Raw genomic sequence first — 142,060 nt, 5'->3', positions numbered from 1 at the left:
GACGAATCAATGCATTACAGACGTATGTATTTAGTGTGATTTTAGAATCTGTATTCGTCGGCATGAAGCGTGTTTATTTTAAGTGGTTACATTTACAACAAATTGCGTTTCATGAATTATGCAACGTTTGAACTCCGTTGGGGCTCTGCTTTAGAGCAAATATTATTTGCACCCAAATTGCACCGGTATTGGTTGTTATGCGATCGAACCCAGTCTTCAAAATGGCAGAGTGCGAAAGGATGTGCTTTCTTATCATTCTGTGTAAAGCCTATTGCCCAGTCGATGACGACTATTTAATTTTTTTCATTTGGTCGCTGGAGCTTGTCGAAGCCCTCCAATGGCATCTAATACAAATTCCAAATCGACAGCAGAATTGTTTAGCATTGGCGATAGTTGTTTTAAAGCATTCAAAGTTTGTCGGAACTACCGTCGAGTTTTCTAAAATGACACCAAACTTTGTTCGCCACCAGGTGTCGGGCTGCCCTCCCTCCCCAGCTCCTTCCGTCAGAGGTGCGCCGGCTCCGGGCCGGGCCGAGCACTCCCCTGGGGGCCATCGCAGGCCGAGAATCGCCCCATTAGAGTCAGACATTAGTGCGCCACGTCCGACACGGAAGCAGCGGCCGCGGCGCGCCGCCAGATGCTCACCTATTCATATGATGGAGAGGTGCCTCGATAGTGGTGTAATCATTTATTTGAGATTTATCACATCAAGTACACCATGATAAATGATATAGTACATAAACATAACTGCAGTTATGTTTATGTAGGTACTATATCATTTATACTGTTTTCGTCCTCTCAACATCATTTAAATTAATTAGCTTTAAATCACCTGACCAATTGAATGTACATAAAATGTACATAGGCCGTTTTCACGACGGAACTTTCGCAGAGGAACTTATTTGATACCTAAAAAGTACCTACCCTTAGAGGCCTTAACATCCCTCAAACTGAAATATTTTATGTTCAAAATAATTTTAGAAGTTTAAATCCGGGCATTTTTTGCCCTCAAATCACTTATTTATTTACAAACACAGCAATTTTTGGTTCTAGTAGCCCACCTTTCGACTATGAGGTATTAAATCAGCGTGGCAACTTGCTCCCTCTTTGCTCCCTCGGGTATCTAATTCCGGAATTCTTAAAAACAAGGAAAGTATATATCGAGTTCTTTTTTATACCTATTCAGTTATGTTTTAATGGTGATTAAAATATGACAAATTTTTTAATTACATTTCATATAAGAAAACACGCATAACCAATTATTTCCCATGTAAAACTCCAAGCCGTGAGCCGTGAGTCTGATTTCGCTCCGCATTTCAGAATGTATCAGTGGCGGCTGCTCCGACTGGAGCTGCTGGTGGCAGGTGTCTGGTGAACTGCGTCCGACAGTTACCGCAATGCACGGCGCCGCGGCTAGCAAAGTGGCTGCGCCAGCCGCCGGCCGGCATGGAAACATGGCCATTTCGAGGAATGAATCCCGTCAGTGCCGCACCTGGTGCTCAACTGCTAATTCAGTGGCGGGAGACTGAGCTGCACTTATGTACTGTACGGCAGCCAGTTTCGTTGTTATTTGGAGCCCGTAAGGCATTCGCATGTGCTGCAGTGCCCATGAAGTCATGCATTATACGTTGCAAACGCAAAGGGTACAATCACGCATGATGTAACACCAAGTGACACCGAGCTACATCGCACTTCGCGATGCCATCTAAGGTGGCTTGTTCCATTTCACATATGTTCTGTGCTACTTCAATGTTCAGCAGGTAGCGGCAGACGGATGTCTTCTGAGTAATCCGCATTCTCGCCAAAGTGCAACAGAGCTTGACGTGTCTCACGGCTAAGCGCAATCAGCTCTGTCTCTCCTTGAAGTCGCTGGACAGTGTCGGCGTCTCAGGAATGTGTCCTGTGTACTGGCGTTCAGGGGACGACCACCGACATGCCGTCAGATCCCGCCGGTCCGCGCCCTGCCGTCGCTGACCGCAGCGGTGCCAGCGGATCGACCTGCACGGGGTCCTGCCGGACGCGCTGTCGGCGGCTGGCCAGCCGGGCGGCTGCCAGCTCCAGCAGCAGCGTCAGCAGGCCGAGTAGCAGGCCGACCGCGCACAGCAGCAGCGGCCCGTGCATGCTGGCAACGCTCAGCGGCCGCACCACGCGGCCCGAGTGACACGCCGGCTGGCGGCGCGCGCACGCGTCCGACCGGGCGCGCAGGCCGAAGTGTCGCGCCTGCTCCTCGAACCGTCTGCCGCTGGTCAGTCCGCTGGCCAGCCGGCGGTTGGCGAAGGCGAAGCGCCGCTCCACCAGTGGATGGTGTTTGGACCACATGCTGCCGAACAGGGTGACTCCGAACGCCTCGTCGCCCATGTTGATGTCCTCGAAGAGCGCGGAGCCGTTGGAGCGTCGCATCACACCCACGACGGTCTCCCAGACCGCCGGCAACGCCATCGTGTAGGCGGTGCGCCTCCCCAGTAGCGCCTGTGGGATCTTGTCCGGCGAGGACACGATCTCCATTTTACTGGCCAGCTTGCGCACGTGTGGGTTGGGCGAGTGGGAGTACACGGTCTTCATGTGCCCGAAGTCGGCCAGCAGGCGGTAGTTCTGCTGGACCAGGTCGCGGGCGGTGCGCGGCGGGTAGTCGCGCGGCACCGTCAGCGCCGTGATCAGGTCGCTGAGGAAGGCGGTGGTCAGGATCAGCGACATGGCCACCCAGACACCCACCAGCGGCCGGTGACGGGCCAGCAGTCGCTCCGCACCCAGCGACACGCTCTGACCCAGCAGCATCGCCAGCGCATCGCTAAAGCGGACTCCATGTGACCCGAGGTGGTGCATCACCACGAGGAGGACCGCCATCAGCATCGTGCTGACCCCGAGTGCGGCCCACGCGCCCGGCGACAGCAGTCTCAGCAGCTGGGAGGCGTCCAGCCGCGCCGGCCGGCGCACCGTGACGAACGAGAACGGCACCAGGTAGCGGTTGTCGACCATCGAGACGGGCAGCTGGTAGATGGCCGACTGCAGTGCACTGTTGGGCCACGTGTGGTCGGCGCCGCCGGACGCCAGCAGCCCCACGGCGCGCAGCGTGGAGCGCGGCAGGCGCACTGACGTCCTCAGCGGCGGCAGGCGCGCCGTGTCCACAAACTCCAGCGTGGTGTTGTACTGCTGCGCCATCTCCAGCAGCTTCAGCTCCAGCTGGATGAAGCGGAACAGCGGCATCTGGGTGTGCACGCCTACAGCGGAGCAGGTGCCGTTTTCGGGGGTGGGCCTGCGGCAGTTGTACTGATTGGACGTGTACTGTATGAAGGCGACACGCAGCGGGGTGCCGTCTGTGACGATGTGACCGTTGGGCTGGACGCCCGTGCGGTAGTCTGTGACCCGCAGACCTCCCGAGGAGCTCCAGCTGCCGATCTCTCGCACCGCCCGCAGCGCGAACGTCCTGCGGAACAGGCGGCCGGTGCGCTCGGCGGTGTCCGGCAGACGGCCGTCCAGCTGGAGACAGAGCGCGTCCGGCAGCCGGTCCAGCTCTGGCCGCAGCAGGCCGGCGCGGCAGTCCAGACGGCCGAGCAGCACGGCCGGCCGCGGCGACCAGTGCGGCAGCGGCCGCGCGCCCGGCCAGTACTCGCAGCCGGCGCCCTGCAGCAGCGCGCGCGGCAGCATCGGCTGGTCACGCAGTAGCTCCGCGCGGAACGGGCCCTGGCAGCGGCGGCAGGTGCGGACCAGGACCGGCGCGTCCCACAGCGGCGGCCCCGGCGCCGGCTCCGGTGGGAAGTCGCCGCACAGCGTCAGACCCAGGCCGTCGGCGGCCGCCGGCAGGAGATCCTGCTCCCGCAGCTGCCGCAGCACCGACAGCTGCGCCGTCAGCGGCAGCACGTCCGACAGCTCCCAGGAGAGCGGAGTAGCACCCAGAGCGGCCCGGGTCGATCCGTTGGCTCTGGTATCGTCCATCGTTTCCCATGAGCCATTGTAATGCTGATTGAAGTCCGTGGAGACCATAGGACGGTTTGGGGATACCAAAGGCCAGCTCGTGGAGTACGACAGGTGGTCTGTGGAGACTAACAAATTAGTATTAGAGTCATCGGGGAAGTTTGTGGGTAACGGTTTAAGAACTGCGAGAGGTTCAACGCTGTCCTGTGAACTGCGAAGAGATGATGGCGTTGACAGGTCGCCTGAAGGCGATGCAGAAGCAGGGGTGTCGGGGCCGCTTTGGAACGCATGCTCCAGCTGCAAGGAAGTGGTGCTGGTGGCACTGCCTTGAAACGCACGCTCTAGCTGCAAAGGGGTGACGGGGCTGCTTTGGATATTGGACTCTCGTTCAGACGAGGCGGCGGCACTGCCTTGAAACGCACGCTCCAGCTGCGAGGACCTACGAGCGGAACTACCTCGGAACGCATCCTCTAGCTGCGATGAAGTGGTTGTGGCGGTATCGCCTTGTAGCACTCGCTCCAGGTCGATCAGCTGCGTCTTTATCACCGTCAGCCAGCAGAGCAGACAGAGAGCGACAGAGAGTGTCATGGTGTCAGGCCACAGCCAGCCGACCGCCCTGGCCCTCCTGGACCGCACCACCGGCCTCAGTGACAGACAACGGTCCTCTGTCCGAGCCAATACCGCGGCGATCCATCCAGGACGGTGTCAAACGCAATAATGGACAAAAAACAGGGCAAAACAGTCATCACCGAGTCTAAACTAATCTCACTGTTACGAGAGTTTGACGAGTTTCTGTGTCTAACTAGTTAGTCGCCACTTTGTGGTAGTGGCTGTGATAGTTATCCATTTAAACTTGTCATCCAATTGTTTCGAGGCTAATAGTGGATTGTTTCTAGAAAATGATGAAGGGAGTATTCTCGTTAAAATGTGTCAAATTACACATACGAGTAATAACAGCATTATTTAATAACACCACTATTTATCAATTAATTTAGATTAGATATTGTGTTAATTAATGGGATAGGCAGGTGTACAGACTACAGATAGGCTGTAAAAGTGACTTATCAGCTGCTCTTTTGCCTATGGGATTCAGGTGTGTTATTTCGGCCGAGACTATTATCACAATTTATTTCGATCGCCACTATTATCATAACAATCGTCGTATTTCCAGATGCACTGCTCATCATTTATTCCGACTGACGCAATCTCCCCTGCCTCCATTCCGCCCGGTCGCAATGAATCCCTCATCTTCCTGTTTTGGATGCTCTCTGACGGGAGGCCCGCGTCGCTCCCCCAGAGTCACGTGCGCTCCCCTGCCGTCTGTCGGTAGGGGTCACGTGCCGTCCCGTGCCGTCTGCCACGTGCCGAATTGCTGACGTCGTTATTGGAGCAGCGTGTTCCGCCGGTCGGAGGGCCTTCCTGTCACCACAGTACGTTATTCGGCCGTAAACCCAGTCACAGACAGCAGACCGCGGAGATGTCCTTTGCTTTACCCTGCCAAACGTTGATCAGCGCCCCACTCGGGGAGCGGCTCTACCGGATCTGCTACTGTCGTGTGTATCAAGTGCCGCTGGCGCTTGGTGCTCTCGGTGTAGGCGGCCAGTGGCTTGATCGTTTTCAAAGAGGAACAATGCCGACACTGCACCCTTGGGTTTCATTATATCTTTCACTTTGCATTAAACCACGACAACCTTCTTGTGTGTGCCAATGTGTCACACATCCATGTTGATCAATGGTCATGACTGCTTATTTAGGAGCCGTCGATAGTGGCTAGGCTACTTCTTACCAATTTGCCCAAGTAACATGGCATGCATTGCACCATACAATACAACGATCGCTTCCCGTTTGAGCCATCTGTTCATGTAATGTAAGTTATAACTGTAGACAAATGTCCTTCGCAAATAGGGTTTGTGCGCGAGCTTCATGACGTAATAAAGAGACTATGCGTGCCTGCGATTTGCCAGCGCAGCTGATTATGCGCCGGAATAGTCGCCATTCGGCGCGGCATTATCATGACAACAGCACGGGCCGCGCGGCGCGTGCAGTCGCCGCTCTAATCACACAGCTAACCGTCTGATTTACGGCGGTCATATGACGGCTCGGCACCCGGCGGACCCGGCCGAGCCGCGGCCGCCGGCCGGGAGGGCACCGCAAATTTATGCTCGATAAATCAAAGGCCAACTACAATTTCATCACGGTGCGCTCTGATCGCGGTAAATTGCGATTAGTTCCTGGCGTGTGTGCGCCGCAGCGCTGAGTTGGCACAGTGTTCTGCGGCCAGACCCGGCTACAGGGTGGGGAGAGTCCCGTCCTGCAGAGTACAGACAGACCCTGCTGCCCCGATCCGGCCCCGGTAAACAACCCAGATTGGAAGACGGCTCTTGGTATGGGCAGCATCTGCTCCGATACGGAATCCCAGCCGATAATAGAATCACGGGGAGAATGCTAACGCCGAATAGTGAACACTGATTGATTTCGAATGTTGCTTTGAACGGATTTACAAAAAGTGGACTTTTCAGCCAGGGCAAAAGTATAAATTGCTGTAGGTATAAAGGTAAAATCGGTATAGGTATGTAAAATATTGTTTGAAAGCTCTCATAATGGCCGATATACAAATAAGACACTAGACTGTTTAAGTGATGTTAACTAAAAAGTCATTTGTCGTGGCACCGTCTTTTCTTCCATTTTCTTAGACTTCAAACATGTTTTTGCCAAAATCAATTGTTATTCAAGAAAAACCTGTATATGTAAAACGACATCGATGACCATGACAACTTGACGAACCCTGAGACTGGGAAAAGACATTTCTATCCGCTTCTGGGTTAGCTAAAGAAACGCATCAGCATTTTTTTTCTTTGTCAATAGGTAAGTCTGACTTCCAGCACTAGCTAAAGTGTGTGCTTCCGGGACATATCGTCAAACAGACCATCAATCTCTTATTCAGCGTATCCTGAATGTGCCAGCTCAGATTTTGTGTCTGTTTTCGGCGGGGCCATCAGCGGCGGGACGACCTAATCGGATTCGCGCCATCATCACGTGTTATTGTCGCATTTGTCTGCGGCGTCTGTGGCGCACATGGCGTGTGAGTGCGGCGTTCCCAGCGCCCCGCGGCTCCCCGGCTCCCCGGCTCCCCGGCTCCTCGGCTTCCCTCCCCGGACAGACGGACGGCGACAGAGGCGACCGTCCGGCTCTCGGCGGCAGCGCGGCGCAACCAGCCGCATTCGGCCTGGGTGGCCGGCCTCCGCGCCTCTTCGGCTGCACTGTGCGCTTCAGGCTTGGAGGGAAAAACACTCCAGCACAATTCGATGTCAATCGCCTGTAGAGTCCCCCCTTCTCAGACAACCATTGGGCCCAGCAGACAGGCTCAGTTGAATACGAACAAGATTTACCAAACTCGAAAACTTGAACTAGCTGTAGCTCGGCCTGTTGAACTGAGAATACCAAAGGCCTGGCGTGCGATAGACTAAATTTGAGCAATGTTGCGGCCTGCGGGTCCGCGTGCTTGCACCTATCTGAACAATAACTTACCATAATATCTATCTACTTTTGACGAGGCCAGCTTCTGGTCGAGCTCCAAATATGCAGCACTGTGCAGTCATTCCCTTCAAGACACCGCGAGGACCATGACGACTATAGTGGCGGTTGGACATTGGCTCTGCCGTATAGGCGTTGTAGTACCACGAACAAACCGACAGTCACCCTCAAGGTATGCGCATTGCGCACCCTGATATACGGCTTCTCTTTAGGTTTATACTTGAATGAGCTCGGTCGTACAGCGGTTCGATTATTTAACGCTCGAACGGCCGCACTTGAAGGAGTTTCTGCACGCATGGCGTCGGTGACACTGGTGTAATAATGCAGCTGGAGTCTCATAGATCACCGGCGCGCTATCCATACAGAGAAACCAGCCGCCGCGGATGGAATTCGGCCGGCGCCGGCTGACTTATGGATGCCGCCAATGTGTCAGTGTCAGGCGCGATTTCTGTCAGGGGACAACTGAACGTTTTCGCAGGACTGGCCTTAAATAGGCATACGTTGATTTGCTACGAGCAGTCGGAGGTGGTGCTGACATAATTCATTCGAACGAATCGTTTTTTAGTGAGCTTGAATACAATAAGGTTTACGGATAACAAAGCGGTACCCTGTATTTCACCGACGTTTTGTTGAACTTCTATTGCTCTGACTTCTATTGCCCATGATGCTATCAGCCTGATTTTGGCGACGATGAATGACTTTGCCCAGATATGTCTACTTATTTTGTTTTATTCAGGGGCGGATCCAGGAATTTTCGGGAGGGGGGGCGGCAAGTTGAAATAGGGGCGACCTGGCAATCCGGGGCGCCAAACCGTCGTCAAAATCGAGAGTTTAAAACCCACGCCGTGCGTTGTCACGTCCCCCTAGGTTTTTCGCAAATATCTTTAAGACGGCTGCGCGCAGCGCCGCCGTTTTAAAGATATTTGCGCCCAACCTCTGCTTGGATCGCCCAATCCGTCATGGGGAGGCTCACTTTGCTGAAGTCGCCTCATTTCTTCTAAGAACGACCAATTTGCTGTAGGCGGCCCACTTATCTGGGACGCCCATTTTTTTGCTAGAAGTGCCCCTCTTCTTCTTGATGCGTCCCGCTTCTACTGGGAGTGCACCTTTTCTGTTAGGGCACGCCTTTGCTGCTGGGGAGTCCCTTTTTCTACTGTGAATGGGGCGGCCCTTTCCTGTTCGGCGACCCCAAATTCTGCTGGGGGCGCCACATTTCTGCCCAACTTTTGCTGGGGTGCCCCTCTCCTGCAGGGGCACTTATCTTTTGCTAGAGACGCCTCTTCTGGGGGCGCCCTTCCACTGCGAGGGACGTCTCTCTCCTGCCAGAGGCATCCCTTTTCTTCTTATGGGGCTCCTCTTTTTGCTTGGGCGGGCCTCTTCTGCTCGGAGCGGGGCACCACTCTCCTTTTACTGGGGCACAGCCCCTCTGCTGGGGTTGCCCTTCCGCTGCCTCAGGGGCGCCCCTCTTGTGCAGAATATACTCCTTTTCTTCTTGTAATGAGGCGCCCCTCTTCTACCGGGGGCGCCCATCTGCTGCTGGGGCGTCTGTCTTCTGCCGGATATTGTCAATGGGGCGCCCCTATCCTGCTTGGCGAGCCCAACCTCTGCTGAAGGCTCCCCATCTCTGATCAACTTTTGCTGTGGCGCCTCTCTTCTGCTGGGGCGCCCCTCTTCTGCTGAGGGCGCCCCTCTCCTGCAAGGGGCTCCTCTCTTCTGCTGGGGCGCCCCCCTTCGCTGGGGCGCCCGTCTCCTGCTGGAGGCTCCTTTCTCCTGCTGGGCCCCCTCCGCTGCCGGGGGCGCCCCGTTTCTGCCAGTGGCACCCATTTTTTATTATGGGGCTTCTCTTTTTCTTTGTTGGGGCGCCCATCTGCGGTTAGGGCGCCCCTCTTCTTCTTGGAATGGGGGCGCCTCTCTACTTTTGCTGGGGCGTCGCTCCTCTTCAGGGGGACACCTCTCCTGCCAGGAGTGCCCCTCTTGAACAGAATGCATCTTTTTATTCTTGTAATAAGACGCCCCTCTCCTGCTGGGGGCGCCCATCTGCTTCTGGGGCGACTCTGATCTGCTGGGAATGGGCAATTGGGCGTCGCTCTCCTGCTTGGTGAGCCCAACTTCTGCTGGAGGCGCCCTATTTCTGCTCAACCTTTGCTGTGTCGCCTCTGTTTTGCTCGGGGCGCCCTCTCTGCCGCGGGCTATGGGCGCCTTTTTCGGATGTCGGGGGGGGGGGGGGCGGCCGCCCCCGTCGCCCCCCCTGGATCCGCGCCTGGTTTTATTCAATGTGTTTGGTGATAATAATATGCAAAAAACAAAATCATCGTGATTGATTCATCGTGAATCAACGTGATGCTAAGCCATATAGGTACATAGCCTCTTGGCTCTTTTTGTGTACTATAGTACACACTGACATTTAGGCGGCTGGGACCGCCTCTCTCAGTGTCAGCTTCTCGATTAAGTTTCTCCTATGTTTTTGACACTCCGGGCCTGCCACCTGTTGGTCAGTTCACTCGACAACGCTTTTTGATTTTGCCACCGGATGTCGTTAGTGATGGCGTCCTCGCGGGGGAAGCGCGCTTCAGGTGAGCTCTCGGGAAATTTAATATTTTCGTGCATTTCGTGCAAAATTTAATAATCTTTTTATTGGTCCGTTTTAAGTGAAGCTTGGGTGATTCCCCTAAGGTGCAAAAATAAATATAGAGCCGTTCACATGAAGGCAAGTGGTTCAAATAGGTCATGTCCATTATAGTGTACATTCGGCAGAGCGAAGTAATTTTCTATAAAAAATATGTTTTCGTAAAATAATTTCCAATGGAGCGCGATATATTGTCATTGAGCCACATAAACATCCAAAAGAGCTCATGTTCCCTTCCTGGTGTCAAATATTCCCTTAGTTTACAGCAAATTAGGTCGCGTTGTACACTATAGTACACACCAGGTAATCGCACCCACAAAAATTGTTTACTATGGTACACTTTCGTCACATAACACTATGATTCATACATAATATGATTCATTCTTATTTTCGATACGCAAGCATACTTAGCTAGCTATTTCATTCAAAATAGGTACCTATCTAATCCTCCTTACTGTGTGTGTTCCAAGGTGTCCTGAGGACCCCAGAGGAGATCGCCACCTACCTCCAGTCCTTGAGAGATTCCGACCTGGATGATTCCCTCGATGACTCTGATGAAGACTTCAGTCCTGGTCCAGACCAAATTCAGTCCTCAGGGCCAGAAAACGATAGCGATGACGATGCACACGGTGTTTCCGGAGATGACGATGGTCCTTCCGAGCATCCGTTGTCCAGGCGCGTGTTCTACAGAAGATCGGAGGAGTTCGTTCCGAAGTCTCGCCAGCAGGGAGCTGGTGATGCTGGCCGATGTATCCCAGAGAGGTCAGGTCCCTCCCAGGCTCGGGTGAAGACTCCCCGAGAGTACATGGAAGTGTTCATCCCTCCTCAAATGTATCGAACCATCGCGCTGCGAACTAATCAGCATGCGGTCGCTCAAACGGGCAAAAGCCTCCTCTTGAAGAACGACGAGTGCGAGCAGTTCTTCGGGGCTAGCTTGCTGATGTCTGTGCTCAAGTTCCCCTGGATACGCATGTACTGGTCACAACCAACGCGAATCGCAGCAGTGGCAGACGCTTTCACTCGGGATCGTTTCCACTTCATTCGGGGACACTTGAAAGTAGTGAATGATGTCGACGTCACCGATGAGCAGAAGAAGGACCGCTTGTGGAAGGTGCGTCCCCTCGTCGAAAGCGTTCGAAGTGGCTGTCTGCAGCAGGAAAGGCCTCCTCAGGTGTCCATCGACGAGCAGATGATTCCTTTCACGGGGAAAACGACACTGAAGCAGTATGTGCCTGGAAAGCCTCACCCAGAAGGTCTTAAGAACTTCGTGCTGGCATCACCGCGAGGACTCGTTCTCGACTTCGAGGTCTACCAAGGGAAGAAGCTTGACGACGGAGGCGCTGAAGGCAAGCCATGGACGGTGGGCGAGTCTGTGGTGATGAGACTGGTGCAAACCTTGGTTCCGGGGACATCCGTGTACTTCGACAGGTACTTTACAACGTCCCGCCTCCTGGAACAGCTGGAGGCTCGAGGGCTTCACGGGACTGGTACCATCAAGAAAAATCTGGTCCCGAAGGAGGCCAAACTGCCGACAGAGAGGGAACTCGCCAAACGAGGAAGAGGGACGTCTGTGTGCGCTGTCCGCAGTGACGACGCTGTAGCGTTCACGGCCTGGCAAGATCGCAAGATGATCCTGTTGGGATCAACCGAACACGGCGTCGAGCCTTCAGACACCTGTAAAAGGTACCAGAAGACAAGTCGGTCGTACATTGACGTAACTCGTCCTGCAGTCGTCAAGGCCTACAACGCCAACATGGGAGGAGTGGATCTGAATGATCGGATGATCGCGCACTATAGGTCAGGCGCGAGAACTCGGAAGTGGACGGTAAAAACAATCCTTCACTTCTTCGACTTGTCAGCTGTCAATGCGTGGCTACTGTACCAGCAAGATGCCGAAGAAGCCGGCATCAAGGGTGCCGAGATGATGAAATTCCTCCAGTTCAAGTATGCCCTGGCGATGCAGCTCCTGAAGGGCATCAGCTCCGATGGCTCATCCCACAGCAGCTCAGGAAGCAGCGACGTAGAAGAGCCTGACGGACCGGATCCAAAGAAGCGCCGTCGAGCCACAGTGCCAATGCCGTCACCAGCTCGCCTGCGTTCAGGGAAGCACCTCCCCAAGTGCCACCCTCGGAAGGAGTTTAAGCGGTGCAGGAAGCCCGGGTGCCATCAGCAGACAGGGATGGAGTGCCGCAGGTGCAAGATCTTCCTCTGCTGCCGCCCGGATCGTGACTGCTTCCATCAGTTCCACGAGGGAGGTTCGAATGTGTAAACACCGTGGACAATCAGCGCGCACCCTTCAGCTCCGTTTCTGGGGAGCTTCAGGGCGCACCCTTCAGCTCCCTCTCCGGTGAGCGTCAGCGCGCACCCTTCAGCTCCGTTTCTGGGGAGCTTCAGGGCGCACCCTTCAGCTCCCTCTCCGGTGAGCGTCAGCGCGCACCCTTCAGCTCCGTTTCTGGGGAGCTTCAGGGCGCACCCTTCAGCTCCCTCTCTGGTGAGCGTCAGCGCGCACCCTTCAGCTCCGTTTCTGCTGGGCGTCAGCGCGCACCCTTCAGCTCCGTTTCTGCTGAGCGTCAGCGCGCACCCTTCAGCTCCGTTTCTGGTGAGCGTCAGCGCGCACTCTTCAGCTCCGTCTCCGTCTCTGGTGAGCGTCAGCGCGCCCTTCAGCTGCTGTATCTGATGATCGTTAAGAGTGCCGAACACAACAGTAAGTGTTGATAAATACAGTCACTCTGGTTTTATGATGATTTTGAGGGAGGTTTGTCGAAACAATGCAATGTCATTTTTCACGTAATACACCATTTTTTGTAGTCCCCGAATCCGAAAGTGTACTATAGTGTACAGGTCACAGCGCATGCGCATAATTAGAAGTCTCTACTGAGAGTGTATTTTATCCATACTTACCTTATTTTAAGCCAGGGAATGAGTTTTTATGGTGATTCTATTGATACCTTGCTCTCGGGTGCCAAGAGGATATGTATATTTTGTTTGTGAAAATAGAAAAAGGCATTTCATAGTGAGCCCTATAATATAGCTTTTGCCTTAGCTTAAAGCCTCCTTATAGCCTTATATAAAAGCCTTATAGCCTTTCATATATAGCTAACTTCTCGCATGTTTAGCACTGTGAATAGGTATTTAAAATGACTATGGTATTCGCTCACGCAGGAATTTGTCTTCTGCCTAGAGTCCAGTCATTCCAGGCCACTGGTTATACCCAACAAACACAATCTGAGCAGCGAGCAACGGATTCACACTCGCGCTGCTCGCATTAGATACCGAGATTAAAGGCCATCGGTCTTGGCTTCCAGCCGTGCTGTGGAGAACAGATGTGTCACGGTTAGCCGTCGTCCGTGTAAAATATACGGCCCACCTCAGCCCAGCCGAGGATTCTCAGTACGGCTAAACTGATGCGGCTCTGGTATTAATTAACCCTCGCCCGCACATGCCATTTTCCCATCCTAGAACGCACATGGGGGGGGGGGGGTTGCCACCCCCCGCGCCATTTCGTTCCTGTTGGAGATAGAGCTTAGCAGTAAGGACCAAAAAGATTCTTTGGGAAGAGACGAATCCAATGATACCCAGTTTTACCTTCTCAGGTCAGTCATTGACCTTCCAGGTCAGGTCAAACTAAAAAATGTTGCTGTTTTGGGTCACCGTTGGATATCAAGTGTGCTGCTTAGCAAATACCGATGACGATGCTGTTTTCTGGTGCCAAGCCAGCTAGAACCTCTTTGTCACACTATCCGACCAGAATTTTGCTGCTGAGGTCATTTCAGGTCAAGTTAGGTCAAGGTCAATTATTGTATGTCTGTGTGTGTCTGTGTGTATACTGATGTGTGCACCGATTGTTTTTGGGTCCATATCACATGAAATCATGATCTGAGAAGCTTTTACCAAAAATGCAGTCAAAAAACTTCACAAAAAGTAAATTCAGCTTGCCTAAAACGCAATTATCTTAGATGACCTAGGTTGACCTTGACCCTGACCTCGACCCCTGTACATCGTCGAACAACATGTTCCATGATAGGTAGGAGGTAAGACTGGCAAAAAAGGCCGAAGTCAGGGTGTCAAAAGCTCACAAGGCCCATGGCAAACGCAAGATGTTGAGAATTGGCCATTTGGGTCATGACATGACCTGAAAAACAAGGTCATATCTCCGAAACCAAAAATCACAGAAACTTGAAATTTTCAGTGGACATCAAGAAAGGATAGACGAGCAGCTATACGAAAAATCAGCCTTCTAGCTCTAAAAATGTTGAGTGCAGAGCAGAAAGACTGCCTGGGGGGTGGCAACCACCCCCCCCCCCCCATGTGCGGGCGAGGGTTAAACGTTCCCTGTGCGGCAGGAGACGGTATGCCCTGCATCATGCATGCAGTGAACGCTCTCGTTTCGGCAGTTGTTATAAAACGTCCTAACAATTTTTTTTAGATAATTCGATCCAGCTACTGATTATCGTTTTGTTTCTATCCGTAACGCAAGTCCTAACGCTCCAAGGGAAATACCCAGCAAGTTCTTATTTTTTATAGAAAAACTTTTATAACGATTCCTGAATGAGCAATTTACCGTGAACCTAATTAAAAGCAACACTTTCGCCGGCTAGACGCTCTGGCTTTTGAACTACTTTTCATTCACAGTCAGAATATTGAACATCATTCTATCGGCAAGTAACGCAAGGATGAATTCAAATGTTTTCCCACGCCTAACCCGCAAAAGTCATGATTACCGGCGGCTAGCGGTTAGCGGCATACAACCACTTGACCTTTGTATCGTCAAATGGTGGACTTCTGACTCAGCATAGAAGTTGTCTCCTTTTTGCGGTCATACGTGAACATTGAACAGCCATGGTAATCCCCATTCGGGGACTCCCGCGAGTCACTGAGCCCCCAGCAGTGGCGGCGGAGCAGGAGGCGTGGCACTGTTACCCCACGCTCAATCGACCGACTCAGCGGCAATTACGGCGGGTTATTGACCGTCATCGATACGTAATGACGGACACGGGACGGCGGATGACGCCGCTCGGGTGGTGGATGACGCCATCTGTTTGTGCTCAGCTACGACGGTAGATGCGGTGAATGACGCCGCCTGTTTGTGCTCAGCCCGGCCGGGATAGCGCTTCTGTAAACTGCAGACTACCTGCGCCGCTGTAGAGCGAGGGTTGTTGTTTGGATGGGATGAATGACACCCCACGAGACGGCTTTTGAGTGAGAGGGGAAAGTGTGACCGGCTGGGACGGTGGGTAATTGTATACCGACATCTGGGTAATAGATGTCGGTTAAATTGTTTGTTATTGTCACGGACACCTGTTCGACTTCTGTCTCACCTCGATATGCACCTTTGCACTTCTGATCGTTGCCCCGTAGAGCTCAATGCAAAGCTCAATTAGAAGTCACCGCCACCGGAATCTATAAATACCCTCGAAATGCCTGCGATGGCGCATTGGCCTTTCGGTCACCTTTAAATGTCGTTTCTGTTCTGACACTCCCGCCGCGCTGATCACAGACGGAGGCGGTGAGCCGCGGACGGTGGCGGGGACAGGCCCTCCGCGATGCGAACCACTCGGGCTGATTGTGGCGTCTGGAGGGCCCAAATGTCAGACGGCTGGGCCAGGTGGGTGGCAAGAGGAGCAGAGGAGACGGGTCCGCCCAGGAACGAGGTGCTTCGGCGGCAGACAGCCGTTTGGGGAGGGTCGCCGGTGGAACTTTTCAGACACGATGTCGCAAAGTTCAGTGGGCCATGGATGGGACCAGACGCTCGGTACTTAGTTTATGCCGCTTATCGCTAAGGTGAAGCATAAGCAATATAGTAATAGGTATATTATATAATTGCAGGCAGAAATAATTATGGTTTGCTTATCTTGCATGCATAAATGTATGATACGCATAATTATTTGGTAAATGCTCAGTGTTTTGTTAAAGGGACTATCCCACCTTTAACATGGGGTTTGAGTTGAGATAGCCAAGTTTGCGGCGAGGTTCAGAAACCACTATCTATCTAGGTTGCAACCCCCGCGGCCTCTTGGTGTTGAAGAAAATCGTTCCCTTCATTTGAAAATGGGCCTTGTACAAGGCCCTATCTTCAACATGGAGCGACCGTTAGTGTGACGTCACCTCGTTTAGTCATTCTGATTTAAATGGGTTTGTTCGTTGAAAAATCGCTTAAAACTTGGTCTGAACTTTGTTGTGGTGCCTACAGAGTAAAAAGAATCAACTTTATGACAGTAATGTGGCCTGGGGAAGGAGGTAATTTTGGGCTGTGACGTCACATATTTGAAAGTTTGTGTTTGGAATATGGGAAGCCTAAGATGTTTAATGAAAAATAAATGCCAGAACCGTGTTCCTGGTCATCCAATCTATAAAGTCGGGCACAATTTAACTGGTTTTAACAACATTTTATAAGATGAGAAAGCGCTTGTTTGAGGCTCATGATGATAAGTATAATGATGAAAGAAAACCGAAGCCTCATAATAATGAATGTATTCTAAATTATGACCGAGGAGGAGATCTTGAGGAGATCTGATGATGGGCTATGCCTGAAACTGTTATCTCTTTCTTCTCGGTCATAATTTAGAATACATTCATTATTATGAGGCTTCGGTTTTCTTTCATCATTATACATTTTATAAGGTGGGATAGTCCCTTTAACTCATGCATTTCACAATGATATGGACACGGACACCCTACATAGGTAGGTACCTAGGTATAACGCCTAAAAAAAACATAAATTGAATTTCGTCCCTTATGTGTCATTCATTACCTACCGTCAAAGATTCATCAAAATCGTCATTTTTACCAAACTTATGTAGAATTAAGCGAAGTTAAATTGTGCTTCAAACCGTTAGTTTTTTTTTCAGCGTCACTGGACATTGCAAAAGCTGTTGAATAGGTACCGTAAGTTTTTATTGGATCTTTAACACGTAATTTCGTTGTAAAATACGGCTTCTTTGCACGTCAGTTTGGACCAACATATGGCCGGTAACGTGAAGCCCCATTAAGCCGGTGATTACCCAACTTTCACTGAGGTAGCACGGGTAACAAAGCCTCGCATTGCGTGGCTACAAGGTCATAACGGGTACGTTTTATGTGGCGTCGCTCAGTCTCGATCCGGTCCTCCTTCTGTCCGCTATCTCCCCTCTGCATTGTCTCTGGCCAGCATAAAGCGCCGAATGGGCCCGCGATTTCGGCCATCGCGCATACCGATCTGATTACTCAGAGGCGGGGTAAGTAATGCGCTCTCCGATCTCGGATGAGACACGCTCGGAGAAAAGTCCTGGTTTCTGCAGCGGACGGCGGCGGTCGCCAGTTTCTTCGTTCTCTGGCCGAGGTTCGGAGAGTGTCGCAGCGAGGCCGGAAAATTTCACACATATTGTCACCGGTAGTCGATATTCGATGCTCTGCCTCGCGGGACCGAGCGTCATCAAAAGGCCTTTGATGTTCCCCCGGGAAATATGCAATCCATCGAGAGGAATAGTGTCGCGCGCGCATGCAAAAATGCAGACTCAGTTCGGCGCAGATGCTCAAGGGACGGCTGAAATGTGAAATAGATAGGCCGGTTTTGTGGCATATGCTGGCTATATTTCTGTCACAGCAAAATCCCGCAAAATCCGCATCTAAGGCACGAATAAAAACACATATTACCAGGTCGTTCAATAAGTAAGGTAAAATCACACGTATTTCAGTCCACATTTGGTGCAATGGCACAAAACTAGCAACATATGTTCATTGAAATATCGTCTACAAATTGGCTATAAGCATTTGTTAGCAGGTCTCTTCGGCCAGCCTCCCCAGCCTTCGGAACTGGCGCCTACATCCAATCGCCGTTCAGGCGCACGCGCTTACCCCAGCACTCCACCCGGCGTTGAAATCCTGCTGGGAAAACTCCTTTTTGCTATTCCAAAGCCATGTCTTGATTATTTTATTGATTGCCTGATCAGTTAAGATTCCAACGAACACAGCAGGTTTTCCGGTGGTCCAAACAGATTCAAAAGGGACGGCGCCAGATCACGGCTGTACTTCAGCTTTCCTGTACTGCTAAAGCAAAGCCGATCCCACACTGATGCCTCGCTGGGCGTCCTGTTGTTCAGCGAGCTCTTTCTGTATTAACCTCGTGATGACCTTGTAAATATCAAGCATATCTGATGATGCCTAGAACTGTTTCGACATACACACTTCACCCTGTTAAGCAGTCACGCAGATGCTTCGGGTCTCCATAATCAGCTCCCCGCGACTTTACAGATTGTGCCAAGTCCAGAGAGCCTTGCGGGCACAAGTCTACCTGCTCTAGAACTTTGTCTTTTATACTGCTGTGTTCTTGTTGAAATCGTACCAGCTGTTCACCAGCAAGCATTGCTAATGGCAATAGCGTCATCAGGGTCAACTCACTCATTTTGAGGTGAATTTTGGCTCGCGTGACAAACCGGGGATTTTTAGAACGGAACTCTGCTGCATCAATGTTTTCACACCGACCGTGTTCGGACAATGAGCCAAACTCCCAAAAACAGTTTCGACGGTTGTGTAGAAAATTGTTCAAATATTCAGATGGCATATTTGATTTTGCTTGAATTCCTCATATAAATGAACTATGGTACATTTTACCTTACTTATTGAACGACCTAGTCACCTATTTGCATTTTGCAAATAGGTGACATGAATACATGATTCATGTCACCTATTTATCCGATCAGTAGCAAAAAGCCGAAGTGCTAAATCTGCCCATGCTTAATCCACTCTGATTTTGGGTTCCTGCCTGCAGAGTGGAATATAAAAATGCACTCTTTCATAAAAAGCAATACAGTTGATTGGTGAATAGGCCAGTGGAAGTTCGACGTAGTTATGCCAATCCTAAATCATCGACGTTAAATTATTTACCAAACTAATTTATAGCACAGTCAATGCCCAACAAAAAGCCCCTCACGCGTGCCTCCCCAGAGTACCGCCCCTCTCCCGTCCCGCTTCACGACTCATGATCGCATCTCGCCGAACAAAGGCGGCGACAACGGGCCGGTAACGGCGTCAGGATAATCGGAGCGGGCACGAGTCACCCCCTCCCCCATCCCTCGCACCCCGTCCCCGCCTGTCCCCTCGCGACTGCGCCGGAAGGGGGGGGGGGCGCCGCGGAGAGGGGTCCTCTTTCACGGGCAGGCGCCGCCCGGGGGCGCTAATCCCGTTCATTATGACGGTTTTTTTTTGTCCGCACCTCAGAGATAGGATGGCCAGATGCGAGAGGCCGCTTCAGATGACCGGCTTAGCGCGGTGATCATATTTTCTGCCGAGAGGCCAATGTTCATGGGAACACGAGGACATGATGCGCAAAAGTTTCAGTGTTCTACCTACGTAGAGCGTCAACTTGTAAAAGCTTCTTCAGCTTTGTCCGTTCATATGATTCCTTTAGGTAGGCTAACCGCTAACAGCTTACTTACCCATGGTTGCGCCATTTTTATATTACCAATTGATATTGTTTTATTTTATTTGCATTTTGCATCTCTTACCAAGACCCACCTATGATGGTTGCTCTATCGCGAATAACGTTTTGCTTTGTGTGTTTCGAATGTGTCATTCTAGCTTAGTTGTGCGTTGGCGAGTGGGCCTGAATTATGTAGTAGGTACTGTTTCGTTAGCGACAGAGACACGTGGAGGGACGGAAGAAGGGCGACGTTGTTCATGGGCGGAAGCCGCCTGCTGGCCATGTGTGGACGAGGTGAGAGGCGGCAGTGAGGCAGAGAGGGCGCAGGCGAGAGGACGGGTCCGTGTGTGGTGTTGGTGCCGTTGGAATGGAAATAGAAGACTAGACCAACTCGGACTTTTGTCGGAAACACTACAAGCTATTTCGGCATTTTTTTGGTTCAAGCGGTGAGAAGATGCCAGGTGAGAGCTCTGAGCCTGGTGACGGAGGCACCGGAAGAGCAGTGATGGAGGCGACGCCGGTGTTCGACGCCAGAACCATTCCGGAATTTGACGGAACTGGGAACGTCGTGGAATGGCTGGAGCAGGCTGCTCTCCTGTGCGAGCTACGCGCGGAATCGTTGATGGCCTGGGGGTACCCTTCTCTTATGACTGTGTCGGAGGAGTTCAGACGTGTGTCAATGTGCTGTGTGTCATTCCTTCCGTCCGGTAAACTACCCCCTCCATACCCCCTGTCTCTGTGTGTCACCCCACCCGGCAAACGAACGAACCCTCCATCCCCCCCCCCCCCCCCGTGTGTCTGTGTGCCATCCGCCCTGTGAACGGTGTCGTCTCCGTTCTCCGCCGTCTCTGGGCAGGGGCACCCCTCTCCTCTCGTCCAGCTGTGCCGCTCGGGGTACCCCACCGCTCGTCTCCGAGGGCCTCCGCCTGCGCCGGCGGTCGAGGAGCCGGGGCGCATGCGCAGTGTGTCCGCCACCGACTCCAGTGTCCGGCCGCGGCAGTTGGTCGGTGGCGTTCGTTCCGTGGGGTGCGTGCCGGCTGCCGGTCTGGGAGGATAACCGACTGCCGCCTCCTGACGGGCTGAGAGCTGCACAGATACAGCCAGATCGGTCCCACAGGAGGCTCATCAGAGAGAGGACACTGAGAAAGGTGAGTCGGACGCACCGCGCTCGTCACGTATGTTTCTTTCGACTCAGCGGGTGATGCATGGTAGGTATGGGATCGAACGTGTCAGAGATTTGGAGGGGAGTCAATTGGTCTCGAAGACACTGCGGTTGTGCCAATCCTTTATATCCTTGGGTACAAGTGATGAAGCATGCTAATTGTTATCACAGGTGTTCCAGGATCAAAATACCGTGAACTTTCATGTTGCTGCACGCTTGTCGCTCGGGCTTGTGTTTACAAGCCCGAATAGACTAGCTAGCCCGAATAAAATGTCAGATTCTCAGAGAGGCTTTGCCGTAGCGGATACATAGGCCGCGTAATTACGGAAACTGGTCCATCGAATCCGACCTTGGATTCCGTGGCGTGGCCGCTACTTTAGAATCCAATTGCTACCTATGCATTATGTAGTATGTACTGTTCAATCAATGGCTTATGTCGGTACCTATAAGTAAGAGCCGATTGCCCAATGGAAAACAACTTTCGATATAAGATGTCTATTTAGGCATATATGTTAAAAGGAGCTGCCTACTTTATATGCGAATTCATAATGCGTAGGACGTTTTGGTACCGGACATTATATATTAAACCGCGAGTAGGTAGAACAAATCTTTTAAACGTCGAGCCGATAGGCGAGAAGATATTTAAAAGATTTGTTCTACCTACGAGCGGTTTAATGATTTTATCCCATACCGCCGGTATCTTGCGATGCGGGCGCTTAAAGGTTAAAAATACATTTTATGTAAAATACGACATATTTCAGGCTAGACGAAATGTCTACTAGACGTTTAACAGTTTGTTAAACGCCTAGACGTTTAACAAATCAGTTAAACGACATCTGATAATTTTCTCTCTTTGCACGTGAAGCAATAGCACTGTCTACGGTGCGGGATAATTTCAGGTAATTGATAGTTGATTGATTGATAATTGATTAGGTATCGATTAATTTCAGATAATTGATAGTTGATTATCCTGCACCGTAGACAGTGTTTACAATTGCTTCACGTGCAAAGAGAGAAAATTATCAGATGTCGTTTAACTGATTTGTTAAACGTCTAGACGATTAACAAACTGCGTCTAGTAGATATTTCGTCTAGTCTGAATTATGTCGCATTTTTATATAAAATGTATTTTTTACCTTTAAGCGCCCGAAACATATCGGCGGTACGGGATAAAATAATTAAGAAATGCTCGTATGTAGAAAAATCTTTTAGAAGTCTCGCCTATTGGCTCGACGTTTAAACGATGTGTTGTACCTACTCGAGGTTTAATATATAATATAAGGCTCCCATGCATAGGCACGGGGATATCGTTTTGTGCCAGCAGAAATAAGCACGATTGAAATTGGATAAGGATTTTTGTTTAATTATCTCAACTCGTTTATTATGTAAAATTGTTTTCAACAGTGAGAGTACGTGACTAATTATTGGCAAGTTGGAATACGGAGCGGCCTCTCGACTGCGGCTACTTGGTGACTCACTCAATTCTGACGTGGCCTCTGCCAATGGTCCGATTGGTTCTGATCGGGATACAGATAATGGATGGCTCTGACAAATGTCTCAGCGTAGTAGTTTGTTTTCCGAATGCGATTTTCTGGATAATTAAGGCCACTTGTCTTTCTTGATGTTGATAAATGCAATATTTGATAGGTTTTTCGGTTTCTAAGCTACAAGGCACGATCCGTTCCGTAATTAATCGATGGCATCGAAATAATTGGGTGATCTTTGTTCGGATATTTTAAATACCCTGGCAAACTTTCCTTGAGTTCCAGCCTACAACGAATCATGAGAGTCAATATCGGATGGCGATTGTTTTTTTTCTATTTAGTTGTTTTATTTATTTATTTATTTTTTTAGAATGCTTTGGGAATTAAATACCTACTCCTTGGCTGTTGGGGTAGGTATGCTCTAATGCGCTAAATTCAACATACGAAATGAATAAAACGTGACTTTTTTCATTCTTGAATGATAACACTGATTTGACAGCCTGTGTGGTCATGCATGCACGATACTCAATCGCTTGCATGTTCATGCAAGTGCACAATGTAAATGTTTACGGATTAGAGTCACGTTTCACCATGGATTACTTCATTGTTGTGTCCATTTTTAGCTTTGCCGGTGTGCTCGAACTTCGGCATGCAATATTGCATTGCACAAGGCGTGCAGCTCTGCACTCGGCGCAGGGGCAGTGTTAACTATCTCAGAGTTGGCGGCTTCCTGTCATCGTTAGATATGACGGTCACACGCTACTGACTGGTCATTGGGAAGAGCCGCAACTGACCGGTCAGTGGTAACATTCAGCCAACAGGTCAAGCAGCCCGCACTGACTGGTTAGTGGGGACAGCATACGATATCAAATACTGACCAGCGGGGACAGGACAGGCCGCGGTGCTCACAGCTCAGTAAAAAGGCCACGTCCTGGCTCTCCTCAGCTCTCCCGATCTCGCGTTCTCCCGTGGCGGTCAGAACACAATGCCGGCCTTTCCACCCACCATCCGCCCACTCGCTCCAGCTCACTGAACCCTGCAGGCCTCTCTAATATAGCCTGTATTTCCCCGCAACACTACCCCCTTCCGTCGGACCACCGTCTTCACCGGTTCATGACGCATTTATTATCCCCCGGGGTACCCCACCCCCGCTCACCTTTATATAACTAGACTGGCTGTGATCTCAGTGACTGGCGATCTCTGTTAGAGACGGCTTGTCCACTCCAGCTGGAGTTTCGGCTCTCCAGGATCTCGGCAACTCGAGGTCGTGAGATTCTCAGCAGGGTGCGACTGTAGGTGCGGTCAGCAGTGTTGACTGCGGTGTGCCCCGTGCTAAGTGCGCCGTGACGAGTCTGACCAAAATGTCACGCTCTGTCTGAGTCTGATCAGACTGTCACGGCATGTGGAGCTGTCCACAAGAATCAGAGTAAACAGGAATTATGCCGAGTAGTTACAGCTTACAGCAGAGGTGATAACACCAGCACTTCCCCGCTCATTGCACTTGTCGCCCCTCCGGAAGGTCAACATCGATTCCTCCTTGATTTATGCCCTCTTTTCCATTTGTATCACCGTGAATACCTAGTTGGTAAGGAATTTGACACACCATCTTTGTCATCCTTATCAAGATATCTTCCACACCTTCTTTGCCACTTGCGATGTGGCCCTGCACCGGTGCACGCGTTCGGTCCCGTATCGGAGGCGCCTACTGCCTCAGTTCAATGTATTTCGAATCATTCCATTGCATGGTTTAGTATTTGATTCGATCACACACACAAAAGACATGGTACACCTAGCCCGTCCCCCCGTCCCCACACACACACACGTACACGCACACATGCACAAACACTGCCGCAGCAGACTGATGAGTGCAGAGCAGCCAGCGCGTCACAATTTTCACGGATATGACAGAAGGCAAAAGCGCTAGGCAGCAAGGTGGCGAAGAAACTCAGCGTGTGTTCCAGAGCTAGTGGTGGTGGGTGGGAGGTGGTTCCAGGAGGTTGCCGCTCGGTAGGAAAAAGCTCGTCTCGACATTGATAAGCGATAATTTGGTAACTCTAATGCACCCGACAGCGTGGAGCGTGTGGCGCGCGCAGACACAGCCGCCCGTGTTGTGAACAAAGTGCGTAATGCCGCGGGAGCGAGCGGGTCCTTCAGCGCTCTGAAAACACGAATGTTGTCGCGATAGGTGACTAAATCCGTGATTTTGGGCCAGCCCAGTGCAGACAACACGGGGGAAATGTGATCACGGTGTTTCGCCCCAGATACGATTCTAGCTGCGAAATTAATGACTTTCTGCACCCGCTTGAGGTGACAACCTACAGCCCCGCCCCAGACTGAGAGGCAGTAAGTGATGTGGGGGAAGACATGACATTGAATGAGAAGTTTCAAAACATCAGCTGAGAGGTGATGTCGAATTTTGTAGAGAGAAATAAGGACGGCATTGCATTTTTTGACGACACTGGAAATGTGCTTTTCCCAGGATAGGCTGGGATCAATGGTTACACCTAGCATCTTCACTTGAGAAGATGGCTTGAGTACATGTCCCGGTAGGTTTAAATGGAAGGCTGAGGCTTTCTTCAGGTTCTGGGGGGTGCTAGAAATGAGAAGGCTAGTCTTCGATGGGTTCATTTTCAAAGAGTTTGACGTGAAGTAGTTGAGAACAGCACTGAGGCTTTCCTCCTGTCTCGCTTTTAGGGTAGACAGAGATGCGGGGTCGGTGGAATCTAGTAACTGTGTGTCGTCGGCATAAGAAACCAAGCGTCCGTGGGGAACATATGCTGGAAGATCATTTGTGAAGATGCTGAAGAGGATGGGACCAACTAAGGAGCCCTGTGGAACACCGTGAGACAGAGGCAAAGATAGAGACCCGCCTCTCACTACCTGTTGCCGACCAGACAGGTAGCTTCGGAACCAATTCGGATCTATTCCATACCAGCAGAGTTTCGTAAGGAGGACGTCGTGATCAACGCTATCAAAAGCGCGGCTCAAGTCAATTGAAGTTACAGCTACGATGTCACCCTCGTCGATGCGCCGCGTCATCCACTCGACAGCTTTCAATGCACCACGCATGTACTTACGTCTGGAGCCGCCAGTCGGTCAGTCGCACCCCGACGGTATCACTCGGGTCACGATCCATTCCAGTGCTGACGGCACGTGACACGGCCGGCCGCGGCCACGAGGTGGCGCGTGCCTGGCAGGGGTTTGGCTCTGTAGGTCACGACGGCTGGGTGGAACGGCCGGCATGCTACCCTCGGAACCACGACGCGGATGGTTACGACTGGTCTTTGATGAGTCATGGTATGTCAGAACAGCGACGGGCGGGCTGTGATTTCAGAGAAGGGAATCCGTGTTTCCCGTGGCTCTCTCTCTGCTTTAGAGGCCCAGGCGGCTGATCGTCCCCTCGCGTGCCTGGCACCGTTTGTGCGGCGCTGTCCGGCCACTGGCCATGGGAGCACACAGCAGTGCGTGACGAAGGGGGCGGCGCAGTGGCGTGTCCTTCCACGAGTGCTATCTCGGCTTCCGTCTCCGCCGGCCCCGCGACATCCGCTCCGGGAGTTACCATGCAGGTCAGCCGTCAGCTCCAATCGGCTCGGATTTCCCGAGATTAGACCTGTAGGCCTCCGGTGCCTAGTTTACGTCCGGTGCCGTCCGATTCTGTTTCAGCGCTCTGTCGTTGCGACACTGGGCGTGCCGGCCGGGCGCCGGACTCCCGCCGGTGGAGCAACCTTCCGGTGACCCGGGTCACGGACGGGGTCTGACCCGGCGCAGGGTGGCCAGATCCGCTGACGATGGATCGCCCTACCCGACAATCATTCGGCCCGAGATCAGATAGCGCGGTGAGCGGCCGGGCGGCTGCACCGTGCACGGTTCTCAGTCAGCGCGGGCCGGCCGTAGTTCAGCGCTGGCTGGCCGTAGCTCAGCGCGGCGCGGCGCGGCCGTTTGTTGCCGCTGCAGCCGGGGAGTCTCGGCTCAGTCACGATCCCCGGCCCCGCAGACAGCCGCCGGCGGCTCTCTGGCAGGCGGTCAATCAATATCACGAGCCTCCACACTGCCAGCCGGCAGCTAACGGCACCGCTGAAAACCGTTCCGGGGGATTTTTATGAGTCAGAACGCTGTGGTTTCGCTCCCAGTGCGCTCCTATGTCACAGTGAGTCCATGGCAGTGTCGCTCGATAAACAACTGGCGGCGCGACCGTCTGGCGGCTCGTGGTGCCTGTCTGGGCTTCAGTACAGCTTATGCGCTGCAAAGAATGTACTGGTTCTTTCTTTATATACTCGTACCACTGGCCACAAGACACCCGTTTCCGTCAGGTATTATTGAACGGTCACATGACATAGCGGGACCCGGCCACAAACACAGCTAATCCAACCTATAGCCCAGACCTTCCGGCGCCAACCAGGCGATCGGTGTGGGGTCACCGGGACCGGAAGGCCACCAGGTCCCACCGAGGTCAGCCGGGTCGACCGATGACCCCACCCCGACTGGGCGTGACCGGCCGGCCGGCTGGCGACCGCCGCCGCCCACTGTCCGGTTTATTTCCGACAGAGGCGTCCGCGCGCGCCGACAGTGACCGTGAGAGTCGACTATGTACGTGACCTGTGTGCGGCCGGCGCCGAGTCGGTGACCGGGGCACGTGCCGCGTGTCACCCTGCTGACATGACGGGTGTTCGCAGCGGGAGGGTGATCCGGGTGAGCCCCTGTAGTGGAGGCGCGGGATTGGATGGCCGAGTGAAGTGTTTGTCTTCGTCGGCAAGTCACATTTACAGGGACGAAGGTCCTGGGTGCTAAGTGGAGCTGCCTCTTTACATGACGCATCAGTTTTCCACTTTCCGTCATTGGATTCTTCTTCTGAAAGGCGAACTCTCATTGAATAAAACCAGAAAATGTCAAGAGAACAAACTAACCCACGGCTTGCTAGTCCGTTGATGGCATGCTATTTCGAACTATGTAAGCTGCAAGTGCAAACCCAGTTGAGCAAACGGAGTGTGTAGAAAGTATCGTATCTTGCGCAGATGGGCGGCCTGCGATGGGACCAGGGGACCATATTATGTGCCGGCGTGGGCCTATTGAAGTCGAACGCGATCGCTTTGTTCCAGAATAACGCTGTGAAAAGTCGCATACATCACCCTTTGAAGACCCTCCAGTGCCCGGTTGGAATTGAACCGTACTAGCGCACATATTAGGCCGTGCGACTGCGATATACGCGGCCGCCATTCGAGGGCAATGGGTTCTACTATGCATGCATGAGATGCTCAATGTTCACGCCGCTGGTAGCGTCTGGTGAGACGAGGTACTGTCCTGACCCGGTGACGAATTAGTTAAAGCCGTGAACGGGTTAGGAGGCCGCGGCGGGCCTCTGTGCTGCATGCATTGACCTAACGACGACTGCTGGGCGTTCAGGCTTCAGAGACCTGACTGGAAACTGGTTTTCCAGCCTGCAACTTGGTACGTTTAAAAAGTATGAACTGTCAAACTCCTTGCGTACCATGCTCTGCGTTTTTGCTGTGCGTTGCTTGCAGCCAGCCGTATATGCTCTAAAGCTGGATTAAAATAATGTGCGGATCGGCTTTCTTGCGACGTTACCGGTTGCGTGACGGCTACACACACGAACCGATGTCAGTTTTTTTTCCGGATCGAAGCACAATCACTGCACAGTGGGAATAGCAGCAAGCACCGAACGACGCTGCGGAGTCGAGTGGGCAGCATTTTCCGGGGCACTGACTGCACACGGCCACTGCGCGTTGTCCTCGCTCCGGTGAGCCGTGGCGTGGACGGCGTTTTTAGTGGGCGAGTCGGGCTTTATCGCGGGTCAGATGTCACCGGTCGGCGTGCCGTGTCTCCTCTGATCCGGTCAGAGACCACTTGTTAGCTTATGGCGCATAGTCGGACCCAGCGACCGTGAGCACGGCCAATGGTGGTCTGACGCTGACGAAGAGGCGGCGTGTGACTACGACTAGATAGGGTGAGACGGATATAGTGACTGCACCAAGGGCGAGCGCACCCGGCGGGTACAATCAGCAGTGGTCTGGCTGACGTCCCTCTCAGTCCGGGTCAGGACAATGACAGATCTTTCTAGAATAACGGATGACGCAGCGACACGAGCAAGGCTAGCTGACACGGTCTCTTGCACTGCTTTTAAGTGTAAAGTTCACCGCGCATTGTGTCCCAGTTTTCCTGCTGGCCAGTGAAAAACAGCAAACGGATGACTTTGATGGGACACTCCAGGAAAACGCAGTTCTCCGAATGCCATCATAGTGCACTAGACAATGCCAGCAAACGACGCTTTGTCCCCAAAGCTCGGTGGCGGTGGCAAAAATAGGACAAAGCCTATGACGAGATGACCACGATATGTCATTATGAGTTGGACGGTTGTGCTCGTCGGCTGCAGGATCTTCCTCGTGACTTGTGCCCTATCGTGATCTCAAATTAAATTGATATCGTAACCGGCTCATGCAAACAAGGCGTATGAGCTAATTAAGTGCTTATTAAACGCTGTGCTTACAGACTGCAGTGAGTTGCGGAACAGACAATCAATGCATGGTTATTTGACATTTACGGCTTACCGCAGTTTGAACCGGTATTCGTTGCTTATAAACGGCATGATATCGGAACCGAGATTCTCGTGACATACTTACTGGCATCTTCGTCGCATTTGTCGTTTTAAGCCGGTCACACCAATCATCTGTGTCAGAGGGATGTTCTCGGAAGTTGACATTTTGTGGGTCTGGGATTTACTTCATGTACCAATCTCTTGCACATCCGTGTTCCTGCTAAAGCCACAGCCTTATACCATATATGACGCACCAACGAATGTCTTCCACCACTGCCCAAGGATTTGCATTATTTTCCCACGCTGTAAATAGAGGCATTTGATCGTAAACCCCATTTGATGTTTTTTATTTGGAATGCACATTTGGCACTAATTCCCAAGCCACGACAATGTTACGGAAATGCATCTGCCGTCATTGTTTCTCCGACGGACAAACAATTCTCTTGCGTGTCTCTCTTGTAAAAAGCAGTGCAAAAAAGCTTGCTTCTGCCTAAAGCCAGAACTGCATGTCGCTTCCCTCGGAAACTTTCCAGAATCTCGTAATTTGTGTTAATTTGTCTTTGTTTATCAAACAAGATGTGCGGAGACTTGTTTGTTCCGAGCAGCATGGTTCGTTGGTGGCTGCAGTGAGGTTGTTAGCATCTCACAGTTTTTACGGTGATCATTATTATTTTTAGAAAGCTCGCATCCCTCGCAAAGGTGACTGAAAACTGAGTCAGGTGTGGTTGTGTCGGGAAGTTTGAACATCTTCTGATTTCCTTTTGAAATGGTCGACTCGAACAGTCATATGGATACACGATATAACCGTTGATTCCGGTCTCACCTTAATGATAAAAGAGATGATAGAATATCTAAAAACGGCCGGCTTGTGGCTCCCCTTTTAATGACAAGCAGCTCATCGTTAAAGGGACCCTCCCACCTTCAAAAAAGTTAATGAATTAGCATGAAAGTGATGTCGCTCGATTCAGAACGAGAAAAAACGAATATGTACCAAATTTCACCGAAAAATATTCACCGGTTTTCAAGATATTAGACTTTTACTTTTGTTTACTTTTTTTGGATCTCCGCTGTTCCTAGCGACTTCATTTTGGAAGTGCGGCGTTCGCGGCAGATGTTGTGCGCAAAGCAGCATATACCACCGCGTGCTACAAAACGTTTTCGTCAAACATTTAAAAATCGTTAGATATCTGCGCTGACGTCACACATTCAGAGGGGTATTCCTATGCATTAGCCCCTCTGAATCAAAATGCTGCAATTTTGAAATTCAATATTTCCGATTTAAGGTATTTCTCGATGCTGTGAGTGCCGAAACCGGTAATTGTGAGCCAGGGACCCCATTTTGGCTATCTCAACTCAAATCTAATGTTAAGGTGGGAGCCGGGAGGGTCCCTTTAAAGTCAATGCCTTTCGATGATGTCGATGTCGATTTATGGAGGCATTCCTGTTCAATGTAGGTAGCTTATTAAAAACTTGTTGTTCTGGATTTGTATCGGCCTGATATTTTCCCGCATGTTCAGTGAACCGTCTACGCGGTGTCGGCATTCTCCGAAGTGGTGTGATGGGTTCAGTGTCCCTGTCTCAGAGATTGTTTGGCGTGGTGTGTCCAGTTTCCCTACGCACGGACACAGACCGGCAGCCGTGTAAAAATGCAAGTGTCAGCAAGGCCGTTCCGTCGCTCATTACGTTGTAAAAAAACATTTTAACTCCCGACGTTTCGCTGTTTACTGCTTAGTCAATTTTAAAAAAAGACCGGCAGCCCTTGGCTGTGAAAGGTGCGCGAAAAAAATCAGCTGGAACATTTTACATGGACATAGGACACGCCCCTGTGTGTTCGCACTCGGTGACGCAACCACTTTGTTACGGTTCAGCCTTATGTGCAATAGTTGTTCAGGCTACCATTTCGTTATTTCCGCTGGCTATGTGGACCGAATTCTCAGGACTGACAACAGACTCGCACGTTGTGCAAATGTCACCTGCAGTCTGTTGGAGCTCGTCAGCGCTCGGGGACAGACTCCATGCCGCCGGCCGGTCGGACCCGGGGCGGTGGTCCGGGCCGCGTGTCATTGATGAGCGCTCCGCACAGAGATCAAAGCTCGTCCAATCGACAGGAAGCGCCACTGATTGAGCCGCACTGTCGCCGAAAACGGATTGTGCTGGTGCTGACTGGGCCGGAAAATCGCGGCCCCAACGAGGGCCTTCTGGTGACCGCTTTGAAACTTGGGCAGCCGTGATGCGGAAACTTAAGCAATAAACCCTCACCGAAGCGCCAATTGCTTTAGATGGAGAGCCTTTGGACCATTTGACCGCCCGGAAACAGGAGCAATGGTCAATCCCTCTAAGAAGGTGTCACTCACTCAATGTCGCTCCCCGCTGCGCACCGGCGGATGTTGCAGCGGCTCGTATCGACCTGGCCTCTGAGGTCAGTCGGTCGTCCGTTTGCACCGTGTGCCGGCCTGGCCTGAGTGCCCGCTGGGCCGCGGCACGGCGCTCTCAGCCTCCGGACTCCGGTCGCCAGCTGCGCCCCGGAGCCGGGATTGCGCGGCACTTTGCAGTTGCGACGCCGGACTGATTGGCTCCGCGCCGGCCGGAGCGAGCCGCTCCCGGGGGCGGACCGCGCGCGGCAGACGGTGGAGGGCACTGGGGCAGGGCGTGACGCAGGTCACCGACCCACGTCTGCCTCATTGGGCACCAGTGGCCTCTCGGCGCTCTATGGGCCGTATAACCAAAGTGAGTGCCGCAGAGACACTCCACCCTCCCCCTCCGCTTCCCTCGCCCCTCCCCCTCCTGAAGCAACCCTGTCCTATCAGCCGTTGAGTAACGAAGGAGATACCATTCCAGGGCCGCCCTTTATCGTCTCGTTTGAATTCGCAGGCATGCGGCTAGCAAAGCACTTGTCCCAGATCTACCGACCCCCTCGTGCGTCAGTTATCTGCTCCTCTCGTGCGTCAGAACTCTGTCCTCTCGGAGAGGAGTGGTCACGGTACGTGCACAATGCACATCTGCTCGGCGCGGGGCAGAGTATACACGCCCGAGTCGCATTTCTGGACACGGTCGGCCGCCCACCTGCGATGGGGCATGCCCGGCCGGTGACGTCATCGAGTACCAACCACGACCCGCCCGCGGTCCGCCGGTCAAGGGCAACGCTGCAGATTGGGCAATGTATTGAATGGGCGAGTTTTACACGTATATGTCAGTTCTGACCCTCGCGTTATCTTGTTATCCTGGAACTTTTCATGTTTCATTTACGATAGGTACAATGTTGGTTGTTGTTTTCCTTTTGTAATCGTCACCTCTGACCGATACGGGTTTGTCCTCCTTTTGCCGTGCAGCTTCCGGTCGATTGCCTCAATACGCCTATCTTCGTTATCTACCCACCACACCGGTCGTTTGCCAATGCCTTTCTTGCCGGTACCAGTGCCCGTGTTTTTACTCTTGTTGACCGTACCTAATCAGGGCATCTGTCCGGCAGGCATCTCGGTAGTCGGTATTCCAGGCTTCTCTTCCAATATGGAGAGGGAGTGGAACGGGGAAGGAGGAGGCGCTCTCCCCGTTTGCGGTGCTCCTGATTGCCCACTGCACTGCGCCTAACGATGCCGCCCGAGAGCAGCGCGGTGCGTCGAGTTCGTCTTCGCTAACGAGCCCCCTCCCCCTCCCCGCCTCCAACTCGGCCTCCCCCGCCCCGGTACACAACTTGCCCGATTGAGTATTGTGCCGACCACCCACTAAGTTGCTGCAGCAGCGGTGCGGCGGCGGCGGTGCGGCGGCGGCAGCGGCAGCGGTGCGGCGCCCGCAAAGTTGGTGTTTGTCACGGGCCGTGGGCCGCGCGGCGGCTGTGTCGGGTCGCTGTTTATGGCCCGCTGCAGCGCCCCGCCCTGTTGACCAGCTGATACAGCACACAGCGGTGCTGTGGGGTCCCCCTGTCAGCACGGCGGCGGGCGATGAAGGTGCTGCGTCAGTCTAAACGTGGGGTGGTGACGTGGAGTGGTTGGATTGGTTAGAAGTGGTGCGTGTGGCAATGGGAACCTGTCACAGCGAACATGATACATTGAGTTGTGGAGAGTAACACACAGAGGTGTTAGCGACACTCCTGGAAGCTCGTCTCTGCCCACACTCAAGGGGTCGGGGTCGTGTGACCGAGTGTCAGACGGTGAAAGAGTCGTGGGCTTGAGGTAGCACCTGCGTAATGGTCGTGGGACTGGGCGTACGAGTGGTGTAAGCCCGCAGTCAGGTCCGTACGCGCGAGTCGCCCTGCGACCTCAGAACGGTTTACGCTCCGTGGACCAACGGTTTCGCGTGTCGTGAGGTCTGCGTGAACGATCCATCCCGTAATTAGGCGTCCGTTTTATCCATCGTCTGCCTCAGATTATCCGTAAAGATCAGCGGCACAATTAAACCTAATCGTGGGTAATCGCCGTCGCAGTCGGCCGCGACGACCTTGAAATCAGCGGCGTCGATCCGTCCGTGGCAAAACTTACTGTTCCGTCTCTATGTTTGGTGCGTGACAGCGGACTTCTTCGGTTCGCGTTTCCACAGTTCATTGCTCTCGGGGTCAACTGCACGCAGACGGTAAAGCACGTCCGAGCGACAGGAAAATTCCCCACTCTCATGCGTACGGTGGCGGCGGTGATTGCCATTCCTATGCGGCTGTCGGCCGGGCGGCGCCGGCCATTCTGTCGGCCCATCTGCCGCACATTGACCTGCCATCGCTCGGGGGCGGGGGCCGACCGACCGCCGCGGATAGCCGGCGAACGCAGAACGTGCGGCGGACGCTCGGACGCGGCTCTTCAGACCGCGCATCGATCGGTGGTCCGCGCGCGCGGTACACCACCACCGATCCGCGCGGCTCCGAGCGGCAGCGTGGTGGCGAGGGATGCCCCCAGCGCGTCTGTGAGGGACCAGCTGCTCACTATACCCCGTGCACACAGCGGTGAGCTGCCGGTACGTCCCATCTCCCGTGGTGCCCACTGAATGGTCTCCACGACGCGTGCGGCGGACGGCGGGTGGCGCCGAACGGTCTATGGCCGACAGTGACGCTCGCGAGCGACCCTCCGGAGCCGTGATTCATCGCGCCATATTAAAGAAAATTCGTTTGACGAGCGGCGTCATATTTTGCCGTCGTCTCGGGACGGGCGGCGGGGAATTTGTGGCGGCACGGCCCATCTCCTCCAGAGGGATCGCGGCGCCGTATGTCGGCAGCGGACCGATGACGCGGCCCCGGATTTTCAATTTACTGTCGCAGCCGCGGTGCCACCGCCGCCACCGAAAGTTATACCGGAGCTTGCCGAGCGGCCGGGGTTAATTTTCGTCGAGATAGTGTAATAAATGGGCGGATGGAGACGGAAAATGGTCCCATTTGGTCTGGAACCGGTGGTGCGTCGCGTCGCCGGTCACCCGTGACTCGTCCAATGTCCTCTCCTGTCACTCTGCGATGGGACTTGACTGTGACTTGTGACTGTGACTGTGACTGTGACTGTGACTCTGACTGACAATGACTCAGTCCGAGGGGTGAATGGACCAACAGGGGCGCACTCGGTCAGTCCGTCGTAAAATGATTGCCACCCTAATCCGGCATGGGCCAATGCGGGCCAGTGAGGGTGGACTGACCGGTATACCTATATCGGGCATATCCCTCGGCCGCCGGTTTCATAATGCCCGGCTCTCCTGACCGCTGGCCCAATTATCAGCAGGCTTTGCTGGCGACAGAAAATGTGGGCAATGTAGGCACCCTCTCACACCGGCATGCTTCAGAGTGGAGTTTCGTTTTATTTCGGGATTAGACTCGGTCGCCGGGTGGGGATTGGCGGTCGTAATACGTTGCAGGGCTTCTCTGTTCGAGGCTTTGTGGATGATACGTGCGGTATTTGGCCGAGTTGTGACAGTGGCAGATGGGTTTCATGTAGTTACACCCTGACCGTGCGCAGGCATTAGTGAAGACACCTGCGACTTACGATTTCTGAGGATGTCGCCTCACAATAGTGTTGTGACATTTTTGAGAAGGGACCTCTCGGAAAACTGTGGAAGGTATCATTTTTCAGTGAGATGAGCAAGTTAAGCTATATAGTACATTTAAAATAAAACGGTTAATAATGATAGAAACGAGATCAGCAAGAATTATCTCGTTTTAGCCTGCGCACGAATTATCAGGTACCCATCAGCGTTATATGGATATATCGTGTAACGTGCTGTTTTACAATGGTGCAAAGTCATGTCTGGGTACGGTTACAATATGATAAATACCCAGTGACATATGCTAATTGTGTCGACCGCTGTCGGGGGCCCGCTGCTAGCGGGGAGCGGCTATCATCTCGGGGAGTGCCTGTCCCCACTCCCTGAGGGAGCGGCTGTAGCTCAGGGCCTCGGTGCACTGGGGAGCGGCCCCACATACTCCCGCCCGTTGGCCGAAGGACGGTAGCTTTTTCTCCAGTCTGACGCTGCGAATGACTCTCCCAGGTGCCGTCAATGTCTCCCAGTGTTTGGTGGCGTCGCTAACACCGCGGCAGCTCTATTGGAGTGTTTTTGTCGGTCTGGTAGCACGCCGCTGATTCTCAGTGTTGTTGACATGCCTGTGTTTTCGGGGAACTCGGCCGTACCTTGGTTTGGTGCCGCGCAGAAACCCGTTCCATTGCCCGGCCGGTCTGACGCTGTGGCTGTTTGTGTGTTTTCAGGTGGCCGCTGTTTTATCGTCACCCCGCCGGGCGCGTCTCTGACGGAGGGGCTCTTCTCCCGCCGACCAGCGCCGCCGTCGATGGCGACATGGTGACGCCGTCATGACGCCGGGTCGACGGAGTGCGCTGCTGCTCGTCGCATGCGTCGCGCTCGCCGCCGGCCAGACGGCGCGGCCGCCCGAGTGGCGGCCGGCGGCGGCGAGCGGCGCGACGGGGCATGGCGCCGCCGACCTGAGGTCAGGGGTCGGCCGGCCGGCGGTGACACCCGGAGCGCCGGCGGGCGACGGCCGTGCGAGGGATGACGAGGAGCTGACTACCGCCTCACTACGACTCTCCGCGCCGCAACCGGTACAGCTGACGCCGACACCGACCGTGGCCTCGGCGCCTGCCGCCCGGTACGGACCACGGAGTGATGGGTCACCGACAGTGGACACTCCCGCCCCCGCTGGTGACGGTAGTGACGGCACCGAGCAGCCGGTGGTGACAGTGGTGCCCGTGGATGGTGCAGGGGACGGTCGCGGGGCCGGGCCCGGGGGTGATCATGTCGAGTACGAGCTCGATGTCTCGACGGAGAGAACTGTGGGAGTGATCGCGCGGTCAGGATCGCGGGGGAGACACCAGATGAAGGCGGATCTACAGCCGCAGCCGGAGTCACAGCCGCAGCCGCAGCCCACGCAACAGTCGCCGGTGACGCCGACCTCCGGGCTCGTCTACTGGCCGCGGTACGGTCCGACGACGCGCCGCTCGGTGGCCGGCGGATTCATCTACCAGCGGCCGGCGCTCTCCGCGGACCGGATCCACTTCCCGACACTGACTCCCAACCGGGGCCTGAATTGGTTCGAGCAGCGGCTGGGCGGCCACCGCAGTCGCATCCACTTCCCCACGCAGTCGCCGTTCTCGGGCTACGGTCGCCGGTGGCCGCCGCGGCCCCGGATGACCACCACGTCCCGCCCGCCGGTCCGAACGGACAGCCCCGCGGGTCCCGGGGGAACGGAGCGGCCGACGCGGGTTCAGCACGAGCCGCCGGCCACCCGGCTCGAGCCTCCCACCCACCCGTTCTCGAGCTCCACGCCGCCGCCGGCCCGCTTCGAACCGCCGACTGTGTACGTACCGAGTATCCCCAGCGACCTCACGCCGCCCAAAAAGAAACACTGGAAACCACTGATGCCGGTGCCTGAGCCAGAACCGGAACCAAAACCAGAACCAAAACCAGAACCAGAAGCTGAGCCAGAACCTCAAGCGGAACCGGAACCGGAGGCGGAGCCAGCGCCAAAACCAGAGCCGGAGCCAGAGCCAGCGCCAAAACCGGAGCCAGAACCAGAACCAGAGCCAGAACCAGAGCCAGAATATGAACCGGTGCCGGAGCCGGAATATGAACCGGTACCGGAGCCGGAATATGAACCAGTGCCGGAGCCGGAGTCTGGGCCAGTACCGGAGTCGGTTCCAGAAGTACCCGAGCCAGCGTCTAAGCCGGAGCCGGTAGCTGAACCTGTGCCGGAGCCGGGCGCCGAGCCGGAGCCGGAGCCGGGCGCCGAGCCGGAGCCAACAGGCCCGGTACTGGTGTCGGGGATGGGCGGCCACGACCTGGAGCCGTTTGCCGAGCCGATGCCAGAGTGGGACCGGGCGCGCGCCGCCTGGGGCCTGGCCTGGCCGGTGCACGTGTACACGCTGGGCGGCCTGTTCGCGCTGCTGGCCGCGCTGGCGCTGGTGGCGCTGCTGCGCGTGGCTGCCTTCCCGCACCTGCTCTCCAAGCCGTACTTCATGACGCTGACGGCCATGGTGCTGGTGCTGTCCGCCCTGCGCGCCGCCTACCTGCTCACAGACGCCTACAACGCCGGCGGCCTGTACGCGGCGCCCGTCAACTACCTGCTGTTCAACCTGCCCGTGCCGTGCCTGACGTCGGCCTTCTCGATCCTGTTCATGGCCCTGCTGAGCGCCACCCAGGTGCAGATGATGCGGCCGCGCGTCCAGTCGGCCGGCGCGCTCGCCTCCGTCATCGCCTTCCACTTCGCCTTCAGCGTGGGCACGGATCTGATCGTGGGCCTGCAGTTCGAGGGCCGGTTTCTGCTGGCGCTCTGCCAGCTGATGTTCATCTGCTGGGGCCTGGCTCTCAGCGTGACCTACTGGTACATATTCGGCACGCTGTACCGGGCGGCCGTGCGCCGTCAGGCCGAGGCGCTGCGCACCACCGTCACCAAGCTGCAGATCGAGGGCAGCGTGATGCCGCGCCGGCTGCCGCGGCCCACGCTGGGCCTGGCCGTGCGGCTGACGGTGATCGTCTCCGTGCTGGGCCTGCTGCTGGCTGTGCTGCAGGCCTACGGCATGGTCTGGGTGTACGACGCGTTCGGCGTGTTCGGCGCGCGCGCCGGCGGCCCGCAGCCCTGGGCCTGGTGGTGCTACCAGACGCTGTCGCGCGCCGTCGAGCTGCTGCTGGCTGGCCTGCTGCTCTACGTGGGCTCCCAGCCGCTGAGGTACCACGAGCCGCGCCGGCGGCCCGCCTGTGCTGTGTTCGCGCTGTGTACCGGAGCGTGCGCGGGCCGGCCGCGGCTGCTGCGACCCAAGCCGCAGCAGGCGGGCCGCGCGGCCGCCGAGCTGGACTACTACCCGGCCGTCTGCAGCCGAAATCAGGTGGTACAGGTGAGACTAACGGGCAAGACAGGCGGAGAGTGGGTTAGATATGCACTTAGGGGAACGGGATGAGGGTTAGAGAAATCACAGAGTGGGGAGCGGATGGGGACTGGATGATCGGGCTTTTATGGCATGTCGACAGCGGGATCATTATTCACCCATTGCAGGGATTAGCGAGTGCTGGACTAGGAGTCGTTCTTAGTGGGGTGTGAGCCGTGGGTTCACTGTGGCCGGCTGACAGCGCCGTTAGTGTGGAGAGGCCCGTTCCGGGACGTTGCGCCTGCCGTCGTGCCTTGGGTGGGGCCGAGGCGCTTGAAGCCCGCTCCACGGCCGATGGAGGGTTCTGAGGCCGGTCGGGACGCCCTCTCAGGTTACGCTGCGTTACGACCGCTAGCCGAAACGACCTATGTCGGCTTTGATAGGCTATGATATACTCTGCAATCGTTACGGAACGGCTATAATAACATAATGGCGGGACCATTTCAGGAGCCGTGTTATGGGTTTCATAGCCATAAAGGCAGCCTAACCTATGACTGAACTCAGCTGTAGCAAAGAGATAGCTGTTGTTGGGTGGCAATCAGCAAAGTGTCCAGGGGTCGCCGGGCGCATGCGAGGCGTTGACAGGACGCGCCAGTCGGCTCCAAAATATTGCCCCCGAGCAGACAAGGTCATGTCGTGACAGCTGGTCGCTTGGAGCGGTTGTTTAGCTGTCTCTGTAACAGGGGTGCCGCTATGCAATCAAGCAAATGGCTATGCTCTTTTTGTCATCCGTCTGACTCTGTTCGCTGACGCAAAAAGCGTCTGGTATTGTTTTCTATTTGTGGCTATGACCTTGTCTTTATATCCGTCCATTCCTGTCTAGCAGTGACGCCGCTGTCGGCAGCAGACGGGCCAATTGAGACGTGCTCCGGTTTTAGATCGGGACGGCCGCGTTCTGGAGCGCCAAACGAGCCTGCCGATATCGCGGTGCGCTCCGGCGGCCGCCCTTCAGGCGATTACGGCCAATGGATCACGTCAGGCGCGCAAAACACTAATTGCTGCCGCTCTGCCGGAGCCGCTCCGCCAGCGGCCAGAGCTAATTAGCGTTACCGGCAGAGCGGCTAGCGGGGGGACTGGGCGGATCAGGTGGATACGGAGACGGAGACTGAGAGCGAGACGGAGACGGAGACGGAGAGCAGACCGCGTTCAGCGTAGTTTATTCTCGGTAGGGAATAAGTCACCGCGCCGCCGCCGCCTTTATACTAGTGGTGTCAATTTCAGAAAACGTATGTCCAAAGTCTGTCCAATGTCCAATGCTTACGTCGATTGTCCGTCCAAAAATGTCCAAGCCAGCCATTTGTCCAAAGATGTCCGACACCTACGCAATAGTTTACACTCAACACTGTTATTCAATTTGCTTTTCATGTACCGGTACAAGCTCAAAAGTGTTAATCATATCGAAAGCTGAGCTTTCTAATAGCCAATCAATGTTAAACACGACTACTTTTTAAAAATGTTGAGGTGTAGCAAGCGATTGTCCAAAGTTGTCCAAAGCCTGCTGCCATTGTCCAACCGAATTCCGAATTGGACATTGGACAAAATCGGAATTCCAAAGATTCAAGTTCCGATTGACACCACTACTTTATACAGCCATTGACTGTCGGAGCTGGGATCGTTCCCGAAACTCGTCAGTCGACGTCTCGCTCACGGCGCTCTCACACCTCTCCGTGGTCGATCGATGTTCCCGGCCTCTGCCCGGCAGCTTTGCGCCGCCAGGTCAGGCCGCCCGGACCGGCCGGCGCCTCCAGACGGGTCTGGTGGGTCCCCCGGGAGTGGACGGGGATCCCGTGACCCGTCGGCACCGGCTCATCAGAGGCGGACGGCCCCGGCGGCCGCGGCCACACCAAGTTGGCTCGTAAAGTGCCGCGGAGACGTGGGACGAGAATGTACCCCGCGAGACGAGGGGAGCTGAGGCGCAGGTCCTGATTGGAGAGGCCCTGCAGTCGCGGTGTGGCCGCGGGGGACGATGACGCATAAGCGATGAAATGCGGCCGTCTCGATCGACCAATTTGTCCAATGATGAGCCTGTCGTATTGTCTCACTTCAAAGCGGCGTTTGAATGTCCATTATCCCATCGTAACATTGCGTAATAGGAGGAAAACGTCTGAACCTGCGTTTCCCTTTGTATCGTGGTTTCCTTGCCCTCGTCACTAGTTCCTTGCATTGTTCTCCCCATGTGTCCAGTTGGTGTTGTCAAAGTTGCAGAAAAGTTTCTGCGATTACGCGTGTAACCCATGAAACTCTCCTGAAACACTCCGCAGGTGCGGGATTTATGTGCTGTGTACTGCCCCCTGTTCGCCGTTCGGCCCCGCTCTGACCGCGTGCTGTCTGTGTGTGTTTCGCAGAGCGCCAGTCAGGACGGCCGGCTGGCCTACACGGACCGGCTGCCGCTGGCCGGTGGACACGCCATCTCGGTGTCGCTGCCGCAGCGGCGCACCATGCGTCGCTCGGCCTCGGCGGACCGGACCAGCGCTCCGGCCGGCTCCCGGCCCTCCTCGCTGCTGCAGCCGGCGCCGCCACTCGTGCCACCGCCGCCGCCCGAGCCGCCGCACGTGGAGACAACCTACCAGCCGGTACTGCGCGCGGCGGCTGCCGAGCCGGGCCGCGCCACTGGCCCCGCCTCCAGCACACTGCGCTCCAGCGGAACACAGACCAGCGAGGAGTACACGGACGTCTGTGCCACCTACTGCCTGCCGGTCGGCGGCCGGCCGAGCCTGGATACGGACGAGCTGAGCTCGGCGGCGCCCACGCCGTCGCGCGCGCTCTGCCGCCAGGCGAGCACGTGCAGCTCGGAGAGCGCGGCTCACAGCTTCACGGTGCGTCTGTACCGGACCGTGGACGGGCCGGGCCGGCCGCGGCCGAGGGCGGCGCCGGGCGCGCCGGCCGCCGGTCCGGCCACCTGTCCGCGCGCCGCCCGGCACCGGCTCAGCTGCCCGCTGCCTCCCGACGACGCGTCCGACGCGGGGCTCGGCTCTGTCGGATCCGACGCCGCCGTCAATTTCCTAACGGACGTGTCGACCAGCGGCTCGACGTCGCAGCCCAACCTGAGCGACTCGCGCGAGTGCAGCGAGGCGGGCGTGCTGTCGCGCGGCGCCAGCGACCCGTCTCTGGACGGCTCGCCGCGGCGGCAGCGCGGCGCCGCTTTCTCACTGCCGCTGCGCCGGCCCGCCGCCGCCGACGCCACCTCGGACGACATCACGCCCGACTCCGCCGTCGTCGTCGACTACGATGACGCGTGTGACGTCTGCGCGGATGGTGACGCTCGGCGCGGGGCCGGCGCCGCGGGTGAAGGGTACCGGAGCGTGGCGCCGGTGGAGGCTGAGCCGGCAGCAGTGGAGCGGCCGCGGGCTCGGCGCGGCGCCGCCCGGTTCCTGCCGGCCACATCTGCCGGCAGTCTGCAGGAGGTGCTGCGCCGCTACCGCAGCCGGTCCGGCTCGCGCGGCCTGCTCGACAAGCTGCGCGGCAGCACGTTCTCGCTGCAGGTGGGCCGGCACGGCTACTCGCCGCTGGGCTCCACGGGATCGGTCCCTCAGTCACCCGGCCCGCCGGCCCAGCTGGTGGACGGTTGCACGCAGACCGACTTCCCGCCGCCCTCGCTGGCCGCCTCGCGCTCCGATCTGACCAGCGAGCCGGACCTGTGTGACGTCACCGAGTGTGACGTCACGGACATGACGTCATCGGCTGATGGCGAGCGGCTGCGGCGGCTGGTACTGGGAGGACGGTGCGCCGCCGAGCGACTCGACCTCGAGCGCTGCCAGTGGCCGCCCGAGGAGGAGACCGGTGTGTGATGCCGCGTGACACCGCCGTGACGGGACGCACAGTGACGCGGCCGTCACGATGGGCGCGCGGTGCGGCCGGCGCCCCCGCGGCCGCTCCGCGTGAGTGCTTTGTGAGTCAGTCGCGCGGGCAGTGATGGAGCGGGCCGAGTACGGAAGTGAGTCACACGGATGTTCCCGGGCCCGGGCGGTGGCCGGACGTTTTTATCCCGCGTGTAGCGCCGGAATGTGCAGCGCGGCTCTGTCTCCCGCTGTCGTTGATCTTTGTTTGGGAGTGTCGGCTGTGTGCCCCTGGCTGATTGCGAAGCATGCCAAGGTCTAGTCAGGGGGAGGGCCGCGGTGCCCAGTCACGATCTCGAGCTTGGTTTGTTGTGAGTCCTCCGTATGTATGTTTCGTTGCCGGTGTTTTATTCCTGGTGTCAAGCGCGACACACCATCGCCCTGTATCGCTCCGTATCGCCCCGTATCGCCCTGTATCGCCCCGTATCGCCCTGTATCTCACCCGTACCATCCCATGTATCGAGTGTGTGTTCATGTGTATCAGATGCGCCGTTTGTACATGTTTCCTGGGCCGTGGGAGCGGTCTGAGGCCGCGCCCCGGTCGCCCTTCCTCCTTGTATTCAATACAGGACGGAGCATATACCCCTGTGCCGTGTGTGAGGTATGATATCAGCGACTCGATTCGAATAGCTGCCCTCGCCGCTGAGAAAACGGCGCCTCTTTCCAGCGCACCGCTCGGCGGGCGGACGCAGCCTGTTGCACGGAATGGGGTGCGTCCGTACAGCCCCGGATTTTTGCCATGTGAACCGCCGCTGTCGGGGAGTCACGCCAGCGCCGGCCGGCGGACGCGGCACGATCGTTAAAAAGGCGTTCTGCCGAGGTGCGCGGCGGCGGAGACGCGCTAATCCCCCGTGGAGGACACCGGTATCTGTCCGTTTTCCGGCCGCTCACTGCGCCGCTGGACCTGGCGCCCGCTCTCAGCTAGCGGGACTGCAGGAAAGCCGCGGCTGAAGTTCACTGAATTCACCCCAGCCAGCGGCGAGTCATCACTTGGACAGTGCAGATACACAGAACCCGCCCCCGGGTGACGTCACACATCCACGTCTGACGTCACTCATCCATGACGTCACACAGGCCACAGGGAGGGAGGCCGGCAGCTGGGGTGGCTCAGAGTCGCGTGTTGTCCACTGTGGGGGAGGGAGAGAGGGGTGGCGGAGGGAGCGCACGTGTGGCGGCGACAGGATGCGATTGTGGCCGGTTCCGGTTGTCTGGAGATTGGTCAGCTGGCGGGGAGAGGAGGGGAGGAATGCAGAGGACGGCCGCACCGGGGGATGCTCCTCCCTATATCCGACCGTCTGCGTGCCGTCTGCGGTGACGGGGCATGGCGGCCGCTGTGGTTGTGTGGGAAGGAAGTACGGAGGTAGTTCGGGAGGCGGATGATGCATCAATTCCGTGTTCCGCGGCGACCGCCGTGACTGACGACGGAGTTCCTCGGGTCACTGAACCTTACCGGCGGGTCATTCCTATTTCGACCCTAATCCGCCGCGTTATTTCTGCCAACCCCCAATCATGTATGACTTCACGACCTTCTGCAGAATTTGTTGGCGTTCTGGGTAATGCACAGTGACCAGTTTCTCCCTAGCCAGTCATGCACTGAGGCCATGAACAGGCGTGCAGCGTATCAGGGTAAGAATGACTAACTAAACCTCACACGGCTTATAGAGCGTTGGCGTCCACGAGACCGTGACCGTGCCGGCCCACTTCCATAAAACAATGGCACGGCCCGTGTCCGGTAAACACAGAGAGCCGACCTGACTTCCCGGTGGCGAGGTCGTGCCGACCCGCGCCGCGGACCCGTTCCGTCAGCCGGCCCCGCCTGGTGCCGACAGAGCAATCAGCCCGGAGACCGAGAGAGTAGAGGGGAGGGGAGGGTCAGGTATCGGCCGGTGCCGGAGCTCGGGGAGGCGGTGGCCGTCTCCAGCTATATCCGGACGGAATAGCCGATATTACCTCCACTGCGCCGCCGAGTAGACCTAATATCGGCCACCGCCGTGGGCTGTGGGCGGACGGACAGGCGGACAGACGGACACGGGACAAACCTAGCCTCCAGAGGAGTCGAATGGTCCCAGATCAGGGACATATGACTGGCGGATCACGGATGACAGAGACAGTGAGATATCGAGGACACCACGAGATAGTTCCTGGTTCGTCAGAGACCAGCTAAAGAGACCGGCACGCTTGCAGGAGGTGATGCAACAATGACCGTCACATCTCACAAGAGTTATTTCAGTTTGCGGCAATTTGTAAAGGTGTTTGTTGCGGTAAACAGGTCTGCATCGGGAAGAGCGGTTGCTGCAGAGCCCGTTGTGATAAATGGTCTTGATTATGTACCCATAAATCTATTGTTAAGCAACAAAGATGCTAAATCTCAAACACCTTCAAACATCAATTACAACGGCAATTACACTGATAAACCGTCATTCGTGATTTGACCTCCGTGGCTTCCTGACACCGCAGTATACCTCTTGCGGCAGACCACCCGGTAGAAGCGACCGGTCGGACATAGGTACACACTCACAGCACCCCGGCATCCGCCATTGCCTGCACGCTGGCACGCGGACGGCCTCGCCGCTGGAAGGCGCGGCTCGTAATGACTGTCATCAGCGGGGTGAAGGGATGCGGCGGCCCGCCGGCGGAGCGGCCGGTGTCGTGCCGAAGGTCGTGTGTTGGTCAGACCCGTGCGGCAGAGGAGCCGCCCCGCCCGGAGGCGCAGCTCTGCTGAGTCTGCCTCCATCAAGGAGAACAGGACCGGCCGGAGACGGAGCTCGACGGACGGAGCTCGGCGGACGGAGCTCGGCGGACGGAGCTCGGCGTTCCACGGCTGCCGAGCTGCCCTCAAGGCCGCGGAGAAGGCGGCTCGGGAGCTCGGGAGCTGACGAGCAGCCGCCGGTCCGGTCCGGCTGACCACCGATCTAAAGACCGCTGCACAGTGGCCCTTTTTCAGAATTAGTACGCATTAATTCCCACATTACCTGAAAGTGGTGCAAGACATCACCACGTGATCAAGGACGTATTCCCTGCCAATGCAAAGAGAAGAAAAGAAACGAACTGCCCAAGGAGATTCGGCCCAACAGCGACAGGCCGCTCGGCCCAAGATTTGGCGCACGTTCGCACGGCTCGCCCGCCGGCCCAGGCCACTCCGAACGCAAGTGTGGCGAGCCCGCCAGCCGACCGCGCTGCACTGACCGCCAGGACGCCCCAGGGCGTCACGTGACCGCATCTACAGCTGTTGCCAGCCACCGTTAGTCGGCCCCGGCCGGGCAGCAACTAAGGTCAGCGCGACGCGAACAATACAAACACATAGGCGCTTTTGACGTTAGATCTTAAGCCGACCACGGGACTTGTGCGGCTTGGGCATCAAACGCGACAAGAAATCGGACAGTTTTTCTTGGGCACAGCGTTATGCCTACATGACATTTCAATTAGCACATCTTATGACAAAAGTCAAGCCACATTTAGGCGCATACCAGGTGACATCAGCTTCGAGCCAGGTCAATGAGCTTAGTCGTATCGAACAGGAGCCACAGCCGCTCGCGGACTGAACTGGCTCACGTTATCCACCGTAGAAGCAAAATGGCGCAAAATGGCGCGATGCCCTTTGGTGGACATGGTCAGAAGAGATCGGCGATTCGAACGATGTATAATACGATATGTTCCACAGTGTGCTACTTAACATAAAGCTTCATATGTATGCCGCCATCTCCAGTTAATAATTGTCCTGTTATTGTGTCCACAATATTCGGCAAAAGTGGTCTATTTAAGTTGATACGATGAAAATAGTGGTTTCTAGGGCTTCTACGTAAACTCAGCTTCACAGCCATGCCCCTAATTTTTAATATTTTCGCATCGAAAGTCTTACAAATTGATGTTCATCTCACCCTACTTTTTAGGGTCCGCCGGTGGTGTCCGCGCGCCTCTCGACAAACTTCGGTTTTGCGGTCAGTTTTACCAAAGATAATTATTTTTTAGGAGGTAAAAATGGCACCATCGGATAGTTTGGAATGTTTTGCACACGATTAGACTGCTTTTTACTCAAAAGAAGAGAAAAAATATTTTGAATTTATGCGTGCTAATTCTGAAAAGGGCCACTGTGCGCTGCTGAGACCGCGGCGTACAGATACAGCCCGGTGCAGACAGCGCGGAAATAATGAACCCGCCGTCCGGCGAGGCCAGTTTACAGAGCTCGTCACGGTGCGTGCGTTTTTCAGCCGCGGCGAGTCACAGGCGGCAGTGCGGCACGGTCTCACCGGCAGCAGTGATAAGTCATATCACTGCGAACGGTGACAAGGTCATCTCGACAGGAGACTACCACCAGCCGGCGGCGACGGCTTGGCTTCACCAACATTCCCCTCATCTGAACAACAATCGCCGAGACGACCGGTTTTCAATCTTCGGCCCCTAATCCGGCCGGTCCGCGTTCGATGCTTCAATCACATCAACAAATCCGGGAGCGAAGGTCAGACAAATTGGTCGGCGGGCGCCGTCCGCGGCCGAAATGCGCCACTCTCCAGTCAATAAGAGGGTGCGTTGAACTTATTGCGCGCCGGGGGATACCAATCTCATACGCTATGCAATACGAGACGCTTTCCTCGGGCAAAATTGTGTGACGAATGGGTCTATGAAGGCACGAGGAAAATGCGACCAATGCGTTCACAGTCCGAAGAACGGACGCAGGAAAACTACGAACTATGGCATGTCTAGAAGGGTACCAGGAATGCATTCGCAGCAAAATACTTGCGTGACTGCACGAATTCAGCAGTGGAGCCTGCTGAAGAATGGCCTAGAGTATCTGTTGCTTTGCATTGTTGTTACGCATGGACGGTGAAGCGATCCAAGCCAGTTTTAAGCAGGACATGCCTCATCGATGTGGCGGATATTACAAGTTTGCGCGAAACATCAACAGAGTTCAGCAAAGTACGGTATCACGATTCACACTCCCGTAGCGGGAAGTTCCTGAGATTAAATTTATCTCGAGCTCTCAGTCTTCCCTAGACTTCCACAGCCAGCCATTCGACTCGAGCGATCTAATTTAGACCAGTGACCTTTTCACACTACGCAGTATCGAGCCCTTTCTCCCGCGACGCAACCGGACACTCCACTCGCATGAATCACAAACCTGTGCACTGTACTTTCTCAGCCCTGACCTGTGTGAGGTACACACCTCACTGATCGCTGTTGCGTGTCGATTAGTGACCGCAGAGGTACCCCGCAGCTGCGGGGGCAGGTGGGAGTGGGCCAATCCAGCCCGCTGATATGGCACGGCCCGCCCGCTCCCCGCACCTGGGCACGGTTCGTGCTGCGTACCACAGCGCCCGCCCCACTGACCGCGTGTAGCAGCTCAGCACGGCACGCAGCCCAAGCGGACCGCACGGGGCGATACGGTGGTACGGTGGTCGGAACAGGCTCCACAAGACTCAGTTAGTCTCCGATAATGGGAGCGCAAAACGGGCAGACAGTAATGGACAGTGGACACCATTTAATCAATCACAGCGATGCTAAATGGAATAATCGTTTTGCAACAGTCAGTCAAAGATCTTAACCAATGCACATTAGCCTCTATTCCACTATTCACAGACTACGAATCGCCGATTTCAATGCCGTCAATACCAGATGTTTGGAATAACATACTAGCCCATCTAATAGCTATCCAGAACCGTTTCAAGTGTCCACATTATAGCGTTATTGCACCATTGTACTTAACGTTCCAACAAGCGGACGACATTGCGACGCCGACTGACCCATCCTTGACCTAAACCCAGTCTTTGACCAGTTTCTTCGCATCCCGCCTGATAATCGTTCCCCTTGAACCGTGACACTCAAACGGTGGCCAGAATCCAGCGAGCCCTGCCTCCCAGGGTCGTCTTTCCGATGCGAGCTCTTCCCAGTCTTTTCTTCCTAAGCTTTTACAGTGACCACCACCCTTCCCCACCACCTTCGTCCCTCCAGAGCAGCGCGCTATCCATCCATCGACCCATTTATTGCCAGCGTGTCCGCGTGTACGGCCTAAACCAATGACGGCCGCCAGGAGCCAAACCAATACAGCCCGGCCGCGCCGACCGCCGGCCGACGCGGCCACGGACGCGCGGAACGGTGGAGGCGGCCGGCGCCGGACCCGGCGGCCGCTGTCGGCGGCCCGCCCGGCCCGGCGCCGGCCGCCGCACGGAACTGAACGGCAAGGCCCGCCGACAACCAGTAGCACCGGCCACGGGCACACGCCGTGTCGGCAAACAAAACGCTCCTCCTCTCTGTAGATACGGATTCCCTCGCGGGTGTCACCGGCCGACCGCGGCTCCGGCGTCGGCCGGCTCGCTCACTCGCCATATAAAACGCTCGGTAACAAAGCAGGAGTGGGTCGGGCGGCCGCGCGCGGCACCGGCCGCCCCGTCACTCGTCTCACAGCCGGCCGGGCGGCGCTCACGTGGCTCCGACGTCCCCGACGAGGCGGGCCACCAGGCGCGGCTCTGGCACGTGTTTGGCCAGCAGCGCGGCCGGCACGGGCTCCAGCGGGGGCGCCAGCTGCGGCAGCGCCGACAGACAGCGCGTCAGGCCGGCCGCCAGGGGCCGCCAGCGCTCGGCGGCGCCGGAGGTCGGCTGCTGCTGACACAGCTGGTCACCCCGCAGCAGCAGCAGCAGCGCCACGGAGACTCCGAACTGTCAGGGACGAGAGGGGAACTGACGGTCAGGCAGGGCACGGGGGCTGAGTGGCGTGGGTCGGTTACAGGGGTCGAGGGACGGGAAGCGGAGGTTAGACGAGGCAGGGCGCGTCAGACGAGGTCGGCCAGAAGACGGGCACGGCCGACGCAGTGAACGCAGAGAGAAACAAGTCAGAGGCCAAGGGAGGGGTCATACGGGCAGCATCGCGAGTGCAATACACACAGCCGACAGCTGGACAAAAATGGCTCGACTGGAATATTTAGCTAACATCTCCAGTGGATTCACTGGTAAGTGGTAGCCTAAGATAATTTTCACTCAGAGGCTTCGGTTATAAAGTCCACCAAGGTTATGGAATTGCAGTCAAATATCCAGAAAAAAAATGCAAAAAACGCAAGACTTGGGCATCGTAATCATTTTAGAAGGCATTGGGGGAAAGCGAAAGGCCATTCAATCAAGGATTTTGAATCCACCTATCCTAACCCAACTATGGCCGCAACCTGACCGAAGTGCCGGGTGCCTGTAACTATCATGGAGGACAGTCCAACGGATCTCAGGAGCGGCGTTACTCACGGGTGAGCAGGCGACCAGCTGGAGCGGCGTTTTGGCCGGCGTCGCAGAGTCCAGATCCGTAGAGGCAGTGAGGGCCGCCGTGAGCTCCGTGATCTGCGCCAGGTCACTGTTACTGACCACCTGTGGGTACAGACAAACAGTCAGTGAGAGCCACTCCGTGATCTGCGCCAGGTCACTGTTACTGACCACCTGTGGGTAAGGACAGACAGTCAGTGGGAGAGAACCCGTCAGCTCGGTTATCTCAAATCTGGGCCAGGTCACTATAATTACTGACCACCTGTGGGTAAGGAGAAACAGTCAGTGAGAGAGAACCCGTCAGCTCGGTGATCTCAGACCTGGGCCAGGTCACTATAATTACTGACCACCTGTGGGCGAGGAAGAGCGGTCAGCGGGGTCACAGTGACCAGCATGAGGCGACTGAAACGGTCCAAACCAGGGCCGTCCAAAACGGTCCAAACCAGGCAAACCAACAACGTCATAAAAGGCAATAAATAATACCTAATAAGAAAACTAGTGCTTTAGGACATTCATGACTGTAGGCAACTCCTCTGTAAGCAATGTTTAGCTAGTCCAATGGTTTCCCGAGTAGAGCAGCTGAGGAATCAGAAACACAATATTGATAACACACTTCGAGCCGACGCAACCATTTACCGGTGTCATCCAATTACTTTACCGCCGACCCTGGCCGTTGTCACAGGAAGCGCTGGGCCGTTCGCACCCCCTGACCCGGTACGGACAGCCCGCTGGCTCCACGGCTCGCTCAGCTGTCCTGTCACGTTCACCACGGGCCGGGCGCCGCTCAATTTAATACATTACATTAGGACAGTGATAGCCCCGCTAGAAGCCCGCTAGACCCACGATACAATGTCGGTAGAACCGTGCCGTGCCCATGGCGTCAGATGCAAACTAAAGGGAGCGATATTATACCCGGAAAGCGTCATTAAAACGAGACAGTCTGCAAATTAGAAAATAAATATAAGGAAGGTCGCACCTGGATAAATATGGTAATAGTTAAGATCTGGACAATGAGCATTCCGACTGAGCCAGATGCCAGACACTAGGCATTCATTCCCTTTGGGAGCTCGGCTGTACCATCGGCACTCCAATTATGCTGCCACACAGTCGCAATACCTTCGAGGAACTCCCATTGGTAGCGCACCGCGAAACTCCATTATATCTCACATCAATACCCGTCCGAGCGCAGCCGGCGGAGACCTATCGACTTACCATCTGCATGCACACGAAGAACTTGTGCAGCATGTTGTCCAGCTTGTCCTTGTGCAGGACGACCGCCAGGTGCTTGAGCAGCGTCAGTGCGATCTGGTAGTACTGCTGGCTGCTGAGGATTGGCAGGCAGCGCAGCACCAGGCCCTGCGACGGAGACGGCCGGAGGGGCGCGTGTCAGACCAAAAAGTTGATGGCATCGATTAGCAACTAGCAAGTGCGGACCTGTGCCGAGTTCCGACATGTAAAAAAAATAGCGACGATAAAATGCAATGTCAAAAGGTAAAATAAACAAACGCCGAAACAAGAAACTTTTTAATTTTCGTTTGCAGTTTCTATGTTTACAAGAACACATCCAACCCAATCTCTATTCGCTCGCACGTAGTTTGAGACATAAACCTGTGTTCACGCATCCGTCCGCCTCACCTTGCCCTTTCTGATGGCGAGTATGTGGACGAGCTGCTGCTCGCGGCTGAGGGCCGACCAGAGCCGGCCGCTGGCGGCGGCTCGCACCTCCTCAGGCGAGAGGCGCGGTCCGGCCGGCTCAGCGGACTCGGCCTCCGACTCCGGCTCCCCGGCCGCCTGCCGGTCGGCGCCCTCCACCAGCATCACCTGGTGGTACAGCTGAAATGGGGACAGGGAGGTCAGGGACTGACACCAGCATCACCTGGTCTGGTGGTACAGCTGGAACCACAGAGGGACAGAGAGGTTACCGCCTGCCGATCGGCGCCCTCCACCAGCATCACCTGATGGTACAGCTGAAACGGGGACAGAGAGGTCAGGGACTGACACCAGCATCACCTGGTCTGGTGGTACAGCTGGAACCACAGAGGGACAGAGAGGTTACCGCCTGCCGATCGGCGCCCTCCACCAGCATCACCTGATGGTACAGCTGTAACAGGGAGAGGGACAGCTAGGTTATCAACTGCCGGTCGGCGCCCTCCACCAGCATCACCTGATGGTACAGCTGTAACAGGGAGAGGGACAGGGAGGTTATCAACTGCCGGTCGGCGCCTTCCACCAGCATCACCTGATGGTACAGCTGAAATGGGGGAGAGAGGGGTCATCACCTGGTGGTACAGCTGGAATGGGGAGAGGGATATGGAGGTTACCGCCTGCCGGTCGGCGCCCTCCACCAGCATCACCTGATGGTACAGCTGAAATGGGGACAGAGAGGTCAGGGACTGACACCAGCATCACCAGGTGGTACAGCTGAAATGGGGACAGAGATTCAGGGACTGACACCAGCATCACCTGATGGTACAGCTGAAATGGGGACAGAGAGGTCAGGGACCGACACCAGCATCACCAGGTGGTACAGCTGAAATGGGGACAGAGAGGTCAGGGACTGACACCAGCATCACCTGATGGTACAGCTGTAATGGGGACAGAGAGGTTACTGCCTGCCGGTCGGCGCCCTCCACCAGCATCACCTGGTGGTACAGCTGAAATGGGGACAGAGGTCAGGGACTGGCTGGTACCTGGTGGTACAGCTGTAATAGGGAGAGGGACAGAGAGGTTATCACCTGCACCCTTCACCAGCATCACCTGGTGGTACAGCTGAAATGGGGAGAGGGACAGAGAGGTTATCACCTGCACCCTTCACCAGCATTACCTGGTGGTACAGCTGGAATAGCGGGATGGACAGGAGAGGTAAGTCTACCACGACAATCATTCATCAATCGGCTAGCACAGAAGACAATGGGTCAAAGACACGAGCACAGCTCTGCAGTAGCAACAAACGCTAAAGTTTCATGATTGCATTAATTTAATTGAAGTTTATCTTGAAAAACCTATGACAGTAGCCAGCAACGCACTGCATACACATGTCTGGTTGCAGTGCTATCACCTTTAACCCCACAAGACCTTGCGACAGCTTTGTCCCCATTAGCATGATTCTCAGCGACTTTAGAGACACCCAACTCTGATTCCAGCGTGAACAACACCTTCAGCGAGCAACAACAACACCGACTGTGCATCCCCATCGTTATCCGGGCGTGTACCATTACAGCGGACCGATCGGCCGTCGCCCCCACCTGTTCAATGAGCAGCAGCGTCTGCCGGTCGCGCTTGGCCTCCTTGTGGTCACGCGAGCCGTCAGCGGACTCCTGGTTGATGACGCCCAGGTCGATTATCTTCCGCGGCGCCGTCACACTGGCCACCTAAACGGGTGGGGACGGTCAGTCAACAGTGGGAGTGGGTTCATGGTGACATATGGGTGGGATGGGAGACGGTCGGTCAACAGGCCGGGAAATCGGTACATGGTGGTAACAAATGGACAGGGTGGGAGCAAGGCTATAGAACTCTGGTGGGAGATGGGAGCTTGAAGGATACCGCAGAGGAACGCAGAAAGAAGCGCAGATTGGTTGGAAACGGCAAATACAGGTCAGCTAATTAACGCCGATGCATTTTTATAATGGTCGAACGTGAGGCAGCGAGCTGCCAGAAGCTAGACATAGTAGGGTATGGAGAAGGGCATATAATTTAGCAAGTATAAGCACTAAGCAGGTAGCGAGCAATGCAAACTCATAATGCCAAATCGATGGCCAAGTACGGGGTAGGAGTGACATGGGGCCATAGGTCATACAAGTTAGCGGTGGAAATGTTTGCAGTTGCAACATAGTTGCACCATGCCACGTTCCGGCTAGCAGTCCTGCGGGATCGCTGGAAAAGGTTAGCGGTGCCAGTTTACATCAGCCACGTAACGGTCAGAAAATTACAGGGTGAAACATGACAGAGTTCAGGAATGATTGTGCCTTCTGCACGCTGAGAAAACATCCAGAAAATCACATTTCAGGAACAAAATCCCGCCTCTGCACTGACATACATACCGAATGCAGCGGCCGCCCTCAAACCCATCAACCATCAGTAGTCGGTCAGGCACGGACCTGCAGTTTTCCGAGCGAGTTCTCCATCTCTGGCGGCTTGTAGAGCCGATGGTCGGTATGCTTGTCGTCCCGGTCTTTGTGTTGGTCACGACCGTGGCCACCGCGCGAGTCGCGACGGCCCTGGCTCAGCTTCCGAGAGTTGAAGTGCTGTCGGACAGGGAGGGGTGTAAACACGGTGCCCTGGGCGTGTTTACTGAGAGGAGGCAAAAATGTGAGCTGCAACGAACTCATGAGCAAACAGTTGGTCATCACTCAATCACTTTCATTTAATTCATGTCCAACTGTTACATGAAACTTTCAGACTTGGTACAATGAAGACGCTCTCAAAGCCATGTTCCAGTAAGTCACCAGTGAAAAATTGTTGTCATTACTCTCTTTTGGTCACCAGCTGATCCTATTTTCACCTTTGCCTGGATGGCAGGACACCCCAGCATTATCAACAAACAGCCTGTTGACGGTAATCGTTTGTTCCGTCCCCTTGCGTCCTAGAACCCAGTTTCTCACCTGGAAGTAGTAGTCGGAGTTGCCCTTGATCTGCATGCGCTGGATGTTGAGCAGCCACTGCCGCTCGCGCGAGGTCATCAGGCCGGCGTACGGGTCCTGGCGGCGCCGCTCCTGGTCCTGGCGCCACTGCGGCTGTTGGTGCGGCTGCTGGTGCTGCCGCTGGTGCTGGTGTTGGTGTTGGTGGTGGGACGGCGTGCCGCGGCCGGCCGGGAGCCCGCGGCCCGCGCCGCCGCTACCCCGGTCTGTGGACGCATCATCGGTGTCACCAACTGCGACCGGGATGGTGGGATGGTACGGGAAGATGCAAGTGACAAAATATGAAGCGAAACAAACTGAAACATCTAAAGAAGTTGTAAGTAAACTGAAGAAAGAAAACTGAAAAGGTAATCAGATTTAACAATTCCTAGTAAAGAATGCTGCTCGCATTATAATCGACGTCACGATCGCAGCTTGCACCCATCAGCATTATCAGGATCTAGACTGTCAGACAGCGTCCTTATTCCCCACTATTAGCCCCTCCCGCGTCTCACCTTTGTTCATGAGCTGCGGCGGCAGGATGGAGGTGACGCTGGGCGGCGGCAGGTGGGTGTTGGGCAGCCGGAACTGCTCGCCCGGCGGCGGCGGCGGCGCGCGCATCGGCGGCGGACGGCTGAAGTCCATGGGCGGCGGCGGTCCGGCCGGCGGCGGCGGCAGCCCGCGGCCGAAGCCCGGCGGCGGCGGGGGACGCGCCGGCGAGCGCGCCAGCAGGTCGTGCTCGAGCTCCTCGACGGTGCGCACCTTGGCGGCGGCGGGCAGCGGCAGCCGGGCGGCCGGCGGCGGCGCGCGCGGACGGCCCACCGACATGATGGCCGGGTCGTCGAAGGCGTTGGCCGGCCGGGTGGGGGTCGTCGACCAGATGGAGTTGGCAGACGGCGAGCCAGAGATGTCTGACTCGAGCAGGGACGAGATGGGCGGCGAGCGCGGACGGCCGAACTAAGAGACGGGTGGGCGAAGTACTGGTTAGCACAGTAACCAATGTTAAAGCAGCGGAAGTTTCTTCTAAATAGCAATTCATAAAGAAAGTTACGTAAGTTTGAGATATAAGCAGGACAGGTACAATCGCAAACAATTCGACATTCGACCGGCACATACCTGCGGGTGCGGGATGGGCACGCTGCCCGCCGGCCGGCTGCTGCGGCGCACCGACATGATGCACGGGTCGTCGAGCTCGTCATCGGTCACCAGTTTGGAGAGTCCGCGCTCGATGTCGGTGGCTCCCGGCAGCTGGTCGGCGGCCACGGAGAGCGGTGCGCGCCCGTTACCCAGCTGGTGGAGCACGGAGCGCTCCCGCTCCAGGTAGGCAGAGATCTTCTCATGGTCGTCCTCCTCCCACTCACCTGAGAGGGTGGCGACGAAACTGGGTCAGAAAATAAGTTCCGAGTGATGGGACTTGTGATGGGATGGGAGTGACGGGAGTTATGGGATTGATTCGTGACAGTGATTGTTAGCGATTCCATCATTCAAAGTCAAAAAGAGAGGACAAAAACGTAACGAAACCGTAGTTTATGTCCAAGGATGATGTCAGCCGCAGCCTACGAGGGCGACTTTTGTCACTGCTATTGTGTCAAAGTCCTCTAAATGCACTGCTTCTTTCCTCAGTTGTTCAGTTCGGGCTGACAAGTGTCAGCTATCTGATCCGCCCAGCGGCCGGTAATACGAGACCGTCTAGAGCGGCCCTCCCCCACCCCACGCTGCTACCGGAGCTCCGCCGTAGGTGAGGTACAAGCAGAGTTCGACAACAGCTGTTCACTTTAAACCAGTATAGCGCCTTTTGGGGCGACTAACGGAGCGAGCGAAGGGGTGAGTCTTGCACGTGCGAAATTTCGAGGGGGTACCTCCAACTGACTTGTGCATGGCACCCTACTGACCGGTTTCTAGCGATGTGCCAAATTTGAGCACAATCGGCCCAGCCGTTCTCGAGATCTGGGAGCGGCACCCTGCACGTGCGCACGTGCTAAATGGGTCCCAACTGACTTGTGCACGGCACCCTACTAACTGGTCCCTAACCGTGTACCAAATTTGAGCGCCATCGGTCCAGCCGTTCTCGAGATCTGGAAACGACCCCTGCACGTGCGCACGTGCAGCAGCACCCCAACTCTGGCACATGGATATGCAGTGCCTAGTGGGTGCCTACCTACATGCAAAGTTTCAGCGCAATCGGCCAAGTAGTTACCGAGATATTGCAACAATTACAAAAGTGACACCTCTTCGTTTTGCACGTGGCACGTGCATAAGGGGTCACCCACATGCATCGGGAATAGTCCAATACTTGGTAGAAGGAATGAAGCTACCCTACAAAAATTACCGCGTGTAAATCGGTCAAGTGGTTGCTGAGATATAAGCCTCGCAAAAGCGTCCGCACGGCCGGCCGGCCGGCCGGCCGGCCGCTCATACTCAGAAATTTCCGTTAATCTAAGGAAAGACTCCGCTCGCTTCGCTCGCTCCGTAACAAAACATCGTAAAAGTCTACAAATGAACTCCAGGATCGCGAGAATATTGGGCTGGAAATTGTCTGCAAATCTGAAAATGCGCAACCATTTACAGCCTGGGGAGAAGACATTTTCATCAACACTGAATTTCATTAAAATGTTTGTGATATTCTCTATCAGTCCACTTCAACTACAATATACTTTATTGGGCAACCGTCCACTGCCGCGGGGAAAACTCACCGGCGTCGGCTCCGAATGTCTCGCTGTTGTACCGGTCATCGTCCAAGTCAGGAGGTCCAAGGTCATCATCCGACTGAAACGGAACACATTCGGGGTCAGTCGGGGAGACTGCTTTCTAGCCCAGTGGGGAAGACGGGAGGCCTCCTGCCACCGGGCCCCGGGGTAGGCGGTAAATAGGGACTATGTTCAGTATTGTAATTGTTACATGGCCAGGTTGACTACTTTGTGAATAAATAACCCGGGAGAACGGAAATTACGAGCGACAAATAATGCCGCAGTGCTCGTTTTTAGCAGGGAAAGCGAAGCGATGTGCAGATTTGATACTTCGCTGGCGGAAGAAGAAGTCACCTCCCAGCGCTTCTCAGAGTGCCTTGAATGTGTTGACTGCTACAGCTGCAGACACAACAGGAGGCTTGGGGAGGGGAGAGCCAGGAGAGGGCTGCGTGACTGACTGATTGCGGTGATGGTCTTTGCAATAATTAAATTTACTGTCCTATATTTCCTGTTGTAAGCAGTTTGTATGTTGTTTTTTGGGTATCATCACTTCTTTCTGTGGCTCATTTACCACATTTAAATGCATTTTAACCATTATTTGAATGACAATCGCCAGTCCACCCTTACCACTGTTTCAAAGCCCGCGGATTCAAGACTGCAGCAGCACTAGGTCCGTGTGCCGGCGGATAGTGGGCAGAGACAGGCAGCTGATGTCACCCGAGCATGACGCACACAGCACAGATCTACGCTGCACAGAACCGAACGGTCCTCATAATACTGGTGATTTTACTTGTACTGGCAATAACAATAACTGGGACCCAAGCTGATTTTGATTGCAAATGTTTTTTTACAGATGAAGAGATAAATAATAATAATATTAGCATTTATTTCGCACCATAATAAATAAAAGCATAATTATTTCCTGCTTTGTAAAAGGTACTTACCATATGTGCCGTGTCAAATCCAAAAAAGCTATCCGACATTGTGATGTTCTAGCTTATTGACGCCTTGCTTTTCAGGCATACTACGAGGCGCGCCCTAACTTTCAAGGCCGGTTATGGCCTTAAAAATCAAATATTTAAAGTGAGGGGTTAAAGACACCAAACAAGAGTACACATACAACCAGAAAAGTAGCGAAATATATTTATATACACTGTGGCGAAATCTACACAACTTTCAAGCGATTTCCCAACAAAAGATGAACGCGGGGGGCAGCGATAGAGGGGGGCGCTACATTGGTCACATACGTCTCACCTTTCACTTAGCTGCCATATGAAGGTTTTCTCTGCTCTTTGCTTCAACCCGAATCTGTTTCTAATGAATGCATCCTTCATATTGTTGATTGCGCTATCTGATCCTATTTTTCTTTAACAAATCGGAAGTAAAATATATTTTGGAAGATTCAATAGGAAAAAATAAGATTTAAAGGAATGAAAAATGGGAAAAATATGTGCCTGTTAGTAATGTACCAAAATCCTGTACCAAAATCCTTTATGGAATATATGCCAGAGTTACATAAATGGCGCATATGTGACGAAAATCGGATGTCATAAAATTGCATGCAAGTTGCATGCATGTGCAAGAGTTTTTTGGGCATAACTTGAAGGAATACGTGATTATTTCGACTTTTAAGCACATTTTCGTTCTGTCGGATACTTGGTTTGTAAAGTAAGTTGTGACAACATTGCCTTTTGGCCCTTTTGGGGCGATCAACGAGCGAGTGGGAGTGGGAGCCCTGCACGTGCGCTACTAGTGTGAGTGCCGATGCTTCTTGTTCTGACTGACTTGTGCATGGCACCCTACTTAAATGAACTTATTTGGCCTTGCTTTAATGCTTCTGACTGACTTGTGCATGACACTTTACTTAGTACTTACTGGTCTCCTAACCGGAACCCGCCCTCCATAGGGGTATTGACGGACCCTACCACCTTGACCTGACCTTGACCTGACCTCTGACCTACTTAAGCAAAAATGAGCTCTTAAGATCCGCCTTGTTGAGAGCTTTCGATTGCCGTTTTCCCCGTCTTTCTACGACCATCGGTTCGGAAGTTAGAAAGGGGGGGCAGAATCTGCCCCCCCCCCCAGCATGGCGCGTATGGCTTAAAGGTAGACTGCCACCTTTTTTCCACAAAACGGTTTTCACTAGAGCTGAGCCACCTATGTCCCAGACTGAAGTCGGTTTTCCGAAATTCGAACCCGTTTGCGAGAAATCGGAGACCAAAGTTCAGTTTGATGCCATTTTTTTAGTCCAAGAAAACCGACATCTCTACTGTTTATTGATAACTTTGAAACATGAATTTTCTTATCTTTTGGTAAATATATGTCAAAACTTTGATTGTTTCGAGATCAGAGAAGAATTTTGGAGTGTCAAAATAAAAGTTAAACTTATATATTCAGTAGTTCATTTTTTTCCAAAAAAGTGTGGGAAATGGGGTTTAACATGGGCCAGACCCATTCCAAATGAGCCATGATTTTTAAATGTTTTACGAACTTAAATGCAAAATAAATTAAACATGGCCAATTTCTTATGAAATCATATATTAGTAAATCATAAAATACCTTACTTTTTCAAATAAAATGTAATAATCTTATGACCTTGAAGTCTAGTGATGTGTAAACATTGTCGCTAGACATTAACCGATTGATAATTGTATGATAATGGACAATTTTTTTCGCGATTCACGTGATGATACTTTGTCAGGTGAATTCTAAAATTTTGTTTTGTCCAGGGAATAAATCATAGGCCGATCTGAGAAAACTTTTTGAAGGTGGCAGTCTTCCTTTAATAGCCCAGCGAGGCGCGGGTTAAGACCGCTTCACATAATGGAGCGTAAACGCGATGGGCACGTAAGCGGATAGGGTTTTACCGTTTACTTTACACTTTACAGTATGTGGAGTGGCTTAAGGTAAAAATTCCGACAGGCAGCTATTTTTATGTTGGTAAAACTGACCTCAGACCTAAAAATGGCATAAGTACTTTTGTCATCATTTTTTTGACGCTCATTCGAATGCCGCTTACCGCGTATCGCTACGTATCCCCGGGCCCTGTTTCACCGCCCGACGCTGCGCGCGCTGCAGCGCGCTGGGAGGTGAGTCACACCCCTGACGTCACTCGAATGACATTACGTGCGATCCGTTAGCTTATGATGAATCGCGTTTGGAACAGAGGTCCTAAGAAACCAAGAACAGAGAGAACAGAAGTTTGAGTGCGAAATGCGAATGCTGCTAGCGTGCTGATGGTGCTGGCGCTGGGGTGCTAGCGTTTTACGATGACGTCATAGCGTAGCGTCAGAGTGGAGTTTGTTGATATTGCCATGGAAACCCAACGCACCGACGCGCGCAGTGCTCTGCCGTGAAACACCGCCCACTGCCCAGGAGTGGAGCTAGACGGGGGAGGGACGTGACCCCCCCCCCCCCCTCAGCACTACTTGGACATTCATCTTTTTCTTAGTATCCATGGCTTTAGCCGTTAACCTATACCCTTGTTCAGTTTTCAGGATGATCATCCCGGTGCGCTGTTTCACCTGCGGGAAGGTGGTGGGCAACAAATGGGAGGCCTACCTGGGACTGCTGCAAGCCGAGTACACAGAGGGGTGAGTGAGTGGGTGACCGAAAACACGGATGGGTGAGTGAGGCAGAGTACACCAAGTTAGACCGAGTATAGTCGACGATAGAAATTAGAATAATGTTCCACTTTTCACAGGCAATTAATTGCCTGGAGCGGTAGGCTGTGCCGCATCACACGGGCTGAGTTCACAAATTATAGCTTTGTCCCAATGCTCACAATCGACACGCTTAATTGCGTGATAAACGGCACAACTTAGCGCTCCGGTCAACTGATAGCTTCTGAGGAGTGGAACATCATTTTGTAGTCGACTATACACGCAGGGTCGGGTCAGGTCGACCTCACAGTCAGGCCGGTTGCACAGAGCTGTGAGTCAGGGTGGTCCCACGGACCGTGATCGTGTTGCTGACGTCTCCCTCCACCCGGTCTGCCTGGCAGTGACGCGCTGGACGCGCTCGGCCTGCGCAAGTACTGCTGCCGGCGCATGCTGCTGGGACACGTGGACCTCATCGAGAAGCTCCTCAACTACGCGCCGCTCGAGAAGGCGTGAGGGGCTGGACCCCAACCGTCACCGTGCGCCCGTCTCATCGTGTTACTCATGTCCGCCGCTGGATGATTCCATTGTATTGTATCGCTCATTTCATCGTAAATAAATGTTAAAGGTCAAAGGACTGACCTGTACTGTGACTGTGTAGAAGCTTTGGTGAGAGCATGTGCTATGGCTTACCGTTGCCTTTTTGTGGAACTACTATGCTGTTTTTTCGCCCCGATACATTAATTGTGCCGCAGCTGCCAGCCTATAAGCAGTAACATTTAGTTGTAAATAGCCTCAGTCGTCTCGGATCTTCCCTCCTGTCCTGTTCCGTCGCTCCAAGTCCAGCCGCCAAGCCAGCACTACATCTTGGCCTTCTGTTTAGTGTTTGGTCAACTGTGCTGGTTACGAGTTTTCTTGAGTCATTTGACAGATCAGTTATGTGAGTGAGTTAGGGCACGGCTGCCTCGCCACCAATCTTGCGAGTGACACCGTAGGGCATCGAGCCACCACCGGTGATCTTGTTCTTGTTCGGCTCACTGTCAAGACCTTGGTCAAGACTCAGACCATTGATTAGCTTTTTCTCCCAACGAACTGCCAAATATAGCGAAACCATAGCCTGAGCCAGAGTCGTGGAATGAATTAAATGAATTTCATTCATTCATTCATTCATTCATTCATTCATTCATTCATTCCCTAGATGGCCTTTGATTCATTCACTCATCAATACTTCCGCCGTAATTTCGTCTAGGGTGGGGCTCCTTACAAAAGAAAAAGTTGTGGTGCATTAAGAACAGGTGCGCCATTAATGGATTTTGTCAACAAATCTCAGCGTTGTATGCGACGAACCCCGCCCTGAAAGATTGCACCTGTGTATTTTTTGTTATTTTTCGTGGCAAGGTGCGACTGCTTCGTGAGTATTTTATTTTCTTCATAAATATTGAGAACCCAGAAAGGTCTGAACATGCTTAAGCCTCCTGATAGCTGTTGGAATAGCTGTTTAGCTGAGTTTGTTATGCCATGTGACTCACTGCTGCTTGAATGACTGGAAAATGCCTCGAAATTTCAAAACCATGTAAATTGTCTTTAGAATGTTATGCCTGTTTCATGTCATTTTCTTTCAGCAGAGTTTGAAAAATGGATGATATATTTCAATATGTCCGAGAGGGCAATCCGTTTCATGTCCGCGTTTGGCTGGATGATACAGAACATGACATGAATGAAGGGTAAGTACATATTGCCACTTGGTAGTTGGCAATTGAGCACTACTTTGTGCTGTGATTCGAGTACACGAACCACAGTGGGACTGAAATCTGAAACTGTTATATGCTGCTGGATGTGTTATCGTCATATTAAAAAAAGATCCTGCACGGCCATATTTGTTTGGTTGCTTGTGGGTACTATTTTCCTATTTACTGTAGCTGTTAATTAAAAATCATAGCCATCATGTGTGTCATGTGCCCTTTTATTCACGACCCAACGTATTTACAGCGTGGTAGCGTTTTCTCAAACGTGTGATGGGTGCGCTCTAGGCAATAAGCACTTCTGCAAATATTTATTTTGCTTTGAAACGCTTTGAAAATTGTATGTACTTGTGCATGATCGCAATCACAGCCGGACCAGCAGCTTGCATCCCATGCATGCATCCCACGTCACGTCAATGTACACCCTGTCTGACTTGTGTGCCGTGTGCGCTGCGCAGCGACGACCACGGGTTCAGCCCGCTGCACTGGGCGGCCAAGTGCGGCCACGCCGGTATCGTGGAGATGCTGATTCAGCGCGGTGCCAGGGTGGGCGCCACCAACATGGGAGACGACACGCCGCTGCACCTGGCCGCCGCGCACGGACACCGACCCGTCGTACAGCTGGTGAGGGAGCGAAGATGAACTGACCCGACCTCACCTGACCTGACTCGACCAGTTCTGACCACATCTGACCTGACCTCAGATCCACTCTCACTGGTCCTGATTTAACGCTAAAAGCTCACGAATTGTGTCATATTTAGGCTGCGCGAGTCTTACCTGAAGTCACCCTGAACCAACGCCGACCGTGACGGTATTGCTGTTTTCAGCTGCTACGTACCAAGGTGGACGTGAACCTAACGAACGAGCACGGCAACACGCCGCTCCACTACGCCTGCTTCTGGAGCTACCAGGGCATCGCCGACGACCTCATCCAGGCCGGCGGCATCGTCACCATCTCCAACCGATTCGGTGAGAGCGGGAGGGTTTTGGTGAGAGAGGAGAGAGAGAGCTTCGGTGAGAGATGAGAGAGCTTCGGCGAGAGTGGGGTGCGAGCGGGATAGAGTGAGGCTGAGCTTGGGTGAGACTGAGAGCGGGAGGGTTTTCGTGAGAGCGGGGAGAGTTTTGGTGAGAGCGCTTCCGCTCTCCCGCTGATGAGCTTTGGTGAGAGCGGGGAGACTGGATGGTGGAGGGGCGTGGGGTCGACTATCAGATCGCAGGTCGGCTGCCTTAGTGCTGAGCTAGGCTGTGTCAGCGCCTGGCTATCACTGCTGGGTTGGACCGTGTTTCTGCTGAATTAGTGCTCAGATGTGATTGTGTTTGGTGGGATGGATGAGCCTTTATTGTATTCACCAAAATCTTTGTGCGTTATTTGTAAATGACACAAATTTTCGGCAACGCACAAAACTTACAAAGTGATATTATATTTGCCTCTGTAACCGTTTGTCCGTGTCGTGTGATAGGTAAGACGCCGCTGGACTACTGCAAGGGCTCGATGGCGACGCGTCTGCACGAGCTGGCCGTACAGATGGGCCAGGAACTGCGGAGGATCGAATACAAGGACCAGAGCTGGCTGGGCATGAAGACGCGCAGCCGTGAGTAATGCTGACGGGGCCAGTCGTACTTCCTGTCCCTAGTCGGACGGGTAAAAAATGCAGTGACCCACAGAAAGCGTTCCTTTGTCTGCAGTTTCACATCTGAAATATCAAGCTTTCAATATTTTGCTGTGCAGTGCGTTTTGTCGATCACTGTTTATTGATCGTGCTGCTTTTTATCCGTTTAATTTCCTTAACTGGGAGTGGATGTTCGTCTGTTCTTGTGTCAGAACAGACGTACCTATAACAGTCCTTTAGCATCATAACACTCAGCGGTGTAACTTTATATATGTATGGGGGTGCAGGTGCACCCCCATCCCCTGAAAGTGCACCCCCATCACGTTAAAGTGCACCCCCATAGGCTAAGCGGCGCCCCACACGCCGCCCGACACCGATAAGCTCTTGATCAAATGGCGAGGGTGATTTCCCGGCTACATTCCGTCTCGCGACCGGCGTCGTGCTGCTTGCAGGCTTGGGAAGCGTCCAGTCGTATCGTTCCCCAAAAAATGGACGAAAGGGGCACCCCGGCAAAAACGGGACTTTCTCAGCAAAAGTGGAGCGCCCGAGGCAGAAGTGGGGCACCTCCAGGCTCCAACGTAGGTTGGGATCGTCAAGCATAAGACTGGCGCCGCAGCGGAGGAGAGGCGCCCCCAGTAGGAATGAGGCACCTCAAGCAGAACTTGCGGTTCGCCCAGTAGAAGAGCGCCCTCAGTAAAATACGGGCGACCCCAGCAGAAACGGGCGCCTCACCAGAAGAAGGGCACCCCAGCGGAAGAAGAGCACCCCAGCAGAAAGGGGGCGCCCCACCAGAAGAGAGCTGTCTCCAACAGAAAAGGAGCGCCCTCAGCACAAGAAGGGCTCCCCAGCAGAAAGGGGGCGCCCCAGCAGGAGAGGGATGCTTCCAGAAGAAGAGAGGCACTCCAATATCAATGGGGCACCTCAAGCAAAAGTTGGGCTCGTCCAGCAGATGTGGGGCGCCCCTAGCAGAAGAGGAGTGCCCCCAGCATAGGACCGCCCCAGCAGAAAGGGGCGCCACACCAGAAAGGGGCGCCCTACCAGGAGAGGGATGCCTACAGAAGAGAGGCACCCCAATACAAAAGGGGCATCTGGAGAAAAAGTTGGGTTTGCCCAGTAGAAGAGCGCCCTCAGTAGAACACGGGCGACCCCAGCAGTGAGGGACGCCTCACCAGAAGAAGGGCGCCACAGCAGAAGGGCACCCCAGAAGAAAGGGCCCTTTCTTCTGGGGCCCTTTCTTCTGGTGGGGCGCCCCGGGGCGCCCCACCAGAAGAGAGATGTCTCCAGCAGAAAAGGAGCGCCCTCAGCACAAGAAGGGCTCCCCAGCAGAAAGGTGACGCCCCATCAGAAGAGGGATGCTTCCAGAAGAAGAGAGGCACTCCAATATAAATGGGGCACCTCAAGCAAACTGCAAAAGTTGGGCTCGTCCAGCAGTAGTGGGGCGCCTCCAGCAGAAGAGGAGTGCCCCCAGCATAGGGCCGCCTCAGCAGAAAGGGGCGCCACACCAGAAAGGGGCGCCCTACCAGGAGAGGGATGCCTACAGAAGAGAGGCGCCTCAATACAAAAGGGGCACCTGGAGCAAAAGTTGGGTTCGTCCAGCAGCAGTGGGGCCGGGGAGCCCCCAGCAGAGGTGGGGCGCCCCCAGCGGCCCCGGCGGAAGTGGGGCGTCCCAGCAGAACAGGGGCTCCCCAGCAAAAGAGCAATGCCCCCAGACCTACCCGAGCACCTTCAGCAGAAGTTGGGCGCCCGGCAGAAGAGGGACGCCTCTAGCAAAAATAGAGCATATCAGGGAAGGGAAATGTCAGACTCCAGCAGAAAAGTGAGACCCCAGCAGAGGAGGAGCGCCCATCAGAAGTAAGTCCCGCCGAGCATAAGAGGGGTGACCTCAGCAGGAGAGAGGCGACCCCAGCAGTAGAAAGGCGCCCAATAAAAAAGGTGATTCCAGCAAAAGTGGGTGTCGCCTCGCCAGTCGCCGAGCATAAAAAGGGCACCCCGATTCTATAAAAAGTTGGAATAAAAAAAATAAAATGCAATTTCGTTATAAATTCAATTGATTGATTGAAATTCGTGCGAATGAATCTAATGTCATTTCGTAATACCCAACTTTATGCCATTGGACTGTGGCATTGGGTGTTTAGTGTTCATACAATTAAAATTGTACATGCAAAAAAAAATCATTTTATTTCAAAAGTTATTGTAAGTTGTACCTACAAGCAGAAACCTCGACTTCCGTTTATCGGTGCGCCGGTTAGGGGGCCTTGGTTTAACCCTCGCCCGCACATGGGGGGGGGGGGGGGGTGGTTGCCACCCCCCCAGGTAGTCTTTCTGCTCTGCACTCAACATTTTTAGAGCTAGAAGGCTGATTTTTCGTATAGCTGCTCCTCTATCCTTTCTTGATGTCCACTGAAAATTTCAAGTTTCTGTGATTTTTGGTTTCGGAGATATGACCTTGTTTTTCAGGTCATGTCATGACCCAAATGGCCAATTCTCAACATCTTGCGTTTGCCATAGGCCTTGTGTGCTTTTGACACCCTGATTTCGGCCTTTTTTGCCAGTCTTGCCTCCCACCTATCATGGAACATGTTGTTCGACGATGTACAAGGGTCAAGGTCAAGGTCAAGGTCAACCTAGGTCATCTAAGATAATTGCGTTTTAGGCAAGCTGAATTTACTTTTTGTGAAGTTTTTTGACTGTATTTTTGGTAAAAGCTTCTCAGATCATGATTTCATGTAATATGGACCCAAAAACAATCGGTGCACACATCAGTATACACACAGACACATACAGACATACAAACACATATAATTGACCTTGACCTAACTTGACCTGAAATGACCTCAGCAGCAAAATTCTGGTCGGGTAGTGTGACAAAGAGGTTCTAGCTGGCTTGGAACCAGAAAACAGCATCGTCATCGGTATTTGATAAGCAGCGCACTTGATATCCAACGGTGACCCAAAACAGCAACATTTTTTAGTTTGACCTGACCTGGAAGGTCAATGACTGACCTGAGAAGGTAAAACTGGGTATCATTGGATTCGTCTCTTCCCAAAGAATCTTTTTGGTCTTTACCGCTAAGCTCTATCTCCAACAGGAACGAAATGGCGCGGGGGGTGGCAACCCCCCCCCCCCATGTGCGTTCTAGGATGGGAAAATGGCATGTGCGGGCGAGGGTTAATATAAATGAATTTCAATCCCATTTGCAACATCAGGCTGTGTTCAAACTAAATCGGAGGAACATAAAATGGTGATCACTCTCAACTCTCAAGTCTGAATTTCGAAATATACCTACAAAGCATTTTACCGAAATTGAGAGACAAGGGCGCACACAAGAGGAGGGGGGGGGGGTACACGGGCCCGTGCCCCCCCCCCATTCGAAAGGGGGCCATCTCAAATGGTTCTCAAATGGGCCCCTACTCTTAAGACCGCCGAAGACTGTCTAAAATGAGCTAAAATGGCGACTAAAAAGACCAGGAAAGCCATCTCGGGCCCCGGCAGGCCCAAATGAGGCCATACAATGTCCAGCGCAGTCAAGGGGAAGGTGATATATGTGAAATTTCAACAACCTTCAAAAGGTCCCAAAGCGCCTCCAACTGGCGTCAAAGGGCCCTCAGAATGCCTTAAAGGGCCCTCAGAAGGGCTAGAAGGCCCTCAGTTGGCCGTAAAGGGCCCTCAGGTGGCGTCAAAGACCCCTCAGATGGCGTCAAAGGGCCCTCAAAAGGCCTGAAAGAACCCTCAGCCGACATCAAACGGCCCTCAGAAGGTCTTAAAAGGCGTCAATGGGCCCAGTGCCGGCGTCAAACGCCCCCAAAAGTGTCCAAGGGCCCTTAGCTGGCGTCAGAGGGCCCCCAGCTGGTGTCAAAGGGCCCCTAGCTGGTGTCAGAGGGCCCTCAACTGGCGTCAAAGGGCCCTAAGCTAGCGTCAAATGGCCCTCCGAAGACCTCAAAGGGCCCTCAGCTGGGTCAAAGGGTCCTCAGAAGGCCTTGAAGAGCGTCAAAGGACCATGAGATGGCGCCAAACGGCCCTCCGAAGGCCTCAAAGGGCCCTTAACTGGCGTCAGAGGTCCCCCAGCTGGTGTCAGAGGGCTCTCAGATGACGTCGAAGGGTCCTCAGCTGGTGTCAAACGGCCCTCAGAGGGCCTCAAAGGGCCCTCGGCTGGCGTCAAAGGGTTCTTAAAGGCCTCAAAGGGCCCTCAGATGGCGTCGAAGGACCCTCAGCAGGCCTCAAAGGGCCCTCAACTGACGTCAAACGGCCCTCCGAAGGTCTCAAAGGGCCCATAGTTGGTGTCAGAGGGCCCCCAGCAGGTGTCAGAGGGCCCTCAGCTGACATCAAATGGCCCTCAGCTGACGTCAAACGGCCCTCAGAATGCCTCAAAGGGCCCTCGGATCTTCGGGCCCTTTGAGGGCTTCTTCGTTGTGACAGTGCTGCTTTGTCGGTGAGGTGCGCGGTCGCCGTGGGTCCCTCGCTCGCCGCCGGGACAGCGAAAGGTGGGTGATCGGGGCCGGCGTCGGCCGTACGTGCCCTGGTACGGGCTTCCTGAATATCTGTTACGACTGTTACCTACTAGGAAAGTGGGCATGCGCCTGAAAATTGTGTCCTTGTAGTTTGTGGTAGGGGAGAGTGGGGAAAGATGCCCAGGGTTTTACTATGTCATATATTATTCGAAAATGACGATCAGAAAGCAAAAACTTGGAGTTTAAACGGAAGCCGACATCATTTTTCTCCAAAAATATCACACTTCCGTGCCTGAAATATGATAACTTTTTTTTGCTATTAAGCATTTTCCTGAAGAAGTGAAAGGGGGCATCTTACCCCACAGGGTGGGAAAGACGCCCCCTGGCGTTGGGGAAGATGCCCCCTGCACTATAAGTGGCATAAATGGGCACGTGAATCGCCTGAACGAATCAGTAGTCCCTTCGAGACTGCAGTAGACACCAAACGTCATCGTAAGGGCCCTCAAAAGCAGTCGTAAGGGGCTTTAGAGGTCATCGTTAGGGCCATCATAGTCCAGCGTGGCCAAACAAGCCTCCGTGGTGGCGTTCGGAGACCACTGTGGGGCCCTTATAGGTCTTCATGATGCTTGAGGGCCCTCGAGCCCATCGTGGGGACCTCAGATGTCAGCGCGGCCCGTGGAGCCAACGTGGGAGCCCTCAAAGGATGTCGTGAGGGGCCCTGGAGCCAATAATGGGGCCCACAGAGGCCGTCGTGAAGGCTCTCAGAGTCAGATGCCGCCCAAAAAGTCGCCGTGTGTGCCGAGACACCGGCATGGGGAGCACCCGACCGTGCTGGACTATCAATAGTCCCAGATCGGCTTTTGTCTCTCATCACAAGTATGTAATAAATGATTTGACGGGCTGCTTGAAGGACAGCCTACGGATTTAGGGGGGCGTCTTTCCCCATCAGGACAGGGGGCATCTTACCCCAAGGTACCGAATCAACATTAAATCAGTACAATTTGTTAGCCATAAAACTACACCCTGAAACAAACTGTTAGGGACACAGTACACGCATGTTAATGTATCACGACTATAGCAAGGGACTCAAAAATTATCTACCCTCTTTGATATTTACAATGTTTTGACACCAAAATATTTTTTGAAAGCAGCAAATAAAAAACATGCAATCACCAGCCAGCCGTTGTCCAACTGAGCTTCGCAAATTTTTGTGCAGTTAACAAGGCAGGCTTCCGCTTTACGCTAAGAACATTAATTTCCAGGTTCCATTCTTTGTTTCGCCGCTAGAGGGGGTGGGGCGTCTTTCCCACCCTGGGCATCTTACCCCACTCTCCCCTATAAAAGTGAGAACAGTTAAATCTCTGGTCTGTGATCTCGCTACGAATCATTGTAATGATTTTTCATGTCTATGTGGCTAAATAAATATGTGAATTGACAAAGGAGGTGCTGCCCCGCTCATACAGATCTGGGCTTACCCGACGACCCGTGACTAGCCTCCGCTTCTAGCTAGCCAGTAGCCGGGGTCGGTCGGCCGGCTGGCAGTCAGGCGCTACCCGGGCTGATTTTTGAGGGCCTTGCATTCACGCTTGTTAATCGAATATTTTACGTGATTGTTAAGATGGTGATTACTAATCACTGAATCGTATTTGAATGAAACATGCTGCGTAAACAAAAATAGAACAATCAATGCTTTGAAAAGTAAACGGGTAATGAAGCAATTGTTTTATCATGTATCGACAAAAGCCAACTTTCAAGTCAAACGAAATATAATCGCGTTGGGGAACTTTTTCGGCTGGGGCCTGGGGCCCTTCGTCATGGGGGGGGGGGCAGTTTGTGTTGGGATATTGTGACCGCGGACCGGCCGTGTGGGGCCGTGGAACAGGATGGGTCGGCGGCCCGGCCGTCCGGCCGGCGAGCCGCCTGACCGCCGCGCGGTCACCGCGCATGCGCTCTGTGCCGTGGTTATATAAGGGCGCGACCGTGACCGTACTGGGTCAGTCGGCGGGTCGCCGTGTCCGTGCTTGGTCTTCGGTCGCTGGAAGCACAATACACCGTGTCGTGGTATATGCAGCTTTACTTGGCCCTAACATATTTTGGCGCGGTCGGTAGGACCAATAACGTAAATGGGCTGCATATGAGTTTTTAAGAAAGAAGATTGCGGTGAGAGTTCTGTGACGGCCTACGCAAGCTCACGGTGGAAAAGGTGGACGGAGCCGGTGAGTAGAGACTTTGGGTGGTGAGAGGCTCTCTCCAGTAGAGTTCAGTATAACAAACTATGGATTTATCTACCATTTTCCTTTCAAGAGCTTCGAAATTTAGTGGAGAGTCGGGGGAAGTGTGGCAGAAATGGTTCTGCCGATTCGAAGCTCAGACGGCGAGCATGAAAGCCGGGGACCGGCTGGCGGCTATGGTGGGTCTTTTGGACGGAGTCGCACTGGACACATTCGCGTCACTCACCGAAGAGTCACGGAAGTACTACGGCAGGGTGGTTGAAGCACTGAAAAGTCGATTCGGTCGGCAAATAAGCACGTTGCAGGCTCATGCCGAACTCAACCGAGTTTGCCAATCACCTTCGGAGTCTGTTGAAGACTTCTCAGCCAGGATCAGAGAGCTGAGTGGGCTAGCCCAGCCGGCTCTGCCCAGCGACCACAGCGCTATGGAGGGATTCCAGTGCGGTCGATTCATCTGTGGCCTCCGTGACACGCAATTGCAAGAGAGGTTAATCAGCCAAAACGTATCCACACTGACTGACACGGTACGCGTTAGTAAAGAATTCGAGGAGACGAGGAAGACGATCAAGGCAGTGCGAAATCATGAGATCGACGTCATCGGGGCGGTCCGCCCGGTCGGGGGTGAAGCAACCGCGGGTCAAGCAGAAAAGACTGTGACGGACAACAACCGGCTCACAGCCATCGAAGATCATATTCGCGGGCTACACGAGTCGATATCGGCCATCACAATGGCGCCGAAGACGACACCTGATGCGAGTAAGTCTCGCCGACTTCCCCGGTGCTACCGCTGCGAGCAGCCGGGTCATTTTCAGCGAGACTGCCCCGAGCGTAGCCGTGGTTCACCTAGCGTCAGATGCTTCGGCTGTGGAGAATTGGGTCACCTCAAGCGACACTGCCCCATTTCATTGCCGTCGACAAGGGATGGGCGCGCGCTGCCGCTCTGCTTATGTTGCGGGCAGCAGGGCCACTAGATGGCGGGGTGCCAATACTTCCAGGGTGGCAGCACTGGCGGAGGCCACTCCGAGACAAGAGCTGCTGATCCCCGGCGGGGCGCCGGTGCGCATCAGGAAAACTGAACCGGACTGGAGCCGTGGGACAGGTCCCAGTCCTCTCGAAAGCGTCCCCACTCACGGCGTCGGCCGTTCGGGTCGTCATTCACGGCGCTCCGACATGGGCGCTGGTGGACACTGGTGCCGACTTCACCATGATGCGAAGAGGATTTTATGAGGGGAACCCAGCACTCAGAGCAATCCGGCTCAGCCCGAGCGCGCGCAATGCTATCGGAGCGGGAGGTACCTCCCTCCAGGTAGTTGGTGAGTTGGAAAACCTCGCATTATGCATTGATGGAGTCAGCTTCCGATGCCCGGTAGTGACCGTGGCAGACGACCTCGTGTACGACGTGATACTAGGTCGCGACTTCACGTGCATGCATCGCACGGTCATCGACGACGACGCTGGCTCATTCAAGATTGGAACCATGAGCGTTCCCCTGCCGAGCCGGGAGCAGGTTCGACCAAGACGTGCGCGAGTGCGATTACTGTCGAACGTCGTCATTCCGGCACGGTCAGAGAGCGTGGTAGCCGGTAAGCTGGAGAGAGTGGACGGCGTGCAGAGTGATGAAATGGGTGCAGCCGGGATATTCGAGCCATCAACCGTAGCGGAGCGGGAGGGACTCCTGACTCCAAGGGCTCTGGTCGTTGCAGACGACGACGGGTGCGTCTCGATCATTTTGACAAATGTTGGGTCTGAAGAAGTCCGTGTTCTCAGAGGCAGTGACCTAGGGACATTTTATGATGCTACAAACGAGAAGGACTGCGAGTACAAGTTGTGCCTGGCTGCAGACGGAGGCGTCGAGGACAGTGATGATGATGACGTTGATGATGTGAGCTGCAGAACAGAAAGGCGTCAGAATACGACGGTGACAGAAGTACTTGATGTGGACGGATCTGACTTCTCAGCGGAAGGAAAGGAGAAGCTCAGAACCATTCTCAGCGAATATGCAGACATCTTCAGTCAGTATGCGGGTGATATCGGCAAGACAGATTTGCTCGAACACCACATCGACACAGGGGAGGAGGCTCCCGTGAAGCAGAGACCACGGCGGGTACCAGTTAAACTCCGCGAGCAAGTCGAGATGCAGAAGACGCAGATGATGAAAGATGGAATAATTGAAGAGAGTACAAGTCCTTGGTGCTCCCCAGTCGTCCTGGCCAGAAAGAAAGATGGAAGTTTCCGCTTCTGCGTCGATCTCCGCGCGATCAACAGCCGAACTCGCGGATGTGCGCATCCTCTGCCGAGGGTCGACGAGGCGTTGGATACCCTTGCGGGGGCAACGTGGTACACGACGCTCGACATGGCGACCGGTTACTGGCAGGTCCCGCTGGCCACAGAGGACCGGGAAAAGACGGCGTTCTCCACGGGCAAAGGACTCCATCAGTTCAGGGTGATGGCCATGGGTCTCAAAAATGCTGGAGCCACATTCCAGCGACTCATGGAACTGGTGCTTGCGAGTCTGGACTCGAAACGCTGTTTAGTCTACCTTGATGACATCATCATATCAAGCAGATCCGAGGACGAGCACATCGCAACGCTCCGTGATGTCTTCAAGCGAGTGAGGTCGGCGAAGCTGAAGCTCAAACCAGAAAAGTGCCGCCTCGCAAAGCGCGAAGTTACGTTCCTCGGTCACCGGGTCGCAAAGGAGGGACTCCTACCGGACCCACATAATATCCAGAAGATACTCGACTGGGCTCCACCGAAGACGGAAGATGGCATGAAAAGCTTCCTCGGATTGTGCGGATATTACAGCCGTTTTGTCCCACAATACATGGATCTCACGAAGCCGCTGAGGGAAGCCAAGGTGGTGGGTGACCACCTGACGTGGACGCCGGAAGCTGAAGCAGCTTTTGAGAGTCTGAAGCAGGCGCTGACTGCACCTCCAGTGTTAGCCCTCCCTACGTTCCGTGGTACATTCGTCTTGTACACGGATGCATCCGACTCTGCAGTCGGTTCAGTGCTCGCGGAGCGGGTGGGTGACACGGAGAGAGTCATCGCCTACGACAGTAAGGTGCTGACAAAGCAACAGCGCAGATGGCCAACATATGATAAAGAACTCTGGGCCATCGTTCACGCCATCCGGCGATTCAACCAGTACACAGTTGGAGCAGAATTCGAAGTCGTGACCGATCACAAACCACTCACGGGTGTACCGGAGTCCATCAATGTGGAACGTGACGGGACGGGAAGACGTGGCCGGTGGGCCATCGAGCTGAGCTCTTACCAGTTCCGGGTGGTTGTCCGGCCGGGCCGTGATCACGGCAATGCCGATGCGATGTCCCGGCAGCGACCAGTCAACGGCAATATCTGGACGGGCAAGCGCAGCAAGTCTTATCCCGCCGAAGCCGGTCAAGCACCCGTGCATACCGCAGCTACAAGAGCCCAAGAACCTGCTTCTGGTGGAGAGGAGGAATGTGTGGGGAAGACTCGAGGCGCAGCAGAACTTGACCAAGTCTGCGCAATGCCTACTGCGCCACCTAGTGCGAAGGGTGACCAGGCGGGACGCCTAGTCACTGAAGCACCAGGACAATCGGAGTTGCAGACGGCGCAACAAGAGGACGAGGTCCTCAGCGTCATGCGGAACGCCTGTCTGGGCAGTCGGGAACCACCGCCCGATCACCCTCTCGCCGAGTGGGAGCTACTGCGTGGGAGCTGGACGCAGCTCGAAGTGCGGGAGGGCGTTCTCGGCATGAGGACGAAGTGGGGCTTCCGGGCCCTGGTCCCCGATTCGATGCGATCAAGGATCATGACGCTCGCCCATGACCATCCGACGTCCGCACACTTGGGACGGAGTCGAACAACGGAAAGAGTGCGACAGCGCTTCCTCTGGCCCGGCATGTTCGCGGACATCCGTCGGTACTGCAGCACGTGTGACCTTTGCCAACGGCGCCATCGCCCTGCACCGAAGAAACGGGCTCCTCTGGTGACGGAGGTCACGAGTCAACCATTCCGCAGAATTGCGATTGACATCACTGAGATGCCGGTGTCGGAGAATGGCAACCGATATGCAGTAGTCATCATGGACTATTTTTCTAAATACGTCCGAGTGTACCCAGTCAGACGGCAGGATGCCGAAACCGTAACCACGGTGCTGTTGGATTGGGTTTACGACATGGGGGTGCCAGACAGGATTCACTCGGACCAAGGAGGCCAATTTGAGTCTGCATTGTTCCAGTGCATGTGCAAGCGACTGGGCATCCAGAAAACGCGTACAACGCCCTATCACCCTGAGAGTGATGGTATGGTAGAGCGTTTTATGAGAACACTCAAGGACATGGTCGCCAAATACGTTGACCCTCAAGGAGCGAACTGGGACGCTGACATCAAGGCGTACTGCATGGCCTACAACACCTCTGTGCACAGCGTCACCGGATATTCCCCGTTCTTTCTGCTGCACGGATTCCACCCGAAAACGCCACTCGATGCGGTCATCAACCCTCCGGATCGGGCGGTAAATATCCGGTGCTACCTTGAAGACCGTCTCAAGGCCATTTCAGAGGCTTATCAGACGACTATCAGGAAAACCCGGGCCAGTGCTACGGAGGCTGCGACCCGATTCAACCAGCGCGCGAGCGGAAAAGGGTTCGAGGCTGGTGACCGGGTATGGATTCGGGATAATAGGGTCTCGGTTGGCGGGAAGCCGAAGCTGGGACTGTACTACAAAGGCCCGGGCACCATCATCGGCCGCCTTGGAGGAGAGAGAGGAGTAACGTACCTCGTCCGTGACGACAAGGGCAAGGAAAAGGCTCTGCACTTCAACCAGCTAAAGCCAGCTGTGGAACGGGAGTCCCACAAACAGGAAACGTCTGGAAGCACCCGGAGGGACGACGCATCGGACACAGCCACAGAAACGCGTCCCACAGAGGTGAAAAAATGTGCCAACTCTCCAACCGGTGTTGGAGACAGAGTCTCTCATAAAAGGAAGGTGGTCGGAGACACAACCACTTTCAGTTTACCTATTCTCCTTTCTCGTTGTTGCTTCTAAGTTCTTTACATTTTTCTCTCATGCACGCAAAAATTTCAGATATATTGAATCTTACTTCATCACGAGAACTTCATAGCACTATCCATTGGCTGCTCCGGAGACACCGGAGACAAAAGGTGGCAAGAAGGTGATGACTCAGAGCCGGCCGCCGAATCCATAAAGACGATTCTCTTTGACGCTTGCCGCTAAACTAGACCTTACGGCTGTCTCCGGAGACACGGAAAAATTTCAGTAGCGAAAACGTTAGCACGAATCTTGCGCACTTGTGACAACGCGGCGCAGCTTCTGAAAATGCCGTTGGGATCGTTGGGATAGAAGCGAGGGTAATGTGTTTGAAGCGACGGTAGATACCTACCAGTTGAATCTACAAGGTAAGAGGAAATAGTGGAGTTTTAAAGCACAAGTATATTATATATTGTAGAAAATCCATTGTGCCATTGATGTCAGTGGCGCAGCCAGGGGGGGGTCAGAGGGTCAGCTGACCCCCCCGAAATTTCTGTCAGGGGCCCGCTCGAGAGAGAGAGAGAGAGAGAGAGAGAGAGAGAGAGAGAGAGAGAGAGAGAGAGAGAGAGGGAGGAGAGAGGTCCTAATCTAACCGGACGAGAGAACTGGCCCGGGCCCCTTGGGTGGATGGGGCCCGGGCCCCCTGGGTGCATGGGGCCCGGGCCCCCCGTGGATGGGGCCCGGGCCCCCCGTGGATGGGTCCGGGCCCCCGGGAGAACGGGACCCGGGCCCCGGGTGGACGGGGCCCGGACCCCCGGTTGGATGGGGCCCGGGCCCCCGGGAGAACTGGCTCGGGCCCCTGGGAGAACGGGCCCGGACTCCCTGGGTGGAGGGGCCCGGGCCCCCGTGGATGGGTCCGGCCCACGGGAGAACGGGCCCCGGGTGGACGGGGCCCGGACCCCCGGTTGGATGGGGCCCCGGCCCCCGGGAGAAAAGGCCCGGGCCTCCCGGAGAACGGGCCCGGGCCCCCGGGAGAACTGGCCCGGGCCCCTGGGAGAGCGGGCCCGGGCCCCCTGGGTGGATGGGGCCCGGGCCCCCGTGGATGGGTCCGGCCCCCGTGGATGGGTCCGGGGCCCGGGAGAACGGGGCCCGGAACCCCGGTTGGATGGGGCCCGGGCCCCGGGTGGACGGGGCCCGGACCCCCGGGTGGCCCCCGGGAGAACGGGGCCCGGGCCCCCGGATTGATGGGACCCGGGTCCCCTGGTAGACGGGGCCCGGAGCCCCGGGTGGACGGGACCCGGAGCCCAAGGTGAACGTGGCCCGGGCCCCCATATGGATAGGGCCCGCGCCCCCTTGTGGATAGGGCCCGGGTCCGCGGTTGAATGGGGCCCGCTAGGGTGACCCGCTTGCTCCGCAACGCGAATAAGGTGTATTTTCGATCGGTGGGCGTTTGGTTGGTCTTGTGTCCGTGGGCTATGTATCCATTCCGGTCGATTGCTTTTTGACGGCTATGCATTTTGGTTTGGGAAAAAATATCCATCGAATCGAGGTGCTGGTGTCTGATGAGCATGCGTTCTACTATAGAACATGTCATGTGTAGTTTATAACAAAGGCTGACGAAGGTTATTGAAAAATGAAAGCCATCGATGAGTTACTATGTAGAGGTTTGAAACATTTATATTTTTAAGAATACTGCTGCTCGTCATGCAAAAGCGATGGTTGGATTTTGGACAAAATTGAATGCTCTTTCCAAATATGCCATTTTCATTTGTCAAACGTACCAGGTTATGCAGTAAAACCTGTGTAATTAAGTAAGTCATTAACAAATACCATTTTCTCCAGCGATTTGTTCCACCTTGTTTTTGATCAATTAGCTTTTCACAATTTTTCCATGCGAGGCTGTGCATTTCTTTTGCCAACAGGCGTTGTTAGAACCCTCTCCGTCAAACAGTCACCCGAAAATAGCATTAAGTCCCAAATCTGTCCGAAACGTCAATTTTCCAGCATAAGTGCCCTCACGGGTGCACGTGGCGCGTGCCATCCCTGCACCGCACACCATTCGATAGCCTGTTCGATTCTCTACAGTCTACACGATACTGTGTTCCCCGTGCCGATCGGACCCACGGTTACCGAGATACTGCACGGGGATCGGACCAGTGTCGGGCAAATTTAGCCAATTTCGCACGATTTTGCAAGCCGATTTATACATGTACTGTAAAGTCTATGACGCGAATTTGCACTTTTTAAGCACGCGCCATGTGCTCGCTATCGATCCGATCGAGCTGAGACCCTCAAAGGCACGTTGCCCATCCTTGATCTATAAATCGTGAAAATTTCAGCGCACTAGGCGCAACGGTCTGGCCTGTACACCGCGCTAAGTAACACCATGCCGGGACCTTGATAGCAGACAGAATCTACGTCACCACATCACCACACCACAACAAACCCGGCCCAAGGCAATACATGTCCCATATGAGCGCGTTAATCCTCGTCGGCACAGGCCATTCCAGCCACTTTGCGTCCTTCGACGGCACAAGGGGGAGGTTGGTACGACCCCCGCGTTTGGCCCATGATCGAGCTAGAGCTTCGCGGAAAAAAACGAACGTGTTGCCCGTGACGAGAGTAAGCCGATGATACTCAATTTTAAGGTTCTTGGTCATTGGTTGACCTTCCAGGTCAGGTCCATGACCCCAAAAATCGGGAAAATCGGGACCTGTTAGAACGTCGTAAAGTGTGGCTGCTATAGGGTTTTTCGGGGTGCTGATCACGAATAGTTATCATGTTAGTTTTGATCACAGATGATGTCTTTATGCATTTAGGTCAGGTCGGGTCAGGTCAGGTCAGGTCAACCAGTAGGGGTCCTGCCGGGTATTTGTAGTACCTACGTGTCAGCCGCCTCTAGCAGCTTCGTAACATGTTACGAAGGCACCAAAACTACTTCGTGAATATTCAAATGGTTGCTAAATTCGAATTCAGCTCCAAAAACTAGCCTAGAAACATGTATAATTCGAAAAAGTACCGAGGTCATCATAGGTCAATGACCTGACCTGACCTTCAGGTGACCTTGACACCCACTCTAATGCATGGGAGCAGCATCAACTCACATGTTTGAACGCTTGAAACCACGAAAAGACTGCAAACGCGCGGCTAATGCGAGTCGGCATACCGACGCCGAATCGTAATTCTGGCCAAACATGGTCTCAGTAGGTCACATGTGAAAGGTCATTTGAGTCAGGGTCATGCAATTTCTAGGGTAGGTGTAAAACTGATCAACGCGAGGGTACTGAAAGTGTTGTCGCGATCGGCCGCTTTTTACGCGAGTTATTCACGAAAACCCTTAGGGGGTTGCATCATACCCTTCCCCTGTGCCGGCGAGGGTTAAAACTTCTTGTGATCGAATTTACGTAATGAAGAAGGATAAAGGCACAATCTTCTACAGCAGCCAATAGATGACTTAGACAGGCACATGGGACTACTTAAATATTGTCTGATAGAAGCAGGCAACAGCTCCGTTAGCATATATGCTATGCATATTGCGGAAGGGGCACATTTCGGCCTCGAAAGATACGAATTCGTACCTCATAGTAACATATTTCTGTCATGGTCAATTCGCGTAGAAATTGAACACCGGGTGATTACCGAGCTATTGTTCTATCAAAATTTTCCGATTCAAACTCGCTCAGGGTTATCGTATAGGTAAAGGGGGCCCGCTCAGCAGAATGCGTATGAAATATGGAAAGATTCTGAAAAATGGTTGGGGGCCCGCACACTAGGGGGCCCGCTTTGGAGGCGATGACCCCCCCGAAACCAAATCCTGGCTGCGCCACTGATTGATGTTTATTGGCTAATGCAGAAACGATCGTTTTTCTTTCATTTGTTTTATATTCCATAGGCGGCGGAACGGGGGGGGCACCGGGGCACCGTGCCCCCCCTTGAATTCTGCAAGGGGGGCACCAATAGCAAGGTGCCCCCCCCTTAAATTTGATGTAGTACCAGGGGCGGATTCGGGAAAACTCCAAGGGGAGGGTCATGAATCGAAGTGGTGCCCCTACCTATGCCCAAAATTAAAACCTCAACGGATTTCGGTCACTTAATTCTGGTGGTGCCCTATTTTCAGTTTTTTCTTTATTTTTGATTAGTCATGTGATGACTGGTGCCCCTGCTAGGCCGCTGGTGCCCCTGGAAAGACTGTGGTACCTACCTACCCTGCCCCCTGACAAGCCTACGGTGGGCCCTGACATGACTTAGGTGCCCATGGGCCCTGACAGGCCCGTGGTGCCCCTGACAGGCCTGTGGTGTCCTTGCTAGGCCTGTGGTGTCCCTGGGCCTTAGCAGGTTTGTGGTGCCCCTGTTAGAACGCAGGTGCCCTTGACAGGTTTGTGGTGCCTCTGGCAATCCTAAATTGCCAACGACAGGCTTGTGGTGCCCTTGACAGGCCCATGGTGCCCTTGCGAGGCCGGTGGTTCCCCTGCGAAGCCGATAGTGTCCCTGACAGGCCTCTGGTGCCCCTGGCAGGTCTGTGGTGCCCCTGGAAGACCTGTAGTGCTTTTTCTAGGCCGATGGTGCTCCTGACAGGCCTGTGGTGCCACTGAGAGGCCCGTGGTGCCCCGGCTAGGCCTTGGGCACCCCTGGCGGGCCTGTGGTGCCCCTGTCGGCTGTCAGGCCTGTGGTGCTCCTGGCAGGCATGTGGTGACCCCAGGCCCTAAGTCATGACCCATGTTACCTCCACCCTGGGATTCGCCACTGATTAGTACTGCGATGGCTTCTTGGGAATTATACATGTAGGATAAATGGAATTTATCAAACGACAATAAGAAAGAGACAAACACATTGGTACTTGAGGATCAGCGTATACGGGCACGGGCAGGGGTGTAATTTTCCTAAAATGATTGTGGGTGCCCAGCTGTAGGGGCGCCCGGCGCCAGGCCGTTTTGGGGCGCGATAGATATTCTTTATGTGGGAGCCTAAATTAACACCGAATTTGATAACATTGCTAGCCGAATGGCGCTTCAAGTGACGTGTCTGACTAAGCAAATACACGCTTAAAAGTGGACACTGACCGGAAGGACGTAAAAAATATGTAGAGAGGCGCCATCCAGTAGGAGGGGCACCAAATGTGGAGGCGCCAGACGGTTACGACTTACGAGGGCGCCGTGAGACGATGAAAAGGGCGCCATTCTCTTAGGAGGGCGCCGAGTGATTGAAAACGCTATGTGGTCCAGGGGCGCTAAGAGGCCAGAAGGGCGCCGCACAGTCAGTAGTGCTACGTTGGTGGGGACGTGGGGGCACCAGATGGTTACTAGGGCGCCTTGAGATCATGAAAAGGGCGCCATTCTCGTAATAGGGTGCCGAGTGATTGAAAACGCTATATGTGGTTCAGGGGCGCTGAGAGGCCAGAAGGGCGCCGTTAGACCATGAGAATGGCGCGGTGCTGTCAAAAGTGCGCCATTCTCCCAGAAGGGCGCCGAGTGATTAAAAACGCTATAATCCATGAACGCGAGACGGTCAGGAGGACGCCGTTAGAGCATGCGAAGGGCACCGTGCTCTCGAAAGGACGCTTGCAGCCTTGTAAAAAACTTGTGGGTGCTTTTTCATCATTGTGGGGGCATAATTCAGGATTGTGGGTGCATATGCCCCCACAAAGAGATATAAAATTACACCCCTGCATTGGGGGGTGAACTGCCATTTTCGTTTAGTTTAAAAAAAATAATAGAAAATAAAAAATCATCGTGTCAGGGCTGTGACGAAAAATAAGTGGCCTAAATCCGATGAGAAAACAGGATTTGGGGGTACCCTAGGTTTGGCTCCTTGAGCCATGGTGCCCCCCCTTGTCTCAAATCGTTCCGCCGCCTATGTTATATTCCCATGGTTAACAGTTCAGAATTTAGGTCTGAGTGACTGAACTGAAGCATGACTGCATGTAAAGTTGGTGCAATACATTTATTGCTTTGTTATATCTACATATACTTTAAAAGGAAATATAAAGATAATGCTATCCCAAACATCATATTTGAACAGGTTGTGTATGGATTGTAAATCCTCTATACTAGCAATCATTTACCTACATCTAAATATTTTACAATTAAATTGCTGAAATAAAATTCCTGTCACTTAGGCAATCTTGCTGCTTTGATGACAGATGAAGACAGCACAAGGAGCTCTAGCAGCACATTTGCTTATATCAGGTTGAGCTATGAGCAAAACAATTACCTTTTCTCCTTAAAAACTAAATTTATTCACAACTTAAGAAGCAGGCTGAAATGATCAGACAACCTGAAGTGATGTCTGTTGTTGATTGTACTTCCATTCTTTGAATTTTTTAAGGATTCAAAATAAATTAAGTCATTAGTAGGTAAGGTATTCATAAATCATATGTTTGTAATTTATAAGGCTTGATGTTTGGACTTCAGAAAGTCTCTTGTCTTATAGCATCAGCCCATGTGATGCCTAAAACTTGTGTCTATGTACCTACTCATTTCACAATAAAAATGGTTTGATATTTGCAGATTATAGTGAAGAGCCTCAATGCAGGCTAACAACAAGCATTTGCCTATAGTATGGGGACTATTCCTGACCTTTCTGTTGGAGATGAGGAGCAAATGCTGCAAAGTCATCATTTTGCAAATAGGAAGGTATTCAATCTTGGTGGTTAAAGAGGCACCCATCTGGCACTTTTCAGGTAAGGTCAGGGAGCAGTTTACATAACTATGTGCGTGCATCTCAATGATTGAAACAACCAAAGCCTGACATTGGTGCTTTTTATTGTAATAATGCTATTTTCATTTTGGTTTATTTTCATACCAGCATCTTCATGGCAGATTCAGCATTTATTTATAATTGTGTTTGTCAATTTTGCTTTAAAATAGTAGGGATATGCGATATGACGTTCTCATTATCTATGCTAAGTTCATTTGAGTAACCAATTCAATCTCTTTCATTTCTTCATTTCTCTACCCCCTGCCAACGGTGGCCATGGCCATGGCGGCTGATGGCCTCGGGCCGGCAGCAGCGCCACCTGCTTTGAAAATCGGACCCCGAAGGACGCCCGGCCCGGCCCGGCCCGGCCGGCGGACCGGGCGACCGGACGGCGGGGGAGGGAGGGGGAAGGGGTCCCGACGACGGCAGCATTGAAATAGACTAACAAAATTCTTAAGAAACACTTTATCTCGAATATTCGGGAGACATTTTAAGGCAGGCGTGACGTTATTCAAATAAGACTCGCTTTTTATTGGAGAATCGGTAGGCAATAGGCATTTGCACGTTACTCATTCATTACCCTTCTGTTTTGAAATAATAACCGGTCATTATGACCATAATTACGGTATTAGCCTGCTTTGTCTGTCTTGGGTGTACACCAAAATGTTGGAAGCCTAGCTAGTAGCTAACGTAAATTTCTTCTTAATTCCAACGATTTGTTTGAACAATAGTCCTTTCAAAAGCTGACACTTGCGTCCGGCTTTGAACTAGTTTAAAATATAAACATTCAGATTTCATAAGTATTACTGATGCAACAAAATAAGTTAAACATTTTCATTACCTTGCCTATATGTAGATGAAACAGAGCAGCCGCCAACACCCACGTCCAGCCGATCTCCTCACAGCCTCCACACTGCTGCCCATTGCCCAAGGACCGACCGTAACATCTGTGTGCCATAAAATGGAACAACGGCGTCTTTCATCAGGCGGACCCCAATACGGACGCCACGCGGATCGTCCGTAATCGAACGCTTGGTACAGGGCCACTGTCGCATGGCTTAGTTCGATTTTGTCTGGTCTGATACAAGTTCTACAAGCATTGGCAAAACATCGGTGCAATAGCTATGAGCTCATGTCTCGATTTAAGGATGAGGGTGAAAGCCAGTAGGGAAATCCCAAGTGCAGTAATAAGTACAAATATACACTTCGCATTTTTGCTCGAGACATTCGTGACAGCTAAGTTTCAAATGCTGGCAACATATCAACACTGCCAGTCTTCCAGTGGGTATTGGTGGGCCCAGATGGCAGAAATATATATTTTGACGGTATTAAAGGTGACACGCTACCCAAAAAGCAGCCCTGAATTCAAAAACCTTACCTACATTTCCACTTTTTAATGTTTTTTTTTTGTGCTTTTGAAAATACTCCACCTTTCTTCTACCGAAACTTGGTTGTCTTTCATAGCTAAAAAAAAGCTGGAAAGGTTGAATAGATAAAGGCTTTTCGTGTAACAGTTTTCGATTTCTCTGGAGACAGAGTCAGTATGCTAGTTCATTCAGTTGGAGACAGCCTAGACATTTTTTTCACCTCTGGCGTCCCAGGAAGCAGACGGGGTCCGAGGAGACTGGACCGGATCCACTGGCGTTGTACTACCTCTGCCGGCGGGCCCGAGATCAGGTGGGGAATGGGGGTACATCTGTGCGGGGCGCGTATGTGACCAGGTCTGGCAGAGTGTCGCTCCCCCCAGATCGTTTTCAATCCTAGGCCTCGGATGCTCTCGATGTGCATCACCAGTGTCTGAATCAGTTTGTATTTCCGGTCGCGTTCCGGTCGCGTAGTGTGTCGCGTTTCTTTGTTACTTGACCAAGTGGAAACGTTTCTTTTATGGGGGGAGGAGTGTTGGGATATTGTGACCGCGGACCGGCCGTGTGGGGCCGTGGAACAGGATGGGTCGGCGGCCCGGCCGTCCGGCCGGCGAGCCGCCTGACCGCCGCGCGGTCACCGCGCATGCGCTCTGTGCCGTGGTTATATAAGGGCGCGACCGTGACCGTACTGGGTCAGTCGGCGGGTCGCCGTGTCCGTGCTTGGTCTTCGGTCGCTGGAAGCACAATACACCGTGTCGTGGTATATGCAGCTTTACTTGGCCCTAACATTTGAAGGTCATGCCCCCCCCCCCGTTCAAAAATCCTGTGTGCGCGCCTATTGAGAGATATGCACCATCTATGCTCCTTGGAAGCGCCCCTATCCTCATTGAATGTCGCCCCCATCACCAAGTGCACCCCCATCTTAAAAGCAAAAGTTACACCCCTGATAACACTTATTGTCTTTGATGTCCATATCAAACCCAGCACCGTATTTAACTCTGATTTCCTCCCTTTCCACAGGCGACGCCACGCTGTCCCGTCACAAGGGTATCGCCATCAACGACCTGAACCTGCACGTGAAGGTCGCCACCTCGCCGACCGGAGAGACGTGGCGCGGAAAGTGGCAGGGTAACGACATCTGCGCCAAGATCCTGGCGCTGCGCGAGTGCACGCCGCGCGTCAGCCGTGACTTCAACGACGAGTTCCCCCGGCTCAGGTAAGGACGCGTGAGTTTCTGAGTTCCGACGAGCTCAGGTGGGTCGCCTGGGACCCGGCTTCCCCCGGCTCAGGTAGGGACGTGAGTTTCTGAGCTCCCAGCTGCTCTGACGGAATCCGCTCTCCGTGGGATTTGAGTTCTCCCGGGCCGTTTTGGTGATGGTGCTGTGAATAGGTTGACTCAAGTTGGATGGATGTAATGAGAAAGAGCTGGGACAGATTGCGATGAAAGCTATTGAGGTTTGTAAAACTGGATGATGTAATGCTTGGCCGGATGTGATGGCTGAAATTAACCGTGATAAGCGATAAAAATTGGATGGTATGATGGTGCCGTCACCTTGTTCCGTTGTTTGTCAGGATTTTCTCCCACCCGAACATCCAGCCGGTGCTGGGCTGCTCCAACTCGCCGCCCAGTCTGGTGGTGGTCAGCCAGTTCCAGGAGCACGGCAGTCTGTACGACGTGCTGCACCGCGGCTCCGGCGTGGTCGTCGACACGGCGCAGGCGCTGCGCTTCGCGCTGGACGTGGCGCGCGGCATGTGCTTCCTGCACCGGCTCGAGAAGAACGTGCCCAACTACCACCTCAGCAGCCGACACGTCGTGGTACGTGGCAGTGGTATCGTGTTCATGTGCAATGCATAGTTTCATCCATAGATAACATGAATCTATGTTATGATCTAATCTATTAATCTACATGAATTCGTGTTATCTGTGTTTCATCCTTTGTGTAAAATGACCAAATTGTGAGTCTTACTTATCTCGTCAATTTCTCTTGTTGAGCATATTTCCACCCAGACTATTGCAAGGTGGTACACAGTACTTAGCTGTTTTAAGGGTGCGTTTCACGCGTAACGCTATGAGAAACGTTTTTCGTAAATATCTAGAGCATCGTTGCTTCGATTGCCTTTGTTTTTGGATATGTTATGAATGACGTTAACCTCGTCATCACAGTGTGGTTACCGTTGTTCTGCAATCTACATATACTGAGCAATTTAGACAAACATATTACAAAATCAAAATTTCAAACGAATAGAACTCAATAACGGATTGTCGTACGACTGTGATGTTTGCAGTTTTGGACTGACGAAGTCAAGGAAAACATTTCCTAGCAAGCCTTTTTTCAAATGTTGTACTATGTTTTGCATGATACAATTTTCATCTTGCAGTGCATTGCATGAAAGCCATGACAACAATTTCAAAAATGTGGCTGCTAGGAATCATAAAGACATCGATTCTCTACACAATCCTGTCGAGTGAATCATCATTGCATGCATCACTATGCAGTTCTATTCATTTGAAAGTCATTGCACAGCTAGTTCATAAAATCGCCGAGAGATGTCTCTGGCTGTATGGCCCGCGCGTTTCGACGGTCCCCTCGGCCCGTCACTCAGCGGCGTTTGTTGACACAGTGTCACACCCATTAGTTACGGCGCTCCACTGGCGTTCGGCCGCCGTCGAGGTGCTCTGAACTAGAGTTGCAAAATTTCCCTACCGCACTACCGGCATGCCGGTAATTTTTCACTACCGCAGGTTTTTTCGTGGTATCTGGCATATCTTGCCGGTAGCATGCCGGTATTTTTGATTTTGCACAAAAATAATATCAGCATATGATTCAAACTTTGGACACTAAGAGGCTATTGAATTGTAATAAGTTGGACAATGGGTGGCTGCTGGGTGGGGCGGTTACTGAAATTGCCAAAATGTGGCATCTCATGTACCTAGGGGTAAGCCAGAATCAAGAATGCAGGTTTTTTAGTATGCCGGTAATTTGGCGGTTTTTTTTGCTTGGGGCGTGGTAGCATGCCGGTATCCCAGAAAATGTTTGTGGGGCGGGGCGGTGCCGGTAGCAGCCCATTGGGAAAACTTTGCAACTCTACTCTGAACCCTCCCTGCTAAGTTTCGCCGTGACCAGACGGGTCGGAGACTCATCCCACGATCTATCCATGAGCGGCGCCCAGCCAGGCGTCTCCTATCGCGCGCCTCTCACTCTTGATCGGGAGTACGCCGGGAAGAGCTTGTGAAAAACTAACAAGTTTGAAAGATGTCACAAGTTTGTGTGAGTGGTATTACGAACAGCGAACAGGTATATTTTTACAATAGGTATTTGACCTGACCTGGGCAGTCCGTAGCCCGTATTTGACCGGACCGTACTGAACATAGCCGTAGACCGTACTGACATAGACCGTACTGACCGTACTGACCAGTCCGTACTGAACATAAATAACGAAAATAACCAGCAATGCCTACAAATTCCATGGAGACATAGACCCTGAGTGACGTGAGACCAAATATCAGTTCGACTGACTCAAAACCCTCGCCCTGGCAGTGTATTTTTCATACCACTCCCCCGGCGTTTCGAAACTAAGCGTCGTAGCTCGCTTCGCAACAAAGAGTCGATGCAGTCGATTGCTCTCAACGATGATTGAGGATTATCAAATGACAGATGTGACGTATAATAGTGCCAGATGTGACTTATAATAGTGCATGTATGGCATAAACTTTGGAATTCATTTTAAAAGGGGATGCGTTTGCGTTGCTTGCGTTGCTTGCGTTTTTATCCCCTTTTAACCCGCGCGGGGCTGGGGTCTCCAGCCGAACGCGCGGGGCTGGGGGGGGGGGGTAAATTTTACCCCCCCTGTTATCTCCCGAACTAATGGTCCGATTTGGAAAATTCAAACGCCAATCGAAAGCTCTCATCACGAACTACTAAAAACATGTACTTAATTTAAATTCTGAGGTCAAGGTCAAGGTCAGGTCAAGGGTACAAATTGCAAGTTTCTACAGTATCGGCCTTGCACCGTAGTTGCCGAAGAATGGAGTCATGGACTGAGACTGATCGCCCAAAACGTGTTCTTAGGCTACCAAGACAATATTCGTTGCATACAATATCATTCAGAGGTCAAGGTCAAGGTCAGGTCAGGTCAGGTCACCAAAAAACAAAATATAGAAAAGGGCATGTGCGACACATGTTTTATGGGTCATTTTACTCATAGCATTCAATAGGCACACTCAATAAGTGATATGGACCACCTCTGGATGAATTTCAGGTCGAGGTCAGGTCAAGGTCAGGTCAAGTGAGGTCAAATTTTGAAGTTGGTTGTTAAGGCCTAAAAAGGTGTCTATCTGATGCAGTTTTTCACGGCGAATCGAATGGTGCTATTTTTGTTTCCGTACGAGGTCTAGAACTTCCAAAAAAGTCATTTTTCAAAAAAATTGTGTGTCGTGACGTCATAAAATTTTGAATAACTCCCACATTTTTGAACCAATTCTTCTAAAATTTGGTATGTAGGTGCACATAGACCACTTCTCTGACATATTCCGGTTTTTTCGATAGACTCAAAATTTTGGATTTTATAATGATTTTTCCAAAAAAGTCAGTTTTTTGAAAAAAATTAGGCCAAAATCCAAAATTTTCAAAAAACCGAGATAGCCATTTGATAAACAAAGTGAAATTACGTATAACCTTTTTTCTTACGTCTTGATTCCTTTAAAAATGAAGATGTTAGCGGCGTTTGAACTTTTGCCGTTTTTGAGGCGAAAATGGCGAACATGACGTCACTAAAACGTCAATTTCTCAAAAATTTTCCGACGGCTTTCGCTCAAATTTTCAGGGAACGTGTCAAATTGATGTAAGAAAAGGTACTGAAAGTTTGGCGGCGCTGCGCGCCGCTGTTTTTGAGATATCGCAAAAATTCGCGAGGGGGGGTAAAATTTACCCCCCAGCCCCGCGCGGGTTAAAATGAATTCCAAAGTTTAGGCCATACATGCACTATTATACGTGTTCTCAACGAGTACCTACTCGCGATTGGTGGTAGATTTTCTACCCTTATTCAATATTTGATCCAGTTATGGCAGGTCAAAGGTCAAATTTCGGGGAAAGCTGCAATTATCCATTTTTTTTTAGCCAATATTGGCGACTCTATGAAAGATAGCGACATGAAACCTTCATGGCCGTGTTTTTCAACGAATTAGCAACAAAATGATGTATAATTGATTGAATTTCAGTCAGAATGTCTCTAGAGATAGTTTTTCACGTATCACTTTTGAAGCAATAAAGCTAGGCAAAAACTGCATAATAGCAATTAGCAGCAGCGTAGTCCTCTCGTAATTTCGCCTCGTAGCATATATGTGTTGACTTCGAAAGGTCAAGGTCAAAGATTGACCTCGGATCACATAACCTTAACCCTCGCCGGCCGAGGGGGGGGGGGCGGGTGCCGCCCCCCCCATAGGGTTTTTTCACGATAGCTCCAAACACGCTGGCGATAGAGAGCTGAAACTTGGCATACCTGACCTTTGATCCAAGCCGCATCTTTTGACACCAACCGCATTTTTGGGTCAGGTCAGGTCACTGACCTATGACGTCATAAGTGAACCTCTGCACGGTCTTCAGATGTCGCAACTTCGCAACGCCCTCACTGCCAGAGGAGATGTCACAGGGAAATGAAACTTGCAGGATCTAGTATCCATTATGAGTCCCACAACTTGTATATCTCGGATTTTTCCTAAAGGTCATATGAGGTCAGGTCATTTTCGTGACCTCACCATTATAAGTCAATGGGGAAAAATGAAAACTGCTATTCTGGCGCCGGGAACGATCTCCAACTATCTCAAGCACACAGAATCGTGATTTAATGCACTCCTTGCAAGGTTAGATGCGTCACTTGCAATGTTGACCTTGCGTGACGTCATTTATGACGTCATCAAGGTCAAATTAGTTTTTCGTCAATAACTCTTGATCAAATTGAGCTAGCGAGTCCGGGAAGGCACCAATGGACTCAGGAAGGCCTGCCGAATCGAATGATATGCGACATGACCTCTTTCGACCAACTTCGTGACCTGGGGGTGCTGACCTGACCTTGACCTGAGGTCAACACCCCAAGTTGACCTGACCCGGACAAAAAGTATATCATTCGACGCGCCTGAGCGAGGCGAACACGATGCTGCCAAAATCGGCGCTCTGCGGCCGTTTTTTGCGAAGTTATTCACCAAAAACTGAACCGTACCTTGGGGCACTTGACCTGACCTCAGAGGTCACCGGTTGACCTAGGACCTTAAAATCGGGTACCAATCTCTGCGTCTCGTAACGGCGCACACGCTCGTTTTTTCCGCGACGCGCTAGCTCCACCAGGGGCGAAACGGCGAGGGGGGGGGTCGTACCCGCCCCCCCCCCCCCTCGGCCGGCGCGTATGTAGAAAACCAATAGGTCCGGCGAGGGTTAAGACGCACACTGGCGGGGCTATTCCCCCCCCCCCCGTATCTCCGAAACTATTGGACGGATTCGCAAAACTCAAACGGCGTTCGATAGCCCTGTTGCCTTGAGAAGATTAATTTATTTGACCTCAGGGTCACTGATGACGTCACAGGTCAGGTCAAAGTTAAAAATTTTCACCGTTCACGGGCCTTCTAGACAATGCGTTATAACATTGATTAAAAGGCATTTTATCGAAAATCATCGATAAAGCGTTGGTTGCCTAGTACAGATGTTGCTAAAAGACGTCACTGATACCAGGTCAGGTAGCCTAGAGGTCAGGTCACCAAGGGTCAACACATGACCCCAACTTTACTAGGGCCGTGTGATGCATGTTTTGTGGCTTATTTTTCATTTCCAACTCAATGGTTTTGGTTACACAGCCATGAGGGACGGTTTAGGTTACTTTCTGGTGGAGGTTAGGTCAAGGTCTGGTAAAAGGTCAAATTTCGAAGTTGATACTTTTGCATAAAAAGGGTGCCTACCTATTTCGATGTACCTCATTACGGGGAATCCAATCGGTCGTAAAACGTCCTCAATTTTGCGACCGATACCCCCGAACCCGATTACGACACGCTGACGAAGTTTTGTGATACAATTCGAAAACTCCGACCCGAACGATTTCTTGGGGGATTTAAGTCCGGATGAACTTAAAAGATTCCGAGACATACAAGTTGTAGCTCCCAATGGCCTTATTACATCGTGCACTGCAACTTTCAAAGGACTCGGGCATCTACTGTAGCTCTGAAGCGGTGACAAAATTGCAAAAAAAAAAAATGTTTATAAAGCATATTCTTCTGTGCCTTCTGATGCGATAGTCCGACACTATACAGTGTAGGTAGCTCATGCTGATATAGCTCATGCAATAACCCGAGTTTCGAGCATCTAGGATATACCTGAACTGGGTGACCTAAACTTCTGAGACCGGGGTTCCACAATTTCACACGCGATTAGAAATTGATGTATGACAAGCTATGCCAAGTTTCGCGGCGCTTTTACGGGCAAAAATTGCAAGTTTGACCAAAAACGTCCCACTTCCCCAAGCGAGGATTAATGAAGCTAACATTAAGAATGTGACTGAAGCTGCTTTCCTGTACCTCATTCTGTTAGCCTTTACATTTTTCCGGTCTTTCCCTATCCGTGTGTGTGGGCGCGGGTTCGGCCCAATGTGGTTCGACTGAAAACATGACATCTAGTCCTTTCCGCCCGGCCTGACCGGCGCGGCGGACCCGTGCCAATCCTCCCGAACTCGCGGGGCGCGGATGGGGAGGAGCGGCCCGGCAGTCCAACCCCTCTGCGCTAACAGATGGATGGACAGGGGAAATGTGATACTTGTCCTATAACAACAAACCGGCGTTCAGCGCTAGGGCCATCTACTGGTCTAGAAACGTATCTCTATGTCGGCAAGATCCTCGCCAGGTGGTGTAAAGGTCGCGTGAAACGCACCCTTAAGTACCTACCTACGTACGGGAGCGCTATTACGCACCAGAGCTCTGCTGGTCGAATTCGACCTCTGCAGAGGTCTGCAGAGGTCGAATTCCTACGCATTTTTAACATCTAGTTCTAGTGCATCAAGGACAGAAAATGATGTCCTCTGCACAGAGATGTAATGTTTTCGTTCAGTCGCGCTTGATCACTTCTCACTTCTCTCCGTCAAAGACGAGATAGGTTCCCCGTCGAGAGAAGTCGGACGTGGTTGTTATCTCAACAAACATTGTTCATCGTACGTGAGTCATTGCCCCGCTTGGCATCATTCCCAGGCTGTGAGCACTGAAGCTGTGCGTTGCCATCTGGCTGCCCACGTGGAATATGTTTTCTCCCATCAGCATCATATAACGATAATTTTGGCCTATCAACTCGAACCCACACCTTAGTGTCGCAGTACGGGTTCTGACTGTGCGCCCGCCGCTCTTTCTTCCTCAGATTGACCAGGATATGACGGCTCTGCTGAACATGGCAGACGCCGAGTTCAGTTTCCAGAACAAGGGCAAGATCTACCACCCGCAGTGGTACGCACCTGAAGGTAAGGCGATGAGCTCGGCCTGGCAGCTGCATACACTTATTACATGCGTCGGCGTTTCAGTTCGATACACTGTTGCTGGATCAGGTTATCCCAGTACCGTCCGAGGATATATTTTTATTTTCCTTAGTTTTTCGTTCGATAATTTACTCTCTAGGACACTGCAATGACGATTATTTTCAGCGCTGGTCGTTATATTTGGCCATGACCGGTCACAATAGCCCCGTTTACATAGGGATTGTTGCAAGCTTATATCTCCGCCCGTTATGTTGCAAGAGATGCCAGTGGTGCTTTGCAATTTACAAAATTATTCCCTCTAAATATGCAAAGAAGTTATCCTAAAAGTATGTAAATACGGCATCGAAATTATCGCAAAATAAATGAGCTAGAACCTCGTCGAAAATGCTATGTAAACGCGACTCACATTAGGTTGATAACCGTTCAACATCGTCAACTTGATCCGTTCAACACCGTCCCAGCCCGGAGCCGCTTCTCTTCATGAACATCGTGTAACTCCACCCCGCCCTGTCTTCCATCCGGCAGCGCTGCTGAAGAGTCCGTCGCAGATCAACCGGCACGCGGCCGACATGTGGAGTTTCGCCGTGCTGCTCTGGGAGATGGCCACCCGAGACGTGCCGTTCGCCGAGTACTCCGCCATGGAAATTGGTGGGTTCCAGTGGGATTGGTGGATGGGGTTTGATGGGAAAGGTTGGTGTGTTGAGGTAACGTAGATAGATATTTGGCAGGACGTTCTTGGAGAATAGAATCTGTTTGCTGTGGTTGGTGGAATCGGTGGGTTATGATGCCGGTTTCTGATGGGCTGGATCTGACTGAGTCTTCGAGGGAAAACAATGATCGTGTGCAACTGGGATGTAGGGGTTTGTATTGCGCAGCAGAGACGACTATAGAATACAGTCTACAGGTGCAGCTAAGGGCGTCTTCTAAAATGAATATTTTACATCAGCTGACTAAGATGGTAGTAGCCCACATGACTTACGGTCCCACCCCTTCCTCAGGTATGAAGATCGCCACAGAGGGTCTTCGTCTAGTGACACCTCCGGGCATCTCGGCCCACATCTCCCGGCTCATCTCCATCTGCATGAACGAGGACCCCAAGAAGCGGCCCAACTTTGACCAGATCGTGCCCATCCTCGAGAAAATGGTCGACAAGTAAGCTGTCAGCGTGAGTCGGCGGCGCCCGGCCCTCCCGCCGGGTGTCGCTACGCTCGCCGCGCGGCGGTCGATCCCCCACACCCACCCGTCCCTCCTTCACAAACACAGCGGTGTTCGGTGGTGCATTGGCTCAGATCCACAGCCACTGATCCTCCGCCCAAAGCTTTGACCCAAGCTGCTTATCGTCGTCTTTCGATGGAATCATGGCCGACTTATACGCCATGCCTTATTTTTGCTGGCGTGCAATCCGGAGTATTGTCAGCAGCTTCCTCTAAGTCGACAATGATCAAGTTTTCTCTGGTTGATTTTATTTTCATTTAGCTGCATTTTTGTTCTTGGTGGCTTATTTGATGCCCAATGCTCATTGCTCATGCACAATGCACATAGTTTTTTTTTTAACTATGAGCTTATAGCCGGTTGGACTTGGGCAGAAGTCTTCGCTTTCTTAAAGTCTACGATTTCGCACTTCACTTCCGTGTTCATTGGTCCCTCATTCGAAAGCTTCCTTGAATCGAAAGATGACCGAAATTGGCACGTCCCTTCTTTGAATATGTCATATTGTCATCTGCACTCCTTCCCTTCGAGAGCTTCCGTGGGCACGCGGCCGTGAGTGCCGGCCCTGCCAAACTCCCCCGACGGCCTCCGTCTCTCAGATGGCTACTGATGGGCCGTCCCCGCCGAATGGTTGACTCAGACTCACAGTTGGAGACCCGGCGCCGGAGGTGTTCCCGCGCGGAGCGGACTAAGTGTAGGAGTAGTCTCACCCTCCACTGGTGCCAGTCTGCACCCACCGCCGACCGGCGCGGCGGCGGTGTCCGGCACCGTGTCGGTAACCTTGGTAACCGCGTCTTTGGAGTCGTCTGCTCTCCGAGGATTAACACCAAATAATAGTCATTGACATGAAGCGAGACGCGCGCGATATTGTGCTGCCATAGCTTAGCGATGGTGCTTGTTGTTAATATTTATGTGTATTATTTCGCCGGCTTTACATCGGATCGACAATTGGCGAGTGTCGTTTTTGTGTTGACGCAATTATCTCAGAAAACAGCTGCAGGTCCATTCAACAGAATGGCGAACGCTTAGCCTAAATCGGAATCTCCTGGTGTTTTGTTCAGGAAATTTGTGTCGTCTGTCTGTCTCATTGGTGCCAGTTTACCATTCACGTCTGGTTGGCCGCTCGACCACTCATTTTATATAGCATCACATTTCGTCCACAGCTGCTGCTTGTAGTTTCGATGACGCGAGTGTCGGCGAGTTTTGCATGTGTACCGTGGTGCTAACGTTGTGCCTTCGATAACGTGATGTGAACGTCACAATATTGGCCTTAATATAAATGGTACTAACAGCCATTGTTTTCACTGTTGCAGTCAGTTAGGGTCTGCGGTTTAGCTGCTTCATTTTCCTGAAGCGGTATTTTTTTCGTGAGGAAACCTGTTCCTCGCTTCGTTCTGTTCGTATTCGGATTTGAACGCTAGGACTTCATAACGGGCGTTCCTTGCCTGTCTTCTTGTCAGAGAGCTCATTTGGGAGCGTTGTCTACTCATTTCGTCCCAACTCTTTTCTCCGTTCACACTCGCTGTGCTATGTATAATGTATATATGCACATATGACTAATGCGCTGCCCCGCCAGCGCCCGCCGACTCACACACAGCGCGGAAAGAACTCATTACTGACACACGAGTGAAGGTGGCAAGTCGCTCGGACGCGCCCACACGCCTTACCAATGTTCGCGTCACTGACGAGCACATGGTCTATCAGATGCCGACACATGAGTTCAAAGTTCTGCAGTATCGGCAGAAATACACACGACATACAAAATGACGCGAAAATGCGTACAAATGCGGCACTCACAACGCAATGCAATAAGATGTGTTTTGTTCACCTGTGAAGGAACAACTCAAAACGTTAATTTCTTGGTCCCATCCAACACTCACTGTCACACAGTCTCTCCTTCAGCCCTGTAATAAAATACATCTCACAGTTCATTCACTCATGGACCACTTCTCTCCTGACGTGGAGTTTTCGATGTTTCTTAGGGCGTGTCCCTGTCAGCCTGTGGCACGCGTCACGTTATCTGAGCTTCAAACACAGCATGACTGAGGCAGCTTCACATGCACTGCCGAGGCGAAGCGATATCTCAGAGACCCTACTCTCGTCCAGTACTCCACACTTCACAGACTGATCCGTCTCTGCCTGACATGGCGTTCGCTTTTCAGCTTCCCGCTGCTGACCCCGTCCTCTCTCGCCGCACGCTCCGCTCAAACCGCCTTCGTCAGTCCCTCCTGGCGTACTGCGGGTAGAGGCCGCTGCTGTTCCACAGGTCGTCGCAGCTCCGATGGCTCGACACCGTGCCGATGCCGTCGTCCACGACGTACACCTTGTCGGCGGCCGACGCGTCCAGCGGCAGCCGGCCCTCGCGCACAAACTTGTAGAACATGTGCTGCATGTTGTCGACGAACTTGCGCTGCTCGATCGTCTCGGCTCTGTACACGCCCAGGATGGCCTCGATGTCGGAGCGCGCGTCCGCAATGAAGCCGGTCTCGCCTGTGGAATGGTTAGCTGGTTAGAATAAACAGACTTTGAATCAGTATGATGGAACTGTTTACGAGCACAGAAGTTATGCTGAAATCATCGAGTTATTGGATGAGTAGCTTTCGTACCGTTCGTTGTAAATCTAAACCAGTTAGTGTCATTCCGTTTTCCTCTTCGTATTCCACGCAATCCTCACACAACTCAGCGCGTTTCGTTCTCACGAACACCCCTTCCGCACCACACCCTGTGGCACGCGCACGTCACCCTCCCCCAGTCACTGAGGCCCTCTCCGACTCACCGTGGCGCTTCTGGGCAGCCAGGTAGAAGTAGGCCCGGTTGGTGAAGTGGCCGGCGGCGCGGCGAGCGGCCGCGTACAGCGGGCACACGGTGCGGACGTCGCTGACCATAGTGGCGATCTGGGTCCACGGGTCCCCGCCGTGGCGCAGGTACAGCCGCGTCGCCCGGTCACGCTGGTGGAATAGAGGGGACATGCTGTTATTGCACGGGCTTAGGAGAGTAGCAGATGCCTACTAGTTGTTGGCAGAGTGGTGGCAACTGATGATTTTGTGAACATTTAGCAGTGATATTGCTCGATACAATTGGCAGCAGGAAACATCAGACTTTATAACACGTTCAATGGGAATGTTTATCATTTTGCTTTGGCTTGGGCATCGTATTTGATCATCCCTTCTCCATCATGAATACCATTGTCATTCAATTCTTAAATGAGGAGTTGAGGTACCGCTCAACTCACCAGCTCTCCGGGGAATGTTCCCAGCGTGGTGGCCACGTACGACTCGGCCACCGAGCTGACGTTCCACTCGCGCACCCCGTACAGGTCGGGCGCGCCGTCCTGCTGCGCGTTCACGCCCAGCACGATCAGCGGGTCGGGCAGCTCGCGGCGCCGCTCCTGCGACTCGGCCCACGCGTCGTGCACGCTCTCCGTCAGCAGAAAGCCGTCCCGAACCAGCCAGTTGTGGCGCGGCTCGTTCAGACGCGGCAGACCTGGTGCACCGAGACGGGGCCGTGTTAGGTAGTTGGTTAGGTTGGGAGATGATATGGCAGTCATGGCACGATCATGATAACGTTATAGATGGTTGATGTGCTTACCAGGACTGTATGTGCACAAAAGGATAGCGAATAGCTACATCAAACTTCAAAGTACGTACATTTTGTGTTTTGCGCTGGTGTATCAAGTGAAACGGCAGATACTCATAGTTCCCTGCTTTAAACGGTCTGCTGCTAACCAGCTCTGCCGAACCTTGCTAATATCCCTCACTCCCTTTCCCTCCTTTCTCCCTCTTCCTCAGGATACAAAAGTTCCCTGGTCACTGCCTGGTGAGCATCCGGTCGGTGACCTGCCCCCAGCCGGTGACCTGTGGTGACGCTCACCTGTGGGTATGCGGTGCCAGACGCGCGGCACGGCCTCCAGCAGCTGCTGCACGGTGCGGTTCCTCAGACAGCGCGCGTCGGCGCAGTCCACGTACGACAGGTACTGGGCGTTGTTCTCGGACGCCTGCCGCAGGTCCGGCATGGTGAAGTTGTCCAGGTGACCGGAGCCGCCCGTCAGCCACATGTTGGTGTAGAGCTGCTTGGAGCGCGGCACGGCCGTCAGCAGCGACATGAGCGTGGCGCCCGACTGGTGTCCCAGCAGCGTTACGCGCTGCGCCGAGCCGCCAAAGTGCTCGGCGTTCAGTGACAGCCACTCGAGCGCCGCCAACAGGTCCGAGAGGCCGTAGTTGCCGGAGGCGTGCGGGTGCGAGGCGCGCGACAGCACCTCGGACGCCAGGAAGCCGAGCACGCTGCGGCGCACGCGCACCGTCACAAACACAACGCCGTGCCGCCGGGCCAGCTCGGGCTCGGGTCGCAGCTCGGCCGGGGTGCGGCCGCTGAGGGTATCTCCGCCGACAAACACCACCACCGGCAGCGGCTCGGTGAACGGCACCCGCGGCGTGTAGATGTCCACCGTCAGGCAGTCCTCGGCGCCACCGGCCGGCGTGCCGTCGGCAGCCAGGTGCGGGCACGCGGCGCCCGGCGGCCCGGTGGCCTCCAGCACCCCGGTCCAGCAGCTGGAGAGGCCCGGCGGCGACTCGGCCGTCTGGAACCGGCGGCGGCCGACCGGCGCCAGTGCGTACGGCACGCCGTGGAACACGAACGCCTCCTTCTCCACCCGGCTGGCGGCGCACATAGGTCAGTCAGAGGGGCGGTCAGGGGGGCAGTCAGAGGGTCGGTCAGAGGGGCAGTTAGACGGGCGGTCAGAGGGACAGTGAAAGGACAGTTAGAGATCAGTCGGGGGCAGTTTTAGTCAGAGGGGCAGAGATCAGTCATGATATTGAAGTCAGTCAGCGGGAAGGTCAAAGGGCTGTTACTGGGCGGTCAGAGAACGTCGAGCAGGAGATGTTACTGTGGTTTTTATGACACGGGATTGTGACAGCAACATAATTCCTGGATATGGCGGGACAGGCGTTGTGTTCAGTCGGAAGTTGAGTACTTTGGATGTATCCACAATGCAAATCGCGACACGTTCTTTGATAACAATGGTGAATACCTGAGAGCGAATCATTCAATTGTCCCCACTTTGTGCTTGTTTTAGTTTCAGTGTACAATAGACACGTAACCAAACAGGGAGGTAATAAACCTAAGTACTACGAAACATTCCAGTAAATATGCATGCAATAATCAGTACTCACTAATCCGTTCCGTCATTGAGCACCAACCCCTGACCAGACCGTCGCCAAAAAGTGAATACCCACTGTGTAGCCCCCACGCCACAGTTCCCTTCTCCTGACGTTACGAAAGACTAACCCTCTGACCAGGCCGTCCCAAGACACACCCTCTGACCAGACTGTGACCGGAGACTCACCCTCTGACCAGGCCGCAGGAGGCCATCGTCTCCACGTGTTCGTCACTGACGATGCGCGCCGTGGCGTCCCAGAGGTAGGAGGCGTGTCTCCGGCGGCCGGTGGTGCCCTGGTGCGTCACCGCCACGATCACAATCACCAGGAACGTCACCAGCGCTAGCAGCACTGCCGGGTCATCATCATCATCATCATATATTTTTTGCGTCACATGGGAAGTAAGTAAGAAATAGAAAACATCAGAAATCAGTGACACAAAGGATCGGTGCAGAAGCCTACCGGCTTAAATTAAGGCACCTATCCTGAGAAAAAAAAAACGAACGAAGCTGAAGTCGAGCTTGAACAAAACATACAGCACATACAACAGAAAGGAAAGAACACCACCGGATGTGTTAATGATGGATGTTATTACTGGTGCGAGTGATTACTTTTTTGTTGTGCCACTGGCTGGTCTGGGGACGATTTAATTGTTGAACCGTCTTGTACTGAAGATAAATTTTTGGAACTCAGAGGCAACTCTGAGGCCGCTGCCGGTGTCGAGGCCCTCACCATACAGTAGTGTGTCTAACTGTGTTTGATGATCTAGTGTTGTGAATTCGTGTCCTAGAGTGGTTGATATGATTGTGAATAGCTGTGTTCGGTGTTGTTGGTAGAGTGGGCATCTAAGTATGAAGTGTGGTGTATCTTCTGAGTGATAGCCGCAAGCGCAGTGGGGAGTGGGACATTTTTGGATTTTATATTGGTGAGCGTTCAGGATGGACATATTGAGGCGTAGTTGGGTGTGTAAACGATTGCCTTCTCGGCTTCCGAAGGCGAGATATGGAGGTGGTTTTTCAGTGCCTAGGTGTTGCTCGAGAGCTGCTTTAAATGATTTGAGGGTAGGAAGAGAGCGGATTGATTCGGGAAGGTTGTTCCATAGTCTGGTCGTGTCTGGGATGAAGGATCTTTTAAAGGATAGGGTTCGATGGATTGGTAATGTATGAGTGTTTGAGTTGCGTAATGTCCGGTTTGTTGCATTTTGTCTAAGGTCGGGAAGCATAGTTGTTATGTAGGTGGGCATTGTTTCTTGTTCGTGTAAGAGTTTTTTGTAGAATATGAGTTTGTGTTTGGTACGTCTGGTCTTGAGTTTTGTCCATCCTAGTTCCCGTCTGAGTCCGTCCGTTGGTGTCCGTAAGTCTGTACCAGTCACTAGTCTCGCTACCCTGTTTTGCGTTCTTTCAAGTCTGATTTCGTCGGTGACTGTTATTTGTCCGTCGTATATCACGTCGCAGTAGTCGAAGTGTGGCAGTATGTATGTTGTGTAAATTTGTTTAAGGACTTCTCTCGGTGTCATCCGGGCTATTGGGTAAAGTGGACTCAAAGCAATGTTGACCTTTTTTATAATCGAGTTTATATGCGCGTGAAAACGGTTGTCAGTTGAAAAGATGACTCCAAGGTGTTTGTGATTGTTTTCTTGTTGTATGGTTTGTCCTCCGAAAGTGAGATGCGGGGAGCGTAGTAAACTTTTATTGCTGAATGTCTGCTGTGTAGTCTTTGTGGAATTGAAGGTGATGTTCCAATCTCTTGCGTAATTTGCTATAGTGTCTAAGTCTTGTTGTAGGGAAGTTTGTAATTCGTCTATGTTTTGACTGGTGTGAGAGGCATAGAGAGAGGTATCGTCAGCGAAGAAAAGAATGTCATTTGTCACTTTGTCTGCTAGTCCGTTGAGATACATCATAGCGAGAAGGGGTCCCAATACTGAGCCTTGGGGACAGCCTGCGTTAGTCGTCTGTGTTGTAGAGAATGTGTCACTGATAACTACCTGTTGTCGCCTGTCGTTCAAGTATGAAGTCAGCCAGTCGAGAAGTCGTCCCGTTATATTGAATTCCCGTTCGCATTTAGTCAGTAGTCCTGTGTGCCAGATCTTGTCAAAGTATTTGGAAATGTCTAGGTATATTGCTGTAAAGTCTCGTCCGTCGTCCAAAGCTTTGTAAATTTTGTGTGTCAGATAAGTCAGTTGTAGTTGGGTACTGTGTCGCGGTCGGTATCCACTTTGTTTGTCCGATAGTAAGTTGTTTTCAGTTATATGCTTGTAGATTCGATTAAATACAACTTTTTCTAATATTTTAGAGAGACACGGTAAAAGGCTTATGGGGCGATAGTTTTGGGGGTCAGATTGAGAGCCTTTATTTTTATATATCGGGTGAACTATAGCCTCTTTCCATGAGTCCGGAAATATACCAGATCTGAGGGATTTGTTAAAGAGTTGGGTAAGGGGTTCGTAGATAAGCAGTGCTGTTAACTTTAATATTTTGTTCGGAAGTTTATCAGCTCCACATGACTTATTGGGATCTAGAGAGTTGAGTATTGAGAGGATTTCACGTCCAGTCACATATATATTTTCTAACGGTGGAGCGTCTGTGTTAGAGTAAACAGTAGGCGGGGCTCGTTCGTTAATGTCATGTTCGAAGTGAGATTGTTTGGCAAAGTAGTCGTTTAGTAGGGTTGCTTTTTTGTCGTCATCTGTTATAATGTCACCGTTTGGTTCTTCTAAGGGTGGGATATTCTGGGTTCTTCTACTACCTGTAATGTGTCTAAGTATTTGGTGGTATTTGTATGGGGTGTACTTGTTTTCAGTGAGCATGTTTAGTTGGGATTGAATATAGTTCTTCTTAAGCCTACGATTCATATCTGTTACTTTGTTTCTTTGTGCTTTCCATTGCTGCCAATTGTGTTCTGTCTGTTTCTCTTTGGCCCGCTTGAACAGTCTATCTCTCTTTCTAATGTTTTGTTTCAGTTGACCTGTGATCCATGGTTTGTTTTTGTGTTTGCTGTATACAGTTTTAGTTAGGATAGCATCCTTTGCAGCAGTTAAAATGGTTGATGTGAATAGTTTGGTAGCTTCGTCGACGTCTTTGTCAAGTATGTGCTGCCAGTCTGTGTAAAGTAAGGAGTTGGTGAGTTTTTCCACATCCATGTTGTCATAGTCCCATATTTCTTTAATGTGTGTTTTCATTTCTGTCTTGCGGGTAGCGGCGAGCACACGGTGAGTCGGGCAGGGCGGGCGGTGGGCGGGTGAGTCGGGCAGGGCGGGCCCTGGGTGGGTGAGTCGGGGCAGGGCGGGCCCTGGGTGGGTGAGTCGGGGCAGGGCGGGCCCTGGGTGGGTGAGTCGGGGCAGGGCCGCCAGGGCGGGCCGAGAGCGGGTGGGACTGGTGGGGTCATCATTGAATCAGGACTCTTGAACCAAGAGTGATTAGTATAGTGGTGTGTTTGTGTGCTTTTATAGCGTGATGTCAATGGTAATTAACGGGATGCATTCATGTTAAATAAGATCTAAAGATAGAGAGTGAGAGTTTGATTTAAGGTGGAATTATTATCTAAGATTCTCGAGTGGATCAGCGATAAATAACACGTTATATTAGATAACTCCTGGCTCATTTAATGTACGTACGATCCTAAAGGACCCTTCTGGTATGATTTCGCTGTCACGCAATCTTCTTGTATCGTAAACTTTGTTTCAATCTGAGCGTGAGAGAATGCAATTGGTGTAATGAGCCCATGTGGCCAATTATCCCTGCAGGTACACACACGTTAAAAACCAATTTGAAATCACCACACGGCAATGCGATAAACATGTCATCTTACTGAAAAATTCGGGCATCAAAATACTTCACTCGACCGCGGAGAATGACACTATCATTAGATCATCGAAACAGCATAAAGAACGATAGAAAACACTGGGAAAGCTCAGCAGAGTAGAGTTAATATTGTTTGCATCATTTCACATTTAAAGGTCAAATAACTTTGGTCCTTTTTATGACGGCGTTACGTGCTCCATTTATGGAATTCGAGCTAGGCTCGGTCTAGTCGGCTCACCGATGATGATTTTCGTTTTGGACGGCGCGCAGGTGCGCGTGCTCTGATCGTCGGCACCTCCCTCTGGGTCAGCGTCAGCGGCCAGTCGGCTCAGCGTCGGATCAGGCACTCCCAGAGAGACCATCCGCTGAGATTCGCTGGTGGTCTCCACCGTGTGGCGCCGCTCCTGTCGCACAGAGGTCAGTGGGGTCAGCGGAGGTCAGCGGATCAGCGGGGGTCGGAGGTGAGCCGGAGGTCAGCAGAAATCGGCAGAAGCGAGGATGGGTTCACCATGGACAACGCTCCTGTTGGACATAGGTCGTCAGGTGTCGCGGTAGGCTTCTGGTCACTCTGTGGCGTTCATGTCGAGCGGAGAGCCACTGCTGAAGTCATTGGGAGGAATTTGTCCAGTGTCCGTCCATCGTTAACGATTCTGAAGGGTGAAGCGGAGGGCGAAGATTCTGGGTAACTTTTATCGTTTTTCTGAGAAAAAAAATTATATGCATTCCAAGGTGAAGCCCTACTGAAAGTCACTTGCAGTATGTAGTTACCTTATACTCCGCGATCATAATATGAACCCCAGAAGCATTTGATCATGACTATTGACTATGTCCTGATGCAGGATCGGTCTGATACTGCCAGTGAACGTGGAAGACTGAACCCAGGTCGACTTCGCCGCGCAGGTGTGGGTGACGCACGGTTTTTATTAAACGTTCTGCGGTCAGGGGAGCAGACACCTAAATTAGAGACGGAAACACCCGACCTGCCGCTGGGCTGCCACTGCGCACCCTGCAGTGATCCGATAGTCACAGGCAAGATTGATAGTTGCATTAATGTCCGCTCACGAGTTAATTGCTCGTGATGACGGGTTTGGTGTGAACGGGCGGTGGCGCTAGCTCGCTCGCCGGGGACGGCGGGTACTCACCACGACCTTCTTCCTGGGCGGTGAGAACATGGTGGTGAGTCGGTCGGTGAGCCGACGGAGGGGTGAGCTGGCGACTGGTCGGCCGGGGGCGGACGATAGGCCCGGAACCTGCAACAGTCAGAGAAACGAGATACAGTGAGGGAACGGCGGTGTGTAGAGAGGGGTCTGGGGCTTGGGTAATGGCAAAAGCCGGGACCAGTGTCTTATCTATTAGCCACTTATTTCTGTATCTCAGCATTGTTATGGCAGAAATGTTGTAATGGAACGGAAGCTATGTTCAGCCCTCTGCTTTGTCGACTAAGAAGTGTTTATTTTAAGTTTATATTAAGAGTCGTGGATGGGTACTGAGAAGTCAGCGGCCCTCCGACGTGACCGCGCAAAATTCAGGGCGATCTCCTATTTCTTCGAAATGTCTAAATGCTACTGGTAGAAGACAGGTCATGGATGTCGCCCTCGCTTCCCAGGCCGCTGGACAATCACAGAGCACATCGGGCGCACAGTGCACAGCCGGCAGTGGCTGTGCACTGCACTGGGAACGGCGCTGACCCGGCCGTGCAAGTGGCGGACCGCTAGGCGGCCTCGTGCACCGTCAGACAAAACATTTCATGGAACACAATCGCGCCGACTGTCGGTGGGTGCACGTGAACAGCGCCGAGGAAGTGGCGCCGATTAGATCGCGGCGATCGCCACCAGAGCTCCCAGCGCAGCCCTTGCTTGGGCGCCGGCCGTCGCGGCGGCGCGAGGGTCGCCGGCCGTGTCATTACCGCCCTGATTGCCTTTGTTGGCACCTGGGAGAGCGCATGGAGAGCATGGCTCGGGCGACCTTGGGCGGCCTGCAGTCGCCAGCGACAGCCAAACCGTGGCATTCCTATCACACTGGCCGCAGTTGGCTCACAGAGACACAATCTCAGAGACCGGCGCGTCGGGTTTTGATGGCGGCATTTTTCCGTGGGGAGGACCGCAGCTATTCAGCGCGGGGACCGGCCCGGTCTGTCCGGCGGTGTCTGCGGTGGGCCGGGCGGCCGCTGGAGCCTCTGGTGCCGGCGGTGCTGTTTGCGGTGGTGCCGGTGAGCAGCCCCGGTGCGGGAGCCGGTTCCCACAGTGGGCCCGGCGGCCGCTGCAGGCCTCCTCACCGCCCGGCCAGAATGGGCCGCCGACCAACCACACGGAGGGTCTGATGGCCGTAATGAGTCGGCTGCCGGCGGCGCGGCCGACCTGCCGCGGACCCGGTCACCAGTCCGGCGGCGCGCCGGTCGGCGACTCCTCCGCTACCGGCCGCGTCAGACACCGCCGCAGCAGCGGGGAGCGGCGGCCGGCAGTCTGGTGATTGGCAGAAATAAAACAAACACCGCCACACCGGTATTACAGAGGCGGCGAGCGCCGATGAGTAACAGCGGTAATTGGTGTATGTAATGTGTATGTATCCGAGGGGCAAATGGAATGTCTATTGTCTAGCCTTGAACGGTGCTTTTCTTGCCATATCTTTAGCCCCTTTCCTTCCTTCGCCGCCATGCAGTTTACAATGCTGTTGCAAGGAAATCAACAAAAATAGTTGTCGTTTGCACTTCGACAGAAACGATTTCCAACTGACAAACAGCCGGACAAATCGATGTTTCCAAGAAGGACACTGGTCGCGCTGGCTGATTTGTTTTTAATCGCCCCGCCACGCTGTGACAAATTGGCGTCGGCTCGACTCGTGGCGTGGTCCTCGACCGACAGGTGTGCCGGGCCGGCCAGACGGCCGCCGACCGCGGCTCCTCCGCTGCAGCAGCCGCCAGTCGCCCATTATCCCGGTATGAGCATCAATAGCCGGCGGCCCGGCGCAGCTCTGGATTACATTGGTATGCCATTCATGTCGATCTTGCGTGCGGTCAGCTCGTAGTTCGCAGCATCCGGCGACCAGCAGTGGCGGTGTAACGGACGGCCGCGCCCGCCCTCCGATCTCTGCGCCGCGCCGAGCACTGACTAAACGGCCGCGTGACCCGTTCGTCATTTTTATTGAATGAGATTGCCTGTCGCTTAGAATGGCCTTTCTAGTTAAACGTTGTTCATTATTATGCGGACGGAAAAGAAAGTCGAATTGCCACGAGGCGTCATAAAATTGCAGCCAGCAGCTGGGGTCCACCCCATCAAAAGAAAATGTCACCGATTAATGTCCTATCTCCTCATTGAAATGCCGTTTTTCTCTCGGCTATCGCGGCCGTCCTGGTTGTCCGTGTCGTCGCTGAACTATCGTGCCCGGCTCAAATCGCTCCGTCGAGCGACATGCCACTGTTTTCGCCGTCCGCTGCAGCACGGGAGCCGAGAAGGGAGCCGCGCCCGCCGGCGGTTGCCGCTGGAAGCCCCGTCGCGGAAATTATTCAGCAATATGAAGGGCAGTCACGGACGTATGCACATGAGTGGCGGCCACTGGCTACCCGGGTTACGGGCGCGCCTGCTCACGGGACCCGCGCCAGAGACGGTGAGCGGCGGACAGGCCCCCGGTGCACGCCGCCGGTCGCCGGGGCACGGTATCTTTGTCGCCCATCGGTGCGCCGCGTCCTGAAGTGGACGCTCGTGCCGGCGTCGGCGAGCGGACGGCGGCCGCGGTCACGCTCAGCTCTGACTGCTCCGTGACGGTCCCCGCCACCGCCACCCGGGTCGGCGGCACGCCCGACACACAGACAGACACACAGACAGACAGACGGCGGGGCGGGGCGGGGCGGGCGGCGCGGCGGGCGGCCACCGGACGTCAGGCGGCCGCGCCGGCCACCCGGAGGTCGGCGGCGCCGCTGTTTTCCTGGCCCGATCGGCGATACCTGCACGCCAAATGTCACGCCCGGCGCCTGGCCTGATGGCGCCGTCACCGCCGTGATCGGGGGTCGGTCGGCGGCCACTAACGACATCCGGCCGGCGGCGCGCCGACAACAGCTCCCCGCGCGGCGTGACTGACAGACCTGCGAGGCGGTGAGCGGTGGCGGCGGAGCGGCGGCGGCAGCTGCTGGTGGCTCAGCGCTGTAACCCTGTCTGCGCGCGCGGGCGGCCGCGGGCCCGCCGGCCGCCCGGCCAGGTGTGGGAGGTCGTGCTCGGCCGGCCGGCCGTGACGCCGCGGTGTCACCTTCTGCGGCTTCGGCAGGTGATCGCGGACCCGTTCCCCCGCTCCCCAGCGCCCTGTTCGTGCTCACTGACTCAACACTTTCACATCACGAGCGGCGGGTGGCCGGCGCGCCGGTTCGTCATCTGCCCCCGTCCGCGGCACCTGGATGTCGTGCGATCTCGTGACGCCGCGCCGGTTTTCCTTAGTCACGACTGCGTGACGCTATCTCGATCGGGTCGGCCGGCTGATCTGACCTCCGGTCCTCTGACCGGACATTTCTCCCCGCGCCCTGCATGCCTGTCGATCCAGACCGGCGGCATTCCGGCTCTTTAGCGGCGCCAGCGGTGCTCCGCGCGATCCTCTCCCCGGTGACCCCTGACCCGAGCGCGGGGACTGCAGAGCGGACCGCCATCAGGACCGGCTCCTCCGGGTGCCGCTGCAGGCAGACCTGGTCCGCTCCGCGCGGCTCTCAGAAGACCCAGAGATCGGGGCAGCGCGACAGGGGCGGACGCGAGACGCACTGTCCCGCCAGACAGTGAAAAGGAGAGACGGAAGATCGAGGAGCTCTGAAATACCGCCGGATATCGGGCGATGAGCTCAGGAGACAGCTGCTCTCAGCACTGATAGCTGTCCGTCCCATTGATCACACGAAGGTTAGTTGATGGCAGGAGCGCCCCACAGGGTGATCGGCATTCCGCGGCCGCTTTTTTACGGGAATGCAGCGCACAGCCACAAAGGGTCTATAATGGTCCGTTCAGCAGCCGTAACCCGCCGGGTTGGGCAGCGGCGCTGTGACCTTCGTCACCTCTGTCCCCCGGGCTGGCGCTATCGGTGCGTGCAGCGATGCAAACCGCCGGCCGTTTATGTTCGATCTGGCGGTGTGTGTTGATAGGCACGACGAAATGCGCCGACAGTGGGGAGTAGTAGCCTCGGGCTCCAGGTGGGGAAAGGGTGGACCGATTCGGCCCTGCATTCCTCCTGGATCCGAAGGATTACCTCGACATTCGATCTGAGGCGGGGCTGCGCCGACCAAAAACAAATATTGTCCCAACGCGCATTACCGTTCTGCCGTGCCGGTGCCAAGAGCTTTAGAGCCCTTTGACGGCGGCTCGGGGCTCCCCTCGGCCTCCGACCACAAATACGGCGTCCCTGCGCGTCCGGTCGTCAGCCGGCGCCTGCCGCCTGTCGTTGCCGGTCCCGGGGGGAGCGGGGAGCTCAGCCCCCATCCGCTCCCGGCCGTCCCCCTGTGCGGGCGGATCCGGCACGCTGAAAGCTGATCAGACGCCAGCTGCCCGGGCACGTGCCGCCCCCTCACTTCCCGCGCCCCGGGGCGGAGACACGCCGGCGCCCGGCCGTGGGAGCCTGTGTGACCCGATTGTGGGCGCACACGCGGCGATAAAGGGCGCCCATCTGCCGGCTTTGGGGGATGTTTGGAGCGCCAGCAGGTGCTGCCGCCCGGCAGATGAGACCGGGGTGACGAGATACCCCGGCAGACGAGGCCGAGGCCTGACGAGATACCCCGACAGATGACACCGGGACCTGACAAAATATCGCGGACCGTGCCAGTGCGACAGCTGCAACGGCTTACCGTCACGAGTTTATACCAGACGCACCGTCACAATGGTCTGTCACAAATCGGGGTACCGTCACAAATCCATCATCCACCGTCACGTCTGTCACAGACGGGCAAGCACATCAACATGAGACGAGGTTCGATGAACGATCGTTTTTAGCGGTGGTTTTCTGCATACCACGCAAATCCTGAGGGCTTCTGTCCCGGTGAATATTGTGAGAACAAAATTTTTAATTTGGAAAGATGCATATTTGACCACACTGTGGATTATTGCCTAAAGGTGCGCCTTTATTCATGGAATCAGTGAACTTGCACACCGCTAAAAATGAAGTTATTCAGAATTTGTCTCGACTGATATTTGCAAAGACTTTCCATGAGGTTGTTACCTCATAAGCCCTCGGCTTATCTGCAAGCAACATGGGTATCGGTCCGTTCTGCAGCATAGCATAAACATGAATCAACAAATGTTTATTTAGATAGTCATGTTGGCTCGGGAGGGACCGTTTGAGGAACCGATTAAAAATGTGTACAAAATTAATGGCAGAAGTGTGACATTTAAACATGGAACGTTTACTCAGTTGTGTGACCGTATTACTCCCACCGCTGAAATTCATCAGTTGGCAGAAGGTACTGGCAGCGGCCAGCGCTGTTTTTAAATTTATGAAACGGTGCATTGGTACACTACGTACAAAAAGAGTGGTTGTAGGGCATTGCTAAGAATTTGGGTGTTACTGTTGTACCTGCTTTAGAAGAAGAACGGAACCAATTCCTCAGTCTTATTCCAGCCGGATCGATTGAATTCCGCCTTTGTGCGGCGGGGCGTTAAATCGACATGTGTTGATCATAGGCATCACTGCACCGCCTTGTTTGTAGTCTGTTATCACCGGCTCATCCCATGTTGGGTCGGCGCCGCCGACTTGTGATTTGTGTTACGGTCTCGGTCAAACGAATGTTGTTCACACGTTTGAACAGCACTTCGTTAGAGTAGTGTTTTTCTATTGAGAAGCCGGCTGAACTGCCCTTTTCAGCACCGATGACGGTACTGGTCTTTGAGCCGAGGTGTATTACTAACCTGTGCTGTGCCATGTTTTGGTTCATGACTGCCATGAGTCGTCCGTGCTTCCTTTTCAAAGGCAATGGGCACCGTGTGTTCGACTGAGGCACCGCTATTGGCCTGCGTTGTGAGTCAGATAAATGTCTGGCCGGGTATATGTCTGACTTGTGTTGTGTGCTCCGGTTATGACTGACCTGCGCTGTGCTCTCGGGTATATCACTGACCTGCGTTGTGCTCTCGGGTATATCACTGACCTGTGTTGTATGCTCCGGTATATGACTGACCTGTGTTGTGTTCTCGGGTATTTGACTGACCTGTGTTGTGTGCTCGGGCTGTGCGGCAGGAGCGGGAGACTCGGCCCCGATAGGGTCGGCCCGCTCCGTCTGCTGAACCTGCTGATCCTGCGGATGCTGCTCACTGTCAGCCATCTGTCGAACACAGGAGACAGCATATGGTGACTGGTGAGTACCGAAAAGGTGTCACCTCGGCCTCGCCGTTTTATCAAAACTTGGTTTTAGATGACAGTATGTATAGAAGTCAGATTTTGATATCATCAAATCATCCAATAGTTTATTGGTGTTTATGAAATTGAAGCGCCTCAGAGATTCGATAAGCGTCTAAATTTCCTGTTGCATGGTCAGTAACCGCTAACTAGATAATGGGTATAAATATTTTATTTCTTGCGGTCGCTCAGCAATAATCACTCACAGTTAGTTCAGCAACCCAGCCCGTTCTGGGTTTGTGTCCAAGTCGCAATGTTTGATATCGTTCGCAAGTTACAATCAAAAGCAGTGGCTGCTCTGGGCGCCTGTTTTATACCCGTAACGCCCAGATGGCCTCGGTCATAATATGCATAATCATTAGGTATATACCCAACCGTCGATTAGAATCGCAACACTCTCTGATACGTCATATTTGGTGAAATTTATTGCATCATTAGTTAGTTATTATCAACACATAATAGCGCATTATCATCCCGCCTTTAGCGTTGTTTGCTCTAGATGGGGTTGGCCCGGAGATTCGGTATAACTCCAAGGGGATGAGATACTCCATAATAGCAAGGTGTTAGCGCCAACTGGTCGCAAATTACCTGGAATTAGGTAATTTATCCACATCATGTTGATGTGTTTCACTCGGCCGGTCTCTCTGCACTTTATTGCGACCGGGGATAGCGCTGCTGTTGATATATGTGGCGGGGTTTACCGTCTATGTACTCTGGGTTTACCGGCCACCACCTGAGCTGACTGACAGATATTGTCCAAACAACTGCCGGCTACCGGCGAAAATCGTAATAAATAGTCGGGCCGTCTCACAATTATCTCACTCACAATAAATAGCAAAAAGGCCGGCTCAATCGAGCGTGTCGAAAACAATATAATCGTAAATAGTGACATACGAGACATTCAACAAGTTTTCCCACGATCTTGATTAAGGCGTGCAATGTCTACCGTTTAGTAAACGTTGAACGGGACGGGACAGTATTGTGCGCCGTCACGGGCCACTCAAATCGTCAGTCAAAATGTGAAGTCGTCAAACCGCCAAGAGATGTTTTTTTGAGAGATGTTTCATGAGATGCATTTTCCAAATGCACTCATGTAATGTGTTCGTCGTCATTGAATGATTGAATCCATTACGTATTTTCTTCGACGTTCTTGTGATATTTGTCAGTTACTTTGTGTGCAAATCATTGTCTCAACTCTCATGCTCCGCTGATAATGAATTTAATCCCCTTTTTGAGTACATATGGCTCTAAAACAATATTTGTGAACGATCAAATCAAAATATCAAAACAACATAACGGATTGCAACAGTCTGTGTCTCGAACAGTCGGGCAGCACCGGTGTCCTTTGGCCAACTGTGTTCGATCGGTCCTGTGCACAATCAGCGGTGGCCGGTGGTGTAATCGTCCCGCTGTCACGACGACACCACAGGAAGGCGGTCTGCTCAGCCGCCGCCGCCAGACTGTGACAAAGGCGCTCGTGAGCAGCGAATCACCATTCACCGCCAGTCAGGAGACGCCGCCAGGACGGGCTTTCGTACCGCCGAGGGCGAAAGGCATGCAACGTCGAAAAAGTCCCGGCACTCCAAATAACAAAAATGGGGATTATGGCTTTGGTATAGCCAATGGAGATGAGTAACTGCATTTGATAAAGATCGGCATGGATTCCAGGGATTGGCAAGGTGACCCTGCAAAGACCGACAGGAAATGTCTGTCTGTCTGTGCAATGGGAACACTTTTGATTTCGGTCCAGCTCTTCACACCTCTGAATACTGTCGAATGCCAACACTACGGTAGTGAACCAAAATACATGCTTTTTTATTAATCCAAAGCATCAATTCCATTTCTGTAATAGCCAAGAAAACCGAGAAATGTCGATTTTTGCAACTTTTTCACATATCAATTTTTGTTCTTTCGTATGGTGCATGTCTATATTATATAAATGGTTTACCTTGCAAACTGAAACCACCTTGTCTAGCAAGCGATGTAATACCTATAATTTTGCTGTCAGCTGTCTACCTACTCGCGGGTGGACGACCCAGACCAGTTTTGATCACCGGATATCAGATGTTTCCTCATATTCGTTCAAAAGCATGCACGTTAACTATAAATTATTGCATTTTTTCACCATAAATTAAACAAGACGTTTCATCGGGCATAAAGTAAAATGGGTCGCATGCAATGCAGTGACAGTCATTAGGTAAAGTCAGGAGGCCGGCTACATTTCAACATTTCCGTCATTACCACTCACAAGAGGTGCAAAAAATCTGGTAGTCGCTTGTAACTTATCTATTCATAAATAAATGAGGCCTCGTGTCCCCCAAATAATTCGTGAGCCATTATACGCTTCGATCATGTTTCACTTCCGAAACCCCAATGGACGAGCAGAAGCGTAACCGAAGAGGAGGTTAACATCTAAAAAGCACGCACAACAGTAACTCCCGTCGACATCCCAGGTCACCCCATACACACACCACTAGCAGATCCCCCATAGACCAGAGCCGGCCTCGTGCAGCCTCGGAGGACGGTCCGTCAGTCCGCCGTAGGCAGCGGTGCCGGCTCGTCGCCTCACCTCGCGTGTCGCGTCTCCCGTGTGACAGCTCCGGTTCCCGGCGGCGACGCACTACTGTTTCATTCCGGTGTCACCCCCGCACGCGCCCTGTCCCGGCAAAAACGCGCCGCCTTCTGCGGGCGCCCACGTGACGCGCCGGCTTCCTCCCCAGTGTTGGGCTCCTCCCACCGTCCCCTGGCCCGGTACAGTCTCTGGCAGCGCGGCCCGGTCCGCCGCGGTGGTACGGCGGCCGGCTGCCCAGCAGGGGTGTCTGTCCCCCTCCCCAGTTGCTCCAGGTGTGCCGACATGACCGATGACCGCAGTTACCACCCATTACACGGACCACGCACCCACGGGGGCACCGCTACACCGGAACGGCGCTGCGAACGTTTGTTTTACGGCATCGGCGATACCGGCACTTAGCGTGTGAGCAACGAGCGACATTATCTGAAATGTAGTGTGTGTGTGAAAGAGGAGGTGCTTTCTGTGATTGAATTTGATATAAGCGTGTGAATTAAAAGAGCTCGCTTTGTCTTTGTGGCGTCCGTGCGTTGTAAGTGAAGCCTTGCGTGATGCGTTTCGAGATCCTGTGTCTGTTTGTGTGAGTGTTAAATAACGGCGGCTCGGCTCTTCTTTGTCGTCTGTTTTGATCCATGTCCCATTTGAGTGTCATTTCTCTAGAACTAGGGTCAACTCTTATAGAGTGAATAAAGGAAGTCTAGAAAAGCAAGAAAGAACACATCATTTGGAATGAGTGCATGACGTAGGTATTGGATCTAAAACATTGGGTATGCTTTGATTTAGTAATCTGCAACTATAACTTGATATAGCACATTTAAACTATGAATAAAATCCGCATTGAATACATTTCTTAGTTCTCACTATTAGAAAGTAAATGTGCTCTTTCACTATACCATGTAATTCGTATTATTCAAATAACCTCATGTTCACATTTTTAACCGGACGAGGTTGAAGTGAACGTCTGCTATTTACGTACACTTTCAGCTTTTCCTCGGTCTACAGAAGCACTTAGGTACCTTCAGGTAAAAAGAGGCAGATGTTATTGTATTCCTCGGATAGGTTGTGAGTGCGACGAAAAGCAATTCAAGGAGCTCCTGCCGTTTGCTTCGCGCTGTTTGCAACCACTTAGCATTCTTTGATGATATCGCTAAATGAGATAGTATAGTAAAAATCAGCGAATGCAGTGGCTTCCATGATTCGAACGATACATAACTTCTCCTGATGCATAAATTTAGATGGCTGAATAAATAGTGGATGAGAAGCATGCTTGCGCGATTATCTAGTCACGATTCTAATTCCTATGCATTTGTACCTATATCAAGATGGTAAACAAAATTTTAGCTACATGGAGCTGCTGCAAGGATTTTTACAATTCCATACACACACGTTCACTTCCCACATAGTTAGGAACGACGACCATTATAAAAGGTCAGTGACAGCGCTCCTGACTTTCTGGTTAGCTTCCAATTTAACCAGAAATACCTACTTGAACGGTTCCCGTTCATGGGAGACCGGGAGCATTTCTCTCGCATAGCAGCTCCGATTGAGGATCTGCCCGGTGTCGGTCCGAGACGCGGGGGTGCGCTGGGCTGGCGATGATTCACGGCCTGGGGACAGGGCGCCCAGTCGCGGTCCGACGGTGTGTCCCATTGGAGCGACCCTGTCCCCTGTCCCCGGGCCGGCAGCCGGAGACCGTACCGGCGCGGCAGCTGCCTGGATTCCGGCCCATTGTGCAGCCGCCGCGGCCCCCGCCGCTCCCCATTGACTGGCCGGCGGGCCGCCGCCGTCCGATCTCCGACACCTGGGCCGCGCCGCGCTGGTCACCGGCGCGCCGCTTCCGCCGCCGCTGCTCCCATTGAGCGCGGCGTGTTGACCGCCGACTAACCAGCGCTCCAAATTGGCGGCTCGGCCGGCACCGGCCAAACAGGGACATGTGGCCGGTATAAATAGAGGCACGGCCGGCCGCACCTGAGGACCAGATGCTACACACGGGAGCGGGCTGACCTGCTCCCCTGCTCCGCATCTCTGCGCGCGCGCCGGACCGCGCTACCGAACCGCCTCCGCCGCGCCGGAAGCGTGCAATTATCGCCGCGAGCGGGTAGCGTCCCGTCGCGCCGACCCGCCGCGCAGGGCGGCCGGTGGGGACAGCGCGGGGCACTGGGGGCAGACGGCCCCACCGGCACACCGCTACAGTCCGGGCTACCGGAACGGTCCTTTGACACCAATCGGGCGGCTATTGTTCTACCGTTCAGAGGGACGGGACTGGTGGCCAAAATTTCTACAACAGTCCGTGTGTTTAGAAAACAAGGGAACATAAAGCAATTAGCTCGCGCCGCAGGAAGTCGGGTGAAACAATCGATGTTGTCCACAACTTGCGATGTAAATATTTGTGTCCATTGTTACGGCTTATACAAATATTCGCTTCAGGAAATAACTTTTTACCGTACAGACTTTATGGAAGTCGAGTCATTCACATTCGCTTCAATTGATGCTTGACGGTTACATCGAGATTTTTCCGTCTGGGGACCGGGCTATGTTGTTGCCACTAATGGTGTCGTGACTGAACTTAAGTTGGCGTGTCTTCAGCGTGGATACTTAACTGCAACCGAAACATAAATCTTGACACGGTGGCGGCTTAATAGGCAGCATTTTGTTTACATTCATATTTTTACATCCGGTACATGCGCATATTTGGGGCATCAGAAGCGGTTCGACACGCAAAAACAACAATGGGGTTTTGAACTAAAATGCTGCTCACCGTTCGACTACCGTCACGGAGTGAATCAGCGCTCGATCGTAAGGGGCAACGGCTATTGAGGGGAACGTCTATCGTTTTTTTTTTTTCTCACCTGCCCTGACGTTAATTGCCGATGCGAGAGGGATCGTTCCGCAGGTCCCGCCCGTCCCCCGAAGGTCAGAGGCGCTCCGATAATGGCTGAGCGCCCGGCCAGTTTTGTGTCCGCTGACACGGCCCATTATTTTGGCCGGACCGGTACGGCGCGAGGCGACAGGCAGCACCTGAACCCCGTGTCGAGAGGCCCGCGCTGGGCTCGGACGGCCAAAGGGGGACACTGGGAAATATTTTAAACTGAAGACACGCTTTACGAAAAAATAGGCATTTGATAGTTAGCATTATAACTATCCGACTTAGCATTAAAGCATTAGCTTTACCAGATGTTGCCGAAGCGTCATTATTCTTTTCCTCAGGTAAATAGATGTCTGAAATGTTAATTGTTTTCAAAACGGGCTTCGCTGAGGAAACTAAATATTGAAAACAAACATTTTTTTTAACAATTAACATTTTGAAAACAACTAAGTACTAACCCGTTTTGAAAACAATTAACATTTTAGACATAAGCTTAACAGCAAGGTAGCATATGAAATGCAACTTTTCTATTTGCTCGTATTGATGCTGATTCCATTGTAAATAGCGATCAAATTAAACTGTTCAGAGATGTTTGCATTTATTACAGCCCTGACATATGGTGGTTTGCTCCTTGTGAGTCCATTCCGTCGTTGCGGAACCGGAATGTCGCAATCTAAAACCCTTATTAGAGGCTTACATAATGCACCATTTTTCGGTTCTCTGTCCACTTTATTCGATGTTGTCGCTAGGGATTGTAGGAGGTATAGAGTTTTGTGGGCCACCAATCGGATTGAGCATACGGAACTGTGGAGCAGGTTACTTTCAGTCTCTATTTCTGTAAAATATTTTAATATGGCATAGAATTGTGTAGTTGTACAAATTAGGTAGGTTTGTTCAGTTCATTGCTTTTAAGTTATAACAAATGAACAGCGGGCACCACCTACTTGTCTTTGACCCGGATAGTCCTCCCTATGTCCCCTTCGTGTACATAGGCGGCGGAGCGGGGAGGGCACCGGGGAACCGTGCCCCCTTTGATTTTGGCAAGAATGGGACCAAAAGTCGGCAGTGCCCCCAATTAATTGAAGGTGTTCCGCCGCTACTGTTCGTGTACCCCAACCTCGAACAGGAACTGCTGTGGTTGTTTTCAATAGAAAGCACAATTCTAACGAATAGTGTTGTCTATTTCAAACAACCTGCGGTTATCAGAAAATGCTCGGGCCTCGGGCATGGACTACTCGAGGAATCAGGTCGCTACCCACTACAGTTGTATTTTCCTCTTGCTGCCTCGTTCCAGTCATAGATTGCATGGTCGTCTGCCCCGGACACTATAAATAAAAAGTAGGACTATAGGGCTCCCAACGGCTCAGGGAAATCATTTACAACACCGAGATAAAAGACAAAGACACTTCTATTTTGGACTGGTCTCATAGGCGGCGGAACGGGGAGGGCACCGGGGCACCGTGCCCCCCTTGATTTTGGCATTTTAACATTAGCCCTATGGGCGTTGCATGGAAAGAATGGGACCAAAAGTCGGCAGTGCCCCCCCTCCCCTTTAATTGAAGGTGTTCCGCCGCTACTGACTGGTCTCCAGTAATGCCGACCGGTTTACTTACGATTCCATTGTTAATTCAATCGTCCGGGTGTCTTTGAGGCTCATGCCTCGTGAATCTTCGTGCTTATTTCAAGGCAAGAAACTGACTCTCTCGACAATCGCGGACGATCATTGGAGGATTTTGGAAATTGCTATCGGATGTTGCGAATGACGGTTCAGGTCGGAAGGGTCATAGAGATCTCATATAGGGAAGATGATCTCCCAAAAACGTTTGTCGAAACTGAATAAAGTATTTATTTTGGTGGCGGGTGCGGTCGATGCCTTCGGTGGGAATAGGTATGTAAGCTACCATGCCTTCCAAAGCAAACTTATTGAAGACGGTAAGCGAAAAGTTTATCTTACCTGCTTGATAATGGCTAGCTTCATTGAAGTCGGGTGCTGCAAGGCTAAGTAGATGCCTCTTATTCCTGCCCTGTATCCAGAGCGGTCGTAATGTGGTCGCTGCCAGAGACAATACGCAATGCGCATCTCGCAGCAGAGGCGGTTCTCTAGCGCCATCTGGGTCACAGTTCACCGTACCGTCGCCAGGTGTCGGGGCAGTCGGCAGGTCCGCGCCAGGCCGGGTCAGGCATGCCTGAGAGCTCAGAGCTGACGTGACTGGACTGCCGCCGCTGGGTCCTGCTCAGGTGGGCGGCAGGTGTCCTTCACATAGGTGGCGCCACAGTGGGCCAGTGGGGCTGCTCGGCTCCACAGTTCGCAGCAGTTTTTGCAATGCCACTATGATCGCTAATATAGGGAGGACAAGCTGCCCCAACGGTTCCTGGCCCTATGAACCTTTGTGGGAGCAGCGCCCCACGGCCCCAGAGTTGTGGGGGCAGGCTGCCCCCATGCTGCCCCCCGGCTCACGCGCCTATGCCGGCTGGCGTCTGGCAGAGTCGCGGGGAAAGGCCTGTGGCACGCTCAGACGCGCTTCTGTGACGTCCGTGCCGGGCCACTCGCGCTCCGTCCTACTCTTCCGGTTACCGGTAGCTCGTAGATAGCTGCTTGATTTCTGAGCATTATGTGTGGAGGGGGTTTGGTGGAAATGTATAATGTATGGAGAATGAATATGTGCTTACATGTTGTCACAGTCTTCTGCGTTAGAGCGCTCCATAATGAAGGTTGTTTCTGGTTAACATTTCGAAAATGTGTTTATGAATCTATGAAATTATGTTGGTAGATGATTTCCGATTTCGCTTCCTCCAGTTGGAGGGGCTCAAATACATTACGAGCCCTCCCCCTCAGCCGAAAAGTTGGAGGGGCTCAGCCCCCGCTACCCCCCCCCCCCCCCCCCCCCCGGTTCCCGCGCCACTGCGGCCAGTCCAGTTCAAATACGTGTTGCACACTGTGGCCGTCACCGTGAGACTGTTGTTCGCGTTGAACAGCTTGCTTCCTTTAAACCAATGACGTCATTAAAGCTAGCCAATTATTGCAAACCTTTTTGGTTGGTAACACTCGCACTGCAAAATGCTAGCCAATAAGTGATCAAAATATGTACGACGACATTGACAGCAATATCAATCCAAAGTACTCGCTCTATCAAATTAACCCGCGCCCCAGTGGCGGTCTCCGCCAACTTCGCCCTAGTGGGGGGGGGGGGGGCATATGTTACCATTACCACCCACCTCTAACTCAAAAACTGAGAGGGCTAGAAAAACGCGGTAAAAAGCAGTCGATAGCTCTTGATGCGTACGTTTGAAAGTATTTCGGTCATTTTTCATCTTAGAGCAATATTGGGGTCACCAGAGGTCATCAAAGGTCAAAATTTGCGAATTGTCATTATATTTTTCAGAAAACATGCCATCATCTCAGGAACTATGATAGCTAGAAAAACGCTGGGAATATCAATCGATAGCTTTTGAACTCTTCTTTTGATAAGGTCATCATCAAAAATGACCTCAGGTCAACGGTTTAGCCTCCAGAGGGCAAAAACTCCAAAAATAGCTGTTTTTCAAGAAAAGTGTTTTTCGACAATAACTTTTGACTAAAAAAAGCTAGGTCATTTCTAATGCCAGAATCGTGTTCCTCTCGCCGAGACGCGTCGAATGAACTATAATTTGACCTTGAAAGGTCAACTTCAAAATTTGACCTCAGATCAAGGTCATGACCTGACCGGAAAAGGTCATGTTGCATATCAGTCGATGCGTCTCGGCAAGACAAACACAATGAGGCCAACCCCAGCGTTCTATCTCTTTCCAATCGAGAGTTATTGGCAAAAAACTGTTTGTAGCCTCAAATGACCTCGGATGACCTTTCAAGAGGCTATCAGCAAAAAAGACACCTTGGTCGTCACGGGTGGTCCAAATCATTGTTATCCTGAAATATTTGGACTGTTCCTATGCGTACACACGGATCTAGAGGCATTTTCGTTTTTCTCCATTGACTTATAATGGAAAGGTCACGCCACTGACCTGACCTTAGGTCACGCATATAAAAAATCCGAGATATACAAGTTGTAGGCACCCATAACATCATGTAATCCACCAAGTTTGAAACCTCTCTGACAAACGCTGCTGGCTGGACATGATTGCAAACTTTTTTTTAGGCTTGGTCAGTTAACTTGACCTAGTGACCTGACCTGACATGACCTGGGGTCAAAAATTTCACACATTGTCCAAAATTGATGTACCAAAAGCTACCCCAAGCGGCGCGGCGCTACGCGCCGCGGTTTTTTATTTATACGAGAAAAAACGCGACAGGGTGGTAACATATGCCCCCCCCCCCCACTGGGGCGAAGGTTAAAAAGGTACTCAGCCAAACTGGCATATGTTCATGACGTAGTATGGAAGTATTGTGGTACATCGTCGATAACAATTTGGGGGGGGGGGGCAAAAAGATATGTTTGGCTTGCCCCCCCCCCTGGAAGATGGGGGCCCCGGGCCCCGCTACCCCCCCCCCCCCCCCCCCGCTTCCGCCGCCACTGCCTCACCTTAAAAGTGAAACTTGTATTAGGTACCTACCTATCTTCCAGTGGCGCGGGAACTTCTTCTAGACTAGGGGGTTGGGGGCTGAACCATAATAGAGATCAACCTAGGGTACCCCCAAACCTAGTTTTCTCACCGGTTTTAGACCACTTATTTTTCAGCAGACCTTGGCCTTTTCAACAAAAAAAAACGAAAATATTTGCAAAAAAAGTGAGGCATTCCGTCTCAGCTGAATGAAGAAACTACCGTTTTGGCAACCTGGAATAAAGGTTTCAATCTGCCAAATGAGTTGCTGAGACAGTGAAAGAGGTGGATTTTTCACTTACATGCTTTCTTCCGTTATATTGTGACCCACGACCCCTAATTTGGGGAGGACAAGCTGCCCAACGGTTCCTGGCCTCATGAAAAGTTGTGGGGCACCGCCGTAGATTTCCGATTTCGATTCCTCCAGCTGGGGGGGGGGGGGGGCTCAAATATATTACGAGCCCCCCCCCCCCCACAGCCGAAAAGCTGGAGGAGCTCAGCCCCCGCTAGCCCCCCCCCCCCCCCCCCCGGTTCCCGCGCCACTGCTATTTTCTAACTCAGCAGGGGCAATTGGAAAAAGGAAACCATTCAAATGCAGATATTTTAAAGTGTAGGTAGGTTAACAAGTAGCATTCTGCAATGCATTATTCAAGCACGTCAAGCAACTCTTTTGATGAATTGTCACGTTAATACTTACGGCCATGCTCTCTCAAACTCTGCACACCACTACAGGGATTTTTTTAAGTCGTGGTATTTTGAAACGTGATACTCCTCAGTCCTCACGTGCACTTAACCCGCGCCCCAGTGGCGGTCTCAGCCAACTTCGCCCTAGTGGGGGGGGGGGGCATATGTTACCACCCACCTCTAACTCAAAAACTAAGAGGGCTAGAAAGACGCTGTAAAAAGCAATCGATAGCTCTCAATACGTACGTTTGAAAGTATTTTGTCATTTTTCACCTTAGAGCAATATTGGGGTCACTGGAGGTCATCAAAGGTCAAAATTTGCCAAATGTCATTATATTTCTCAGAAAACATGCATTTATCTCAGGAACTATGATAGCTAGAAAAACGCATGAAAAGCAATCGATAGCTTTTAAACACTTCTTTTGATAAGGTCATCATCAAAATTGACCTCAGGTCAACGGTTTAGCCTCCAGAGGGCAAAAACTCCAAAAATAGCTGTTTTTACGAAAAGTGTTTTTCGACAATAACTTTTGACTAAAAACGTCACGACATTTCTATTGCCAGAATCGTTTTCCTCTCGCCGAGACGCGTCGAATGAACTATAATTTAACCTTGAAAGGTCAACTTGAAAATTTGACCTCAGGTCAAGGTCATGACCTGACCGGAAAAGGTCATGTTGCATATCATTCGATGCGTCTCAACAAGACAAACACAATGAGGCCATCCCCAGCGTCCTATCTCTTTTCAATCGAGAGTTATTGGCAAAAACCTGTTTGTAGCCTCAAATGACCTCGGATTACCTTTCTAGAGGCTATCAGCAAAAAAGACACCTTGGTCGTCACGGGTGGTCCAAATCATTGTGATTCTGAAATATTTGGACTGTTCCTATGCGTGCACACGGATCTAGAGGCATTTTCATTTTTCTCCATTGACTTATAATAATGGTAAGGTCTAGAGATGTCAATCGGATACCAACTTTTTGGTATACCGATACCAAGCCGATACCAACTTGGTATTTGGTATTTCAATCGTAATGTGTTTGGTATTTTATTGGTATCATGAACCCTCACTAATGTATAAGAGGCTAAGAAATCGGTAAAAAGTTGGTATTCCCCTCATTTTCCCAAGTTGCTTTGGTTTCGGTATTTCCCCACGGTTTTGGTTGGTATTTGGTTTGGTATCGGTATTCCGATTTTCCGTAATTGACATCACTAGTAACTAGTAAGGTCACGCCACTGGCCTGACCTTAGGTCACGAATATAAAAATTGCGAGATATACAAATTATAGGGGCCCATAACATCATGCAATCCACCAAGTTTAAAACCTTTATGACAAACACTGCAGGCTGGACATGATTGCAAACTTCATTAGGCTTGGTTAGTTAACTTGACCTGCTGACCTGACCTGACATGACCTGGGGTTAAAAGTTTCACACATTGTCCAAAATTGATGTACAAAAAGTTATTCCAAGCGGCGCGGCGCTACGCGCCGCGGTTTTTTATTCACACGCAAAAAGCGCGACAGGGTGGTAACATAATACAGGGTTGGGCACAGTGGCGCGGGAACCGGGGGGGCTAGGGGGGGGGCTGAGCCCCTCCAACTTTTCGGCTGGGGGGGCTCGTAATGTATTTGAGCCCCCCCCCCCCCCCCAGCTGGAGGAATCGAAATCGGAAATCTACCAACACAATTTCATAGATTCATACGAGTACATAAGCGCGGGAACCGGGGCAGAGGGCAGTGGGGGCGGTGCCTCACAACTTTTCATGAGGCCAGGAACCGTTGGGGCAGCTTGTCCTCCCCAAATTAGGGGTTGTGAGTCACAAAGGAAGAAAGCATGTGAGTGTAAAATCTACCTATTTTACTGACTCGGCAACTCATTTGGCAGCTTAAAACCTTTATTCCAGGTTGCCAAAACGTTAGTTTCTTCACTCAGCTGAGACGGAATACCTCACTTTTTTTTGCAAATACTTTCTTCTTTTTTTCGTTGAAAATGCCAAGGTTTGAAAAATAAGTGGCCTAAAACCGATGAGAAAGCTAGATTTGGGGGTACCCTAGGTTGATCTCTATGATGGTTCAGCCCCCCAGTCTGGAAGAAGTTCCCGCGCCACTGGTTGGGCAGATAAATTGGGACAAAATACGTATTTGCATTTAAAACGCCGTAGCTTAGAAATTTGTAAACATAGGCATTTCAAATTTGGATCACATATTGTCACACCAATTTTACACATTTATCACTAAATATGGTCACCGTGGTCCACCAGCATCAGTCCTTGTCGGTGCCTGGACTGACTGCACGCGCGGCGAGATCTCCCGTCTGAAATGGCTCGTAATTGTAGCCGACTGGCACTGCTGAGGCTCGTCACAGTCACATGGGGACGTTCGTTAGACTCACCCGCAAAAACGCCCCAGCAACCAGAACTTGTGTGGGCTGAGGTTTAATGAGGAAGGGGGCATTTTCCCTTGGGTACAGTTTGCGGGATCCTCCGTTTCAGGAGATTTTGTATTTAATTTACTGTATGCCGGGGAGCTGACTCCTCGAAGAGCATCACCCCATGCAGGATGTTGCCTTCTTCCATCTTGTTGGTTCGAACTGCCGGAATAATGGTTAGGTACCCTTTAATGGCGAACCCCCTCCCGATTCCGTAAAATAAGGGGGCCCCACGTGACCGTCAGAAGTCACCGAGTGGAATGCCATCACCGATGTCTGCTGCATGTTTTTTTTTTTGGAACTAATATCACGTCTTCTGGGCTGGTTGCGATGTTACATGGTGTTTGCAGTTGTTCATACGCTCGGTTATGGGGACACCATCGTCAGAAATGACCTGCACGTGCTTGCTCGCTTCTCCAAGCCCTTCAAGAGGAAACAATCTTTTTAACGTCACAGCTGCTTCAACATCTATGTTAACAGGTTGATATGCATCAATGCATAAGAGTACATGTTTGAGGTGCTGGTATATCGCTTTCTCATGGCGCGGCTACCTTCCCTGTAAGCTCGCGCCACTGTTTTCGCGAGGATCCTCTGATTTAACTGAATTTTGCCTTTTAGCCCCCCTGGAAAACCGGGGGAGCGGCCGGTGTCAACGCAATAGGTATGTAATATTGAGTCAATATCATCTCTTCCTCCAACGTTTACGTCTGTTCGATACACACCACTTTCAGCCATTTGATGGAGCATAATTAGAATATTGGCATGCATGTGGGCGCGGACTAAGTTGATAGTGGCTTGCTTAAGCCCACGTTCTGTGACCAGCCGACTCAAAATTACAACGCAACCTGCATAACATGGAAAAATATTCATTAGCCTATATTTATGTTCAAAAATTATCTTTATCACTAAAAAAATAGTCGTTTTAGAGGAAGTTGAAATTTGTCCCAATTTATCTGCCCAACCCTGTATGCCCCCCCCCCCCCCCACTGGGGCTGAGGTTAAGGGACTACATGTGATACATCGACATATGATCCTCCAACATGTCTTTGATTTGATCACGGTTCTTGAAGCCAAGCCATTCACAATATTTCACCAATGCCATATCACATCGTGTCTGGTTGATACATTCAAACAGGATGCCTCAGTGAAACACTTCAACACTGGGTTTAAAACAACATGGGCTTAACACAAAAGCACAGCTGGTAAGAGTATCAGGGTCTAATTGATACACCCAAAAATGGAGTGGTAGGCCTGCCGATGTTTAATGAACAGTATGAATACACCCGAAAATCGGATGGTAGACCTTCCAAGGGCGACAGCGACGAGCCGGGCGTGCGCGTGACCTCTGACGTGTTCGACAGCACCTTCGGTCACCACAATGCCGGGTCCCGATCGGACAACTGCGCCCAAAAAGAGCGGCTTGATGAACAGGTGACAGCTCGCTCCTCCGTTCCCGGGCCGCGGCCTCCCTGTCGCCGGGTCGGCCGCAGGTCGTGCGAACGCTGGACAGGACCAGCTGGAATGGACGGGACGAGTGTTGGAGACAGGCCACTCGCCGCCTGGGGCCGATCTAAAGTTCCGACGGGCATTCATTTTTTTTCGAAATCAATTTTCACATTCAAATTAATCCAATTTTTAAGCTCAATGCTGATCCAATTGGTCAAGGGCAACAGCGAATGACGAAGATTTCACAAAAAGAACAGATCAAACATTCCAGAAATAGTAACAGCTATAAGTAGCATTTATCCAAGTTATTAGCAACATTCATTGAAACTTTTCAGCCAAAGCACCCAAGTCCCGTGTGCACTCACCAAACACAGCACGATCAGAGCGGTGTGACGTTTCGCCATGACGCTCCACCACTCCTTCCCCAACCAGTACAGCAGCGCTCTCCCCCCACGGTGCCGGTATGCCTCCTTCTGAGCACGGCGCTTCTGCAGTCCGGCCCGCTAATTTCGGCTGCCAGATACGGGACCGGATACCGCTTCCGGTTCCGGTTAGAGATACACATAGAGATAGGTACTGCGTGAAGGGGGAGGAGTGAAAGAGGCACTGCATGAACTCGAGCTGCAGGGTGGAGGTCCATCGGAGAGGAATGCATGGAGACTGCATGGAAACGAGTATTAACCCGCGCCCTGCTGGGGGTCCTGGATTTCCACGCCCTGCTGGGGGGTGTTTGAACACCCCCCCCCCCCTTGTAACTCGGCGCCTGGGCCACGTAGCGATACGCGGAAGGCGGCGTTCGAAAGAGCGTAAAAAATAATGACGAAATCACTTCGGTCAATTTTTTGGTCAGGTCAAAGGTCAGGTCACCAGAGGTCATTGAAGGCAAAATTTCGCCGATTTCCAGGTCGAATGTCGAAAATTTCCAAGAAGCCAACGCATAACTCGGGAACCAATAGAGCTACAGCGCCGCGGAAAAGCGCATTCGATAGCTCTATTAACGCCCTTTCTGAGTAATTCTCTCAGATTTGACCTAACGTCAACGGTTTTGCCTGCAGGGGGCAAAAACTGCAAAAATAGCCGATTTTTTCGAAAACAGTTTTTCTGCAATAACTTTTGACCCAAGCCTTGTACGAGCTTACTTTTACCGGCATCGTGTTCCTCTCGTCAAGACGCATCGAATGAACTATAACTTTACCTTGAAAGGTCAACTTGAAAATTTGACCTCAGGTCAAGGTCATGACCTGACCGGGAAGGGTCATGTTGCATGTCAGTCGATCCGTATCGTCGAGCTGAACACATCTAAGGCGTTTTCATCGCTCTAGCATGCCTCTATCAAAAGTTATTTGCGAAAAACTGTTAGATACCATTCGTGACCTAAGATGACCTCAGGGCATAAACAAGGGTCACGGACACCATTTTCAAGTTCAGTGTGTCTAAACCACTTGTAATTCGGTGTTTGGGAGTGTTTATAATGTCTTTCATCCAAAAGAGGCGCATTTCAATTTTCTCCCATTGACTTTATAATGGGGAGGTCGCAAAATTGACCTGACCTTAGGTCATCGATATCAAAATTCTGAGATACACATTTTGTACATGCTATTGCTCTTAGCAATCGCTGAAAGTTTCAAAGCGATCGGTCACTCAGTGTAGCTATGACAGACATTGAAAGTTTTTATGAGGTGAGGTTACTTCAAGTGACCTGGTGACCTGACCTTGAATGACCTTGGTCTGAAATTTTCACAACATGTGTAGAATTGATGTATGATAAGGTGTACCAAAAACGGCGGCGCTCCGCGCCGCCGTTTTTGAGATATTCGCGAAAAACCACAAGGGGGGTGTTCAAACACCCCCCCCCCCCCAGCAGGGCGCGGGTTAAATGTCACACTTCACAGTGTTAAGACATGAAAACGTTTTTTTTTTCTACGATATCGCTAGACTGAAAAATGAGCACAAAAATGGTTACAAAAAATGACGAAAAATGCCTTTCATAATCATAAGTGACCCGAGTGTCGGCCAAATCGAAAAAACCTGCATGTCTACTGTCGAGATAACTTTCCAGTACAGAGACATGGATTGCTTTTTCACGTTTTTTTAGCATTCCTTTTTAGCTCGCCGAGTCTGAGTGTGCCTAAAAAGACTCCCTTGCCAAAGAACCACACCCGGCTGTGGTTTAAGTAGGCTACCACAGGGGCCCCTAAGGTACGTTACCTATAGATGGGGCCCATTGAGCAGGTTTGGCCTCCCCTTTTCAAGATCCTGGATACGCCACTGGTCCGAGGTGACCGTTTGTGTCAGGGTGGACTGTCCTACTGTGGTACTCCCACACTGACAGGATGGACTCAGCAGATATGCGGATTTGGAGCCGGAGTCGGGTTCAGAGTCGGTCGGAGTCAACAATTATGCCCAGAGTCTGAGTCAGAGTTGATTTTTGGAAGGTGGAGTTGGGGTCGGAGTCGGAGTTACCGAAAATTCGTCGACTCTGCATGCTGTCAGAGTTTCAAGGCTGTTGAGTCGAAGTCGCAGTCGGTTTTTGGAAGTCGGAGTCGGGGTCACCGAAAATCCATTGACTTCGCAACCCTGGGACTCAGCCACTTGCACTGTGTCGCACCAGTCGGTTCGTGACGTGTTGAAGCGTCGACTCAACTCAGCCCAGTGTCTTCACTCATCACTTTATCCTCTCAGTCTAATGCCGCGGCACTGAAACGGCCTTAACCCGCGCCCCACTGGGGGGGGGGGGGCTATTTATAGCCCCCCCTCCCGTTTTTCTGCAATAACTTCCAAACCGCTTGACGTATCGACGCCAAACTTTCAGTACCTTCGGCTGCATCAATTTGACACCTTGTGTTAAAATTTGAACTTCGTAGTTACCATAGGTCGGCCGGAAATGACGTCAGAGTGACGTCATGTTCGTCCGATTTCGACGCAAAACATTGAACCACGGCAATCGCTCCCAAGAGCTCAGTTTTTAAGCTAGATCCAATTTCTTTGCATGAAAGGACTCAGAATTGACCGCGCTATCAAACTGCTATCTCGGATTTTCAAAATTTTGAAAATTTCGAAAATTTTATATAATAATATTCAAAATTTATATTTTTATATTTTTTTCGAAAAGTTTTTGACTTTTCGAAAAAAACCGGAATATATGTGACAGAACGCATGATTATGACTAACTCTAGCAAGTTTTAGCTAAGTATCTTAAAAAATGGCCAAGTTATACGCATTATTGCAAAAAAATTCACAATTATTAATTTTTCAAATCACTTTTTCAGTACGTATTTGACATCGTACACCAATATAAATGGCACCATCGTGTTCCTGAGCTCAAACTGCATCCAATAGACACCTTTTTTGTTGAAAAATTTTAACTTCAAAATTTGACCTTTTTTGACCTGAAAGTGACCTGACCTAAGCTAAATTCGACTCAAAATGACCTCGAATGACACAGACGACATCAAATTCGAAATCTATGGCCTAAATGGACCATAAAACATGTGTCACGTGACCGACGCATGATATAATATTTTCGTGACCTGTGATGACCTGACCCTGACCTGAAAATCAAAGTACAAGTTTGGTACCCTCAAGGTATCTAGAGCATCTGTTCACGAGTGTGGAAACCAAAAATGAGCCTGATCTGACTTGTAAGACGGCGGCCAGAGCCCAAAATGTGAACAAGCCAAAATGCTAATAATTTTTACTTTGACCTGACCTGTGACGTCATCGGTGACCTCGAGGTCAATGAAATTAGGTTTCGCTCGACAGTTTTTCCGGGGCTATCAGACGCCGTTTGAATTTTGACGATCGGCCCAGTAGTTTCGGAGTTAGGAGGGGGGGGCTATGAATAGCCCCCCCCCCCCCAGTAGGGCGTGTTATACACAGACCCCAGTGGGGCGCGGGTTAAGATCCGGAAGGTGTTTCTTACCGAACAGAATAAACAACTAACCTTACAGAGTTACAAATCTCAAAGGACGCCAGAATTGCGATGGCAGAGGCGTGCTCGCTATGAATCACATGCTGTGCCGGAGGGCAGTAGAGCGCTGCGGTACAGTCTACCCGCCAGGCAATATGACTACAGAGGCTGCGGTAGTAGATCGGGATGGTTTTGCTTGGCTCGATGAACTTTGTTCTGTCTCTTCAGGAAGTCAAATGAGCCATCGCATCAAGGAGGGCTCTGGAAACGTGATTACTTCACGTTCGAACAGTGAAGACTCGTTTCCCTTATAACTGCCTATTGTTAGTCATTACATTACACACAGAAAATCCTATGATGGATAGGCATTAGGAAGGCGATGTCATCGCTATGCCTTAGTTGGATTAACAATCCATTCACTTTAAGAATAGCCTATGCATCATCGCAGCACATGATGTGCGTATCTGCATGTAACAGCTTAGTCATCATTGACTTCCAGAAACATGCTTATGACATTGACATTGACTGATACCTACCTACCGTCAGCGCTGAGGTCTGATATGGTTCCATTATCTTGATGGAGTTGGAGCCCCGACTCTGCAGTGATTTACGGCCGCGCTGGCTCACAGGTGCGGTCAGCGGCGTTGGACGGGTGCTCCGTCAGCGGCTCCGGGCGGCACCTGTCCCGGGACCGGCACGCGCCGCCCGCCCGCCTACCGCCCCGTCCGCCCAGCACCGCCCGCTGATAAATACCGACCAGTTTTTCCGGTGGACACTGTTTGCGCCACCGGCCGGTCGAGCCGCCAGCTAAACCATCCGGCGGTCGCAGCTCTGCTTCGTTACGTCACAGGCGCGTCATCGGTCCGCGGCCGAAAACAGCGGAAAAGGCGGCGTCTAAATAAGGCAGGCGGCGCCCTGCAGGTCGGCGGGCGCGGTTCGCCGGCCCCGCCCACACCTCAGTGACGTCACGGGGTGGACAGCTGACCAGGCGATCCGATCTTGACGGACAGAAGGAAGCGGAGAGATCGGCACAGACTGATAGCAGAGGCGTGGCGATGCCATATGCTCTAGATGGTGCCGAGGTCGGATCATAATAATGGTGATACTCCCTTATTTTGATTTGTTCTAGTATTAGGGTGCACCTATGCCTTTGGCTTGACGGGACATTGTTGTTTACATATGTCAAGTCATGATTCAGTTAAAGTGACATCAGTGTAAAAAAGGAAACATGACGCAATCGTGAATGAGATCTGTGGGGACTATGGACTGGACACACCAACTGGGACAGTATCTAAGTCATTCTCGTAGGTACTCGTTCATGTTTAAGGTCTGTTTACGTGAAAGCTTCCGCAATACTCCGCACACGCTCAAAGCTTCCGCAATCCGCACGTACTCGGAATAGCTGAGTATGGTTAATACTCGTAAGGTCCATAATGTTTATACATTTTGCATATTTCAAAGGTATGGCGTCTTCGCGCTAGTGCATGTCACATCCAAGCTGATGTCTACCACCCCATCTTTTTTTTTTTTTTGCTTTCCTTTCTGGTCGTTGTGCCAAATAACGATTGAGAAAAGTCTATCCCGTCCTGCTGAGCAATCCCACATGCCAATGAATGACATTCGTGACATCACTGTCTAATTCGGCGCGCCGCCTGCGACGGGTGAGTCAGCGCTGCTTAGGACTGTCGGGCGACTGGCGTCCGGCCAGCTCCGCTGACACTCGCAGGGCCCGCCTACTCCACCGGAGAGGGGGGAGGGGGGCCTGAGTCGACCCAGGGGAGGGTTCCGAGTCGTCACTGCCTCCACTGACACTCACCGGACCGCGTCTACTCCACCGAATCGCCCCTGCCTCCCGACCTACGCACGGAGCACGGTGTGAATCCGCCCTTAGTCATACGACCAAATCGAGAGACCTCCCATATAGGTGACGTCACGGATGCAAAGTCGTGGGAGAGTTGCTCCGTTTGAGGTGCCGGGTCGGTGATAATATGCGCATGAATGCTCTATTTAGGTGAGTGGAAAGCGTCCATGGGCGGTGTTATCGTATGGAGGTGTTTGGTGCATGCCAGAACGTTCCTTGCTGATGCACCCAAAATGGACGGGTTGTGGAAAGACATGCATAAACGAGACGAAATTTCCTGTGAAGTTCAAGGCTCAGGTGATGGGCCCTTTTGTTAGAGGGAGGAATCTCAGTGTTACTGATGAATGATGTCCGTGAAAATCCGGACACAATCGGCCATCGGGGGTGCAATGCTACCCCATATCCCTTCCCTTTTCATGATATTGCGCCGGGAGAGGCGGTGGAAGAAATAGGGGCGTTTCGACTCCCCTCCGCAACACCACTTTTTCAATGTCTGATTCTGATTCAAGCAGTGCAAGCAATAAGCGGCATTCGAAAGAGTGTCGATAATTACAAGGAAAGTAGTGTCTGTGCTCTTTTTACGCTATGGCACATGCCAATTACTTGTTTAGAGGCAGCTAAATAACAAATTTCCGGATTTTGACGTTCATTGACAAATCGGCCCATCATTCGCGATTTATTAGAGCTACAAAATCACATTGAAATCGACAGCTTTTCTAAACGTCTTTCGCCACTACACCCTCATATTTTCTTCAAGTCAACGGTTTGGATCCCAGAGAAACTGGAATTGTCAAAAATGGACGCTTTCGTGAAAATATTTTTTTCTCTATTAACTTTCGACGCAAAGTTTCAAAAAAAAAAATCCCCAGCATCATGTTTCTCTCGTTGTTGGGCGTTATGAAAATTATCATTCGACTTTTAATTAAAAGAAACCTGTTAAAAGATGACATTTGGTCAAGGCCATTTCCTGACCAGAAAGGATCATGGTGAAAATGAACAGCTGCAAGTAAGTGGATGAACAGCTGCACTGTAAGTAATTAAATTCCGTCATCGTCACTCACTATCTAAGGCTATCTGGACAGCCGTAACTGAGCAGCTGTGAGACCACAACACCCGTGCACGTGGGTTAGCTGAAGGCTAGTCACTGAGCATTTCTGCCGGAGCAGTGTGCCGGAAGGTCGGCGCTACGTCACTATGCGCTCGCAGCTCTCGGCAAGGACATCAGATACAGCTCATCCGGTGGGGGCGTCGGATAGCTTAGGAGAGGAGCATGGTGCGTCCATCTCATCCCGTTATGGCCGGTCTGAGCTGCGTCAGCTGTCGAAACTCACGAACACCGCACTCCCTGGAAGCGCGGTGTATGAACTGTAGGGTAGGGTGGGGTAATTTGAACATGTGGGGCAATTTGAACATAGTGTAAATAACACAAAATTACGGAAAATCCATAAGTGGCATGACAATAAGACCAATGAGAGAAATTATCGTCACTAAAAGGGCTATCATATGAAGGGGGTTTAAAGTTTCGGGGAATGAAGATGTTGACGCACGGTGTAAAAAATCAATTTCGCAAGGATAAACTCCTAACAACACGTCATTGCAACTTCATTGCAGCGCAAAATCTTGCATTGCTAGCGCCTAATACGCAACGGCTTTTGTTGTACAATGACCTAATCAGTGCCTTCAATCCAAGAAATTTGCTTTTGAACCCTGTTTTTAAAAATGGCAAAATAACTTTTAACGTGGGGTAATTTGAACATAGTGTGAGGAGAACTTCAATGAAGACAGGGATAGCTCCGAAAAAAACGTCGCTCCCAGTTTTTTTTTTTTGCCAATATTTTCGACCCAAAGCAGTAGCAGATAAGTGATGCCATTTTTAGAAAGTTTACGTCTTATATCCGTCTAATGTCCGGCATTTTCGTTGATTTTCCGTCCAAAAATGTTAAAGCCAACTATTTGTCCAAATATGTCCCGAAAATTATGCATCTATAAACACTCAAAACCATCATTTATATTGCTTATCATGTAATTTTACCAGCCGAAAAGTGTTGATTATATTGAAAGCAACAAGCTTTCCATTCGCCAAGCAATGCTACGCACGATTACTTGATAAAAATGCTTGTGGCAGGCCATCGTCCAATGTTGTCCATACTACTATACCTTTGTGCAATCAATTCCGAATTGGACATTATACAGAATCGGAACTCCGAATGTCCAGGTTCCGATTGGCACCACTATAACAGATGAAGTAAGGTTTGGTAGAGTTTTTATCGAACGGAGATGATAGACGTTCTGTTAATTGAAGAGAGGCGAATTCTGTCAACTGACCGGTGTGCAGCGTGCAGATATTGATACTCTGCAACTGTTATTTTTGTTGTGTTGATTTTTCAAATGAAGGTATGTTTAGAATTGCTCTGCCTATTCGTTTATGGGTCAAACAACATCGGTGCTGGCGAGACTATCGTTTTTATGGCAGGTAAAGGCAGTATGTTCAAATTACCCCACCGTGGGGTAATTTGAACACACCGTGACTTGGTGGAGAAGTGATGCTATGCTATTCAATGTATGCTCGGCTCGTCCAAAAATGAGGCTTGCATGGTAAAAGCAAGTGACACATGCACTACTAAAACAGTTTTTCTTCATCCAGGGTTGAGCTGGAATTTGGTACAACGGAGGAGACGTAAAAATATGTTCAAATTACCCCACACTACCCTATGTAACACGCTACTCCGCGCTGCTGCTATATTTGGAGACGGCACAGAGCACGGTATCAGAACCGTCTGCCCACGGAATCCCGCGTCAAAGGGCCGTGCGGAGTGGCATCGACCGGCATCGACCGGCATCGATGGCATCAACCGGCATCGACCGCGGCGACGGCAAAAGGCCCGATGGCATGACGGTGTTCCCATTCGCTGAAGGGAAGGCAATGATTTGGGACGCAACTTGCGTTAACCCGCGCCCCGTAGGGGGGGCCGAAACGGCCCCCCCTGTCCTTTTCGGTCGATATCTCCTACACGACTAGAGATATCGCCACCAAACTTTCAGGACCCTTCCGGGCATCAATTTTGCACATTGTGACCAAAAAATTTTCCAGAGGCTATGATAGGTCGGCCACAAATGACGTCAGAATGACGTCATGTTCTGTCATTTTCGACCGAAAAAAGACCTTCGCGAGAAGACCTGTCAGGCCTACAGCTTTGAAGATACAGAAAAATGGTCGAGACATAAAAGGTGTAGAATTGACAGGGCTACAAAACTGCTATCTCGGATTTTTAAAAATTTTGAGTTTTGACCCCCAAAAATCAAAAAAGCATTTTTTTGGATATATTAGCCAAAAAATCCAAAAAAGTTTCGAAAAAACCGGAATATATGTGATAGAGCCTACCGTCTTCTATCTACATACCAAATTTCAGATCGATACCTCGTTTTTTGGCCAAGTTATAGCAAAAAAAAAACTGTTGAAAAATGATGACGTCAAATTTTCAAACTCAATTTTTGGCAATTCTAGACCTCGTAGAGCAAAACAAAGATCACCATTAGACTCCCCTTGACGAGCTGCATCGAATGGATACCCATTTAATGCAAAAATATCAACTTTGAAATTTGACCTAATTTGACCTGACCTTGACCTGACCTTCACCAAAACGTGACCTAGGCTGGCCCCAAAGGCTGCCTAACCCACATAATCGCATTTGTCATGTAAAATGGACCATAAAACATGTATCACACGACACTTTCGTATTGTGACCCCCGGTGACCTGACCTCGCTGTGACCTGACCTGGTATCAGTGACCTCAGATAGCAAAGTATGTGTTTGACGAACAATGTACCATCGATGATTTTCAATAAATTACCAATTAACTCGATTTCACAACACATTTCTTGAAATGCCTGTGACCGGTCAAAATCTGACCTTTGACCTGACCTGTGACGTCATCGGTTTGACCTAGGTCAATGAAATTTGGTCACAAGGTAGTCCCCCTACGGGTGGTAGGGTCCGCCGGTAGCCCTACGGGGCGCGGGTTAATACGTTTGCAGGATCTCACCTCCCGTCAGCCGCCACCTCAGCCGGCGCTGCAGCTAAGGACGCTGAAACGCGCAAATGTCGCAAATACGAGAAGTTTACCACACTTTATATGTTCCAACCAGTGGCATTTGAGACGACAGGTGCCTGTGGTCCCTCGACCAGAGCCTTTGTGAAGGAATTGGGTGCGCGCATGGCCGCAAACACCGGGGACCGTCGGGAGCAGGCATGGCTGTGGCAGCGGTTGTCATTGGCCGTTGTTCGTGGCAACGCTGCATCCGTTTTACTGGCCCCGGCAGCTGATGATTGTGGCGATGGTGATGTGTATGTGTCTCGTTTCGAACAGCAAGCTCCAGAAGTAGACTCTGAGCCAGAGCAGTACATATCTCCCGAATCGCCTCAATCGCAGAGCTCTGATCTGTTGTTAGAATTGCTTTCTATTGATGTGACGGAGGTAGGAAAATCGCAGTCCTCAGAGAGAAAAGGAAGATCATTGTCCAATTCGTTGCAAAGATATAGGCAAATATTCAATGAAATGAAAGAAAATTATACTGTTACCGAAGATCGCGACATTATGTCTGACCCAGATCTAGCGCCATACTTGTCGCCGTCCATGCTAGTTGATGGGCTTCCACTTACCATACTGGCCTGATGTACCTTTTGTAATAAAACATAAACGATAAAAAAATACCAAGTTGGTATTTGGTATTTCAAGGCTAACACAGCTGGTATTTTGTTGGTATTGTGAAACCTCGCTAATGTAAATGAGGCCGTGCATTTGGTAAAAAGTTGATATTTCCCTGACACACCCAAGTCGGTTCGGTTTCGGTATTTTCCACGGCTACTGTTGGTATTTGGTTTGGTATCGGCATCGCGATTTTCCGTAATTGACATCACTATAATAGTTGCGACCATTGGCGCGCTAATTGGGATGGTTTTTAAGAATGGCTTTAAATGTATCCTCGCTTGGCAATCAAATTGATGGTGCAGCGGGATGTTTGTAGCCGGCCTGGTAAGGCCTTTTCGGCCACCTTCATTTATTTCTTGCGTAGAGAAAGCAACGAGCACTGCACCGCGAAACTTGGCATAGCTTGTACCACGTTCATTTTACATCACGTGTTCGGCTCGCTACAGAAGTCGGGTTTTACATCAAGTCGGGTTTAGTAGCTATGCCTCACGTCACTCCCACAGCTTTTCTTCTGGATATTTGAAACTCGATGTATTGCATGAGTGTAACAGCTGCAGCAATTCATGCACCTCAGATTTTGTTTATGTGAGTACGATTGAGGTGCATGAGTCAGGTCAGTTTCGTAACTTTGCCGTTATAAAAAACAAACACGTCAAAACTGCAAGATATTTTCATAATAATAACACCTCTGCCATGCCCATAGGCAATAAACAAGGTGCAGCTGATGGCTAGCGGTCACGCAAAAGGTCATGTGAGGTCATAAAAGGTCACCAGCAGTTTTCTGGGCTAGATGTTTGATGTCGACTAAGATAAAAGCACCTGGAATGTGTACATATCAACAACACTGGGAGATTGATAAACAACATAACCTTTTCTGGTCAGCATACGACTTTGACCTGAGGCCAAATTTTCAAGTTGAGCTTGGAAGGTCAAATTATCAGTGGCGGATCCAGGGGGGGCTGCGGGGGCTGGCAGCCCCCACCCAAGGAAAACTGGCGCCACTGCGCCGAAGGCGCAGTGGCGCCAATTTTCAATTCGCAACTCATCGGAGTGCCGCATACTAGGACTAGGATGCAAAAATCAGTCGAATAACGTCGTTTCAGTACGCTCCGCACCGATATTTCCAATCGTGTGGTGTCACTGTACATACTGATCCTGGGCGCCTCTTGTCAGGGCCACTGGGCGCCAATATTTCAGCGCCAATACGATGCGACTATGGCGCCCATCCGGGGCGTGGCGCCCAATTATGACCTGCAGCCCCTCCCCAGTGAAAATCCTGGATCCGCCACTGCAAATTATAGTGACCATTCAACGCGAATTGACGAAAGAAACGCCATGGCGGTAAAAGAAATGTTATTATCCCCCAAAAATACATTTATGCCATGTCATAGACAACCGTATATCAGTGCCTTATGCAGTAATCTATAACCATGTAAAAGAATAATTTATTTTATTTATACATAGTTATCTATTATGTATAGTACCTTTTAGTTCACGAAATATGTTTCAAATAGTGAAAAATGTCAAAATTGGGAAATTTGACATGTTTTTTCTTTTGACGGCCTAGTGACCTCGCCATTGTCCTGAGCGCATTTCTTTATTGTTTCTAAACGTAATCACTTAGAACACATTGATGGCTATCGGCTGATTTTGGGCGTCTTTCTATCTTTTAATTTTTAATTGAACCAAGGCGAAGTTAGCTGAGACTCCCACCTGGGCGTGGGTTACCTTTTTTAATAGAAAATAATGATATAATGGAGCCTACTTCATAAGAAGTCAAAGAAAAGAAGGTAAATTTCTGAATCTTGAAAAGAGAGTGTTAATACTTCGGGGATATTGGTTGGCAAGTACCGAACCACATCGCTCTTTGGTGGGTCATGTACATATGTAGCAGCGAGTCCGGTCAAAAATTTTGCTCAAAATCTGTACTCACTGACTGAAAAGCGTGTTATGTCGAACCACTTTTCTAATTAATAGCGCGCTGTCGTGACTCGTACATACGTATTTGGTATGCAATTATGCATGCAAGTACTTGTCTTCCACACATTTTTCTCAGCACCTTACAGGTAAAATGCCGACCCCGCACGCGCACTGGACATTGGACAAACGCTGATTTTATGTAGTCGTAAGCCGCAGAAACGTTAACAAATAATATCTACACACAAAGTTTTTGACTTGTGCACTGACTCATCGTATCCCTGGATAATGTTTGTGTCTGGCCCGATCAGTGGAGCGTTGCACCGGTGCCATCGGCGGCATTTTTGCACCGATGATTGTCCCGGCGAGGGCTGAGTGCCAAGCGAACCACTCCGATGGCACCTGGGGAGGGAGACGTCGCGGTGGAGGCTGGAAAACAGACGACGGGCCGGCTGCCACCGTCTCCCTGAGGGATGTCGAAGGAAAACAGACGGGGCTGGCTGCCGCAGTAACCTCGGCCTGACACGCCCCCAGAAGGAGCTGGAAATGACGACGGAAACGGGACACCGTGGCGTGAGTCACCCAGAGGTCGAACCTCGAAAATGTGTGCATTATGAATCGTAGACATGCAGGGCCTCGTCTAAGGAATTTTCACTGGGGGGGCAGAGACTGAAGGAGCCAAACCTAGGGTACCCCCCAAATCCTGTTTTCTCACCGGATTTAGGCCACTTGTTTTCCGTCAAAGCCCTGAGACCATGATTTTTTTAACAAAAGAAGAAAACAAAAACAAAAGCAGGCGATCTGAGCCATACCGTAACCCTCGCCCGTATATACATAGCGGAGGGGTGCGGGGGGAGGGTCGAACGGACTCCTCTCGGTTTTTCTCAAATAAGTCGCGCAAAAAGCGACCGATTGCGGCACAACTTTCAGTACCCTCGCATTGATCAATTTACACCTACTCTAAAAATTTCATGACCCTGACCCAACTGACCTTTGACCTGTGACCTGCTTTCCGAGACCATGTTTAGCCGGAATCGCAATTCGGCCTACGTCGGCTCGCATTAGCCGAGCGTTTGCAGTCTTTTCGTGGTTTCAAGCGTTTAAACATGGGATATGCTGTTGCTCCCATGCATTAGGGTGGGTGTCAAGGTCTCCGAAAGGTCAGGTCAGGTCATTGAACTTTGATGACCTCGGTTCACTTTTTCGAGTTTTACACGCTTTTAGACTAGTTTTTGGAGCTGATTTCGAATTTAGGAGCCATTTGAACAATTACGAATAAGTTTTGGTGCCTTCGCAACATGTTACGAAGCTGTCAGAGGTGGTTGCCACCTACTACGAATACCCGGCAAAACCCTTACTGGTTGATCTGACCTGATCTGACCCGACCTGACCTAAATGCATGGAGACATTATCTATGATCAGAACTAGCATGATATTCGTGATCAGCACCCCGAAAAAAAAAACATAACAGCCACCCTTTACGACGTTCTAACAGGTCCCGATTTCCCCGACTTTTGGGTACTTAATCTGACCTGGAAGGTCAACTGATGACTAAGGATCTTGAAATTGGATATCATCGTTTTCCTCTCGTCACGGGAAACACGGTCGTTTGTTCCGCGAAGCTTTAGCTCGATCAGGGGCGAAACGGCAAGGGGGTCCAACGGCCCCCCCCCCTTATACGTTCGCGACTGGAAAACACCAATACGGGCGAGGGTTAACATTAGTGTTCTACCCCTTCACATTGACCCACCAGACAATCATAAACATACTATCCGTGTTGGGCGTTTCATTGAGTTTGTGTGTTTGTGTGTGGGGGGGGGGGGGGCAAACACGAGCTGGGTCGCTGGCCAGCTGCCATTTTATAATTTGCTACTCAGCGCTCTCTGGGCCCTGTTACACGGCACGCCGCTTCACTTTGCTTCAGCGCGCTTCAGTAAAGCGGTGAGGTAAACGGAACCTCCGATGCTAAGGTATGACCTCATCACAAAACAACAGCGTGCTGTATTATAGTGCTTGCAGTATTGCTTCGCATTGATATATGTCGCGGAATACAAGCATAAAATGTATAGCGGTCATATTTCTGATTTCAATGCGAAACAATACTGCAAGCAATATAATACAGCGCGCTGGCGTTTAGTGATGACGTCTTACCTTAGCATCGGAGGTTCCGTTTAAACTCGCCGCTTCAGTGAAGCGCGCTGAAGCGGAGTGAAGCGGCGTGCCGTGAAACAGGGCCCAGCTCTGAAAATCACAAAACCCTTTTCCTGTAGCCATGAACACTGAACAGTAATTGAACAAATTATTTAATGTTTCTCGTTAAATCCATGTAAGATTCCTAACAAAAACGTATTGCGGAGAAGGTAATTTTGTGAGAAGTTCACGTTTTGACTGGGGGGGCAAATGCTGGCCACTGGGGGGGCAATCCGCTCCACTGGGGAGGCAAATGCCCCCCCAGTTAACATGTTAGACGAGGCCCTGTGACATGTCGTTCGAAGCTGTCACCTGCATTATTTTTAGACACTACTGCTTCCCTGAGTGGAATCATATGGTCGTTTGCCCCGCGTTTGTTCCAGTGACAAGTCCTTATATAAAATACGCGCTCGAATCAGAGCAATCGTCTACTTCATTATATTTTTGCTACCTTACATCTATATTGGGTGCTTGTATTGCACAATTCACTGGTTGCGCTTCACGACATACCTAATAGCCCTCAATGCGTCTATGTATTTGGGCGATGAGATGCTTTAGGCGCTATCAGCTGTAATAACCGCACTATTTACCTCTGTTGGCCTTGCCGCTGTGTTGGTATGCTCAGCAGTATGAGTATGCAGGACGCACGTGATTGTGCAATGTGTGGAATGTGGCCGGCTCCGGCGGGCAGCCTCTGCTCGGTGGGCGCTCGGCGGAATCCTGTGACGCTTCTGGAGGACTGGAGCGTCGCCCCCTACTCAGAGACAGCTCGACCCGTAGTCGAACGATTTGAGGTGCCCAATCACCAAATCGGGAGTCACCTGCCCCGGTGGCCGCCCCTTCTCGAGGTTTCTCAGCCGCCCCCGCCGGGCGGGCGGCGCGCGCGCGGGCCCCTGTTGCACGAGGTGCTGACGTCACCGAGGCCGGGCCATTCTGGGCGGGTGCTGCAGACGCGCCGGCCCGGCGGCGGCGCGGCCACTATTTAAATCGACGCTGCTCGGGGCCAGGTCGAGTCGAGTCCATACCGTCAGCGCGTCGGTAGTGTGTGAGCGAGAGAGCCGGCGAGCAGTCAGTCAGTCAGTTTCAGTCTCAGTCACAGTCACAATCAGTCAGTCGTCAGTCATGGCCCGCCAGGTGCCGATCAAGATGGGTGACCACAGCGTCATCGACACCGAGTTCAGCAGCATCCGCGAGCGCTTCGACGCCGAGATGCGCAAGATGGAGGACGAGATGACCCGGTTCCGGTCGGAGCTGCTGCACCGCGAGGAGCCCCGCAAGCACAGTAGCATCACCTCGTCCAGGTGAGCGCCAGGAACTCGGGTCAGCCCGGGTCACCGGCTCGGCACGGACCTGACTCACGCTGCATATAGCGACCACGTGACTCGTTGACACGCTAACATTTAACCGCATATAGCGCGGGCCGCGGGTGCACCATATCGGCAGAGAAAAATGCAAAGCTGGCTGGGTGTGTGTCGTAACGGTTAAACGGTTCGCATGCCACCTCACGTCGCCGATGGCCATCACCCGTCTAGTGTGGACAGGTTTGGATTGTGGATTGCGGTAAAGTTTCCGCCTCGTGTTCATTGTTGGTCAAGCTGGGAAGATCCGGAGAGGGCGGAAAACGTGCCGAGGGCATTGTCTTTGGACCAGGGCGCTAGTGATTCACCGGCCTTGCAAGGTGCCACAGGAAGGTCCAACTGGCACAACAGTCTACTTCGCGATGCCAAAGGGAAAATTACCTTGAATCTAGAGGCGTCTAAATTGCGCACGTTCGGCCATTGTTGGTATCTGAATGTTGCTGCTTTACTAGAGATTGTTTGACGGGGAAATGGCTGTTAATAGCAGCCTAGGGATGTTGAGTAACGACTAGCACAGAATTTCAACCGACGGACTGTTTTATTTCAGTAAAAATCGCTGATTGCCTTTTTGATGAACCTTTGTGTTTCATAACTTTCCAAACATGAATTTATATTTATCATATAAGAACGCAGTCACTCAAGTCAGGGATCATTGTTCCTGACAGAAAAGGGCGATGAATTTTCCCGACATTAAATTTCATCTCCCCCAGTCATTTTGTCTCCCACACCGTTTTAGAAATTATCTGGCTGGGGCGGCGGGCAGTGCAGGAAATGGCCAGTGTCCGCCCCCGCTGCCGCCTTATGTCCGCCCACGCCGCGTCCAGCGCGGGCGGGGGCGGGGGCGGCCGGTGAAACGCAGCCCTGCGTGCCGCCCTGTTGACTTTACAATCAAAGCCATAGATTTAGTGAGACAGGTGGTGCGCCGCGGCCGGGCGCCGGGGTTTCACAGCGCCGCGCCGACTGAGGAGGCGTGAATCACCTGTTTATCACTGCTCGGGTTTCAAAACACGTGACTCACGGGTGTAAGCGCACACGGGCGGTGCATTTCACTTACCTCTGCGTACAGTCGGCGGTAAGGCACGCTACGCCCCATGCTGGCAGCTCCTCCGGCGCGGCGCGGCGCGCCGTGCTCTCTCAGCTGTCCGTGCCGGGCGCGCCGTGCTCTCTCAGCCGTCCGTGCCGGGCGCGCCGTGCTCTCCCAGCTGTCCGTGCCGGGCGCGCCGTGCTCTCCCAGCTGTCCGTGCCGGGCGCGCCGTGCTCGCTCAGTTGTCCGTGCCGGGCGCGCCGTGCTCTCCCAGCTGTCCGTGCCGGTCGCGCCGTGCTCGCTTAGCCGGCCACACCGGCGCACCGACACCTCTCGACGCAAACTGGTTCTTGCGAGCCGATGTTGCGAACGTAGCTGGGGCCGGATCGTGTTGGCCGCTCCTGCTGCTGTCTGTTCGGGTTCGTCCACCGGTCGAAGGGCACGAGTCTGTGTTACAGGGAGGCCCCGTACAAAACTCCGCGTCGCACTATATCACACCAGACGGAGGTCACTCGTCGCCGGCTGATGAACTACACTCGCGACAGATCGCGACACCTTGGCGGCGCGTCCGCGCGACGGTGGGCCGTCGCTCACACTGTCCGTTGCACACGCGAGATTCCCGGGAACGGGAACGGGTACCACGCGGCGCCGTGCCGGCCGGCCGGTCGCCACTATCCGGTAAACTTGGCCGGTGCCGCGTCACAGCACGGTACTGGCCTGCACGACAGGTCGTGGTGGCACCGGGCCGCCGCCGTGCCTCAGGACAGGCCGCTGTGCCTCCGTCCGTCCGTCCGTCCGTCGGCAGCAAGACAGATGATCTGCTTATGCTCCGCCGATCCCGCCGTCCACCGTCCGGTGGCCGGTGATCGCCAAACTCGTTCTATTGAGTTCCCGTCGCTCGCCGTTTCAGCCGTGCGTTCCTAAGTGAACTTGCCGAAGGGGTTGACCTGTGGAAAGCGGTCGGCCGGAGTGGCTGCACCAATCAGCTGCCGCTGTGCTGGCCGAACCGGCCACCGGCCACCTTTCCAGAGCGCGCAAAAACAGGCAGGTATCCCGCCGGCACCCGCGGCTGTCCCGTTGCCCAGCCGCGGTGCAGTGTTGAGAATGCACACGACGGGGAGCGGCGAGCGAGGGGCACAGTGACAGGACAGTACCTACTACATACGGTGCCACCGTTATTACAAATTCAGTGCGGACCATCAGTTGTTCAAATGGCGTGTCTTTCTTATACTTGCTTCAGCTAATTGCTCGTTTGTTAGTCTTTGAAATTGTTGCGCTTCATGTGGTTTTCAATTTCAACAGTTTGACACATACCTGCGACAGAGAAAACGAGTCGTTTTGAGGTGGTGTCTTGTCGTGCTCCAGCTGGAAACAATACATTGCTGTGCAATGGGCATTTTTGCCGATTCAGGCATTCAGGCTATTTCCAATTTTCGGAAACTCGTTCGAATTCGAAACAAGGGCGCTGCTGCAGGTGGCCGCGACATTGCAATGTCGCCTCAA

The 142,060-nt window shown here is 52.5% G+C and overlaps 6 protein-coding genes across 8 annotated transcripts in view; 4 read left to right on the top strand and 2 right to left on the bottom strand.

Annotated features, from left to right (window-relative positions):
• The first annotated feature begins 11,261 nt into the window (after positions 1 to 11,261).
• LOC122389837 (piggyBac transposable element-derived protein 3-like) lies at positions 11,262 to 12,341 on the top strand. Its single transcript, XM_043382263.1, has one exon. It carries the CDS (start codon positions 11,262 to 11,264, stop codon positions 12,339 to 12,341), a length of 1,080 nt encoding a protein of 359 aa, XP_043238198.1.
• Positions 12,342 to 35,636: 23,295 nt separating this feature from the next.
• Positions 35,637 to 41,879, top strand: LOC122389835 (proline-rich transmembrane protein 4-like). Its single transcript, XM_043382248.1, has 3 exons — positions 35,637 to 37,967; positions 40,343 to 41,649; positions 41,819 to 41,879. The coding sequence occupies exons 1-3, from the start codon at positions 35,952 to 35,954 to the stop codon at positions 41,877 to 41,879; spliced, it is 3,384 nt and encodes a 1,127-aa protein (XP_043238183.1). The 5' UTR covers positions 35,637 to 35,951.
• Positions 41,880 to 47,789: 5,910 nt separating this feature from the next.
• On the bottom strand, positions 47,790 to 57,565 carry LOC122389456 (protein PAT1 homolog 1-like). The gene is made up of 11 exons (XM_043381559.1): positions 57,320 to 57,565; positions 56,382 to 56,454; positions 54,805 to 55,049; positions 54,204 to 54,645; positions 53,674 to 53,915; positions 53,170 to 53,316; positions 52,318 to 52,443; positions 50,708 to 50,905; positions 50,285 to 50,428; positions 49,058 to 49,177; positions 47,790 to 48,484 (listed from the first exon to the last, which is right to left on the bottom strand). The coding sequence occupies exons 1-11, from the start codon at positions 57,356 to 57,358 to the stop codon at positions 48,248 to 48,250; spliced, it is 2,013 nt and encodes a 670-aa protein (XP_043237494.1). The 5' UTR covers positions 57,359 to 57,565; the 3' UTR covers positions 47,790 to 48,247.
• Positions 57,566 to 61,104: 3,539 nt separating this feature from the next.
• On the top strand, positions 61,105 to 94,046 carry LOC122389450 (integrin-linked protein kinase homolog pat-4-like). 2 transcript variants are annotated; one of them, XM_043381534.1, is made up of 10 exons: positions 61,105 to 61,385; positions 61,600 to 61,698; positions 62,175 to 62,340; positions 62,544 to 62,685; positions 63,177 to 63,308; positions 84,068 to 84,263; positions 84,620 to 84,863; positions 91,432 to 91,531; positions 92,072 to 92,194; positions 92,545 to 94,046. In XM_043381534.1, the coding sequence occupies exons 2-10, from the start codon at positions 61,610 to 61,612 to the stop codon at positions 92,700 to 92,702; spliced, it is 1,350 nt and encodes a 449-aa protein (XP_043237469.1). In that variant the 5' UTR covers positions 61,105 to 61,385; positions 61,600 to 61,609; the 3' UTR covers positions 92,703 to 94,046. The 2 variants fall into 2 exon arrangements, with proteins under 2 accessions (XP_043237469.1, XP_043237481.1); XM_043381546.1 differs by having other exon boundaries at positions 61,296 to 61,372.
• A 234-nt stretch (positions 94,047 to 94,280) lies between these two features.
• On the bottom strand, positions 94,281 to 111,817 carry LOC122389443 (neurotactin-like). The gene is made up of 9 exons (XM_043381521.1): positions 111,625 to 111,817; positions 108,868 to 108,981; positions 102,851 to 102,958; positions 101,947 to 102,112; positions 98,097 to 98,259; positions 96,626 to 97,407; positions 95,988 to 96,238; positions 95,532 to 95,703; positions 94,281 to 95,245 (listed from the first exon to the last, which is right to left on the bottom strand). Exons 2-9 carry the CDS (start codon positions 108,979 to 108,981, stop codon positions 94,974 to 94,976), a joined length of 2,028 nt encoding a protein of 675 aa, XP_043237456.1. The 5' UTR covers positions 111,625 to 111,817; the 3' UTR covers positions 94,281 to 94,973.
• Positions 111,818 to 139,164: 27,347 nt separating this feature from the next.
• Positions 139,165 to 142,060, top strand: part of LOC122389438 (heat shock protein beta-6-like) — a 9,339-nt gene continuing 6,443 nt past the window's right edge. Inside the window, exon 1 of one of the 2 annotated variants that reach the window (XM_043381497.1) lies at positions 139,165 to 139,476. In XM_043381497.1, the coding sequence (XP_043237432.1) occupies positions 139,298 to 139,476 (179 nt within the window). In that variant the 5' untranslated portion in view covers positions 139,165 to 139,297. The remainder of the gene's footprint in view (positions 139,477 to 142,060) is intronic. The other variant, XM_043381507.1, reaches the window with a different exon arrangement.

Source organism: Amphibalanus amphitrite, unplaced genomic scaffold, assembly GCF_019059575.1.
Source record: "Amphibalanus amphitrite isolate SeventyFive unplaced genomic scaffold, NRLGWU_Aamphi_draft 000019F_arrow, whole genome shotgun sequence".
Classification (NCBI taxonomy): Eukaryota; Metazoa; Arthropoda; class Thecostraca; order Balanomorpha; family Balanidae; genus Amphibalanus; species Amphibalanus amphitrite.
The sequence above is the reverse complement of the archived record's forward strand: the minus strand, read 5'-3'. Positions and strand labels throughout refer to the sequence as shown.

Bases quoted from the DNA above. Each gene is read 5' to 3' on its own strand.
- LOC122389443 (XM_043381521.1), bottom strand. From the start codon at position 108,981: ATGGCTGACAGTGAGCAGCATCCGCAGGATCAGCAGGTTCAGCAGACG. The intron at 102,113-102,850 runs GTGAGTACCCGC...TCTGTGCGACAG, and splicing joins CGCCCAGGAAGAAGGTCGTG to GAGCGGCGCCACACGGTGGA. The intron at 95,704-95,987 runs GTGAGTTGAGCG...CTATTCCACCAG, and splicing joins GAACATTCCCCGGAGAGCTG to CGTGACCGGGCGACGCGGCT.
- LOC122389835 (XM_043382248.1), top strand. From the start codon at position 35,952: ATGAAGGCGGATCTACAGCCGCAGCCGGAGTCACAGCCGCAGCCGCAG. The intron at 37,968-40,342 runs GTGAGACTAACG...TGTGTTTCGCAG, and splicing joins GCCGAAATCAGGTGGTACAG to AGCGCCAGTCAGGACGGCCG. The intron at 41,650-41,818 runs GTGTGACGTCAC...CGGGACGCACAG, and splicing joins GACCTGTGTGACGTCACCGA to TGACGCGGCCGTCACGATGG.
- LOC122389456 (XM_043381559.1), bottom strand. From the start codon at position 57,358: ATGTCGGATAGCTTTTTTGGATTTGACACGGCACATATG. The intron at 52,444-53,169 runs GTCCGTGCCTGA...CCACCCGTTTAG, and splicing joins ACTCGCTCGGAAAACTGCAG to GTGGCCAGTGTGACGGCGCC. The intron at 49,178-50,284 runs GTAAGTCGATAG...CTGTACCCACAG, and splicing joins TCTTCGTGTGCATGCAGATG to GTGGTCAGTAACAGTGACCT.
- LOC122389837 (XM_043382263.1), top strand. From the start codon at position 11,262: ATGATTCCTTTCACGGGGAAAACGACACTGAAGCAGTATGTGCCTGGA.
- LOC122389450 (XM_043381534.1), top strand. From the start codon at position 61,610: ATGGATGATATATTTCAATATGTCCGAGAGGGCAATCCGTTTCATGTC. The intron at 62,341-62,543 runs GTGAGGGAGCGA...TGCTGTTTTCAG, and splicing joins ACCGACCCGTCGTACAGCTG to CTGCTACGTACCAAGGTGGA. The intron at 84,864-91,431 runs GTACGTGGCAGT...TTTCTTCCTCAG, and splicing joins TCAGCAGCCGACACGTCGTG to ATTGACCAGGATATGACGGC.